At 34.9% G+C, this 144,179-nt stretch overlaps 3 protein-coding genes and 2 pseudogenes across 3 annotated transcripts in view; 3 read left to right on the plus strand and 2 right to left on the minus strand.

Annotated features, from left to right (window-relative positions):
- Positions 1–46,794: 46,794 nt before the first annotated feature.
- On the plus strand, positions 46,795–50,494 carry LOC127978933 (E3 ubiquitin-protein ligase TRIM39-like; annotated as a pseudogene).
- Positions 50,495–54,737: 4,243 nt separating this feature from the next.
- On the minus strand, positions 54,738–69,488 carry LOC127979670 (four and a half LIM domains protein 3). The gene is made up of 6 exons (XM_052585263.1): positions 69,360–69,488; positions 61,664–61,879; positions 59,882–60,056; positions 57,430–57,599; positions 56,912–57,098; positions 54,738–55,458 (listed from the first exon to the last, which is right to left on the minus strand). Exons 2-6 carry the CDS (start codon positions 61,817–61,819, stop codon positions 55,310–55,312), a joined length of 837 nt encoding a protein of 278 aa, XP_052441223.1. The 5' UTR covers positions 61,820–61,879; positions 69,360–69,488; the 3' UTR covers positions 54,738–55,309.
- A 740-nt stretch (positions 69,489–70,228) lies between these two features.
- On the minus strand, positions 70,229–75,827 carry rragcb (Ras-related GTP binding Cb). Its single transcript, XM_052585233.1, has 7 exons — positions 75,449–75,827; positions 74,439–74,642; positions 74,073–74,272; positions 73,594–73,708; positions 73,317–73,459; positions 72,952–73,100; positions 70,229–72,127 (listed from the first exon to the last, which is right to left on the minus strand). The coding sequence occupies exons 1-7, from the start codon at positions 75,632–75,634 to the stop codon at positions 71,949–71,951; spliced, it is 1,176 nt and encodes a 391-aa protein (XP_052441193.1). The 5' UTR covers positions 75,635–75,827; the 3' UTR covers positions 70,229–71,948.
- Positions 75,828–76,781: 954 nt separating this feature from the next.
- LOC127978876 (trafficking protein particle complex subunit 9-like) lies at positions 76,782–117,900 on the plus strand (annotated as a pseudogene).
- Positions 117,901–120,895: 2,995 nt separating this feature from the next.
- LOC127978877 (trafficking protein particle complex subunit 9-like) overlaps positions 120,896–144,179 on the plus strand; it is a 93,255-nt gene continuing 69,971 nt past the window's right edge. Inside the window, exon 1 of the mRNA XM_052583834.1 lies at positions 120,896–120,944. Coding sequence (XP_052439794.1) covers positions 120,896–120,944 — 49 coding nt within the window. The remainder of the gene's footprint in view (positions 120,945–144,179) is intronic.

A 144,179-nucleotide genomic window follows, 5' to 3' on the forward strand; every position in this document is an offset into this window, starting at 1 on the left:
CACTCTAGACTTAATCATCAGTAGGGCTCTAAACTTTTCATCCATTGTTATTAACGACGTAGTGTCACGGATCGCAAGAGGCGAAGACTCAAGTGCAGGCAGATGGGAAGACTTTATTTATACGTCACCAAAATAAACAAAAACACAACTGAAACCAGAGGAGCGTTCAAAGTTACGAGACATAGACTGAAGTCAGATTCCCAGTGAAATGCTCTCAGACAGCAAATGCAATGAGTTTGCATCCTTTTTTTCTGAGAAGATCATCAATATCAAGAAGGCGATTAGCACATCCTCAAGTAATACAGTTAGAAATACCAAGGGTTCACACAAAACAAGGGGAATCTGCTTTTAGTTTCTATGCCGCTCGCAGTTGGAATCAGCTTCCAGAAGAGATCAGATGTGCTAAAACACTAGTACATTTAAATCTAGACTTGAAACTCATCTGTTTAGCTGTGCATTTATTGAATGAGCACTGTGCAATGTCCGAACTGATTGCACTATATTTTCACAGTTTTTTTTAATGTAAAATAATTTTGTAACTGTTTTTAAATTCATTTTAATTAAGTACATTTTTTAATCATTATAAAAGTTTTAAAATTGCTTGTTTTATTTTTGTTATAATTTTTCTTTATGATTATTTTTACTTTCTTTTATGTAAAGCACTTTGAATTACCATTGTGTATGAAATGTGCTATATAAATAAACTTGCCCAGTGTGTTAGTGGGCTTATATATATATATATATATATATATTAGTGCTGTCAAAATTAGCGCGTTAACGCATTCGATTAATTTGAAATATTTAACGCGTTAAAAAAAAATAACGCAATTAACGCGGTTGCAGTTTTTTTTATTTCCAGTTGTGGCCTATGTGTGTTCAACGTGCAAAGAAATATGGATAAGACCAAGGAAGGACTTTTAGACGGAAAGTTTCAGTATAAAACTCTGCCGGATTACTCTTCAGTCTGCCACAAGAAACAGCAACATTAAAATCATGAACTCAAATGTCATTGTTTAAAAAACAAAAAAAACAATGACTGTAACAGTGCGTAAATCAGACCTTTCTGTAACGCTAACGTTAATAAGCTTAAACGAAAATAAAGAAATAATTGTGTAGCGGAGTATTTTTTGTACACAGTGCCGCGAACTGTCAATCACTCCTGTGCGCGTGCATCACTGTCCTTGCAGCTGCAGCAACTTGCGCTCTCTCTCTTCATCAAGCTTTAAAACAAAAAGGGGACAAAAAGATCATATTGTTTTTGTGCATAGGCTATAGATTAATTAGATAAATGAATATCTAAATTTGTGCCTTGCCGTCTACGGTATTTTTTTAGAACTTAGAAAAAAGATGCTGCAGCCAATGAGCAGCCAGCGGGGGCTGCAGGACGACTCAACCTCCGCAGACAGTTTTTAATGTTTATCAGACAATAAATACTCAAGATTTTGCTTTAGTATAACTCACAACGAGTTTCACACACCTTCTCCGGCCACGTTGAGTTGTTGACACTTAACAGTGGGAAAAGCGACACATGCGCTATTCACTTGTATAACTTATGGGTGAATGGGTAATGTAGTTTCTGCTCTGGGTGGGATGAATTAGGAAGCTTGCATTGTGAAGGGCGCTCTGAAAATCGGCAGTGCAGGTGAAAGATTAAAACCTCTATTAAAACAGATGTCCAAATGAGCGTACCGGTACGCTACAAGCACGTTCTGGGCGCACGGAGAGGTGGCGGTATGCTCAAGAGCTATATTTGGAAGTGGCGGTACCGGTGCATACTGGCCCACTTAAAGCACTGGCAATGACTATACTTTGGAATTTTTTGCAGTCCACTTAGAATTCAACATGGAAATCATTTTTGTCTATTATTGGCATTGATTGTTTTGAAATTCAAATGGTACTTACATGCCTGTGTTTTTATTTCTGTAATAAATATGGCTTTCAAGCCAACAGTTAATTTGGAAGATATTGATGGTTTATTGCAGGTATGTTGTTTACATGAGAAAATCTGTGTTACAAGTTAAACAAAAATTCCAATAAACAATCATATTTTGAATTTAAATAGTTTCTTTGTCTTGAGTTTACATTAATTATTTACATTTTACATTTACATATCCAAAAATATTACATTAATTATTTACAATTTACATTTACATATCCAAAAAGTTTCAGTCTTTTAATTGCGATTAATCGCGATTAATCGCGATTAATTTTAAAAAATTGTGCGATTAATTAGTTAATTTTTTTTAATCGATTGACAGCACTAATATATATATATATATATATATATATATATATATATATATATATATATATATATATATATATATATATATATATATATATATATATATATAACACACACACATACTCATACTACCGGTCAGAGTTTGGGATCAGAATGATTTTTAATGTTTTTTTTACAGGAATTTATTTTACTCATCAAGACAGCATTTATTTGATCAAAAATACTGGAAAACATGTAATATTGTGAAATATTATTAACATTTTTCTATTTTAATATACATGAGGGTGTAATTTATTCATGTGATGTGCAGCTGTATTTTCAGCATCATTCCTCCAGTCTTCAGTGTCACATGATCTTCAGAAATCAGAATAATATGATGATTTATTTTCAGAGTTGTGCTGCTGAAACTGTGATACCTCTTTCAGGATTCTTTGATGAATGAAAAGTTAAAAAGAAGAGCATTTATTTAAAATAGAAGACTTTTCTAACAATATTCACTACAGTTCAATAGTTTGGGGTCAGTCAAATTTTATCCTTTCTTTTTTTTTATAAGAAATTGTATTCTTTGTTAGACTTTAGAATCTTTTATTCAGGATGTGTTAAATTGATGAGAAGTGATATCAAAGATTAATATTGTTAGAAGAGATTTATATTTTGAATAAACGCTGTTCTTTTAAAAAAGATTATACATCGAAGAATCCTTAAAAAAGTATCGCAGATTCCAAAATAATATTTGGTAGCACAACTATTAATAGTTCTAATAATAAATCATCATATTTTCATGATTTCTAAAGATAATGTGACACTTAAGACTGGAGGAATGATGCTGAAAATACAGCTGCACATCACAGAAATAAATTATATTTTAAAGGATATTAAAATATAAACCATTATTTTATATATTTTATTTTGATAATTTTGAATTATTACTGAAATACAACCTTTTTTGTTTCAAACAGTTCATTGAACAATAATAAATGAAGTACCTGAAGCTGACAATGAAGTAAATGTATAATAATTAGCAAAGATGATTAATTTAGTGCTGTAAACGCGCGTGTGAGGGGCGGAGACGCGCGTGAGGACCAAACACAGCAGAATGGTAGGAAACTTCACTCCTCTTATTATTTCTCTTTTACTATAGCGATTTATTTTTAGATACGTGATGTGAGTCTTTCATAGAGTTGTAGAGTTATTAGAGAAATAGAGTTATTTTTTACATTCTTTGGTCAAAGTTTTCAGATCGGCACTTCGGAGCCTGTTCGCGACTCGGTTCATTCAGATCGGCACTTCGGAGCCTGTTCGCGACTCGGTTGATTCAGATCGGCACTTCGGAGCCTGTTCGCGACTCGGTTGGTTCAGATCGGGACTTTGGAGCATGTTTGAGATTTTTTTTTATTCAAATCTGGACATCGAACCAGGAAGTGTTTGTCAAACAGGTGATAAATGAAAACTTGGACTTGAGGCTTTTTTTTACCTGTCGATTCAGTATGTACATGGACCCACACACAAAGGTGGACACACTCTAGACTTAATCATCAGTAGGGCTCTAAACTTTTCATCCATTGTTATTAACGACGTAGTGTCACGGATCGCAAGAGGCGAAGACTCAAGTGCAGGCAGATGGGAAGACTTTATTTATACGTCACCAAAATGAACAAAAACACAACTGAAACCAGAGGAGCGTTCAAAGTTACGAGACATAGACTGAAGTCAGATTCCCAGTGAAATGGTCTCAGACAGCAAATGCAATGAGTTTGCATCCTTTTTTTCTGAGAAGATCATCAATATCAAGAAGGCGATTAGCACATCCTCAAGTAATACAGTTAGAAATACCAAGGGTTCACACAAAACAAGGGGAATCTGCTTTTAGTTTCTATGCCGCTCGCAGTTGGAATCAGCTTCCAGAAGAGATCAGATGTGCTAAAACACTAGTACATTTAAATCTAGACTTGAAACTCATCTGTTTAGCTGTGCATTTATTGAATGAGCACTGTGCAATGTCCGAACTGATTGCACTATATTTTCACAGTTTTTTTTAAATGTAAAATAATTTTGTAACTGTTTTTAAATTCATTTTAATTAAGTACATTTTTTAGTCATTATAAAAGTTTTAAAATTGCTTGTTTTATTTTTGTTATAATTTTTCTTTATGATTATTTTTACTTTCTTTTATGTAAAGCACTTTGAATTACCATTGTGTATGAAATGTGCTATATAAATAAACTTGCCCAGTGTGTTAGTGGGCTTATATATATATATATATATATATATATATATATATATATATATATATATATATATATATATATATATATATATATATATATAAAAACACACACACATACTCATACTACCGGTCAGAGTTTGGGATCAGAATGATTTTTAATGTTTTTTTTACAGGAATTTATTTTACTCATCAAGACAGCATTTATTTGATCAAAAATACTGGAAAACATGTAATATTGTGAAATATTATTAACATTTTTCTATTTTAATATACATGAGGGTGTAATTTATTCATGTGATGTGCAGCTGTATTTTCAGCATCATTCCTCCCGTCTTCAGTGTCACATGATCTTCAGAAATCAGAATAATATGATGATTTATTTTCAGAGTTGTGCTGCTGAAACTGTGATACCTCTTTCAGGATTCTTTGATGAATGAAAAGTTAAAAAGAAGAGCATTTATTTAAAATAGAAGACTTTTCTAACAATATTCACTACAGTTCAATAGTTTGGGGTCAGTCAAATTTTATCCTTTCTTTTTTTTTTATAAGAAATTGTATTCTTTGTTAGACTTTAGAATCTTTTATTCAGGATGTGTTAAATTGATGAGAAGTGATATCAAAGATTAATATTGTTAGAAGAGATTTATATTTTGAATAAACGCTGTTCTTTTAAAAAAAATTATACATCGAAGAATCCTTAAAAAAGTATCGCAGATTCCAAAATAATATTTGGTAGCACAACTATTAATAGTTCTAATAATAAATCATCATATTTTCATGATTTCTAAAGATAATGTGACACTTAAGACTGGAGGAATGATGCTGAAAATACAGCTGCACATCACAGAAATAAATTATATTTTAAAGGATATTAAAATATAAACCATTATTTTATATATTTTATTTTGATAATTTTGAATTATTACTGAAATACAACCTTTTTTGTTTCAAACAGTTCATTGAACAATAATAAATGAAGTACCTGAAGCTGACAATGAAGTAAATGTATAATAATTAGCAAAGATGATTAATTTAGTGCTGTAAACGCGCGTGTGAGGGGCGGAGACGCGCGTGAGGACCAAACACAGCAGAATGGTAGGAAACTTCACTCCTCTTATTATTTCTCTTTTACTATAGCGATTTATTTTTAGATACGTGATGTGAGTCTTTCATAGAGTTGTAGAGTTATTAGAGAAATAGAGTTATTTTTTACATTCTTTGGTCAAAGTTTTCAGATCTGCACTTCGGAGCCTGTTCGCGACTCGGTTCATTCAGATCGGCACTTCGGAGCATGTTCGCGACTCGGTTGATTCAGATCGGCACTTCGGAGCCTGTTCGCGACTCGGTTGATTCAGATCGGCACTTCGGAGCCTGTTCGCGACTCGGTTGATTCAGATCGGCACTTCGGAGCATGTTCGCGACTCGGTTGATTCAGATCGGCACTTCGGAGCCTGTTCGCGACTCGGTTGATTCAGATCGGAACTTCGGAGCCTGTTCGCGACTCGGTTGATTTCAGATCGGGACTTCGGAGCATGTTTGCGCCCTCGGTTGATTCAGATCGGCACTTCGGAGCCTGTTCGCGACTCGGTTGATTCAGATCGGCACTTCGGAGCCTGTTCGCGACTCGGTTGATTCAGATCGGCACTTCGGAGCCTGTTCGCGACTCGGTTGGTTCAGATCGGGACTTTGGAGCATGTTTGAGATTTTTTTTATTCAAATCTGGACATCGAACCAGGAAGTGTTTGTCAAACAGGTGATAAATGAAAATTTGGACTTGAGGCTTTTTTTTACCTGTCGATTCAGTATGTACATGGACCCACACACAAAGGTGGACACACTCTAGACTTAATCATCAGTAGGGCTCTAAACTTTTCATCCATTGTTATTAACGACGTAGTGTCACGGATCGCAAGAGGCGAAGACTCAAGAGCAGGCAGATGGGAAGACTTTATTTATACGTCACCAAAATAAACAAAAACACAACTGAAACCAGAGGAGCGTTCAAAGTTACGAGACATAGACTGAAGTCAGATTCCCAGTGAAATGCTCTCAGACAGCAAATGCAATGAGTTTGCATCCTTTTTTTCTGAGAAGATCATCAATATCAAGAAGGCGATTAGCACATCCTCAAGTAATACAGTTAGAAATACCAAGGGTTCACACAAAACAAGGGGAATCTGCTTTTAGTTTCTATGCCGCTCGCAGTTGGAATCAGCTTCCAGAAGAGATCAGATGTGCTAAAACACTAGTACATTTAAATCTAGACTTGAAACTCATCTGTTTAGCTGTGCATTTATTGAATGAGCACTGTGCAATGTCCGAACTGATTGCACTATATTTTCACAGTTTTTTTTAATGTAAAATAATTTTGTAACTGTTTTTAAATTCATTTTAATTAAGTACATTTTTTAATCATTATAAAAGTTTTAAAATTGCTTGTTTTATTTTTGTTATAATTTTTCTTTATGATTATTTTTACTTTCTTTTATGTAAAGCACTTTGAATTACCATTGTGTATGAAATGTGCTATATAAATAAACTTGCCCAGTGTGTTAGTGGGCTTATATATATATATATATATATATATATATATATATATATATATATATATATATATATATATATATATATATATATATATATATATATATATATATATATATATATATATAAACACACACACATACTCAAAACACACACACATACTCATACTACCGGTCAGAGTTTGGGATCAGAATGATTTTTAATGTTTTTTTTACAGGAATTTATTTTACTCATCAAGACAGCATTTATTTGATCAAAAATACTGGAAAACATGTAATATTGTGAAATATTATTAACATTTTTCTATTTTAATATACATGAGGGTGTAATTTATTCATGTGATGTGCAGCTGTATTTTCAGCATCATTCCTCCAGTCTTCAGTGTCACATGATCTTCAGAAATCAGAATAATATGATGATTTATTTTCAGAGTTGTGCTGCTGAAACTGTGATACCTCTTTCAGGATTCTTTGATGAATGAAAAGTTAAAAAGAAGAGCATTTATTTAAAATAGAAGACTTTTCTAACAATATTCACTACAGTTCAATAGTTTGGGGTCAGTCAAATTTTATCCTTTCTTTTTTTTTATAAGAAATTGTATTCTTTGTTAGACTTTAGAATCTTTTATTCAGGATGTGTTAAATTGATGAGAAGTGATATCAAAGATTAATATTGTTAGAAGAGATTTATATTTTGAATAAACGCTGTTCTTTTAAAAAAAATTATACATCGAAGAATCCTTAAAAAAGTATCGCAGATTCCAAAATAATATTTGGTAGCACAACTATTAATAGTTCTAATAATAAATCATCATATTTTCATGATTTCTAAAGATAATGTGACACTTAAGACTGGAGGAATGATGCTGAAAATACAGCTGCACATCACAGAAATAAATTATATTTTAAAGGATATTAAAATATAAACCATTATTTTATATATTTTATTTTGATAATTTTGAATTATTACTGAAATACAACCTTTTTTGTTTCAAACAGTTCATTGAACAATAATAAATGAAGTACCTGAAGCTGACAATGAAGTAAATGTATAATAATTAGCAAAGATGATTAATTTAGTGCTGTAAACGCGCGTGTGAGGGGCGGAGACGCGCGTGAGGACCAAACACAGCAGAATGGTAGGAAACTTCACTCCTCTTATTATTTCTCTTTTACTATAGCGATTTATTTTTAGATACGTGATGTGAGTCTTTCATAGAGTTGTAGAGTTATTAGAGAAATAGAGTTATTTTTTACATTCTTTGGTCAAAGTTTTCAGATCGGCACTTCGGAGCCTGTTCGCGACTCGGTTCATTCAGATCGGCACTTCGGAGCATGTTCGCGACTCGGTTGATTCAGATCGGCACTTCGGAGCATGTTCGCGACTCGGTTGATTCAGATCGGCACTTCGGAGCCTGTTCGCGACTCGGTTGATTCAGATCGGCACTTCGGAGCATGTTCGCGACTCGGTTGATTCAGATCGGCACTTCGGAGCCTGTTCGCGACTCGGTTGATTCAGATCGGCACTTCGGAGCCTGTTCGCGACTCGGTTGATTTCAGATCGGGACTTCGGAGCATGTTTGCGCCCTCGGTTGATTCAGATCGGCACTTCGGAGCCTGTTCGCGACTCGGTTGATTCAGATCGGCACTTCGGAGCCTGTTCGCGACTCGGGTGATTCAGATCTGCACTTCGGAGCATGTTCGCGACTCGGTTGGTTCAGATCGAGACTTTGGAGCATGTTTGAGATTTTTTTTATTCAAATCTGGACATCGAACCAGGAAGTGTTTGTCAAACAGGTGATAAATGAAAATTTGGACTTGAGGCTTTTTTTTACCTGTCGATTCAGTATGTACATGGACCCACACACAAAGGTGGACACACTCTAGACTTAATCATCAGTAGGGCTCTAAACTTTTCATCCATTGTTATTAACGACGTAGTGTCACGGATCGCAAGAGGCGAAGACTCAAGAGCAGGCAGATGGGAAGACTTTATTTATACGTCACCAAAATAAACAAAAACACAACTGAAACCAGAGGAGCGTTCAAAGTTACGAGACATAGACTGAAGTCAGATTCCCAGTGAAATGCTCTCAGACAGCAAATGCAATGAGTTTGCATCCTTTTTTTCTGAGAAGATCATCAATATCAAGAAGGCGATTAGCACATCCTCAAGTAATACAGTTAGAAATACCAAGGGATCACACAAAACAAGGGGAATCTGCTTTTAGTTTCTATGCCGCTCGCAGTTGGAATCAGCTTCCAGAAGAGATCAGATGTGCTAAAACACTAGTACATTTAAATCTAGACTTGAAACTCATCTGTTTAGCTGTGCATTTATTGAATGAGCACTGTGCAATGTCCGAACTGATTGCACTATATTTTCACAGTTTTTTTTAATGTAAAATAATTTTGTAACTGTTTTTGAATTCATTTTAATTAAGTACATTTTTTTATCATTATAAAAGTTTTAAAATTGCTTGTTTTATTTTTGTTAAAATTTTTCTTTATGATTATTTTTACTTTCTTTTATGTAAAGCACTTTGAATTACCATTGTGTATGAAATGTGCTGTATAAATAAACTTGCCCAGTGTGTTAGTGGGCTTTTATATATATATATATATATATATATATATATATATATATATATATATATATATATATATATATATATATATATATATATATATAAACACACACACATACTCATACTACCGGTCAGAGTTTGGGATCAGAATGATCTTTAATGTTTTCTTTACAGGAATTTATTTTACTCATCAAGACAGCATTTATTTGATCAAAAATACTGGAAAACATGTAATATTGTGAAATATTATTAACATTTTTCTATTTTAATATACATGAGGGTGTAATTTATTCATGTGATGTGCAGCTGTATTTTCAGCATCATTCCTCCAGTCTTCAGTGTCACATGATCTTCAGAAATCATAATAATATGATGATTTATTTTCAGAGTTGTGCTGCTGAAACTGTGATACCTCTTTCAGGATTCTTTGATGAGTGAAAAGTTAAAAAGAAGAGCATTTATTTAAAATAGAAGACTTTTCTAACAATATTCACTACAGTTCAATAGTTTGGGGTCAGTCAAATTTCATCCTTTCTTTTTTTTATAAGAAATTGTATTCTTTGTTAGACTTTAGAATCTTTTATTCAGGATGTGTTAAATTGATGAGAAGTGATATCAAAGATTAATATTGTTAGAAGAGATTTATATTTTGAATAAACGCTGTTCTTTTAAAAAAAATTATACATCGAAGAATCCTTAAAAAAGTATCGCAGATTCCAAAATAATATTTGGTAGCACAACTATTAATAGTTCTAATAATAAATCATCATATTTTCATGATTTCTAAAGATAATGTGACACTTAAGACTGGAGGAATGATGCTGAAAATACAGCTGCACATCACAGAAATAAATTATATTTTAAAGGATATTAAAATATAAACCATTATTTTATATATTTTATTTTGATAATTTTGAATTATTACTGAAATACAACCTTTTTTGTTTCAAACAGTTCATTGAACAATAATAAATGAAGTACCTGAAGCTGACAATGAAGTAAATGTATAATAATTAGCAAAGATGATTAATTTAGTGCTGTAAACGCGCGTGTGAGGGGCGGAGACGCTTGTGAGGACCAAACACAGCAGAATGGTAGGAAACTTCACTCCTCTTATTATTTCTCTTTTACTATAGCGATTTATTTTTAGATACGTGATGTGAGTCTTTCATAGAGTTGTAGAGTTATTAGAGAAATAGAGTTATTTTTTACATTCTTTGGTCAAAGTTTTCAGATCGGCACTTCGGAGCCTGTTCGCGACTCGGTTGATTCAGATCGGCACTTCGGAGCCTGTTCGCGACTCGGTTGATTTCAGATCGGCACTTCGGAGCCTGTTCGCGACTCGGTTGATTCAGATCGGCACTTCGGAGCCTGCGACTCGGTTGATTTCAGATCGGGACTTCGGAGCATGTTTGCGCCCTCGGTTGATTCAGATCGGCACTTCGGAGCCTGTTCGCGACTCGGTTGATTCAGATCGGCACTTCGGAGCCTGTTCGCGACTCGGTTGATTCAGATCGGCACTTCGGAGCCTGTTCGCGACTCGGTTGGTTCAGATCGGGACTTTGGAGCATGTTTGAGATTTTTTTTTATTCAAATCTGGACATCGAACCAGGAAGTGTTTGTCAAACAGGTGATAAATGAAAATTTGGACTTGAGGCTTTTTTTTACCTGTCGATTCAGTATGTACATGGACCCACACACAAAGGTGGACACACTCTAGACTTAATCATCAGTAGGGCTCTAAACTTTTCATCCATTGTTATTAACGACGTAGTGTCACGGATCGCAAGAGGCGAAGACTCAAGTGCAGGCAGATGGGAAGACTTTATTTATACGTCACCAAAATAAACAAAAACACAACTGAAACCAGAGGAGCGTTCAAAGTTACGAGACATAGACTGAAGTCAGATTCCCAGTGAAATGCTCTCAGACAGCAAATGCAATGAGTTTGCATCCTTTTTTTCTGAGAAGATCATCAATATCAAGAAGGCGATTAGCACATCCTCAAGTAATACAGTTAGAAATACCAAGGGTTCACACAAAACAAGGGGAATCTGCTTTTAGTTTCTATGCCGCTCGCAGTTGGAATCAGCTTCCAGAAGAGATCAGATGTGCTAAAACACTAGTACATTTAAATCTAGACTTGAAACTCATCTGTTTAGCTGTGCATTTATTGAATGAGCACTGTGCAATGTCCGAACTGATTGCACTATATTTTCACAGTTTTTTTTAATGTAAAATAATTTTGTAACTGTTTTTAAATTCATTTTAATTAAGTACATTTTTTAATCATTATAAAAGTTTTAAAATTGCTTGTTTTATTTTTGTTATAATTTTTCTTTATGATTATTTTTACTTTCTTTTATGTAAAGCACTTTGAATTACCATTGTGTATGAAATGTGCTATATAAATAAACTTGCCCAGTGTGTTAGTGGGCTTATATATATATATATATATATATATATATATATATATATATATATATATATATATATATATATATATATATATATATAACACACACACATACTCATACTACCGGTCAGAGTTTGGGATCAGAATGATTTTTAATGTTTTTTTTTACAGGAATTTATTTTACTCATCAAGACAGCATTTATTTGATCAAAAATACTGGAAAACATGTAATATTGTGAAATATTATTAACATTTTTCTATTTTAATATACATGAGGGTGTAATTTATTCATGTGATGTGCAGCTGTATTTTCAGCATCATTCCTCCAGTCTTCATTGTCACATGATCTTCAGAAATCAGAATAATATGATGATTTATTTTCAGAGTTGTGCTGCTGAAACTGTGATACCTCTTTCAGGATTCTTTGATGAATGAAAAGTTAAAAAGAAGAGCATTTATTTAAAATAGAAGACTTTTCTAACAATATTCACTACAGTTCAATAGTTTGGGGTCAGTCAAATTTTATCCTTTCTTTTTTTTTATAAGAAATTGTATTCTTTGTTAGACTTTAGAATCTTTTATTCAGGATGTGTTAAATTGATGAGAAGTGATATCAAAGATTAATATTGTTAGAAGAGATTTATATTTTGAATAAACGCTGTTCTTTTAAAAAAAATTATACATCGAAGAATCCTTAAAAAAGTATCGCAGATTCCAAAATAATATTTGGTAGCACAACTATTAATAGTTCTAATAATAAATCATCATATTTTCATGATTTCTAAAGATAATGTGACACTTAAGACTGGAGGAATGATGCTGAAAATACAGCTGCACATCACAGAAATAAATTATATTTTAAAGGATATTAAAATATAAACCATTATTTTATATATTTTATTTTGATAATTTTGAATTATTACTGAAATACAACCTTTTTTGTTTCAAACAGTTCATTGAACAATAATAAATGAAGTACCTGAAGCTGACAATGAAGTAAATGTATAATAATTAGCAAAGATGATTAATTTAGTGCTGTAAACGCGCGTGTGAGGGGCGGAGACGCGCGTGAGGACCAAACACAGCAGAATGGTAGGAAACTTCACTCCTCTTATTATTTCTCTTTTACTATAGCGATTTATTTTTAGATACGTGATGTGAGTCTTTCATAGAGTTGTAGAGTTATTAGAGAAATAGAGTTATTTTTTACATTCTTTGGTCAAAGTTTTCAGATCGGCACTTCGGAGCCTGTTCGCGACTCGGTTCATTCAGATCGGCACTTCGGAGCATGTTCGCGACTCGGTTGATTCAGATCGGCACTTCGGAGCCTGTTCGCGACTCGGTTGATTCAGATCGGCACTTCGGAGCATGTTCGCGACTTGGTTGATTCAGATCGGCACTTCGGAGCCTGTTCGCGACTCGGTTGATTCAGATCGGCACTTCGGAGCCTGTTCGCGACTCGGTTGATTTCAGATCGGGACTTCGGAGCATGTTTGCGCCCTCGGTTGATTCAGATCGGCACTTCGGAGCCTGTTCGCGACTCGGTTGATTCAGATCGGCACTTCGGAGCCTGTTCGCGACTCGGTTGATTCAGATCTGCACTTCGGAGCATGTTCGCGACTCGGTTGGTTCAGATCGGGACTTTGGAGCATGTTTGAGATTTTTTTTATTCAAATCTGGACATCGAACCAGGAAGTGTTTTTTTAAACAGGTGATAAATGAAAATTTGGACTTGAGGCTTTTTTTTACCTGTCGATTCAGTATGTACATGGACCCACACACAAAGGTGGACACACTCTAGACTTAATCATCAGTAGGGATCTAAACTTTTCATCCATTGTTATTAACGACGTAGTGTCACGGATCGCAAGAGGCGAAGACTCAAGTGCAGGCAGATGGGAAGACTTTATTTATACGTCACCAAAATAAACAAAAACACAACTGAAACCAGAGGAGCGTTCAAAGTTACGAGACATAGACTGAAGTCAGATTCCCAATGAAATGCTCTCAGACAGCAAATGCAATGAGTTTGCATCCTTTTTTTCTGAGATCATCAATATCAAGAAGGCGATTAGCACATCCTCAAGTAATACAGTTAGAAATACCAAGGGTTCACACAAAACAAGGGGAATCTGCTTTTAGTTTCTATGCCGCTCGCAGTTGGAATCAGCTTCCAGAAGAGATCAGATGTGCTAAAACACTAGTACATTTAAATCTAGACTTGAAACTCATCTGTTTAGCTGTGCATTTATTGAATGAGCACTGTGCAATGTCCGAACTGATTGCACTATATTTTCACAGTTTTTTTTTAATGTAAAATAATTTTGTAACTGTTTTTAAATTCATTTTAATTAAGTACATTTTTTAATCATTATAAAAGTTTTAAAATTGCTTGTTTTATTTTTGTTATAATTTTTCTTTATGATTATTTTTACTTTCTTTTATGTAAAGCACTTTGAATTACCATTGTGTATGAAATGTGCTATATAAATAAACTTGCCCAGTGTGTTAGTGGGCTTATATATATATATATATATATATATATATAAACACACACACATACTCATACTACCGGTCAGAGTTTGGGATCAGAATGATTTTTAATGTTTTTTTTACAGGAATTTATTTTACTCATCAAGACAGCATTTATTTGATCAAAAATACTGGAAAACATGTAATATTGTGAAATATTATTAACATTTTTCTATTTTAATATGCATGAGGGTGTAATTTATTCATGTGATGTGCAGCTGTTATTTCAGCATCATTCCTCCAGTCTTCAGTGTCACATGATCTTCAGAAATCAGAATAATATGATGATTTATTATCAGAGTTGTGCTGCTGAAACTGTGATACCTCTTTCAGGATTCTTTGATGAATGAAAAGTTAAAAAGAAGAGCATTTATTTAAAATAGAAGACTTTTCTAACAATATTCACTACAGTTCAATAGTTTGGGGTCAGTCAAATTTTATCCTTTCTTTTTTTTATAAGAAATTGTATTCTTTGTTAGACTTTAGAATCTTTTATTCAGGATGTGTTAAATTGATGAGAAGTGATATCAAAGATTAATATTGTTAGAAGAGATTTATATTTTGAATAAACGCTGTTCTTTTAAAAAAAAATTATACATCGAAGAATCCTTAAAAAAGTATCGCAGATTCCAAAATAATATTTGGTAGCACAACTATTAATAGTTCTAATAATAAATCATCATATTTTCATGATTTCTAAAGATAATGTGACACTTAAGACTGGAGGAATGATGCTGAAAATACAGCTGCACATCACAGAAATAAATTATATTTTAAAGGATATTAAAATATAAACCATTATTTTATATATTTTATTTTGATAATTTTGAATTATTACTGAAATACAACCTTTTTTGTTTCAAACAGTTCATTGAACAATAATAAATGAAGTACCTGAAGCTGACAATGAAGTAAATGTATAATAATTAGCAAAGATGATTAATTTAGTGCTGTAAACGCGCGTGTGAGGGGCGGAGACGCGTGTGAGGACCAAACACAGCAGAATGGTAGGAAACTTCACTCGTCTTATTATTTCTCTTTTACTATAGCGATTTATTTTTAGATACGTGATGTGAGTCTTTCATAGAGTTGTAGAGTTATTAGAGAAATAGAGTTATTTTTTACATTCTTTGGTCAAAGTTTTCAGATCGGCACTTCGGAGCCTGTTCGCGACTCGGTTCATTCAGATCGGCACTTCGGAGCCTGTTCGCGACTCGGTTGATTCAGATCGGCACTTCGGAGCATGTTCGCGACTCGGTTGATTCAGATCGGCACTTCGGAGCCTGTTCGCGACTCGGTTGATTCAGATCGGCACTTCGGAGCCTGTTCGCGACTCGGTTGATTTCAGATCGGGACTTCGGAGCATTTTTGCGCCCTCGGTTGATTCAGATCGGCACTTCGGAGCCTGTTCGCGACTCGGTTGATTCAGATCGGCACTTCGGAGCCTGTTCGCGACTCGGTTGGTTCAGATCGGGACTTTGGAGCATGTTTGAGATTTTTTTTATTCAAATCTGGACATCGAACCAGGAAGTGTTTGTCAAACAGGTGATGAATGAAAATTTGGACTTGAGGCTTTTTTTTACCTGTCGATTCAGTATGTACATGGACCCACACACAAAGGTGGACACACTCTAGACTTAATCATCAGTAGGGCTCTAAACTTTTCATCCATTGTTATTAACCACGTAGTGTCACGGATCGCAAGAGGCTAAGACTCAAGTGCAGGCAGATGGGAAGACTTTATTTATACGTCACCAAAATAAACAAAAACACAACTGAAACCAGAGGAGCGTTCAAAGTTACGAGACATAGACTGAAGTCAGATTCCCAGTGAAATGCTCTCAGACAGCAAATGCAATGAGTTTGCATCCTTTTTTTCTGAGAAGATCATCAATATCAAGAAGGCGATTAGCACATCCTCAAGTAATACAGTTAGAAATACCAAGGGTTCACACAAAACAAGGGGAATCTGCTTTTAGTTACTATGCCGCTCGCAGTTGGAATCAGCTTCCAGAAGAGATCAGATGTGCTAAAACACTAGTACATTTAAATCTAGACTTGAAACTCATCTGTTTAGCTGTGCATTTATTGAATGAGCACTGTGCAATGTCCGAACTGATTGCACTATATTTTCACAGTTTTTTTTAATGTAAAATAATTGTGTAACTGTTTTTAAATTCATTTTAATTAAGTACATTTTTTAATCATTATAAAAGTTTTAAAATTGCTTATTTTATTTTTGTTATAATTTTTCTTTATGATTATTTTTACTTTCTTTTATGTAAAGCACTTTGAATTACCATTGTGAATGAAATGTGCTATATAAATAAACTTGCCCAGTGTGTTAGTGGGCTTATATATATATATATATATATATATATATATATATATATATATATATATATATATATATATATATATATATATATATATATATATATATATATATAAACACACACACATACTCATACTACCGGTCAGAGTTTGGGATCAGAATGATTTTTAATGTTTTTTTTACAGGAATTTATTTTACTCATCAAGACAGCATTTATTTGATCAAAAATACTGGAAAACATGTAATATTGTGAAATATTATTAACATTTTTCTATTTTAATATACATGAGGGTGTAATTTATTCATGTGATGTGCAGCTGTATTTTCAGCATCATTCCTCCAGTCTTCAGTGTCACATGATCTTCAGAAATCATAATAATATGATGATTTATTTTCAGAGTTGTGCTGCTGAAACTGTGATACCTCTTTCAGGATTCTTTGATGAGTGAAAAGTTAAAAAGAAGAGCATTTATTTAAAATAGAAGACTTTTCTAACAATATTCACTACAGTTCAATAGTTTGGGGTCAGTCAAATTTCATCCTTTCTTTTTTTTATAAGAAATTGTATTCTTTGTTAGACTTTAGAATCTTTTATTCAGGATGTGTTAAATTGATGAGAAGTGATATCAAAGATTAATATTGTTAGAAGAGATTTATATTTTGAATAAACGCTGTTCTTTTAAAAAAAATTATACATCGAAGAATCCTTAAAAAAGTATCGCAGATTCCAAAATAATATTTGGTAGCACAACTATTAATAGTTCTAATAATAAATCATCATATTTTCATGATTTCTAAAGATAATGTGACACTTAAGACTGGAGGAATGATGCTGAAAATACAGCTGCACATCACAGAAATAAATTATATTTTAAAGGATATTAAAATATAAACCATTATTTTATATATTTTATTTTGATAATTTTGAATTATTACTGAAATACAACCTTTTTTGTTTCAAACAGTTCATTGAACAATAATAAATGAAGTACCTGAAGCTGACAATGAAGTAAATGTATAATAATTAGCAAAGATGATTAATTTAGTGCTGTAAACGCGCGTGTGAGGGGCGGAGACGCTTGTGAGGACCAAACACAGCAGAATGGTAGGAAACTTCACTCCTCTTATTATTTCTCTTTTACTATAGCGATTTATTTTTAGATACGTGATGTGAGTCTTTCATAGAGTTGTAGAGTTATTAGAGAAATAGAGTTATTTTTTACATTCTTTGGTCAAAGTTTTCAGATCGGCACTTCGGAGCCTGTTCGCGACTCGGTTCATTCAGATCGGCACTTCGGAGCATGTTCGCGACTCGGATGATTCAGATCGGCACTTCGGAGCCTGTTCGCGACTCGGTTGATTCAGATCGGCACTTCGGAGCATGTTCGCGACTCGGTTGATTCAGATCGGCACTTCGGAGCCTGTTCGCGACTCGGTTGATTCAGATCGGCACTTCGGAGCCTGTTCGCGACTCGGTTGATTTCAGATCGGGACTTCGGAGCATGTTTGCGCCCTCGGTTGATTCAGATCGGCACTTCGGAGCCTGTTCGCGACTCGGTTGATTCAGATCGGCACTTCGGAGCCTGTTCGCGACTCGGTTGATTCAGATCTGCACTTCGGAGCATGTTCGCGACTCGGTTGGTTCAGATCGGGACTTTGGAGCATGTTTGAGATTTTTTTTATTCAAATCTGGACATCGAACCAGGAAGTGTTTGTCAAACAGGTGATAAATGAAAATTTGGACTTGAGGCTTTTTTTTACCTGTCGATTCAGTATGTACATGGACCCACACACAAAGGTGGACACACTCTAGACTTAATCATCAGTAGGGCTCTAAACTTTTCATCCGTTGTTATTAACCACGTAGTGTCACGGATCGCAAGAGGCGAAGACTCAAGTGCAGGCAGATGGGAAGACTTTATTTATACGTCACCAAAATAAACAAAAACACAACTGAAACCAGAGGAGCGTTCAAAGTTACGAGACATAGACTGAAGTCAGATTCCCAGTGAAATGCTCTCAGACAGCAAATGCAATGAGTTTGCATCCTTTTTTTCTGAGAAGATCATCAATATCAAGAAGGCGATTAGCACATCCTCAAGTAATACAGTTAGAAATACGAAGGGTTCACACAAAACAAGGGGAATCTGCTTTTAGTTTCTATGCCGCTCGCAGTTGGAATCATCTTCCAGAAGAGATCAGATGTGCTAAAACACTAGTACATTTAAATCTAGACTTGAAACTCATCTGTTTAGCTGTGCATTTATTGAATGAGCACTGTGCAATGTCCGAACTGATTGCACTATATTTTCACAGTTTTTTTTAATGTAAAATAATTTTGTAACTGTTTTTAAATTCATTTTAATTAAGTACATTTTTTAATCATTATAAAAGTTTTAAAATTGCTTGTTTTATTTTTGTTATAATTTTTCTTAATGATTATTTTTACTTTCTTTTATGTAAAGCACTTTGAATTACCATTGTGTATGAAATGTGCTATATAAATAAACTTGCCCAGTGTGTTAGTGGGCTTTTATATATATATATATATATATATATATATATATATATATATATATATATATATATATATATATATAAACACACACACATACTCATACTACCGGTCAGAGTTTGGGATCAGAATGATTTTTAATGTTTTTTTTACAGGAATTTATTTTACTCATCAAGACAGCATTTATTTGATCAAAAATACTGGAAAACATGTAATATTGTGAAATATTATTAACATTTTTCTATTTTAATATACATGAGGGTGTAATTTATTCATGTGATGTGCAGCTGTTATTTCAGCATCATTCATCCAGTTTTCAGTGTCACATGATCTTCAGAAATCAGAATAATATGATGATTTATTATCAGAGTTGTGCTGCTGAAACTGTGATACCTCTTTCAGGATTCTTTGATGAATGAAAAGTTAAAAAGAAGAGCATTTATTTAAAATAGAAGACTTTTCTAACAATATTCACTACAGTTCAATAGTTTGGGGTCAGTCAAATTTTATCCTTTCTTTTTTTTATAAGAAATTGTATTCTTTGTTAGACTTTAGAATCTTTTATTCAGGATGTGTTAAATTGATGAGAAGTGATATCAAAGATTAATATTGTTAGAAGAGATTTATATTTTGAATAAACGCTGTTCTTTTAAAAAAAATTATACATCGAAGAATCCTTAAAAAAGTATCGCAGATTCCAAAATAATATTTGGTAGCACAACTATTAATAGTTCTAATAATAAATCATCATATTTTCATGATTTCTAAAGATAATGTGACACTTAAGACTGGAGGAATGATGCTGAAAATACAGCTGCACATCACAGAAATAAATTATATTTTAAAGGATATTAAAATATAAACCATTATTTTATATATTTTATTTTGATAATTTTGAATTATTACTGAAATACAACCTTTTTTGTTTCAAACAGTTCATTGAACAATAATAAATGAAGTACCTGAAGCTGACAATGAAGTAAATGTATAATAATTAGCAAAGATGATTAATTTAGTGCTGTAAACGCGCGTGTGAGGGGCGGAGACGCTTGTGAGGACCAAACACAGCAGAATGGTAGGAAACTTCACTCCTCTTATTATTTCTCTTTTACTATAGCGATTTATTTTTAGATACGTGATGTGAGTCTTTCATAGAGTTGTAGAGTTATTAGAGAAATAGAGTTATTTTTTACATTCTTTGGTCAAAGTTTTCAGATCGGCACTTCGGAGCCTGTTCGCGACTCGGTTCATTCAGATCGGCACTTCGGAGCCTGTTCGCGACTCGGTTGATTCAGATCGGCACTTCGGAGCCTGTTCGCGACTCGGTTGATTTCAGATCGGGACTTCGGAGCATGTTTGCGCCCTCGGTTGATTCAGATCGGCACTTCGGAGCCTGTTCGCGACTCGGTTGATTCAGATCGGCACTTCGGAGCCTGTTCGCGACTCGTTGATTCAGATCGGCACTTCGGAGCCTGTTCGCGACTCGGTTGGTTCAGATCGGGACTTTGGAGCATGTTTGAGATTTTTTTTTATTCAAATCTGGACATCGAACCAGGAAGTGTTTGTCAAACAGGTGATAAATGAAAATTTGGACTTGAGGCTTTTTTTTACCTGTCGATTCAGTATGTACATGGACCCACACACAAAGGTGGACACACTCTAGACTTAATCATCAGTAGGGCTCTAAACTTTTCATCCATTGTTATTAACGACGTAGTGTCACGGATCGCAAGAGGCGAAGACTCAAGTGCAGGCAGATGGGAAGACTTTATTTATACGTCACCAAAATAAACAAAAACACAACTGAAACCAGAGGAGCGTTCAAAGTTACGAGACATAGACTGAAGTCAGATTCCCAGTGAAATGCTCTCAGACAGCAAATGCAATGAGTTTGCATCCTTTTTTTCTGAGAAGATCATCAATATCAAGAAGGCGATTAGCACATCCTCAAGTAATACAGTTAGAAATACCAAGGGTTCACACAAAACAAGGGGAATCTGCTTTTAGTTTCTATGCCGCTCGCAGTTGGAATCAGCTTCCAGAAGAGATCAGATGTGCTAAAACACTAGTACATTTAAATCTAGACTTGAAACTCATCTGTTTAGCTGTGCATTTATTGAATGAGCACTGTGCAATGTCCGAACTGATTGCACTATATTTTCACAGTTTTTTTTAATGTAAAATAATTTTGTAACTGTTTTTAAATTCATTTTAATTAAGTACATTTTTAATCATTATAAAAGTTTTAAAATTGCTTGTTTTATTTTTGTTATAATTTTTCTTTATGATTATTTTTACTTTCTTTTATGTAAAGCACTTTGAATTACCATTGTGTATGAAATGTATATATATATATATATATATATATATATATATAAACACACACACATACTCATACTACCGGTCAGAGTTTGGGATCAGAATGATTTTTAATGTTTTTTTTACAGGAATTTATTTTACTCATCAAGACAGCATTTATTTGATCAAAAATACTGGAAAACATGTAATATTGTGAAATATTATTAACATTTTTCTATTTTAATATACATGAGGGTGTAATTTATTCATGTGATGTGCAGCTGTATTTTCAGCATCATTCCTCCAGTCTTCAGTGTCACATGATCTTCAGAAATCAGAATAATATGATGATTTATTTTCAGAGTTGTGCTGCTGAAACTGTGATACCTCTTTCAGGATTCTTTGATGAATGAAAAGTTAAAAAGAAGAGCATTTATTTAAAATAGAAGACTTTTCTAACAATATTCACTACAGTTCAATAGTTTGGGGTCAGTCAAATTTTATCCTTTCTTTTTTTTTAATAAGAAATTGTATTCTTTGTTAGACTTTAGAATCTTTTATTCAGGATGTGTTAAATTGATGAGAAGTGATATCAAAGATTAATATTGTTAGAAGAGATTTATATTTTGAATAAACGCTGTTCTTTTAAAAAAAATTATACATCGAAGAATCCTTAAAAAAGTATCGCAGATTCCAAAATAATATTTGGTAGCACAACTATTAATAGTTCTAATAATAAATCATCATATTTTCATGATTTCTAAAGATAATGTGACACTTAAGACTGGAGGAATGATGCTGAAAATACAGCTGCACATCACAGAAATAAATTATATTTTAAAGGATATTAAAATATAAACCATTATTTTATATATTTTATTTTGATAATTTTGAATTATTACTGAAATACAACCTTTTTTGTTTCAAACAGTTCATTGAACAATAATAAATGAAGTACCTGAAGCTGACAATGAAGTAAATGTATAATAATTAGCAAAGATGATTAATTTAGTGCTGTAAACGCGCGTGTGAGGGGCGGAGACGCGCGTGAGGACCAAACACAGCAGAATGGTAGGAAACTTCACTCCTCTTATTATTTCTCTTTTACTATAGCGATTTATTTTTAGATACGTGATGTGAGTCTTTCATAGAGTTGTAGAGTTATTAGAGAAATAGAGTTATTTTTTACATTCTTTGGTCAAAGTTTTGGAGCCTGTTCGCGACTCGGTTCATTCAGATCGGCACTTCGGAGCATGTTCGCGACTCGGATGATTCAGATCGGCACTTCGGAGCCTGTTCGCGACTCGGTTGATTCAGATCGGCACTTCGGAGCATGTTCGCGACTCGGTTGATTCAGATCGGCACTTCGGAGCCTGTTCGCGACTCGGTTGATTCAGATCGGCACTTCGGAGCCTGTTCGCGACTCGGTTGATTTCAGATCGGGACTTCGGAGCATGTTTGCGCCCTCGGTTGATTCAGATCGGCACTTCGGAGCCTGTTCGCGACTCGGTTGATTCAGATCGGCACTTCGGAGCCTGTTCGCGACTCGGTTGATTCAGATCTGCACTTCGGAGCATGTTCGCGACTCGGTTGGTTCAGATCGGGACTTTGGAGCATGTTTGAGATTTTTTTTATTCAAATCTGGACATCGAACCAGGAAGTGTTTGTCAAACAGGTGATAAATGAAAATTTGGACTTGAGGCTTTTTTTTACCTGTCGATTCAGTATGTACATGGACCCACACACAAAGGTGGACACACTCTAGACTTAATCATCAGTAGGGCTCTAAACTTTTCATCCGTTGTTATTAACCACGTAGTGTCACGGATCGCAAGAGGCGAAGACTCAAGTGCAGGCAGATGGGAAGACTTTATTTATACGTCACCAAAATAAACAAAAACACAACTGAAACCAGAGGAGCGTTCAAAGTTACGAGACATAGACTGAAGTCAGATTCCCAGTGAAATGCTCTCAGACAGCAAATGCAATGAGTTTGCATCCTTTTTTTCTGAGAAGATCATCAATATCAAGAAGGCGATTAGCACATCCTCAAGTAATACAGTTAGAAATACCAAGGGTTCACACAAAACAAGGGGAATCTGCTTTTAGTTTCTATGCCGCTCGCAGTTGGAATCAGCTTCCAGAAGAGATCAGATGTGCTAAAACACTAGTACATTTAAATCTAGACTTGAAACTCATCTGTTTAGCTGTGCATTTATTGAATGAGCACTGTGCAATGTCCGAACTGATTGCACTATATTTTCACAGTTTTTTTTAATGTAAAATAATTTTGTAACTGTTTTTAAATTCATTTTAATTAAGTACATTTTTAATCATTATAAAAGTTTTAAAATTGCTTGTTTTATTTTTGTTATAATTTTTCTTTATGATTATTTTTACTTTCTTTTATGTAAAGCACTTTGAATTACCATTGTGTATGAAATGTGCTATATAAATAAACTTGCCCAGTGTGTTAGTGGGCTTTTATATATATATATATATATATATATATATATATATATATATATATATATATATATATATATATATATATATATATATATATAAACACACAAACATACTCATACTACCGGTCAGAGTTTGGGATCAGAATGATTTTTAATGTTTTTTTTACAGGAATTTATTTTACTCATCAAGACAGCATTTATTTGATCAAAAATACTGGAAAACATGTAATATTGTGAAATATTATTAACATTTTTCTATTTTAATATACATGAGGGTGTAATTTATTCATGTGATGTGCAGCTGTATTTTCAGCATCATTCCTCCAGTCTTCAGTGTCACATGATCTTCAGAAATCAGAATAATATGATGGTTTATTATCAGAGTTGTGCTGCTGAAACTGTGATACCTCTTTCAGGATTCTTTGATGAATGAAAAGTTAAAAAGAAGAGCATTTATTTAAAATAGAAGACTTTTCTAACAATATTCACTACAGTTCAATAGTTTGGGGTCAGTCAAATTTTATCCTTTCTTTTTTTTATAAGAAATTGTATTCTTTGTTAGACTTTAGAATCTTTTATTCAGGATGTGTTAAATTGATGAGAAGTGATATCAAAGATTAATATTGTTAGAAGAGATTTATATTTTGAATAAACGCTGTTCTTTAAAAAAAAAATTATACATCGAAGAATCCTTAAAAAAGTATCGCAGATTCCAAAATAATATTTGGTAGCACAACTATTAATAGTTCTAATAATAAATCATCATATTTTCATGATTTCTAAAGATAATGTGACACTTAAGACTGGAGGAATGATGCTGAAAATACAGCTGCACATCACAGAAATAAATTATATTTTAAAGGATATTAAAATATAAACCATTATTTTATATATTTTATTTTGATAATTTTGAATTATTACTGAAATACAACCTTTTTTGTTTCAAACAGTTCATTGAACAATAATAAATGAAGTACCTGAAGCTGACAATGAAGTAAATGTATAATAATTAGCAAAGATGATTAATTTAGTGCTGTAAACGCGCGTGTGAGGGGCGGAGACGCGTGTGAGGACCAAACACAGCAGAATGGTAGGAAACTTCACTCGTCTTATTATTTCTCTTTTACTATAGCGATTTATTTTTAGATACGTGATGTGAGTCTTTCATAGAGTTGTAGAGTTAATAGAGAAATAGAGTTATTTTTTACATTCTTTGGTCAAAGTTTTCAGATCGGCACTTCGGAGCCTGTTCGCGACTCGGTTCATTCAGATCGGCACTTCGGAGCCTGTTCGCGACTCGGTTGATTCAGATCGGCACTTCGGAGCATGTTCGCGACTCGGTTGATTCAGATCGGCACTTCGGAGCCTGTTCGCGACTCGGTTGATTCAGATCGGCACTTCGGAGCCTGTTCGCGACTCGGTTGATTTCAGATCGGGACTTCGGAGCATTTTTGCGCCCTCGGTTGATTCAGATCGGCACTTCGGAGCCTGTTCGCGACTCGGTTGATTCAGATCGGCACTTCGGAGCCTGTTCGCGACTCGGTTGATTCAGATCTGCACTTCGGAGCCTGTTCGCGACTCGGTTGGTTCAGATCGGGACTTTGGAGCATGTTTGAGATTTTTTTTATTCAAATCTGGACATCGAACCAGGAAGTGTTTGTCAAACAGGTGATGAATGAAAATTTGGACTTGAGGCTTTTTTTTACCTGTCGATTCAGTATGTACATGGACCCACACACAAAGGTGGACACACTCTAGACTTAATCATCAGTAGGGCTCTAAACTTTTCATCCATTGTTATTAACCACGTAGTGTCACGGATCGCAAGAGGCTAAGACTCAAGTGCAGGCAGATGGGAAGACTTTATTTATACGTCACCAAAATAAACAAAAACACAACTGAAACCAGAGGAGCGTTCAAAGTTACGAGACATAGACTGAAGTCAGATTCCCAGTGAAATGCTCTCAGACAGCAAATGCAATGAGTTTGCATCCTTTTTTTCTGAGAAGATCATCAATATCAAGAAGGCGATTAGCACATCCTCAAGTAATACAGTTAGAAATACCAAGGGTTCACACAAAACAAGGGGAATCTGCTTTTAGTTTCTATGCCGCTCGCAGTTGGAATCAGCTTCCAGAAGAGATCAGATGTGCTAAAACACTAGTACATTTAAATCTAGACTTGAAACTCATCTGTTTAGCTGTGCATTTATTGAATGAGCACTGTGCAATGTCCGAACTGATTGCACTATATTTTCACAGTTTTTTTTAATGTAAAATAATTGTGTAACTGTTTTTAAATTCATTTTAATTAAGTACATTTTTTAATCATTATAAAAGTTTTAAAATTGCTTGTTTTATTTTTGTTATAATTTTTCTTTATGATTATTTTTACTTTCTTTTATGTAAAGCACTTTGAATTACCATTGTGTATGAAATGTGCTATATAAATAAACTTGCCCAGTGTGTTAGTGGGCTTATATATATATATATATATATATATATATATATATATATATATATATATATATATATATATATATATATATATATATATATATATATATATATATATATATATATATATAAACACACACACATACTCATACTACCGGTCAGAGTTTGGGATCAGAATGATTTTTAATGTTTTTTTTACAGGAATTTATTTTACTCATCAAGACAGCATTTATTTGATCAAAAATACTGGAAAACATGTAATATTGTGAAATATTATTAACATTTTTCTATTTTAATATACATGAGGGTGTAATTTATTCATGTGATGTGCAGCTGTTATTTCAGCATCATTCATCCAGTCTTCAGTGTCACATGATCTTCAGAAATCAGAATAATATGATGATTTATTATCAGAGTTGTGCTGCTGAAACTGTGATACCTCTTTCAGGATTCTTTGATGAATGAAAAGTTAAAAAGAAGAGCATTTATTTAAAATAGAAGACTTTTCTAACAATATTCACTACAGTTCAATAGTTTGGGGTCAGTCAAATTTTATCCTTTCTTTTTTTTTATAAGAAATTGTATTCTTTGTTAGACTTTAGAATCTTTTATTCAGGATGTGTTAAATTGATGAGAAGTGATATCAAAGATTAATATTGTTAGAAGAGATTTATATTTTGAATAAACGCTGTTCTTTTAAAAAAAATTATACATCGAAGAATCCTTAAAAAAGTATCGCAGATTCCAAAATAATATTTGGTAGCACAACTATTAATAGTTCTAATAATAAATCATCATATTTTCATGATTTCTAAAGATAATGTGACACTTAAGACTGGAGGAATGATGCTGAAAATACAGCTGCACATCACAGAAATAAATTATATTTTAAAGGATATTAAAATATAAACCATTATTTTATATATTTTATTTTGATAATTTTGAATTATTACTGAAATACAACCTTTTTTGTTTCAAACAGTTCATTGAACAATAATAAATGAAGTACCTGAAGCTGACAATGAAGTAAATGTATAATAATTAGCAAAGATGATTAATTTAGTGCTGTAAACGCGCGTGTGAGGGGCGGAGACGCTTGTGAGGACCAAACACAGCAGAATGGTAGGAAACTTCACTCCTCTTATTATTTCTCTTTTACTATAGCGATTTATTTTTAGATACGTGATGTGAGTCTTTCATAGAGTTGTAGAGTTATTAGAGAAATAGAGTTATTTTTTACATTCTTTGGTCAAAGTTTTGGAGCCTGTTCGCGACTCGGTTCATTCAGATCGGCACTTCGGAGCATGTTCGCGACTCGGATGATTCAGATCGGCACTTCGGAGCCTGTTCGCGACTCGGTTGATTCAGATCGGCACTTCGGAGCATGTTCGCGACTCGGTTGATTCAGATCGGCACTTCGGAGCCTGTTCGCGACTCGGTTGATTCAGATCGGCACTTCGGAGCCTGTTCGCGACTCGGTTGATTTCAGATCGGGACTTCGGAGCATGTTTGCGCCCTCGGTTGATTCAGATCGGCACTTCGGAGCCTGTTCGCGACTCGGTTGATTCAGATCGGCACTTCGGAGCCTGTTCGCGACTCGGTTGATTCAGATCTGCACTTCGGAGCATGTTCGCGACTCGGTTGGTTCAGATCGGGACTTTGGAGCATGTTTGAGATTTTTTTTATTCAAATCTGGACATCGAACCAGGAAGTGTTTGTCAAACAGGTGATAAATGAAAATTTGGACTTGAGGCTTTTTTTTACCTGTCGATTCAGTATGTACATGGACCCACACACAAAGGTGGACACACTCTAGACTTAATCATCAGTAGGGCTCTAAACTTTTCATCCGTTGTTATTAACCACGTAGTGTCACGGATCGCAAGAGGCGAAGACTCAAGTGCAGGCAGATGGGAAGACTTTATTTATACGTCACCAAAATAAACAAAAACACAACTGAAACCAGAGGAGCGTTCAAAGTTACGAGACATAGACTGAAGTCAGATTCCCAGTGAAATGCTCTCAGACAGCAAATGCAATGAGTTTGCATCCTTTTTTTCTGAGAAGATCATCAATATCAAGAAGGCGATTAGCACATCCTCAAGTAATACAGTTAGAAATACCAAGGGTTCACACAAAACAAGGGGAATCTGCTTTTAGTTTCTATGCCGCTCGCAGTTGGAATCAGCTTCCAGAAGAGATCAGATGTGCTAAAACACTAGTACATTTAAATCTAGACTTGAAACTCATCTGTTTAGCTGTGCATTTATTGAATGAGCACTGTGCAATGTCCGAACTGATTGCACTATATTTTCACAGTTTTTTTTAATGTAAAATAATTTTGTAACTGTTTTTAAATTCATTTTAATTAAGTACATTTTTAATCATTATAAAAGTTTTAAAATTGCTTGTTTTATTTTTGTTATAATTTTTCTTTATGATTATTTTTACTTTCTTTTATGTAAAGCACTTTGAATTACCATTGTGTATGAAATGTGCTATATAAATAAACTTGCCCAGTGTGTTAGTGGGCTTTTATATATATATATATATATATATATATATATATATATATATATATATATATATATATATATATATATATATATATATATATATATATAAACACACAAACATACTCATACTACCGGTCAGAGTTTGGGATCAGAATGATTTTTAATGTTTTTTTTACAGGAATTTATTTTACTCATCAAGACAGCATTTATTTGATCAAAAATACTGGAAAACATGTAATATTGTGAAATATTATTAACATTTTTCTATTTTAATATACATGAGGGTGTAATTTATTCATGTGATGTGCAGCTGTATTTTCAGCATCATTCCTCCAGTCTTCAGTGTCACATGATCTTCAGAAATCAGAATAATATGATGGTTTATTATCAGAGTTGTGCTGCTGAAACTGTGATACCTCTTTCAGGATTCTTTGATGAATGAAAAGTTAAAAAGAAGAGCATTTATTTAAAATAGAAGACTTTTCTAACAATATTCACTACAGTTCAATAGTTTGGGGTCAGTCAAATTTTATCCTTTCTTTTTTTTATAAGAAATTGTATTCTTTGTTAGACTTTAGAATCTTTTATTCAGGATGTGTTAAATTGATGAGAAGTGATATCAAAGATTAATATTGTTAGAAGAGATTTATATTTTGAATAAACGCTGTTCTTTAAAAAAAAAATTATACATCGAAGAATCCTTAAAAAAGTATCGCAGATTCCAAAATAATATTTGGTAGCACAACTATTAATAGTTCTAATAATAAATCATCATATTTTCATGATTTCTAAAGATAATGTGACACTTAAGACTGGAGGAATGATGCTGAAAATACAGCTGCACATCACAGAAATAAATTATATTTTAAAGGATATTAAAATATAAACCATTATTTTATATATTTTATTTTGATAATTTTGAATTATTACTGAAATACAACCTTTTTTGTTTCAAACAGTTCATTGAACAATAATAAATGAAGTACCTGAAGCTGACAATGAAGTAAATGTATAATAATTAGCAAAGATGATTAATTTAGTGCTGTAAACGCGCGTGTGAGGGGCGGAGACGCGTGTGAGGACCAAACACAGCAGAATGGTAGGAAACTTCACTCGTCTTATTATTTCTCTTTTACTATAGCGATTTATTTTTAGATACGTGATGTGAGTCTTTCATAGAGTTGTAGAGTTAATAGAGAAATAGAGTTATTTTTTACATTCTTTGGTCAAAGTTTTCAGATCGGCACTTCGGAGCCTGTTCGCGACTCGGTTCATTCAGATCGGCACTTCGGAGCCTGTTCGCGACTCGGTTGATTCAGATCGGCACTTCGGAGCATGTTCGCGACTCGGTTGATTCAGATCGGCACTTCGGAGCCTGTTCGCGACTCGGTTGATTCAGATCGGCACTTCGGAGCCTGTTCGCGACTCGGTTGATTTCAGATCGGGACTTCGGAGCATTTTTGCGCCCTCGGTTGATTCAGATCGGCACTTCGGAGCCTGTTCGCGACTCGGTTGATTCAGATCGGCACTTCGGAGCCTGTTCGCGACTCGGTTGATTCAGATCTGCACTTCGGAGCCTGTTCGCGACTCGGTTGGTTCAGATCGGGACTTTGGAGCATGTTTGAGATTTTTTTTATTCAAATCTGGACATCGAACCAGGAAGTGTTTGTCAAACAGGTGATGAATGAAAATTTGGACTTGAGGCTTTTTTTTACCTGTCGATTCAGTATGTACATGGACCCACACACAAAGGTGGACACACTCTAGACTTAATCATCAGTAGGGCTCTAAACTTTTCATCCATTGTTATTAACCACGTAGTGTCACGGATCGCAAGAGGCTAAGACTCAAGTGCAGGCAGATGGGAAGACTTTATTTATACGTCACCAAAATAAACAAAAACACAACTGAAACCAGAGGAGCGTTCAAAGTTACGAGACATAGACTGAAGTCAGATTCCCAGTGAAATGCTCTCAGACAGCAAATGCAATGAGTTTGCATCCTTTTTTTCTGAGAAGATCATCAATATCAAGAAGGCGATTAGCACATCCTCAAGTAATACAGTTAGAAATACCAAGGGTTCACACAAAACAAGGGGAATCTGCTTTTAGTTTCTATGCCGCTCGCAGTTGGAATCAGCTTCCAGAAGAGATCAGATGTGCTAAAACACTAGTACATTTAAATCTAGACTTGAAACTCATCTGTTTAGCTGTGCATTTATTGAATGAGCACTGTGCAATGTCCGAACTGATTGCACTATATTTTCACAGTTTTTTTTAATGTAAAATAATTGTGTAACTGTTTTTAAATTCATTTTAATTAAGTACATTTTTTAATCATTATAAAAGTTTTAAAATTGCTTGTTTTATTTTTGTTATAATTTTTCTTTATGATTATTTTTACTTTCTTTTATGTAAAGCACTTTGAATTACCATTGTGTATGAAATGTGCTATATAAATAAACTTGCCCAGTGTGTTAGTGGGCTTATATATATATATATATATATATATATATATATATATATATATATATATATATATATATATATATATATATATATATATATATATATATATATAAACACACACACATACTCATACTACCGGTCAGAGTTTGGGATCAGAATGATTTTTAATGTTTTTTTTACAGGAATTTATTTTACTCATCAAGACAGCATTTATTTGATCAAAAATACTGGAAAACATGTAATATTGTGAAATATTATTAACATTTTTCTATTTTAATATACATGAGGGTGTAATTTATTCATGTGATGTGCAGCTGTTATTTCAGCATCATTCATCCAGTCTTCAGTGTCACATGATCTTCAGAAATCAGAATAATATGATGATTTATTATCAGAGTTGTGCTGCTGAAACTGTGATACCTCTTTCAGGATTCTTTGATGAATGAAAAGTTAAAAAGAAGAGCATTTATTTAAAATAGAAGACTTTTCTAACAATATTCACTACAGTTCAATAGTTTGGGGTCAGTCAAATTTTATCCTTTCTTTTTTTTTATAAGAAATTGTATTCTTTGTTAGACTTTAGAATCTTTTATTCAGGATGTGTTAAATTGATGAGAAGTGATATCAAAGATTAATATTGTTAGAAGAGATTTATATTTTGAATAAACGCTGTTCTTTTAAAAAAAATTATACATCGAAGAATCCTTAAAAAAGTATCGCAGATTCCAAAATAATATTTGGTAGCACAACTATTAATAGTTCTAATAATAAATCATCATATTTTCATGATTTCTAAAGATAATGTGACACTTAAGACTGGAGGAATGATGCTGAAAATACAGCTGCACATCACAGAAATAAATTATATTTTAAAGGATATTAAAATATAAACCATTATTTTATATATTTTATTTTGATAATTTTGAATTATTACTGAAATACAACCTTTTTTGTTTCAAACAGTTCATTGAACAATAATAAATGAAGTACCTGAAGCTGACAATGAAGTAAATGTATAATAATTAGCAAAGATGATTAATTTAGTGCTGTAAACGCGCGTGTGAGGGGCGGAGACGCTTGTGAGGACCAAACACAGCAGAATGGTAGGAAACTTCACTCCTCTTATTATTTCTCTTTTACTATAGCGATTTATTTTTAGATACGTGATGTGAGTCTTTCATAGAGTTGTAGAGTTATTAGAGAAATAGAGTTATTTTTTACATTCTTTGGTCAAAGTTTTCAGATCGGCACTTCGGAGCCTGTTCGCGACTCGGTTGATTCAGATCGGCACTTCGGAGCCTGTTCGCGACTCGGTTGATTCAGATCGGCACTTCGGAGCCTGTTCGCGACTCGGTTGATTTCAGATCGGGACTTCGGAGCATGTTTGCGCCCTCGGTTGATTCAGATCGGCACTTCGGAGCCTGTTCGCGACTCGGTTGATTCAGATCGGCACTTCGGAGCCTGTTCGCGACTCGGTTGATTCAGATCGGCACTTCGGAGCCTGTTCGCGACTCCCATGGTTCAGATCGGGACTTTGGAGCATGTTTGAGATTTTTTTTTATTCAAATCTGGACATCGAACCAGGAAGTGTTTGTCAAACAGGTGATAAATGAAAATTTGGACTTGAGGCTTTTTTTTACCTGTCGATTCAGTATGTACATGGACCCACACACAAAGGTGGACACACTCTAGACTTAATCATCAGTAGGGCTCTAAACTTTTCATCCATTGTTATTAACGACGTAGTGTCACTGATCGCAAGAGGCGAAGACTCAAGTGCAGGCAGATGGGAAGACTTTATTTATACGTCACCAAAATAAACAAAAACACAACTGAAACCAGAGGAGCGTTCAAAGTTACGAGACATAGACTGAAGTCAGATTCCCAGTGAAATGCTCTCAGACAGCAAATGCAATGAGTTTGCATCCTTTTTTTCTGAGAAGATCATCAATATCAAGAAGGCGATTAGCACATCCTCAAGTAATACAGTTAGAAATACCAAGGGTTCACACAAAACAAGGGGAATCTGCTTTTAGTTTCTATGCCGCTCGCAGTTGGAATCAGCTTCCAGAAGAGATCAGATGTGCTAAAACACTAGTACATTTAAATCTAGGCTTGAAACTCATCTGTTTAGCTGTGCATTTATTGAATGAGCACTGTGCAATGTCCGAACTGATTGCACTATATTTTCACAGTTTTTTTTAATGTAAAATAATTTTGTAACTGTTTTTAAATTCATTTTAATTAAGTAAATTTTTTAATCATTATAAAAGTTTTAAAATTGCTTGTTTTATTTTTGTTATATTTTTTCTTTATGATTATTTTTACTTTCTTTTGTGTAAAGCACTTTGAATTACCATTGTGTATGAAATGTGCTGTATAAATAAACTTGCCCAGTGTGTTAGTGGGCTTATATATATATATATATATATATATATATATATATATATATATATATATATATATATATATATATATATATATATATATATAAACACACACACATACTCATACTACCGGTCAGAGTTTGGGATCAGAATGATTTTTAATGTTTTTTTTACAGGAATTTGTTTTACTCATCAAGACAGCATTTATTTGATCAAAAATACTGGAAAACATGTAATATTGTGAAATATTATTAACATTTTTCTATTTTAATATACATGAGGGTGTAATTTATTCATGTGATGTGCAGCTGTATTTTCAGCATCATTCCTCCAGTCTTCAGTGTCACATGATCTTCAGAAATCAGAATAATATGATGATTTATTATCAGAGTTGTGCTGCTGAAACTGTGATACCTCTTTCAGGATTCTTTGATGAATGAAAAGTTAAAAAGAAGAGCATTTATTTAAAATAGAAGACTTTTCTAACAATATTCACTACAGTTCAATAGTTTGGGGTCAGTCAAATTTTATCCTTTCTTTTTTTTATAAGAAATTGTATTATTTGTTAGACTTTAGAATCTTTTATTCAGGATGTGTTAAATTGATGAGAAGTGATATCAAAGATTAATATTGTTAGAAGAGATTTATATTTTGAATAAACGCTGTTCTTTTTAAAAAAATTATACATCGAAGAATCCTTAAAAAAGTATCGCAGATTCCAAAATAATATTTGGTAGCACAACTATTAATAGTTCTAATAATAAATCATCATATTTTCATGATTTCTAAAGATAATGTGACACTTAAGACTGGAGGAATGATGCTGAAAATACAGCTGCACATCACAGAAATAAATTATATTTTAAAGGATATTAAAATATAAACCATTATTTTATATATTTTATTTTGATAATTTTGAATTATTACTGAAATACAACCTTTTTTGTTTCAAACAGTTCATTGAACAATAATAAATGAAGTACCTGAAGCTGACAATGAAGTAAATGTATAATAATTAGCAAAGATGATTAATTTAGTGCTGTAAACGCGCGTGTGAGGGGCGGAGACGCGCGTGAGGACCAAACACAGCAGAATGGTAGGAAACTTCACTCCTCTTATTATTTCTCTTTTACTATAGCGATTTATTTTTAGATACGTGATGTGAGTCTTTCATAGAGTTGTAGAGTTATTAGAGAAATAGAGTTATTTTTTACATTCTTTGGTCAAAGTTTTCAGATCGGCACTTCGGAGCCTGTTCGCGACTCGGTTGATTCAGATCGGCACTTCGGAGCCTGTTCGCGACTCGGTTGATTTCAGATCGGCACTTCGGAGCCTGTTCGCGACTCGGTTGATTCAGATCGGCACTTCGGAGCCTGCGACTCGGTTGATTTCAGATCGGGACTTCGGAGCATGTTTGCGCCCTCGGTTGATTCAGATCGGCACTTCGGAGCCTGTTCGCGACTCGGTTGATTCAGATCGGCACTTCGGAGCCTGTTCGCGACTCGGTTGATTCAAATCTGGACATCGAACCAGGAAGTGTTTGTCAAACAGGTGATAAATGAAAATTTGGACTTGAGGCTTTTTTTTACCTGTCGATTCAGTATGTACATGGACCCACACACAAAGGTGGACACACTCTAGACTTAATCATCAGTAGGGCTCTAAACTTTTCATCCATTGTTATTAACGACGTAGTGTCACGGATCGCAAGAGGCGAAGACTCAAGTGCAGGCAGATGGGAAGACTTTATTTATACGTCACCAAAATAAACAAAAACACAACTGAAACCAGAGGAGCGTTCAAAGTTACGAGACATAGACCGAAGTCAGATTCCCAGTGAAATGCTCTCGGACAGCAAATGCAATGAGTTTGCATCCTTTTTTTCTGAGAAGATCATCAATATCAAGAAGGCGATTAGCACATCCTCAAGTAATACAGTTAGAAATACCAAGGGTTCACACAAAACAAGGGGAATCTGCTTTTAGTTTCTATGCCGCTCGCAGTTGGAATCAGCTTCCAGAAGAGATCAGATGTGCTAAAACACTAGTACATTTAAATCTAGACTTGAAACTCATCTGTTTAGCTGTGCATTTATTGAATGAGCACTGTGCAATGTCCGAACTGATTGCACTATATTTTCACAGTTTTTTTTAATGTAAAATAATTTTGTAACTGTTTTTAAATTCATTTTAATTAAGTACATTTTTTAATCATTATAAAAGTTTTAAAATTGCTTGTTTTATTTTTGTTATATTTTTTCTTTATGATTATTTTTACTTTCTTTTGTGTAAAGCACTTTGAATTACCATTGTGTATGAAATGTGCTGTATAAATAAACTTGCCCAGTGTGTTAGTGGGCTTATATATATATATATATATATATATATATATATATATATATATATATATATATATATATATATATATATATATAAACACACACACATACTCATACTACCGGTCAGAGTTTGGGATCAGAATGATTTTTTATGTTTTTTTTACAGGAATTTATTTTACTCATCAAGACAGCATTAATTTGATCAAAAATACTGGAAAACATGTAATATTGTGAAATATTATTAACATTTTTCTATTTTAATATACATGAGGGTGTAATTTATTCATGTGATGTGCAGCTGTATTTTCAGCATCATTCCTCCAGTCTTCAGTGTCACATGATCTTCAGAAATCAGAATAATTTGATGATTTATTATCAGAGTTGTGCTGCTGAAACTGTGATACCTCTTTCAGGATTCTTTGATGAATGAAAAGTTAAAAAGAAGAGCATTTATTTAAAATAGAAGACTTTTCAAACAATATTCACTACAGTTCAATAGTTTGGGGTCAGTCAAATTATATCCTTTCTTTTTTTTATAAGAAATTGTATTCTTTGTTAGACTTTAGAATCTTTTATTCAGGATGTGTTAAATTGATAAGAAGTGATATCAAAGATTAATATTGTTAGAAGAGATTTATATTTTGAATAAACGCTGTTCTTTTTAAAAAAATTATACATCGAAGAATCCTTAAAAAAGTATCGCAGATTCCAAAATAATATTTGGTAGCACAACTATTAATAGTTCTAATAATAAATCATCATATTTTCATGATTTCTAAAGATAATGTGACACTTAAGACTGGAGGAATGATGCTGAAAATACAGCTGCACATCACAGAAATAAATTATATTTTAAAGGATATTAAAATATAAACCATTATTTTATATATTTTATTTTGATAATTTTGAATTATTACTGAAATACAACCTTTTTTGTTTCAAACAGTTCATTGAACAATAATAAATGAAGTACCTGAAGCTGACAATGAAGTAAATGTATAATAATTAGCAAAGATGATTAATTTAGTGCTGTAAACGCGCGTGTGAGGGGCGGAGACGCGCGTGAGGACCAAACACAGCAGAATGGTAGGAAACTTCACTCCTCTTATTATTTCTCTTTTACTATAGCGATTTATTTTTAGATACGTGATGTGAGTCTTTCATAGAGTTGTAGAGTTATTAGAGAAATAGAGTTATTTTTTACATTCTTTGGTCAAAGTTTTCAGATCGGCACTTCGGAGCCTGTTCGCGACTCGGTTGATTCAGATCGGCACTTCGGAGCCTGTTCGCGACTCGGTTGATTTCAGATCGGCACTTCGGAGCCTGTTCGCGACTCGGTTGATTCAGATCGGCACTTCGGAGCCTGCGACTCGGTTGATTTCAGATCGGGACTTCGGAGCATGTTTGCGCCCTCGGTTGATTCAGATCGGCACTTCGGAGCCTGTTCGCGACTCGGTTGATTCAGATCGGCACTTCGGAGCCTGTTCGCGACTCGGTTGATTCAAATCTGGACATCGAACCAGGAAGCAATGTCAAACAGGTGATAAATGAAAATTTGGACTTGAGGCTTTTTTTACCTGTCGATTCAGTATGTACATGGACCCACACACAAAGGTGGACACACTCTAGACTTAATCATCAGTAGGGCTCTAAACTTTTCATCCATTGTTATTAACGACGTAGTGTCACTGATCGCAAGAGGCGAAGACTCAAGTGCAGGCAGATGGGAAGACTTTATTTATACGTCACCAAAATAAACAAAAACACAACTGAAACCAGAGGAGCGTTCAAAGTTACGAGACATAGACTGAAGTCAGATTCCCAGTGAAATGCTCTCAGACAGCAAATGCAATGAGTTTGCATCCTTTTTTTCTGAGAAGATCATCAATATCAAGAAGGCGATTAGCACATCCTCAAGTAATACAGTTAGAAATACCAAGGGTTCACACAAAACAAGGGGAATCTGCTTTTAGATGTGCTAAAACACTAGTACATTTAAATCTAGGCTTGAAACTCATCTGTTTAGCTGTGCATATATATATATATATATATGTGTTTATATATATATATATATATAAACACACACACATACTCATACTACCGGTCAGAGTTTGGGATCAGAATGATTTTTAATGTTTTTTTTACAGGAATTTGTTTTACTCATCAAGACAGCATTTATTTGATCAAAAATACTGGAAAACATGTAATATTGTGAAATATTATTAACATTTTTCTATTTTAATATACATGAGGGTGTAATTTATTCATGTGATGTGCAGCTGTATTTTCAGCATCATTCCTCCAGTCTTCAGTGTCACATGATCTTCAGAAATCAGAATAATGTGATGATTTATTATCAGAGTTGTGCTGCTGAAACTGTGATACCTCTTTCAGGATTCTTTGATGAATGAAAAGTTAAAAAGAAGTGCATTTATTTAAAATAGAAGACTTTTCTAACAATATTCACTACAGTTCAATAGTTTGGGGTCAGTCAAATTTTATCCTTTCTTTTTTTTTATAAGAAATTGTATTCTTTGTTAGACTTTAGAATCTTTTATTCAGGATGTGTTAAATTGATGAGAAGTGATATCAAAGATTAATATTGTTAGAAGAGATTTATATTTTGAATAAACGCTGTTCTTTTAAAAAAAATTATACATCGAAGAATCCTTAAAAAAGTATCGCAGATTCCAAAATAATATTTGGTAGCACAACTATTAATAGTTCTAATAATAAATCATCATATTTTCATGATTTCTAAAGATAATGTGACACTTAAGACTGGAGGAATGATGCTGAAAATACAGCTGCACATCACAGAAATAAATTATATTTTAAAGGATATTAAAATATAAACCATTATTTTATATATTTTATTTTGATAATTTTGAATTATTACTGAAATACAACCTTTTTTGTTTCAAACAGTTCATTGAACAATAATAAATGAAGTACCTGAAGCTGACAATGAAGTAAATGTATAATAATTAGCAAAGATGATTAATTTAGTGCTGTAAACGAGCGTGTGAGGGGCGGAGACGCTTGTGAGGACCAAACACAGCAGAATGGTAGGAAACTTCACTCCTCTTATTATTTCTCTTTTACTATAGCGATTTATTTTTAGATACGTGATGTGAGTCTTTCATAGAGTTGTAGAGTTATTAGAGAAATAGAGTTATTTTTTACATTCTTTGGTCAAAGTTTTCAGATCGGCACTTCGGAGCCTGTTCGCGACTCGGTTGATTTCAGATCGGCACTTCGGAGCCTGTTCGCGACTCGGTTGATTCAGATCGGCACTTCGGAGCCTGTTCGCGACTCGGTTGATTCAGATCGGCACTTCGGAGCCTGCGACTCGGTTGATTTCAGATCGGGACTTCGGAGCATGTTTGCGCCCTCGGTTGATTCAGATCGGCACTTCGGAGCCTGCGACTCGGTTGATTTCAGATCGGGACTTCGGAGCATGTTTGCGCCCTCGGTTGATTCAGATCGGCACTTCGGAGCCTGTTCGCGACTCGGTTGATTCAGATCGGCACTTCGGAGCCTGTTCGCGACTCGGTTGATTCAAATCTGGACATCGAACCAGGAAGTGTTTGTCAAACAGGTGATAAATGAAAATTTGGACTTGAGGCTTTTTTTTACCTGTCGATTCAGTATGTACATGGACCCACACACAAAGGTGGACACACTCTAGACTTAATCATCAGTAGGGCTCTAAACTTTTCATCCATTGTTATTAACGACGTAGTGTCACGGATCGCAAGAGGCGAAGACTCAAGTGCAGGCAGATGGGAAGACTTTATTTATACGTCACCAAAATAAACAAAAACACAACTGAAACCAGAGGAGCGTTCAAAGTTAAGAGACATAGACCGAAGTCAGATTCCCAGTGAAATGCTCTCAGACAGCAAATGCAATGAGTTTGCATCCTTTTTTTCTGAGAAGATCATCAATATCAAGAAGGCGATTAGCACATCCTCAAGTAATACAGTTAGAAATACCAAGGGTTCACACAAAACAAGGGGAATCTGCTTTTAGTTTCTATGCCGCTCGCAGTTGGAATCAGCTTCCAGAAGAGATCAGATGTGCTAAAACACTAGTACATTTAAATCTAGGCTTGAAACTCATCTGTTTAGCTGTGCATTTATTGAATGAGCACTGTGCAATGTCCGAACTGATTGCACTATATTTTCACAGTTTTTTTTAATGTAAAATAATTTTGTAACTGTTTTTAAATTCATTTTAATTAAATAAATTTTTTAATCATTATAAAAGTTTTAAAATTGCTTGTTTTATTTTTGTTATAATTTTTCTTTATGATTATTTTTACTTTCTTTTATGTAAAGCACTTTGAATTACCATTGTGAATGAAATGTGCTATATAAATAAACTTGCCCAGTGTGTTAGTGGGCTTATATATATATATATATATATATATATATATATATATATATATATATATATATATATATATATATATATATAAACACACACACATACTCATACTACCGGTCAGAGTTTGGGATCAGAATGATTTTTAATGTTTTTTTTACAGGAATTTATTTTACTCATCAAGACAGCATTTATTTGATCAAAAATACTGGAAAACATGTAATATTGTGAAATATTATTAACATTTTTCTATTTTAATATACATGAGGGTGTAATTTATTCATGTGATGTGCAGCTGTATTTTCAGCATCATTCCTCCAGTCTTCAGTGTCACATGATTTTCAGAAATCAGAATAATATGATGATTTATTTTCAGAGTTGTGCTGCTGAAACTGTGATACCTCTTTCAGGATTCTTTGATGAATGAAAAGTTAAAAAGAAGAGCATTTATTTAAAATAGAAGACTTTTCTAACAATATTCACTACAGTTCAATAGTTTGGGGTCAGTCAAATTTTATCCTTTCTTTTTTTTATAAGAAATTGTATTCTTTGTTAGACTTTAGAATCTTTTATTCAGGATGTGTTAAATTGATAAGAAGTGATATCAAAGATTAATATTGTTAAAAGAGATTTATATTTTGAATAAACGCTGTTCTTTTAAAAAAAATTATACATCGAAGAATCCTTAAAATAGTATGCAGATTCCAAAATAATATTTGGTAGCACAACTATTAATTGTTCTAATAATAAATCATCATATTTTCATGATTTCTAAAGATAATGTGACACTTAAGACTGGAGGAATGATGCTGAAAATACAGCTGCACATCACAGAAATAAATTATATTTTAAAGGATATTAAAATATAAACCATTATTTTATATATTTTATTTTGATAATTTAGAATTATTACTGAAATACAACCTTTTTTGTTTCAAACAGTTCATTGAACAATAATAAATGAATTACCTGAAGCTGACAATGAAGTAAATGTATAATAATTAGCAAAGATGATTAATTTAGTGCTGTAAACGAGCGTGTGAGGGGCGGAGACGCGCGTGAGGACCAAACACAGCAGAATGGTAGGAAACTTCACTCCTCTTATTATTTCTCTTTTACTATAGCGATTTATTTTTAGATACGTGATGTGAGTCTTTCATAGAGTTGTAGAGTTATTAGAGAAATAGAGTTATTTTTTACATTCTTTGGTCGAAGTTTTCAGATCGGCACTTCGGAGCCTGTTCGCGACTCGGTTGATTCAGATCGGCACTTCGGAGCCTGTTCGCGACTCGGTTGATTCAGATCGGGACTTCGGAGCATGTTCGCGACTCGGTTGATTCAGATCGGCGCTTCGGAGCCTGTTCGCGACTCGGTTGATTTCAGATCGGGACTTTGGAGCATGTTTGCGCCCTCGGTTGATTCAGATCGGCACTTCGGAGCCTGTTCGCGACTCAGTTGATTCAGATCGGCACTTCGGAGCATGTTCGCGACTCCGTTGGTTCAGATCGGGACTTTGGAGCATGTTTGAGATTTTTATTTTTTTATTCAAATCTGGACATCGAAACAGGAAGTGTTTGTCAAACAGGTGATAAATGAATATTTGGACTTGAGGCTTTTTTTTTTACCTGTCGATTCAGTATGTGCATGGACCCACACACAAAGGTGGACACACTCTAGACTTTATCATCAGTAGGGCTCTAAACTTTTCATCCATTGTTATTAACGACGTAGTGTCACGGATCGCAAGAGGCGAAGACTCAAGTGCAGGCAGATGGGAAGACTTTATTTATACGTCACCAAAATAAACAAAAACACAACTGAAACCAGAGGAGCGTTCAAAGTTACGAGACATAGACTGAAGTCAGATTCCCAGTGAAATGCTCTCAGACAGCAAATGCAATGAGTTTGCATCCTTTTTTTCTGAGAAGATCATCAATATCAGGAAGGCGATTAGCACATCCTCAAGTAATACAGTTAGAAATACCAAGGGTTCACACAAAACAAGGGGAATCTGCTTTTAGTGTCTATGCCGCTCTCAGTTGGAATCAGCTTCCAGAAGAGATCAGATGTGCTATAACACTAGTACATTTAAATCTAGACTTGAAACTCATCTGTTTAGCTGTGCATTTATTGAATGAGCACTGTGCAATGTCCGAACTGATTGCACTATATTTTCACCGTTTTTTTTAATGTAAAATAATTTTGTAACTGTTTTTAAATTCATTTTAATTAAGTACATTTATATATATATATATATATATATATATATATATATATATATATATATATATATATATATATATATATATATATATATATATATATATATGTCAAAAGGTTTTGAACAGTAAGTAATTTTTTATGCTTTATAATGAATTAACATCTTTGCACCTAGCCTGCATTTATATAAAATACAGCAAAAGCAGTACTTTTAGTATTTAAAATAACTGTTTTATATTGAAATATATTTTAAAATGTAATTTATTCCTGTGATTTCAAAGCTGAATTTTTTAACATCATTACTCCAGTCACATGAACCTTCAGAAATAATTAAAATATTCTGATTTGCTGCTCAAAAAACAATTATTATTATTGTGGCGGAGGGAGCAGGGCAGGTCTCGAGTCCCACGGAGGAGATGGAAGGATATAAAACAGGAGCGACGACAGTACAAGAGAGGACCAGGCCTATAGGCAGAACAAATTACTTAATCGCTCCATCTAAAGTGCATTGTGATTGGATGTTTACACTGTCAGTACAGGAGACAAACCAATGGGCCCTTGGCTGCTCACTGTCCCTGCGTGAAAAAAAAAAAAACCTTCTCAAAATGCCCGATTACCAATCCAGCCCTGATTCCAGGTCTTAAAAACGCCAAAGCACAGTGCCCTTAAGGCACACTCAATCCATTACTAAATCCTAACCCTAAATCCACACTTCAGAGCACTATTCGAGGCTTATGCCTTGTCAATATATCCACACTTGCAGTCTTGGCGACTTGAAAGCATGTGGACAACAGGAAGTAATTGCGCAATTACTGTCGCAAGTCTTATAGGGGTCATATGATGTTGTGGATGTGTTTCGTTGTGAAATTGAAAATACTTTGTTTGGCCTTCCAAAAGAGGACAAAACTAGAAATCAGTGGTTGAGTTGTATTTACAACACAGTTCCAGAACAGTTCAACCCAAATATTCAGATGTGTGCGACACATTTTAGGGAGGACTGTTTTCTGATACCTGGGAGAGTAGACTACAATGCCGGCTGCTCTGACTCACAGTCTGTAAGTTTCAAATACGTGTTTTGAGCAGTGTAAAGTAGAGCTTGTTGTTTTTCATTTCTCCAGTCACAAATGCAGACATGGTGTTATGTTTACGCGGTGCAATGCAACGCAACTCAGTATAAGTCATTATAATCCATAATTATGTCCCCACTGGATGCAACAAATGGCTCGTTTGTAATGGGTTTTATTGTTTTTGTCTTGTTGCGCCGGGACAACTATAAGGGCTGTAACATTTTTCTGTCACACGCTTGAGGCATTCGGCCAATCACAATTCACTGTATAGCTGGTCAATCAGAGCGCACCTCACTTTTCAGACTGATGAGCTTTGTAAAAAAAAAACAATGTGTTTCAGAAAGGCAGGACATAGAGGACAAAAATGTACAGTATGTGGAAAATAATGTTTTTTTTTTAACCTTAAATCAAATACACAAAATAATGTTCTTTTTAGCAACATAATATGACCCCTTCAAAAGTGCTGAAGTGCAGTTCCATGAATGCACACTTAATCCACACTATGTCAAATACTGCTCTGGAGTGCTATTCAAGGCTTAGTGTATCCCATAAAGCATCATGTTCTGGAAATACTTCACACAACTTTTTTCCAAGATCACAAAAGTTCACAGAAAGCTTTCCAATATAAGTGAAATATTAATAATTACATATTACATATAGTTTGGCAGTAAAATAAAGTTCTACACGTTTGATTGGTGCAAAGGTTATTTATTTTGTACATCATTTGCAACTGCTTTTATCACTTAATTAGATGCACCAGATATGCATATGTGGTCTTCATCCTCACTTGAACACTTGGGCCAAATAAAGGAAATATGCCAAATAAGTAGTCAAGTGATCAAGTGCAAAGACCACAAGTGTGGGTATGTGGACAAGGCATAAGTGTATCCCATCATGCATCTTGTTCTGGAAATAAAATCGTGAGACCTTTTGCTGAGATCTCACGAGAGAATCTGTGAACAGACATTTAGAAGTTGATTTTAAAATGCAAAGTATTTAAAATAAAAATAAAGCTATGTAAACACTTACAAAAATGTTTTTGTATTTTTACAACACTGTAAGTGTGACCCATCAGGAAATAAAAAGTTTGACACACTTGTGGTCTTCATCTTGTTAGGTATTTAAGCAGGGATTGTACTGACACTAATTTAGAGCTGGAGCTCCCCACTCCATGCACTTGTCTAAAGTTAAAGTGTGTGCTTGGGATGTGAGGGTTCTATAGGTGGTTTGTGCCAAATTCGCCAGAATAGCAGAACCGTTAATATGATTGTAGAAGAAGGGGGTACGCTACAGTATGTGTGGTCTGATGACTGTAGCAAGGCATATGACCAGATTAAGCACCAGTGTAACAATATACAAACTTCATCATCACGGGAAGAAGAAGGCGGGAACCGGTGGACATTCAAATAAAGACTTTAATAATTAAATAAACACAAAACAGCATGACAGCCCCTCGCAGATGACTGCCGCACACAAACAAAAGCAAAACACAAAATAAATACCAGCTGGTCCTCTCTCATCCTTCACTGCAGTCGCTCCTCTTTTATATCCTTCCAATCTCCTCCATGGGACTCGAGACCGGTGAGTGTCGCAGGTGTCACTCATTTCCAATCACTCCTAGCTCCGTTCCCATGGCTCTCAGCCCCGCCCCACTCATCACAATTATATTAATTCATTACACACAGAGTGATATAATTCAAATGTTTATTTCTTTTAATTTTGATGAATATAACTGACAACGAAGGAAAATCCCAAATTCATTATCTCAGAAAATTAGAATATTGTGAAAAGGTTTAATATTGAAGACACCTGGTGCCACACTCTAATCATCTAATTAACACAAAACACCTGCAAAGGCCTTTAAATGGTCTCTCAGTCTAGTTCTGTAGGCTACACACTCATGGGAAAGACTGCTGTCTTGAGAGTTGTCCAAAAGACACAAAAGGTCATTGCAAAAGAGGCTGGCTGTTCACAGAGCTCTGGGTCCAAGCACATTAATAAAGAGGCGAAAGGAAGGAATAGATGTGGTAGAAAACAAAGTATACAAGCAATAGGGATAACCACACCCAGGAGAGGATTGTGAAACAAAACCCTTTTAAAAATGTGGGGGAGATTCACAAAGAGTGGACTGCAGCTTCAAGAACCACTACACACAGACGTATGCAAGACATGGGTTTCAGCTGTTGCATTCCTCGTGTCAAGCCACTCTTGAACAACAGACAGTGTCAGAAGCATCTAAACACAAAAAGGACTGGACTGCTGCTTAGTGATCCAAAGTTATGTTCTCTGATGAAAGTCAGTTTTGCATTTCCTTTGGAAATCAGGGTCCCGGAGTCTGGAGGAAAAGAGGAGAGGCACACAATCCATGTTGCTTGAGGTCGAGTGTAAAGTTTCCACAGTCAGTGATGGGTTGGGGTGCCATGTCATCTGCTGGTGTTGGTCCACTTTGTTTTCTGAGGTCCAAGGTCAATGCAGCCGTATACCAAGAAGTTTTAGAGCACTCCATGCTTCCTGCTGCTGACCAACTTTATGGAGATGCAGATTTCATTTTCCAACAGGACTTGGCACCTGCACACAGTGCCAAAGCTACCAGTACCTGGTTTAAGGACCATGGTATCCCTGTTCTTAAATGAAGTCGATTCTCTTGCTTCTCTATCTGATGTAAATCATCAATTTAAAATAGTCATTATCCTCTAATTAATCATTTTCCAAATTTGTCTTTTAAGTGTACTGAACTTTAGACTAGTAGCATATGTGATTTATCTTCATCATTTCTCTTTCGAGTCATGTCATCCTCCAGTGGTCCACTGACTGAGGAGCTTCAGTGCTCTATATGTCTGGATGTGTTCCATCACTCCATGTGGACACTCCATGTGGACACAACTTCTGCAAGACCTGTCTGAATAAGTGCTGGGACAACAGTCAGACCTGCAGCTGTCCATACTGTAAATATACATTCAAGCAAAGACCTGATCTCAAGATTAATACCACACTCAGAGAGATTGTAGATCACTATAAACAGAAACGTCCTGAGGAAAAACCTGAAGTTCTGTGTGATTTCTGTGAGGAAAGAAAGCTGAAAGCCCTGAAGTCATGTCTGGTGTGTCAGAGCTCTTACTGTGAAACTCACCTGGAGCCTCATTTAAGAGTGGCAGGTTTAAAGAAACACAAACTGATGGATCCTGTGAGAAATCTGGAGGACTATATATGTCAGAAACATGAGAGACCTCTGGAGCTGTTCTGTAGAGATGATCAGACGAGTGTGTGTCTGATGTTCACTGCGACAGACCACAAGAACCACCACACTGTTCCTCTAGAGTCTAGAAGAAGAGAGTCAAGAGAAGAAGGTAGGAATTATTTACAAAACGGCTTTTAAAAGCCTAATTTGTTTGATCGTATAAAATAAAAAGTGTAATTGTCAAAGATATTGTACGTTTTCAGTAAATCTATTTTCAAAAGCATGTCTGTGTTTTATTTTCTATAGACTCAACTGATGAAGGCACAGAAAGATGTGCAGCAGATGATCCAGGACAGAATTAAGAAGATTCAAGACATCAGACACTCAGCAGAAGCCAGAAAAGTGAGTTTAAAATATTTGTATTAATTTAAATATTAGTTTGCTCTCTCCCTGTCTGTGTTTGTTCCAGACAGAATGTCAGTCTGTGTTAGTAGTGGGGAAAAGTTTTTAAAGTGATTCTTTCTACAGGATACATCCTTACACCAGAGGATGACGACAAGTGCTTTATTTTGATTCATTCAAGACAAGTCACTTATTTAGATTAATTAGCTCAATTGACTTGGGCCAGTTATTCAAAAGTAATCTGATTGGATTTTGGCCATTGGATTGGATCAGATCTTCATAATGGGATGTTCAAAATAAAAAAAGGATCCTGAATTCGCATTAGATCACAAAATCCAATCTTGGTTTTGATCTGGATTTAACCCTCAGTATGTTGTTTAAAACGTTTTAGTAAGATTGGGATACTTTTGATCCAAGAAAAACTGGATTATTCTCATTCCAGCAGAAGGCTGGATTTCAGGGTTTTTTTTTTTAAATCACTGATTGTAAATTACATTGGTACAATCATCAGAGATGGACCAGTCAGAAGTAGTTATTTGTGTAAATGCAATGCATCACCATCACCATGTCCCATTAGGGGCTTCATAGAGCACTAGTAATCCGGATTTTTGGAAATTTGAAAAAGTGTGTATATGGATCAGGGTTATCCAATCCAATTTTGCTTTGAAAAACAAAGCTCAAAAGGAGGAGTACCTGATCCTGGATTGCAAATCATGGTATTTCCAAATCCAGATCATTCTGATCCAGATTAAACTTTTTGAACAACTGGCACCTGGTTTGTTGAATTGTAGTATGATAGTGAAATCACACTGTTGGTATGAAGTTACTTAAGTGATTCATTCAAAAATAGTGAATAGTGTTTGAAACTGGTTCATCTGAGCAAATACAGACATATTAAATGGCTATAATTTGTCTTAAATATAATTTTCTCAAATTGTTATAGCCACATCACACTGGTAATTGTGCTGTTTTGTAAATATCAACATCACTGTAATTACCTGATGATATTAAAGAGATTTTACCTAGTATCTCCTAATCAAAACACATGATTTGACAAATCATTCTGTGCAAATGGACATGGTTTAATACTTTACTTGAGGGACTTTGAAGACCCCCTAAAAACACTGAAGTATAAGCAAAAGTATCACTGGTTCTTGCCTTAGAGATTTTATACTGAAGTGCTGGAGATGATGGAGGAGCAGCAGAAAGCAGCAGAGAAACAGGAGCAAGAGCTCATTAAAGATCTGAAGCAGGAGATCACTGAGCTAAAGATGAGAAACACTGAGCTGGAGCAGCTCTCACACACTGAAGATCACCTCCACCTCCTACAGGTCAGTGAACATCTCTCTGTTCAATGATAATGCAGTATATGACACCAGAACACTCCCAATGCTGAAGGATTTATCGTTTCTCCTGCTGTAGATTTCCGCATCCCTGCGCAGTCTTAAAAACACCAGGAACTGGCCTGAAATCAGTGTGAAGACTCATGAGAATCTGAAGACTCTGAGGAGAGCTCTGACTCAACTGCAGGAAACTCTAGATGAGAAACTTGCACAAACGGGTACATCTATAAATACATTAGTCTGATAAAAAACATGTTGTTGTACACAGTTCTTTAAACGTAACCTTTAAGCTTTTGTATAATTTCACACATAAAACATTTAAAATATCTTGAGATGTGTTATTTTCATATGTGTCTACAGAGCTGAAGTGCATGCGGCAATATGCAGGTACAGTGTGTGCTGTCTGAACTACAGTAGATTACATTCATATACAGCTTCATAATGCACAGCGATTTGATTGAAAATGGATTCATGTGTAATGTGTGTATTGTCTGTGTAAGTTGTGATTCATATTCCACGTTTCCTCAGTGGATGTGACTCTGGATCCTGATACAGCTCATCCAATCCTCATCCTTTCCAAAGATGGAAAACAAGTGAGATGTGGAGATATTTGGCAGAAACTCCCAGACAACCGAAAGAGATATGATAATTATACAAATGTTCTAGGAACAGAGGGATTCTCAAGAAAATTTTATTTTGAGGTGCAGGTGAAGGAAAAGACTAGATGGGAGTTAGGAGTGGCCAGAGAATCTGTTACCAGGAAGGGAAAGATCACACTGAATCCCAGTAATGGATACTGGACTGTGTGGCTGAAGAATGGCTATGAATATGCAGCTCTCTCTGATCCTCCCGTTTCTCTGTTTGTGAAAGTGAAGCCGCAGCGGATCGGTGTGTTTGTGGATTATGAGGAGGGTCTGGTCTCTTTTTATGATGTGGAGTCCAGCTCTCATATCTACTCTTACACTGGTCAGTCTTTCACTGACAAACTCTATCCATACTTTAGCCCAGATCTAAACACGGAAGGGAAAAACTCAAGCCCACTGATCATCACACCTGTCAGTAAATGAATTTACTCCTCTATGAAGTTTAAGATTAAATGAATGTTTTTCTTTTTACATAGAGGTTCTTAAAACACTATCAATTTGTTACTTCTCGAAGGATGGCATGGCCTTATGCCTCTGAAGTTTGTGAAACTCTTTTCAAAAAGAAGAGTTGTGTTGCTGTCATTCTCTTTCTGCTGGTCCAAAACTGTGACTTTTTTTGGAACACCAAATAAGCATTTTCGTCCCTATTGTGATGTGTATCCATGTGAAACAGCTTATATAGAAAAAGAAAAAAATGTACAGCAGGACTTGATTTTGTCCATTTTGGGAATTGGATCTTTGTTTGCTGTTGCTGTGATCTTATTTGGTGACAGGTTGCTAGAGGTCATTGACCGCCCTCAATTACAAGGGCACATGCATTAAAAAAATATGTGCAAAATATATAATTTTTTATAAATATTTACTGCAATATATTATATAAATTTTTTTCTTGCATGTTGATTTTGTGTTGATGTTAATCATGTATATCAATAACTGTGATGCTTTCGAATCTGAATATATTACAATATTCACTGTTAAGGGTTACAACTCATTACAAGTAACCCGAGTTACATCAGATACATTACAAGTAACTAGTATCGGATTACTTTTTAATTTACAAGAAAACACTTGAACCACTGAACTGTTGAGTATAGATTGAGCAAGACATTTTTAACAGTACTTCTAAACTTGAGTGGTTGGTGTGGACAAATAAACTAAAAGACTGGCCATTATGGTGAGGGAGACTAGATGCCAATACACAGCCTGGTGGCCAATCTTCACTCATTTGACATTCCATCAGTAAGAGCAGAGTGTGATGGTTTAGTTAGCAGAGCAGTTACACAACTGCACAGAAAATATTGCAATCCACTCAACTGTTGGTGCACATCCAGTGTTACTATGACGCAAGTCTTTGTGAAGTATCGAGAGCCACAGTATCCTTTTTTTTTTTTTTTTTTGTGGATCACAAAAGACGTTTTGAAATTTATACAAATATTTCTTCTTTGGTTCACTTGTATAAGCTATATACACAAGCAACTGAGATAAAGCTGATAGAAACATCAGGCTCGGTACAAAAAAAGGCACACATTAACACACATGCTGGAGTTCAGTGAGAGATTCAAAGAAAGTGACAATAACTTGGCCAACAACAATATGGATACCTGAAACATTCAACCTCTAAAGAACAGAATATTTATTGCCTTTTAAAGATCCCTGTGGACACATCTGATACTCACTGGTAAGTTTAAGAAATATAAGCAAGATTGTCCCCAACAGGCCCTGAATCCCCAAAACGTTCTTATCGCTAAGTAGTTCTTAACCTATTCCTTAACCTCTCTCTTAACGTTATGGCACGATTCCCGACACGTTTGTAGGCTAAGTATATCTTCTGTAAGTCACACTTTCATAAGGTTGGTCTGGACCATTGGTAAGCTCTCTCTTAGTGTTGTTTGAGCTCAAGACGCTAGTCGGCGCCACTGTGCAGCAGTCTTTAGAAATCAACGCAGCACAGTACAAGTATACAACTATGGTATGTTGACAATGTTGTGGCTCAACAATGATTTTATGTTATGGACATTTTAAGACTAATAGTAAAATATGTTCGCAATGGATACAGGCCTATTTATGAAGTTGACTTTATGTGGTATCAGAACTAATATGGTGGTAATTAGCCTAGGCTATTTTGTAATGTTACTGAAGCATTTAAATTGGCAATCACTTTTGATAATTAAAATCTGGCAAACAATTTGGCTCTAAATGGCTAAGATCTATAAATGGGTAAGCATGGTGGTGTCCAGTAAGTGACCAACAATGGCAGCGACCCAACGTGTCCTTGTATTGAATCAAAGACGATGCAGGCCATTGCTGGCATCCCCAGAGTCTTGGGCCTGGTGAATGGCACACTCATCCCAATCGCCAATCCATCAGTGACTGATCAGGCGTACATATCACGAAAGGGATATGCAGCCATAAACGTGCAGGTTATAGTGGACCATAGGGGTGTGATCTATGACCTGGTGGCAAGATCCAGCAAAACTTCAATTTCCTCTGACGAGAAGCTTGGTGCATTTTTTTTACATTGCTTCCCCACCATATTCTGTATCTAACTCGCTCTCTCTCTGTTTATTGTAGATAGGTTGCGTTTTATTGAAAACATTAACCAATGGCAATCAATACCGCATTAAACAGTAGTAACTGCAGCTGCTTGCCAATCAATTCTGATTGTAAAGTACCTTACCATTAATATAAAAGTGTATTACATAATTTTTAGAAGTCGTTAAACCCATGTCAAGAAGCGGCTGAAGTCGCACAAACGGGATAAGGAGGGTGGATGATTAGAGAGGTATACCCGGTTCATCTACCCATCACAACATATCGTGTGAACATATTACTGACCATTTAATCATTTAATTTATAGTCTATATTTTACTGATAACTTAAACTATGTTAAAATAAATGTTACTGGAATAAACTAATGTCTTTGTTGTCAAAAATGTATATTATATGATCTCATTACATTGCCACCAGCCAATCGCTGCAGTGTTTACCATGGTTTTGAGTATCAATACATAACCCCTTTTAAACCAATCCATGAACATGCAGTTATCTCAGGCAGCATTTATCCTAATGAGTGGTCTGAGGCTCTATAGGCCATTGAGTGATACATAAACGAGTAAAAGTACTTTAAAACCAATCCTAATGACCCAAGGACTGGTGTGATATGCTCAGATTTTCAGGTTGTAGACAGAATCCTGGCAGCAGTGTTCTGGATGAAGGTAAGGCCCTTGAGGAGATCATTACAGTAGTCCACCCTGCTGGTGACAAAGGCATGAACAGGTTTTTCCAAGTCTTGACAGGAAACAAAACAACTATTTTTTGCAATGTTTTTGAGATGATATTATGCTGATTTAGTTACTGCTTTCATGACTACTGACAGTTCAATCACACCCAGATTCTTGACTTGATTTTTAGTTGTTTGACCCCTAGAGTCAATGTATGAATTTAACTTGAGAAAGTCATCTCAAAAAATAAATAAATAAATAAAAAAATGCAATGACTTCAGTTTTTCATTGAATGAAAGCATGACAAATAACAATATATATATATCATAAAAAGCCGATGAAAGTTGTACCTTTCTTTAGTGAATATATTTTCTAGCTAACTTAACTAAAATTATTTTTCATTGTGTTTATTTCAAATCTGTCAAATTAATTATGAATAATGATGCCTGTACCCCTAATTGGATCAAGATTTGAATGCATGGTTTGCGTTTTCACACATGGTTTGAGTATGTATTGCTGTATTTAACACATGATGGACTTGGTGGTTACAATGATTAGTTCAGATGGTTTTAACAGAAACATTAGGAGAAATGTTCCATCTGATAAGGATTAGGACACAAGATGTAACCAAAACCCCAGAGTACATCGCGAATAGGACCCACAGTCTCTCCTGGGACAAACTAAGGCACAATTTTCATATTCCTATAAACAGGGTCAACTGCATCCAAGGAAAGAGTCGTGAGAATGTTTTAAACTTACAACGATGGATTCATGTTTTTAAAAGGGGTTTAAAAAGATTGTTTCTGCTTTGTCATGTTTCTCACACTCATATTTTGTTTCTGGACCTCGAGGTAAAATAGGAAATTTATACTCTGAAAATGTATATAATTGTCATTGCATTATTTAATGAAATATCAATCTGAGCTGCATTTATTTTAAATAATAAAATAGTAGGACTATAGGGTTGTCTAGTGTTTGTGGTTGTCAGATGCCAGTGGATGGTGTTATTGTGGACACCTGTGTAAACCTGAGGAGAGCTGGGCTCATATATCCACTAAAAAAAACAAAAAAACAAACGATTAAAAGATACGGAGAAAAAAATAAAGAAAAATGGAGTTAGAGAAATGCACTTCAGAGCAGGTACAGACACTTAATCTGATATTTTGCATCTAAAGCAATGTCACAAAGACATATCCTGGAAAACTTTTATAACAATGATTTTATAACCATCAGCCCATATTTTACACTGGATGTGTGTGGAAAATCTGAGTAGAGTGATTGGTGTGACATTGCTTAAGTATTGACCTGCTTTCTCAGTACTTCACCCAAACTAGGTACAGTCTGTACTTCCTGCTCTTTGTGTTTCAAATCTGGCATCAATCATTTCAGGAAATTACATGTTCCATCATAATGTCTTTGGTGCTGCATGCCCTTGTTTGGGAAAGAAACATTTGTCAGTATTTTGGCATTTGGTAAAAGGGCAAAGAGTGCAGGAAAAATAAATGTTTCACATGAGATTTAAAATCAAGCATAACTAAAAGCAATTATTAGAATTAACTTCACATGGAGGACTTGTCCATTACTGTAAGGAGACAGACAGTTCTTAGCAATGTTATGGTATGATATATGCAGAATTAAATGAACTTTTACATCTTTTTACATCAATTCAGTGTTAAAGTAAGGAGCTCCGTAAATTATGAGGTAAGAAAATATTAAGAATTAATTCCGACAACGCATTAATTAGTTAAATCCTTGCTTTAAGAATGAATTATTCAACCTGACTGAACCTCAAATGATATTTGAAATTTGTCATTTTGTTTCAAATTTTTTTGTGAAAGGGAATAGAGCAGTAGGAGCAGTTTCACAAAAGGCATTCATGTGCAAAAATTCATCAAGCATCTGTAAAAATCATCAAAAATATTATTTTGAAAGGAACATAAATAGGGATTAATATGCAAATATTTAATGTGAGAGTTATTTAAAGCATACATTGGTGCAATAAAATAGTGCACTGTAAAATTCACTGTGTTTAACAAACAACATTTTTTGTCAATATGCATCATTAAATGATTCAATCCTTGAGCGTTGCATCTTGTCGAGCACAGGACTTCCCATATTAACAATCATTTGGGTCAGTGTGTGTATTTTGTTCAAATGCAAATCTTTTTGAGGAATGTTGCTGTTGGAGGAAATTTAAAGGCCTGAAGTTTATGCAAACACATGGGAAACTTCTCAGATGTAAATTCAAAAGGCTAATGACAAAAACAACATCTCAGGAAACTAAGCCTTTGGCGTGTACTCATGCTTGGTTCAAATGATTTGAGTTTCTAATTTAAAGTTTAAAATTCTTCAGCCAGATCAAACATATCCTTCAATATAAGAGATTTTTTTAATCCAGATTTGGGAGAATGCAACAACAAAACATTAATGTACATCATACATTTCATGTTTAAATGATGTCAGATGTTTCATAAATGTATTTATATACACAAAGGTCTGTTATCATCTGTGGGTTATTTGGCATTGCAGCTTTTGCAGATAATCTTTTTTCCATTGGGGAAGAATCCTGCTCCGACCAGAGAGACAGAACATTCAGAGCACTTAAAACATGGCTGATGCCACTGACGCTCCTCAAACGAGATGTACTTCCCTTCTCCAAAACCTGAGGAAAAGATTTAGAGCTGTTATATTTTGTTGAATGGTCTCCACAATCTCTAAAACAACAAGTTTACTCACCCCCCGAGGCATCCTAGGTGTATATGACTTTCTTTTTTCGAAAGAACCCAGTAAGAGTTATATATAAAAAAAAAAAAACTTTAATCTTTAAAGATCTATCATTACAGTCAGCAGGTGTTGCAGTGCTTCAGTCCAAAAGAAGTGTAAAAGAGCACTCTTCCATTAAAAAAAAAGGTGTTTCACAAAGGCCTCCTGTAGTAAATCGATGCATTACTCTAAGAAAAATATCCATATTTCAAACGTAATAATCACTTTAATCAAGCTTTCTCCATCAGATGTACACAGAAGCAACTCCAGGAGCATGATGTATGAAGTCTGTGCTGAGCATGTGCTGGTGAGTCTCGTGAAAACCAATGTTCATTTACAGAATCAAAATAAGCAATGTTTCCTTACTTTAGCAAAGGAAAACCAGGCTCCTCTTAGCTTGTATTGAAATCCTTTGACACTAATTAGATGTTTTTTTGTTTTGATTTCTCCACTTCATTTCCATGAGTGGAACATGTGCAAAGCTGACCTCATACGTAATTCCCCCGGAACTGCTTTGTTTACAACTATGAGCGCAAACTAGATTCAATTGATTATTATGTTTTGAATATGGATGCTTATCTTATAAAAATGCATCGATTTGCTACAGGAGGCCTTTGTTCACCCCCCGGAGCTGTATGAGACACTTTTTTTTTATGGACTGTTTTTTGGACTGAAGCAATGCAACACCTGCTGAATGCAATGAAACAGCTTGAAAGATCAAAGATGATTTTCAATATAACTCTGAATGGATTCGTCTGAAAGAAGAAAGTCATATACACCTAGGATGCCTTGGGGGTGAGTAAAACTCCCAATTTATATATTTTTTTTCTGAAGTCAAATAGCTTTGTTTGACTACTTTTAATTTTTTAGTTCATCGACAGTTTTTTTGTTACTATTGGAGCTTGACAGCCCCAGTCCCCATTCACTTTCATTGTGCAAAACAGCAGTGTGACCATTTTGCATATCATTTCCTTTCGTGTTCTACAGAAAATAGTCTGGTATAAAATAAGGGTAAGTAAATAAAAAATCTCTTTAATGGCAAACAAAACTTTTTCTGAACTTGCTTTGAGGTTAATATGACTTCAAGATATTAAAATGCATAAACAGTCTAGATATCTGACCCCATCTTGACTCATAGTTCACAACCCAGTGGATTTAGACTCTTGAGTTCCCAACAAACAAGCAAAACAATTTCAGACTGATTCAACATTGTGAAGGAATGAATCATCTGCTTTCAAACCCATGACCCTGTTTATGTTACAACTGTCATTTGTTTCTGACAAAGCGTTTCTGTTAGCAGCTGTAGAGACTGGTAATAAACAGCAGTCTTGTTACGAGGAACACACACTGACCTGTGATGGGTTTGTCGCAGCCAGAGCATTTTTGGCCGTACAGGTTGCTGAAGCACTTCACACAATATGGATCTTCACCCTGTGCTGTGAAAGGCTGTCCGGCAAGCTGCACTTTACAAACCGTACACAGGAGACACTCTTTATGCCAGAGCTCGTCTCTATATGTAACACCACCCTGAACCAAGATCTGTAAGAGAGAAGACAGACAAAAACACTTTAATTCGCTGGCATACGATTTATTGATTGGAAATGGAATAAATACCAAAATGACTCCATATAAAAATGTATATTATGATATGTGGAGTTTGGACTCTTAAATATAATGGCTCCAAAAGTGCAGTGATAGAACCATTTTTTGGAAATTTTATTAAATAGTTCTTAAAATAAACTTTTTTTATATTGTGGAGAACATTTTAATGATCTAAAAAACATTTTTCCACTATAACGAACCTTTTAGAGGGTTCTTCATGGAATCATCAGTGCCAATGAAGAACCTTTCTTGTCAGTATTGATCTCACCTGTTTGCAGTGGGCGCAGCGTGGGGCGAATCGTCTCTCGTAACAGGGCGTGCAGTAGTACTCGCCCTTATCTGGGACGAATGACTGGGCCCCGATGGGCTGCTCACAACCACAACAAACAAAGCATTCCTCGTGCCACGCGCAGCCTCCGTACTCCAACCTCTTAGAGCCTAAGAGATCGAAATCATTACATGTAAATCTAAAAACAAACTGTTAAACACATTGTCTACATCGAGAAGACATATTAAGCAAAGCATTTAACTGATATGAGTTCTTCAAACATTTCTTAACATGTATTTTAGTCTTATTCTCCAGTTAAAATATTTTTACATTTCTTGAAACAAGATAAATTTGAGAAAACAAGATGAACAAGAAAAAACTATTTAAAACCAAGTAAAAGAAAACAAACAACCATCTATCTCAATTTAAAAGATACTTTTGCAAAAAAATAAATAATAATAATAATAATATGTAGTTAATTTAGAAAATTACTAAAAGATGATTCATAAATAATTTTTTTTTTATATTTTAACTTTTTAATATTAATGTTCTTGTAATTTTTCAAGTCCAGTGAAGTCATGGTTATCTAAGACAAAAAAAAAAAAAAAAAAAAGATAATGCACCAAACAAAATGAATAGAACTTCATTGAAAAAATATAAAATAAAAGCAAAAACAGAATATTAATTAGAAGTAACACTATAAAAATACTAACATCTAGAATAGACTCAAAAATAATTTTTTTGTTCGTTTTATTTTTTAGAGCTAAACCTCATTCCATAGCTTCCTTGTGTTTTATAGTGTTGCTTAATTGCACAATCAGGGAATGTGCTTCTACCTGTCTGCAATAAATGTCCTCTGAAAAACAGCCTCACCTGTTTATTCACTACACAGGCTTTCCTTAAGAGTATTTACTGTGCTGCGGATGGCCGATCACTTCCGATAAGTAATTTGCAACTGCAAAGCTAAAGGTTACACATGATGTTATGCATGCCACACAACTATGCGTACATCTGGACTGCCCTAGATCTACACAAGCCTCCTGTGTGGGATTTTTGTTTGAGGCGTGCCTAAAATCGTAGGCTGGAAATGGCACAATGGCTTGTACTTCGATTAAAAATGCATGTGGAATCTGGAAATATATAAGCCGCAGATGCAACATACAGGTTTGGTGGGAAAACAGCTCACCTGATCTGTGTTTAATGACTGAGAATGGGCATGAAAATGACCCAGCGGGGGGCTGAGACAGCCGGTCTGTTTTGAATGAACGAGGGAGGAGAGATCTGTCATTTCGAGTTTGTAATTTTATCCGTTTATAACTTTCCCCGTCTCTTACTTCTCTCCAAAAAGCTCCAGAGAGAAGAGGCAGGCGGCGGAGTGTAATTATGGGTAACGTAACACCCGAGTGTTGGCGTCAGGCCTGCAGGCGTGTGCTTGAGGCTTTTCTCTCTCAGCTGAGCGTGTCTGTAATCACACTGTCACATCTCTACTGCCACACCCTGAGGCCCAATCAAAACTCATTAACTCAGTCTCTGCTTTAACAAGCAGAGTGAGAAACACTTCAACTTCATTTCCTATCTATCTATCTATCTATCTATCTATCTATCTATCTATCTATCTATCTATCTATCTATCTATCTATCTATCTATAAAATTGTATAATTTTAAAATGTATTTTATTTCTGTGATGCAAAGCTGAATTTTCAGCATCATTACTTCAGTGTAAAATTATCCTTTAGAAATCATTCTTAATATACTGATTTGATGATCAGGAAACATTTTTATTATCAATGTTGAAAACTATGGAAGGGTATTTTCGCAACAGAATGATAATAATAAAAAAAATTAATTGCTGGATGGTGTTTTTTTTTTAAAATCACAAAATTCTCACTTTTTTGCTTACAATCCCAAGTTCATATTTCACAAATCTTTTTATTTTTTTTATATTTTTTACAGAATTGTTTGTTTATTTCATGCAGTTGCAAGTTTATAGACATTCTTGCAATTCTGAGTTTATATCTCACAAGTTTTTTTTTCTTTGAATTGTTCTCAGAACTCACATTTGCGAGGTCATAGGTTTCCATTCTGAGAAAAAATTCCTAATTGCAAGATGTAAGCATGCCGTCATGGGAAAGAAATTCAGAATTGTGAAATAAAGAGTCATAATTACCTTTTTAAATTTTTTATTCCATGGAACAAACAAGCTTCCATAGAAAACAGGTGAGCTGCTTAATATTTTGGTGGAAACTGTGATTTAGTTTTTTCAGGATTCTTTGATTCAAAATGACACCATTTAATTAAAATAGAAATATTTTGTAACATTACAAATGTCTTTTCTGCCGCTTTTGGTCAGTTTAAATATGTAGTTGCAGAGTAAAACAATCTTACTGACTCTTATCTTTTAAATGCAAGTGTATATAAAACAGCATATGTATGTGTGTTTAGGAACTGTACCTGGCATCACTGTCTTCCCACAGGCCACACATTTAGTTGAAAACTCATTGCAGTAACAGTCGTTACACACCAGGGCGTCTTCCTGACAGGTGAACGGCTCGTCCGCCAGCGAACGGTCGCAGCGCGAGCAGCGGAAACAGTGTTCGTGATAATGCCTGTCCTCATAATACAGCTCCTGAACACAGACAGCACACCAACATATGCATGTCAGTTCAAACATAAATTCCATTTAATCATTAAAAGCATGCAATACTTGGTAATAATTGAATTTAGATTTGCCCTTGTGACTTTCAGGCTACTAGAACCTGTTAGTCCATAGAAATTTGCATTTTACTCCATTGAATCATCATCAAACTGTGGGTCAAAGATCACAGCACAGCTGAACAAAAGGTGAAATGTGTTGACGCAGCTGGTTGTGCAGGAAGTTGAAGAAAAACAGATCTTGCTATTGTCTTGTCATTTCCACTACCATAAAAAGGAACGGTTTGAGACCCTTACGCAATAAAAAGACATGCTTTACTACCATCCATTGATCCAAGCTCTCAAAGATCAGATGGCTATTAATACTGAACACAGAACAGAAGCTTCTCGTGTTTTACACACTCAAGGCCTTCCAGTAAACATGTGACACATCTCACAGTCTCTATCTACACCAGATCTGTTGATGTTGGTGACGGTTTGCTGTTTCTCACAGATGTTGAATCAAAACTGCTTTGGATCAAAATACATCAGACTGTAATGTGATCAGATTCTTTGATACTGGAATTCATCCATTGTATTTACATGGTACGCCATGGTATAATATATTTGAAATATAAAATGGGTTTGACTAATACTGAACTGGATCAGTTCACATAAAAATTAATTAGACCCAAATGTGAATCAAATTGAAAGTGAATCAAATTGAATCACATATTATGATATAGAAAATAGCTACATTTACATGGTACTCCAAATGTACAATAATGTACTGCATCGGATCAAATCAAATAAAACAGAATCAATTTCAAAAGTGATTCAAATCGAAACTGATTCAAATTAGATTTGATCGAATTCAAATTACAACAAAGATAACAGAATATCAGATTCAAAGAGGAATCGAACTGATTCAAACTGGATTACAAGCAAAAAGCAAAACAAATACAACTGAACTAAATCTCATCTAATTATATCAAATTCAAACAAAAATAAAAGCAAGTCAAACTGAGATTCTTTGAGAGTTTTGCAAGCATACCAAAACTCTTTGTGAGACCCAACAGTCCTTCACATGTGATCGATTCACAGCGGTTCAAACTGTGTTAAACCTGTCATATAAGAAATGATGTCCTTTTAGCCAAATGACCCACAAATCATCACGTCTGCAGATGAATGATGAAGGAGGAGGAAGGAAAACACAGAAAAAGAGCGAGCGAGTATTAGTATTTATGTAGTGTGTATTTCTCCCAGTGGATCTATAACTCAGACAGTGAGCGGCGCGCTGTGGCGTCTGCGGCCTGCTCTGTTTTCATTGGCCGTCTGCTTCACTGATCTGTCACGCGTGACCGTGACCAGCTGTGAGGATGCAAATCTATGACGAATGAGTCGCATCACCTGTAAATGGTGTAATGAATTTATTCCTCGGAGTATAAACTCACTTAAGAACAATCATAAAATATATGAACAAAAACACTTAATAATTTAAGTGGACAGAAAGCAAGCATCCGTCCATCCATCTATCTATCATAATGTAACAGTAAAAAAAACTTTTATTATTCTCATAGATGCTGATCCCTGAACACTCACCCGTGAGTTGTGTTCGATGAGCTCTTTGCACTCCTGGCAGGTGTTTGCGTACAGACGGTCGTAACAGGGGACACAGTGGGGCACATTGTCCACAGGGATGTATTTCCTGTCATACAGAGACTCCTTACAGCTGTCACAGTCGAACGGCTCCGACATGACGCTCCGCTCCTCTCTGACTCATACAGCACAGTCAACAGATTGAGATGCACTTTAGTCCTAAAGCAAAACAAGATTTGAAAAAAGTTGTCACTGAGTAATTAACGGTGAGCTGTTCTAAAGAGAGACTTTACACATCAGAAAGAAATGCAGAGCAATTTATATAACCTGCTTTCAAAGATGAATCTGTTTGGATTTGTAATCAGTGGTAAATCTTTCGTAACAATAGGCCTGAAGATTATATGACTGGAGTAAATGTAAATGAAATGGGCCTACTCTGTGTGGGTTCGAGAGAATGAAAGGAAGACGGAGAGCAAGCGAGTTTGCCAAAAGATACACTAGGGATCCGAGTCTAGTCTGCTATCGCTGATTAAAAGGATAAGACAGTCATCAGGATCCAGTGGGGAAACAAGAGGACGTTTTATTTGTGTGCTAAATATGTGATCATAAATGTGTGTGTCCTGGACAGAGCGTGAGAATAAACAGATTCCCACAGTGAAAACTCAACAAATCGCCTCTAATGCCTCTCTACAAACTGAAATGCCATTCACAATCCAATTTAACTTCTGTAATGTGATGCATTTCAGAGCAAAACTGGAAATTCAATGAGAAAATATATAAGTTGGGAAGAAGTCAATGCAAAGGCATGTAGCAACATGCTAAAACATGCATTGATGAACTATTCTGTTTAAGATCACAAGGGATTTTTTAAAAAGTGTTTTTGGATTTAATTAACAAATACACTAGTTAGATTTTAACCCGCAGTCAGTGATTTATTTCTTTTTCTCTCACATATTGAACATTTCAATTCATATGAATGTTTCAAAATGTTAAAATTCATAGTTGTGAAATAAGCAGAATAATGTACATTCATTCGGCCGTTATCACAAGAGAAGCTGCTTTCATTTAATTCCTTTTAACCTTTTATTTTGATTATTTTGGGGGGTCTCAATTTCTAATGAAGAGGGTTGAACACCTAAATGACCCATAAAAAACATACAGTATTAATTCAATATAACAAGTAAACGGCAAACTCCATAAAGTATGTCGTTTTTCTCTGCCTGTATCTCTTGTCCCACTCTTATTCCTGCTTTGCTCTGGCATTCTTTGTGGGAGTCGTTCTGATTGTAGAACATGCGGATCTAATAAGATGTAAAACTCCCCAGGGGTAAGAAAACATCAGAATTTCCTTTTATGAAAGTGATAACACGGTCTCCCCCTCTTTCACATCCTGTTCTCACCCACAAATGAGCGAACGGCCCTGTAAACTGGAAGTAGTTATGAATCACGCTCAAATTCCTTTAAAACCATATTGTTTTTGTCAAGAAATAATGATAGCAGTGCAGTGCAAGACACTGAGTGACTCTTGATATAAACAACAGAACATTTCTTAATGTTTGGACACACGGTCATATTCTTTTCCACATTTTACAATACTAGCTAAGGCAGAAAAACTAAAGCAAAAAATAACAAATGGAAATATGGGAAAACATTTGGCACAATGATAAATATAGAATATTAGAAATACTTCTTTGTCTAGATTCCAGCTCTGCTCACTCTGGACATCAACCAACCAACCACTGAACTCATCATTTGAATAGAAAAAAAAAAAAAAAAAAAAAAAAATGCAAACTTAAAACACACAAACAAACAATAAATAAACAAATAAAATAAAGATTCACAAATCAGTTCTCTGTCTGGTCCAACTCATCCATAAAAAAATAATAAATAATTCTCACAGATACAGAAGGAGGAGAGACTAATTTGTAAGTGTTGCGGAATGTACAGTGTCTGCAGAAAGAAGAAGGGAATGTGGGAATCATTCCAAGTAGCCCAGTTCTCATATCATAGGTGACACTTTCCCACTACATTAACATACCGGAGTCTGTGTGTCTCGCTATATTAGACATGTGTCATATTTTAACAGACAGCGTCTCTCACAAAAGAGTGTCTATGTGTCTGAGCCGAGCCATAGTATTACCTGGTACAATAAAAACCTGGAAAATGTAACAGACCTCTACTTTTCCTTAAATATGATTCATTAAATACGAACCGGTTGCAACCAGTCAAAGAGTGAATAGTAAAAATAAAATAATTAAAATCCGCAGGCTGGTATGCATTAACAAAAAAATCAGATTTGAACTGAATTTCAAACCAAACCACCCATACTAACATTCAATCAACAAAAACGTGTTTTAATCACATTTCAATCTAAGCTCTTTTCTTTTTAACTACCTTATCCACTAAAGATCAAACCTGATTTCATAACTTTCTCCATTACCTAAGCCTGCCATCTAAAGCTGAACCACGGTGAAAAAACTAATCAAATAAATTCCACAGCGTTCCCACGTGATTAAACCTGCCTCCACAAGGTGCAGATTAACGACTTTGCGTAACAGTAATATTTTCCGATCCACATGCACACACTTTATCAACAAGATGATCTTAGATTCATGATGCGGCCCATTCAAAACAGTACAGACTTCCAAAGACCCCTGCAATGGCAAATCCAGGAAAGGCGTCTCTGTACTGGTTCCACCTCATATATTTCCTAAACCGCAGCTCGCCAAAGAAACACGCTGCTAAATGGTCTGTAAAACCGAACATTAGAGCAACAAAAACTTTCTTTGAATGTGGTTTCCACAGGTATTCAGTGTACCGGAGTCCAGCTTATTCAGTGCAGCATGTGTTATGAGAAGAAAATATAATAAATCCTTAATTTTACACAAAATCACTCACACTTATTCAAGCACATAGAACATGTTGTTCAGCAACTGCAAAGGTTTCCAACTAGTGTGTGAAAAATTAACCAGCTGGTAAAGTGTGTGTGTGCGTGTGCGCTCTGGTAGATATTTGTTTCCTGAGGTCTATCTGCAAAATAAGTTATTGCTATTGAACACCTGCGGGCCAAATGTCAATGGTATTAAAGCTTTGTTTCATTTCATTTTGAAGTCATTCTAAACGAATCCATCCACACATTAAATGTGTTGTTTGTGGCTTTTAAATTTAGCCCAGATTTAGAGTATACCACAAAATTGCTTAATATCCACTTGCGTGTAAACTTGTAGTTAAACTTAGCATTCCCCATATTTCTGACAGATGTTCAGTCTGTCAGTTTGTAGGTTTGGGAATAAAATGAGTGCTTCTCTGAACAGCAGGGAAAGTGAGAATGGCAAAACTAAGAATTCTATGTAATTAAGCAAACTATAACGATTATTATTTTTTTATTTCTTAATAAAATATGTAAAAATACCACAGTTTTAGAGTTAGTATAGCTATTGATTCCTGTATTTCTGACAATTTTCATGGCTGAAAACTTTTGAGAAAGATTTGGAATGAATAACATAAAAATGAGACAAGCAAAACAAAGAATTCTGGGAAATGAAGCACACTGTAATTAAAGCAAAACTTGCGCAGGATAAAGTGTAAATTCCAGTCTCGAGAGCCAACTTCTACTTTTTAGCAGTTCTGCATACTGTTTAATTTCACTTTAAATTGTTTTCAGGCACCCAATATGCTTTTGTCATGTAAATGAAAGGCCGAATGCATAATTTCCCCCCTTTTTAGTTGAAAGGTTGCTTGTTTTTCAGTTGTTGGTCACTTTGGATTAATGTGAATGTCTTCTGAATACATTTAAATGAAAAACAAAGAGTTTCTATCTAAAATTATTAAAAACTGTTTAATAATATAAAAATATTATATATTATTAAAATATAATTATAAAAATAAATGAATAATACAATTAATTAATTAATTAATTAATTTATAAACTTAAAAAATATTAATTTATATGAACCTAAATATGAATTACAAATGTTGTCTTGGCAACTAGCCGAAACCTAAACGTAGAAGTATTACAAATGAAACAAAACTAAAAGAAAAATGAAATAGCTAAAAGAAAAAAAAAAAAAAATCTATAAGACTAAAATTACAAAACCACAAAAAACTAAAACGTTGACTAAAATTAAAATAATTAAAATTGAAAATAAAAAAATTAAAGCAAATGTAAAACATTAATAAATACTTTAATAATATTTAAACAATACAAAAATGACAGTGTATATTAGCCAGAACACTGCAGGAAATGCAAAACAGTGTTCCCAGTCAAAAATGACCAGCCTCTTAAATTGCTCTTAAATCATAAATCTCTCATTATTGTACATTATCACCAAATGAATTCAGTCTTTGGTGCATAAGGTCAGATCAATGAGACCTCCGAACAATCTGCACTAACCGAAAGAGAAGAAGAAAGTAGCAATTTTAGGCTGAAAAAAAATACAAAATCTGTTGTTACACCCTGTGTGAGCAAAGTCAGTAAGTTTTAGTCCAAAACAATACCATGAGCCAGCATTTTCAGGAAAATTAAAATCCTCTGTGAATGAAAAAAAAAACAAAAACAAAAAAAACAGAACACATCATGAAGTTTAAATCAATTTAAGTTAATATATTTAATAAAAATATTTAAGTAGACAAATTCAACAACAACAACAAAAAAAGTCATATAAATAGTTGCCTTGATTTTCTAAAAGCTGTCTGGAAAAACTAATTTGTTATAACAGAGTGTGTGTGTCTGTGAGTCTAGTGCTCTTCACTGGCATGTCTCCAGCTATTGTCTCCGTGCCCTGCACCACCCTGTGGGAATGCCACTGTGGTCAGGGCCATGGTCGGGAAGAATCTGGTGGTTTCAAAAAGGGCAAACAAAGGCATTTTTCTGCCTAAAAATGGCACATTCCACTCTCCAGGCAGAGAAAACCCAGATGGGAGTTCTTAGAAGACCAACATTTCTCCCAGTTACTCATGGAGAAAGACAAGCCAGTTTTTGGGTCAACCGAAAACATTATGTGGTCACAGCCCCCCACCTCCATTTACACCCATCCTTGCAGGATAAGAGTGGAAACTATTCCTTTTGGTGCCAAACTCACTGCACGCCTGGAAGTCACTGGTGACATCATACACTTAGATGGCGGAAAAACCGAGGCGTGCGAGTGCGCACACCGCAGTTGGCTTGCGGATACAGAATGAATGCCGATGTTAACCTTAATTACTCTTTTACAAGGCATATTTACCCTGCTCCATAAACAAGCATCATGTTTACCTTACTGGCGCCTTCACCATAATGCCATGTTCCATCCATGTCTGCCATTACAATGAAACCAAATAAGGCGGTTCTTTAAAAAGGCGGCAAAGTTAGTGTTGCAGGATGTAGCAGTACAAAAATAAGCTCAAATACAAATTCTATGCAAATGTTGTTTGCAAGCATGTGGTCCCATCGTAATACTTAATGAGTTACTGTGGTGGTGATGACCTACTCTGCACTCCTAACCTTCAAATGACTGTGCCATTAAAAAATAATTCCCCCTTGTATATCAAAGTATTCCCAATGGAAGACTTTTATGCATATTTGATTATGCACCCAATAAGAAAATATAGAAAGTTATAAGAATTTTAAAAAGTGTGGTTTTAGGCTTAATTCTTAAAATATGTTTATGTCTGTTAAATTAAATATCACCTTAAAATAATTTAATTATTTAACAATTTAAACAATTAAACAATTTTGGTTTCCATTGACATCCATTATATTTTTGTTCATATAAGTCAGTGGGAACCAAAACTGTTTGGTTACCAACATTCTTCAAAATATCTTCTTCCAAGACTGGGTTTTTACTGCAGAACATAAAAGAAGATATTCTGAAGAAAGCTGGTAACCATACAGTTTTGGTTCCCATTGGCTTACATTGTATTTTGGTCCATATAATGGAAGTCATTTGGGAACCAAAGGTGTTTGGTTTCCAGAATTCTTCAAAATACCTTTTTTGTGTATGTTCTGCTGTAGAAAGTAAGTCTTAGAAGAAGATATTTTGAAGAATTTTGGATGACCAAACACTGACTTTCAATTGGACAAATAATTACAATGGAAGTCAATGGGAATCCAAACTGTTTGGTTACCAGTATTCTTCCAAATATCTTCCATTACGTTTTGCAGAAGAAAGTTAAATGGTACAGGTTTGGAATGATATGGGGGTGAGTAAATGATATGAGAATTTTCATTTTGGGTGGACTATGCATTCAAATAACCTAAAAACAGAAAGATTAGGTTTGTTGTAGTTTATACTTTGAGACTAATAAATCAGTTCCTGGATAGTTCTTGTAGCATTCATCTGCAAGACAGCGCAACTTATTTATTAACACCCAGAGGAGAGACAGCAAAATAATTTCCAGAAGGTTTTAAACATCATTAATCAAGGCAGATCCAGTGGTTTAAGTTACGGTAAGGTCTATAAATCCTGCTCGTAGTGGAAAGTGCTCTTCATCATTTCGACAACTGTGGCTCCATGAATCTTACTCAGAAACAGTGAGTGTCCACAAAACTGCAAGCCCTTAAATGTATGTGCACCAGCAATGAGCACCACAATTCCCTTCAGGTCAACTACAGTTTCAGAGCAGTCACTATTTTGGTGGATTAATTCTCAAAGACCAATGTTTTCAAACACTAAAGCTGATTAAGTGATCTGATCCTCACTCTTAGTTCTTTAAGAGAAGATCATGGTCCGCAGTGGTGCAAAACAAGTTATATTTACATAGAAGTATTCATTTAAGACATGTTACTTGTAAAAAGGTACTGTGGCAGTACATTGATGATCAGAGTAAGCCTAGTGGACTTTTTTTCTTTTTCTTTTTTTCACATTGTTTTAAAGCAACTTTATCATTTCTAATTGTCCACATTTAGCAGTGTAGAGCTGGTTGATTTAGGATAAAATGTACACTGTACTTTAATTTGGTAATCATTTAATAAGGTGTATTTAAATATGACTGGTATCACCACAGTGCTGTTTGTAAGTACTGGAGAGGAAATCTGGGAATGAGAAAAGACTCTAGGGACATAGAAGTGTGGACAAACTCCATCTTAATACTGGTGAAAATTGAGAGAGATATGGTGTGTGTGTGTGTGTGTGTGTCTGTGAGAACTGCCTGTATTCCTGATAAAAATAACTCCCTTTTCATGCTGCCTTTGTCGCCGAGCCCCTGGGGTGCCATACATGCACAACACACACACACACAGTCCAGTAAAACTGTCATTGTTTTATAGAGAATGTAAACTGTACTACTTTGAGCTTATTACAAAGTAATTACTGTAGTGGAAATGAACAGCGTGAAATCAGTGGTTTTAACAAGCTTTTCAAACCAGAGGTTATATATATATAGAAATTAACGCCTAGTGAAAAACTTCAGTTGTAGTGAAAACATACATTTTAGTAAAAAAAAAAAAAAATTCACAAAAAATTAAAATATACAAAATGAAAAAAAGTACTTAAATGATTGAGAAATAAAATTACCATTTAAATAAATACATTGACCTCGATCATCAGTAAATACATCAAATACACCAAACACATCTCAGGCTTTCCTCTGAAACTAATACATCAGGAAACGACAACAAGAGTTCCCTATAGAAGTTATTAGAAGACATGTTATTATTTAGCTTGTAAAAGTGAAGAATTCTGCTCTTTTTCTATACTACAGTAAGTAGTTGAGGTCCTACCGTGGTGTTGAAGAGTCCAGCTGATCTGGCCCTGTGCACAGTGTGTAAAGTCTGTCTGTGGTGTTACTGCAGTTTTTCCCATGAAGCACGTCACACGGAGCTGATCCTCCCACTGAGCGAGACATTTGCACTCGCAGCCCGCCCACATCTGACACACCAAACATCCAGACCTTCAGCTGCTCTGAGCCGATTCCTCAGCCAATGTCCAACATGTGAATTTAATGGAAAAACCCCCACACAGTCTTAAAGCAACACTTAGACAGATAGATACAACATTTGACAGGATTCCTGCAGGTTTCATCAAGGTAAATTTAAGACCAGGTAAAGATATCTTAGGAATAAATTGAATGGAAAAATATGTTAATATGATATCTAATTGTAAATGTCTTGTGTTAATAATAATTCATAGTATGCACAGATCCCCATTACTTTAACTTAAAAGCCTTTATCTAAGAATAGGCGTATTGGGGGAAAAAAATAATAAAAGACTTGACTTTTTTTTTTTTGCAGTGCATGAAAAATGTTATGCCATAACTTTATGAAATTAAGATTATTTTTGCTCTGATTTAAGACATTTAAGGCCCAAAAGTCACCTGCACCCTCATATGGTTTAACAAATGTTGATTTTTAACATATTATACATTTATTTGAAAAAAAAAAAAGTTATAAAAAACACAATTCTAGCTCTAAATTCTGATTAGATCATCTATATACTGTCCTTTTTCTTTAAAATTATATTTAGTTTAGTTCCACCTGCTTGCGTGCTTCATTTTGCTGAAGCACACAATCTTTATACTGACAAACAGCTACATCTAGAGGTGAAACAAGAGCCACACACACACACACACACACAGCAAAGAGACAAGGGCTCGAATGAATATAGCTTTAATTTATCAGCGTGCTCTGAGACAAAATATACCATAAGTAAACAATTCTTATTTTCTTGATATCTTACAAGTAATAATCTTTATAGTTGAATCACAAAAATTAATATCTTATTCGTTTACACTTTATTAGAAAAAAGAAACACACACACACACACACACAACAATCATCAACAATTATCAGTGATTCTCTTGTTCACACACACTTATACAGACACACACTAGCCCTCATTATATCCATTCAAGAAAGGGGAATTTTTGCGAATGAATAAAATAATGAATCATGTAATAAAAAAAGGAAAGAGGGTTATTTTGGACCCTGGGACTTCACATATGAAAACGTAATACTTGTTCAACAATCTCGAGTGTCGTGTTCTCAGCATATCAGGATTTTTCAAGAAGCATTTTATGGCAAAATACACGCTTACTGTTAGACTGGGTTGATGCTTATTCCCAGATCCATTTCAACGAATATGAAAACGAGGGATAATTCGGCAGAAAATAAAACATTCCAGAAGGGAAAAAATAGTCTCCTTATATGATTCTTCTCACTGTAAGGCTGTCCACAGAGACATGATGAAGTTCACAAATGTCTTTAGCATTTTCTCCCTTTATGTTTCCCTTTTTTAGGTCAGGAGTAAATAACAGCAGCAGCCAACACTATCACAGCACAGGCCAACATTAACAGCTGGAATCTTAAAGATGCTTTGGCCAGGGAATTTTACAACAGAAGGGAGTGAAGATCTGTTTCATGGGTGAACCTAACACGTCCAGGTCATATTTCACCCCAAAATCAAAAGAAAGAAATAGGAAATATATTTCTTAAAGAAAATTAAGGCTATTTTTGATTTAAAATGTTACATTGTGAAAATATATATATTATATATACACACACACCCCACCCAAATTCTTATTACTGTAATGTGTAAAAAAAAAAAACATATATATATAAATATATATATAATTTTGATTGGTAAAGTATAAACATTTATACTGATTTAAATAATAGTTTTTTATTTTTTTTACTGTAATACAATTAAAATAATGCTTTAAAGTAATGACAGTCTAGAAAATTTGTGAATAATGTGAATTACAAAAAAAATTTAATTAAATAAAAGTAACATTTTCTTACCTATTATAGCAATAAGAATTTGGGTAAAATGTTTATTATCACAATGTAAACATATTTAAAGCTCCTAAAAATAGGCATACTTGAACCTTTTTCATTTTTCCATTTTGATTAGTTTGTGAAATGTTTATTGAAAGTTTTTATTTTTCTTGTCTACAATTTACCCTCAAAACTTCTGAAAGGTGGAATGTGTCTCAAACATTAGTGAGCACCCTACCTAGACAGCACTTTTGGCCACCATAAACGCATAATGAGTTTTGAGACTGTATTTACTATTTAATCATTTTACTGTGCCTCATTCTGTTGGCTAAAGTTTTCCCATTTCCCCCATTTTAACAGCTGATGCTGCAGTGGCACACAATCTCTCTCTCTCTCTCAGACACACACACACACATCAAAATATCATAAAAAAGCAGCAATGTAGTCTGTCCTGTATGAGTGTCCTGTTGTGTCTCTCAGGTCCAGGAACAGCAGTTTTAAGTAGAGAAACGCTCCAGTAATCTCACATGTACATTAGCGCACGTTCAGCACACTAGTGTGAAGGCCCTGTGTTCTTAGAGGTCCGTGTGTCCTGGGTTAAACCATGCTCCTGGGTGTACCGTTCAGTGCTGCAGATTTGAGTCGGGCCAGGCCATTACCGCTGCTGCTGGGGGGGCTGGACTGCACCGCCGCTCCTGTCCTCTGGGTGGAGCTGCTCACCTCAAATACCTCGTGGATGGCCTTTCGAAAGCAGTGGAAGTTGTAGTCTATCAAACCTGTGGAATATAGTGATATGAGCCATCTGCGAAATTGCAAACGAGACATCTTTAAGTTAGAAACACTGCGGTGCATTTATCATTTTATTGGTTAGAGCAGTCTGAAATATCGCTCAGAATTGCAACTGCGAGTTTCAAAGTTATAATTGTGTGATATAAACTTAAAATTCAGACTTTTTTCGCAATTGCGAGTTATAAAGTCAGAATTGTGAGATATAAACCCCCCACCCACCTCAAAATTGGACTTTAACTAGCAATTGTGCTTATAATCACGCAATTCTGACTTTATAACTCTCAACTGCGAGTTTATATCTCACAGTTCAGAGAGAAAAAAACCTCTGAATTGCTAGTTATCATCTCACAATTGTAACATTATATCTCACAATTCTGACTTAATAATATATATAGCGTGAGACCATCGAATGGAACAACCAAAATTTTCGGAACATGGATTATGATACTTTTAATAACATCTGAGAGCTCTCTGACCCTCTGTAGACAGCAATGCAACAGCAATGTTCCCGGGTCCGGAAACGTAGCAAGGACACCGGTAAAATAGTCCATATGACATCAGTAGTTCAACCATGAACGTAAACAACCCATAAACAAATAACCCTTTAATTATGGCATCTGTGGTTCAGTGAAGAACTTAAAAATCCATGGAACGTTTCCATTACACAAAAGTTTCTTCATAGATTTTTGAAATCAGGGGTTCTTTGGAGGGTTTCTTTGGAGAGCCAAAAATGGTTCTATGTGGTACCTTCACACGAGTCAACAAAATCTGCTGATATTCTATAGCGAATGATCATGCCAAACGTCTGTACCTTTTCTCTCAAAGCTCTCTTCTCTCAGGATGCAGACCAGAGCCAGGAACTTGGTGACCTCCTTCAAGTAAAGCACTGTGGTGTTGTTCAGCTTTATGATGGCCAGAGACTCTTTATCATACGCGTTACCGTTGCTGTCGTCTTTTAGCCTAAAAACATACAATAAATGAGTTAAAAATTGCTAGAATCATTTTTTTTTCTTTTAAAACTAGTATACATTACTGTTCAAATGTTTGGGGCCGATAAGAATTTTTAAAGAAAGTAACACTTTTATTGAGCAAAGACAAATTAAACTGGTTAAACTTCCCAACCCCAAACTTCTGAATGGCAGTGAATTTATAGAGCACTGCATCCCAGTTTCTCACCCGTAAATACACGAGACGTCAATGACGACATCGATCATATCACAGCAGAGCTCGTATGACTGCATGTCCACCGGAGAGCTGTCCGTGGCGATGTAGATCTTACTGACCACATCGAACAGGAACGCTTTCTCAATCCCCGAATTCTAAAAAGGGAACGATATATTGACAAATATGCACTGTGCATATTTTTACCTCGGTTTGCAATTTAGAATTGGAAAGATACATTCTTTTATTTAAAGAGGAAACTGAAGAGGAGGATATGCAGCTGTGTACATACAGAAATGAATATGTTGAGGAGGTTTTCCAGAGTGGGCAGCTGAGGGATGAGCTTCTGGACCACCTTACTGAAGGCCTCAAATATGGAGTGATCATAGATGCTGGTGAGATAGAAACTGAAAACATATAAAGAGAAATATTGCTCACATAATTCATACATTAAATATTATGGCTTATTATCATCCAGTAATGCCAGAAAATGATCTCCAACGATGGAGGAATTCAAGCAATTTGCTTAATATTTAAAACAGGAAACATTATATGCAAGTAATCGAATTTCAAAAACAACTTAACCACATTGAAGTTTTATAATATGACATTTTTATCATTCTCAAACACATTACATGCTGGAACTTGCCGGAATATCATTGTAGCCCTGCTGAAAGCAAAACATAATCTTACCAAACGCTCTCTATCTGTTATTAGACAGTAGATTCGTGGCAAATTTATCTGGCTTTAGGATCAGTAGTATTGACTAACCTGAGGTGAAGCTTTTCCAGACTGGCGTCAGCTAGATCATCATTAGCCCTCTGATGAATATCTCTCTGCGTCTCTATCTTATGATCGTCTGATAAACCGTCCACCTTGTGTATAAACACCTCGAAATTGATCTCTGGGTTCACCCTGAATGCCCTCGACACCGTCAGATGTAGCCGGCCTAATGCTTCTACATAGTCATCCTACAGAGAGAGAGAGACATCCAAACACAATGGTAAGAGTGCTGCAAAGTCTCTGCCAGGCACGGAGCCAATTCCCATACCGTAAAAGCAAAAATGAAAGTATGCATTTTAAACATCAAGCACTCTCAATCACAATCACTCTTATATTTCACTTGCATCAGCTCACCTGAGCATCGATGACGAAAATCAACGCACCGGTGCCCCTGAAAATCATCTCGTAATCGAAAGTAGGGTCGAAAAAGTCCACCTGCCCCGGAAAGTCCCATATGTGAAAGTTTACGAAGGAACTGGCCGAGATATCATCCTTGTAGATCTTGTTGGTGCTCTCTAGGAAGAGCGTCTCGTTTGGGGACATCTTATGAAACACCACCTGAGATCCACAACATTAATTAAACCAGAGGTGTATATGCAATGTAACTGATTCATTCCTTATCCAAAAAATAAACACAAGGCTAGTTACATCTTAAAGACAACAATATTACTTCGTCCGCAAGTATCCAACAGAAAATGAGTTCTAGAGGATAATGATCCCCACGCAACCCCCTCAATTCAAACCCTGGTGTTGCTTAATAACAGGAAATGTTCTTTTGCAGTTATAGTATGCATTTCACTTGGTTATGTTAGCAGAATCAGTAGATGTTCCATTTTGATAAAATATGAAGAAAATTATTTTTTCTTTTATGCAATAACATGCATACACTGATGAAACACGCACAAAATGATCACTATTTGCTGATCACTGTTTGCTAATTTTTTTATTTTTTATTTATTCAATAGGAATTTAACTTTATGTTGACTTGGTAACAGTGTGGTAACATTACGTCTAAATATACCATGGTAATGTTACTGAAATTCATATACAATTATATTTTCCATGATATAATTCCAATAATACCATGCCATTACCCGTCCAGTTTATTGGTACAATGGCACGGTGGTAATATAATGTGTTTGATCATGTACCATAGTATTTTTGGAAGAATCACGGTATAACTTACGTAAAAACAACACACTACCATCCCATTACAGTATGTTATTGCAAGAAACGGTGCACCTATGTACTTCATAGAACAGCGTGATATTACATCGGTAGTGTCCAAATCCAAGGCTTTAACGTTACCATTGGTACTTTAATTGTTAATGCAGTAACGTTACTGTGTCCCAGTGGGATCTGACCTTCTGGATGGAGGATTTCCCACTGCGCCTCAGTCCCATCAGCAGGATCCTGGGTTTATTGTCTGCAGACGGAGAGTTTTCCAGGTTTTCTTGCATCATATCCATGTTTTCCACGCCGTAGCCGAAATCTTTCGGGAAAGAGTCCACCAGGCTTCCGGCTAGCTGCTCCTCGTACTCGATCGACATTATGACCCCGTTTTTAAAGCTTTGAATCCCTCTGATCTGTCTGTGTGGACTCTGTAGGCTCTGTCTGAGTGATTGAGGTGGGATCGGTGTGGATTACAGGTTTAGCATGAATATAGATACGGAGGTTTCATAGTGGGAAACGGTTAGCTTTCTGCACGAACACAAACAAACGGGAAGCTGATCATATGACAGGCGCAGAGGAGGACGCCTGCAGGCGAGCGGAGAGGTCTGCGGTGTGAGGGAAGCCTCTGAGTGGAGCGGGCTCTGAGATGATCAACTTCTCGCTTACAGTCTGGAAACATTTTCTGGATATATTATATGTATAAAAGAAGATGAAATATTCTATTTAACTTTTTGTATTTTTTTTTATTTAATCCCGCCAATTATTCTTTTACAATAAAATATACCTTTGTTAATTTAATTTACAAACCGAAAACGTAAAAATAAAATTAGTATAAATTTATATACAATATAATATAATATATTTAATTACATAAAAAAATTTAAATTCATAAAAATATTTATATTTTTATTATATTATTTTAATATACTAGAATTAGAAAATGAATTATGCGGTAGAAATGTTTTCTTTTTGTTGCAAACATTAAACATACAATTAAATTATTATATTATATTATATTATATTAATATTAAGTGTTGTCACGATTAATCGCGTCCAAAATAAAAGTATTTGTTTACATATTATGTGTTTATTGTGTATATTTATTGTTTATATAAGTACATGTATATATTTAAGAAAAATTTATATATATTATATACATTTAAATATAATATCAAATATAAGAATATGACTGTATAAATGTATATAAATGTAAATATTTTCAAAATATATACCATATGTGTGTATTTATATAAGCACATAATACATATACACAATACACATACATATATTATGTAAACAAATAATTAATCGTGATGAATCATTTGACAGCACTTATATTATATTATATTATATTATATTATATTATATTATATTATATTATATTATATTATATTATATTATATTATATTATATTATATTATATTATATTATATTATATTATTACACAGTGTATGTCGGAGCTCATCCAACAGGGGGCGCTTATAAACACATGAATGAGTCACACGCTTCTTTCTCATTGAAAGACTGTAGCAGAAGCAGCAGCATCAGTGTAGCCAGGAAGAGCGTCTGTAAGTGTGAAAACAACCTTTTGCGCACACATATTTTAAAAGCATATGATTTTTCTGTCAGTGTTATGTTGGAATAAATGTTACACTTTCTGTGTTGTGAGTTTCATAACGTGTGTTAATACGCTGTTGACACGTTGATATCAGCTGATAAATGTGGAGATGTTTCATTCAAACACACGTTTGAAATCCGACCAGAATGAACTCAGATGTTATACAAATATGTCATTTTGAATGAACAAGCAATGACGATTGTTTCATGAAAAATGATTCATTTAATAAGGAGCACCTTTAAGATTTTGTTTAAGGCTGTAACATTGGACTCTGTTATATTTTTAATGCTGCATATCAAAATGCATAATTTTTTTTTCAATTTTTGGTTACGAATATGTAAAATATTACACATTTTGGGATTTTATTTTACTTATTTACTTGTACTTTAGTTGATTACTGAAGTTAATTCAGTAGTCATTTTATGTTAGTACTTTTTATGTATTTAATTGCTGGCAAACCGAACACTACATCACTGTTTTCAACGTTGACATTTTACAATATATCCAATTACAAACCAGTTTTTTTTAAATTTGAATAATATTTAAATGTTGCTGTTTTATAGCATTTTGTGAGCAAATAAATGCAGCCTTTGTCAGCTTTGTTAGACTGATGAGACTTTTATCAAAAAAAAATAAAAATAATAATTATTATAAACTTTTGGCTCCCTGTGTCTTTGTGTGTGTATTAAAAATATAATAATTACTTTTATTAATTTAAATCTTTATTTAATATGAATTTCGGTATTGCCTGTTGTTTAAAAAAATCATTTACTTTACATCAGACTTCAACATTTTGAAATGTACAGTAGAATAGATGGATAACTCTATTTAATAAAACAGTATTGTTTTGCTTCTCTAGAGTCACTGTATACAGACATGAGTGTCCCAGACTACATGCAGTGTGCTGAGGACCATCAGACGCTCCTGGTGGTGGTCCAGCCCATGGGCATTGTCCCAGAGGACCAGTTCTTCCTCATCTACAAACGCATCGCCAGCGTAAGCCAGCGTAAGCCAGGTCAACATACCACCACCATTACCCCCCTGAGATCAACGAGTGGGGCGAAGTGGTGGGTCTCATCTCAGTGACCAGCTGCACCACGGCCAAAAAGTGGCCTCAGACGTCCGACCACTTCCACGGGCAGAAGGAGGTGTTCGGCTGGTGTTCGGGTTGCAGGGGGAGGTGGTCCAACAGCAGCGGACAGATGTGGCCTTCTACCCCAGCTACATCGACGGTCCTGATGTGGAGAAGCGGGTGGAGGATTTCGTGCAGTCTATATTTATTGTCCTGGAGTCTAAAAAGTTGGACAGAGCAACCGATAAATCTGCCGATAAGATACAAATGGTGTTTTCCATTTGAGAAGAAGGACTTTGTGGGCTTGGACACAGACAGCAGGTGAGTTTGGGCTCTGAGAATATATGTTCATCTTTATTGGAAGCCAGATTAATCAGTTAATGGAAAACCCATTACCTATACATCTGTATCTAGAAAAGAGCGGCTAATGAAACTTCAAAGAATATCTTGCTAAGGCAAGCATGATCAATCGGGATGCATGATATAGAAGTACTATATCGATTATCAGCTGATATTAAATATATTTTTTACATGTATTGTTTGATATTTGGATATTTTAGCCAGCTATTTACTTGTACGTGTTATTTTTTACTGTATTTTTTTTTATTTTATTTTTTATTACCTTTACTAGCTGCGAATACTAACTTAAATTTTATTCTTGAAAAACCCTATTGGGTCATTCCGTGTTAACTAAACCAGTGGTTCATACAGTATTTTTGCAAATTGACCCAAATTTGGTTTTTGACCACTCAAAATATGTGCATTTTTACAGTTTACTCCTGAAGCCATATTAACACTCCAATATCCCTGGAACCAAACTATATAGGGCCTTTAAAAATGAAGATGCCAAAAGCAAAGTTCGTTAAGATCCTATATCTGAAAGAGCATTAAGATATCTTTTATACTCCTTGAGTTACAGGCATGCGGACTTTGGAGTAAAAACTTGAAAAGTGCTCTTTCTGCACTTTTGAATGATTACCATTGGCACATAAAGCAACAAAGATAGCTCAAGTCAACAGATTTTACTAACAGACCCTCCAAACTCTGTGTAAAAATAGTATTTTGATGCTGCCATCTTCTTAAGTTATTTTAAACCTCCTGTAATTTGGCTCCGAATCTCAGGTGGAAAGTGCCATTTTGACCCCCCTCTACAAAATAGAGGATTACTTAGTAAATATTCTTCCATGACATTTAATATTTGGGTTATCATAACCATAAATGTTTATTTTTCCTCGGGAATAATATAAGCAAAATAAAAAACTTGAGTCAAGGAAATTTCTGAATTTTGGCTGATTTGACACGGAATGACCCTAATTGTATTGCCACTATTAAATGTAATGAAATTTTTTTCTAAGTGGATTTCCAAACTTTTGGTCAACCAAAACCCTAAAATATTTACTTGAAGTTTCAATTGAGATTTTATATATATAATCGAGCACACTGTATTTCTTATTTACTGTCGCTGTCTGTTTTAACTGCAGAAATGCATGGAGGTTATTCAGTAATTCATGAGTGATTGATTGCTCACAAAGTTTTATGCTCATCTCATCTATGATCGCAGCAAGAAGTTGAATATGACATATGAGTTTAGTTGTGAAGTTCTTGATCGGAAGTTAAATATATAAATATAAACACATATATACATAAATGCATATAGTACTATATAATCGATAATTGATTATTTATTAAAATAATAATCTTATTTTATATATATATATATATATATATATATATATATATATTATTACTTTTATACACAAGTAAATACTTTTTTTTTCTGTTTCTCTCTCTTTCCCACCATATATACAATTATTTTATATAAATACTATTATTGTAACAATTGCTGATTTCTTTTTTTTTTTTTACAATTTATTTTACTTATTTCATTTTACTTATTTGCTGCATATTTGATGTTATCATCAATATTGTATATCTTTCTTCCCCTTCAATAAAACATTGAAACACTTTTGTTTTTATCAAAAAACAAACAAATGTGTGTTTACAAATATACATATATGTATGTTTTGTTTTTATACAAAAACAAGCCCTGATTTTGAAGTCTTTCAATATTGGCTTAATAATTAGACTATTGCTGATAATATAAAGTATTTATATTTTTACTGATACATCCTTTCTAGGTAAAAGTGTAAACTTATACAATTTAAGATGAATAATATTCTCCTGTTTCTCTCATGTCTGGTTCTCACTTGAATAACACTTGATCTTGCACACAGATTATAGGGGTCATTCCATCCATTTTAACATCCTTGTCGGGTGACACAGTACATAGTTTTACCTCCTCATGTTTATAAAATATGAAAAAAAAATGGTTGAGTTGCTTATGTCCCCTTTAGTTAAAATCCCCCCTCCCAGTTTTGCCTGTGCATCCCCTTTCTTCTGCATCCGTATCTTCACCTCCAACTTCCCTCTCTCTGTCTGTAATCCTGGGCTTAGACAGAAAGCCAAGCTTGATGCAAAACCACATCAGCATATTTGCCTTCCATATAAGGAGAGCCAAATGAGACGACATCGATCCACCGCTGATAAAAAAAAGCAACTTTAATTAAATTTGGCTGACGTCACCTGCACTTGACTGCGAGCACGTCTTGCATTGATTAAGCTCTGTGCGTAAATGCTGAAGGGTTATCTGATGCCTGTTGCTGCTCCTCTTCCTCAGGCACTACAAGAAACGCTGTCAGGGCCGCACGAGGAAGCACGTCGGGGATCTGTGTTTGCAGGCAGGCATGCTGCAGGACGCCCTCGTACATTATCACATGTGGGAGGTAAGATGGTGATTGACTGATAAATGTTTCACAAATATACTTTCACACCAAGTCAGTGTTGTGATACTTTTATCTTTTTAATACTATGTTAAACTAGTTTTCAGTTTTTAATACTTACATTTTAAATTCATATTTTTGTAATTTTGCTGAAGTAGTTTTTTTTATATTTTAATAACAATTTATGAATATTTTATTTTAAATTAATATTGTTAATTATTTTAGTTATCAAACTAAATAAATCAGAAATGTTACTTTCTGAAATGGGAAATGTATATAAAAATAAATCTAATCTTAGTTAAAAAAGTCTTTGTTAAAACAAAACAAAACATAGCTTTGGTTAACAATAGTATCAATCAATACTATTACAGTTTTTGTTAATATTTTATTAATTTCTATTTTTATATTTTCGGTTTTCAATGTAAGTTTTTAGTATATTTTTGTAGTATATTTTTTTTTAAATGGTAGTTTAATTTTTATTTTAGTTATTTTAGAACATCGAGTTAAAATAAAATAAAATTTGATAAAAAATGTAAGTTTTATTGAAATTTTCATTCAACAAGTTTTAGTACTTTTAAACAGGTTAAATTAGCACGAGAGCGTGGAAATTTTTGCTGATGATTTACTAAACATGCAAATTAAGGAACACAGACGCAACAGCTCATTTACATATCGACCAATGCAATATACAAAGCTCAGCTCAAATTAGCGTTGTCGCAAATAAAGAATAAAGAAATAAATAAGACACTGTAGGCTACATTAAAAAGAACTGGAGGCCAAAAAAAGTAAGTGTTGCTATAAGTTTTGATAAAGCTGGAATAAAGCTTGAAAGTCGTCTTTCATTTCCTGAAGCATATAAAAAATAAGATGGCTTGGCAAACAATATGTCCGGACAATGTGTTCTTCTGGCATTCCAAATAATTGAATAGGCTACATGTTGAAAAAATCCTCTGCCTTCTTCCACGCACTCTGCAGTGCCTCCTCTGAGCAGCAATAATTGCAACCATTTCAAGCACAAAATGATTTAAGACATGCTTTTTTTGGGCGTTAAATAATGGTGCAAATACCAGTACTTCACGTATTTGCCGAGCGTGAACATTAGTAAAAAGCATCGCATGATTCATTTGAATACTATCAGCCTATAAATTTTGCATCTGAGAGGGAAACTCCTATAAATGCATATTCAGTAAGGTCAGGTGCAAAAATAACTGTCCACGCCTTTTCAGTGCTAATTCATCACTGCGCTTCTTCAGTAAAACTCACAATACAGTTTTAACGCAAAAAGACGGTTTGTGCTGGCACAAGCTGGCCCTTAGTTACCATAAAATCACTTATATGCCAGTGCAAAATTATATACATTTTTTAAACTCATGTGCTGACCAGCTAACTAAGCTAACAAATCCAGTCAACTTTCATCACAATCTCCAATTCTTCACCTCCAAGCAGCTGACATTTTCAGTTTTTGCCCAAATGCATCCTGCTTTAAATCCTGCATGACAGATCATCTGTCCAGTGATGAATGGGAACGGTGAAATGGTTTGTGTGTTGTTCCTCAGCTGCTGTGGAGGGCCTGTGTTCTGCGTCTGTCATCTTCCATTACCCAGGAAGCACCTGGCGTCTCCTCTGCTGCTGACACTGGAAAGAGACACAGACCTGGTCAGTGCAGTCAGACACATCTATAATAACTCTTTTTATCGAAACAGACAGTATCAAGATGATTTACTTCATCATATTTTTGCTTTAATGGCTCTAGAGATTCTAGAGTTCATGTTTAATTCTATTGTAGATCTTCTGTATATCTTTGCTTTTGTTCCCCACACACACACATATATTCAAGAAAGAAATGTGAGGATCTCTATGGAAACTGAAATAATGATTTTTTTGCGTCAATCAATTTGCATCAATTCATTAGTGAGTGAATAAGCCAGTGATAGAGTGAATGTCTCTTAAATGATATGTCCGGGCATGCTCAGATGTAATTTATTGCTCTTTGATGTTTATTTCTTATTTTTTTTCTTATTTCTTTATTTATTGGACAAATGTTCTCCATTGACAGCAGCAGAAGTGTTTAGTCTACCGTAGACACATGATTATTGTTCAGTGTTATGCTGATCTGAATCTGATGAATGTGAGATCATTCTAGGACAGAGCAATAGAAGTCAGTTTTCAGTTGATCTATTGATTTATTTTGCACAATTTATTATAATTTACTTTAATATACTGTGGTTTAGGTTTCTTTCTTTCTTTTCTGTTTTTAAATAAATAAACAAAAATCATATTAATTTGCTTATATTAACATATACGTTAACCTCAAATATCTATAACATTGCATTTTAACCCATTAATAAATAAGCATATTCATTTACATGTATTATTTGCTAATTAGTGTGGTTTGGTGGGATCTTTGCTACAGATTTGCATCTACAGCAGTTCCAAAAAGTATTTGCACACTTGAAATGAATTTGCACTTTGGTGCAAAACAAATGATCAAATCAACTGGCATTTATTTTTCAACAAATTTTTCAACACTTTCCGAGTAAAATATTTCAGAACAGTTATGTGTATGTTGAATAATGAATGAAATAGAATAGAGCAGTAAGAGCTCTCTCAGCATTTGTGCAGATGCATTTTGGTTTGCTATTTTAATATCTAATCGAGTGTTATATTTTAAGTATGACTTAAAAAAAATCTACTCATCTTCTGGCCATCCAAGATGAAGACGAGTTTATTTGTTTATTGGAACAGATTTGGAGAAATTTAGCACTACATCACTTTGTGCACCAGTAAATTCTCTCTGCAGTGAATGGGTGCCATCAGAATGGGAGTCCAAACAGCTGATATTATCATAGCAATAATAAACAAGTAATCCACATGACTTTACTGATGTCTTGTGAAGCGAAAGCTTTGTTGTAAAAAACAAATCCATCTCAAACCATTGCTTCCAGCTAAAAAAATTACTCCTCTGTCCATAATTTGTCTTTCTCCTGTGAAAAAAGTTACCTTTTCTGAATCAAGAGAGAAATATGCACAGTGAAAGCACTGTTTTTAAAAATACAAAAACAATTCTAAACAAATATATCGATGGATTTTGATGTGAAAGGTCAACAGAGGATGGACTTTTTTTTACTGGATGAAGCATTATTATAGATTATGGACTCATATTTTAGCTAGACGTGACCGTTTAAAGTTAAAATGCTTGTGCTGCTTGTGCCCAAGAGTGAACCAGGTTCTCTGTTTGTTTATCTCTCTATCTTCAGGTGCTCAAGAAGTTCTCATTTGATCCAGGTACAGTAAAGCACATGTGTAGCTCAAGTTATAGCTCTTGTCCCTGGCCGATGGTGCAATAATAATTTATGTGACAATTTTAGTTACTTTGTGTTTGAAGTGAAGTGACATTCAGCCGAGTATGGTGACCCATACTCAGAATTTGTGCTCGGCATTTATCCCATCCAAAATGCACACACACAGAACAGTGAACACACACACACACACCGTGAACACACACCCGGAGCAGTGGGCAGCCATTTATGCTGCGGCGCCCGGGGAGCAGTTGGGGGTTCGATGTCTTGCTCAAGGGCACCTAAGTCGTGGTATTGAAGGTGGAGAGAGAGCTGTTCATGCACTACCCCCACCCACAATTCCGTCCGGCCCGAGACTAGAACTCACAACCCTTCGATTGGGAGTCCAACCCTCCAACCATTAGGCCACGACTTCCCCACGACTTCCACATGACTTGTGGAGGTGTGGAGGTGTTTGGGTGGCCTGACAGCAATGAAAATATCTACAGTGATTTCAGTGCATCGATCTGAATTCTTACTTTTGATTTCAGCTGCATTTCTAACACTTTTGAAATCATTAGATGGGATATATGTGTTTTAATATAGATTTTTGTAGTAGTTATCATGTTAATGACTGCTTCAAACATCCATTCTAATAATCGTAGTGCAGATACTTAATGATCAGATTGGTTTATGTTTTTGATGGTAACTCGCATCCATAATTTATTAGTAAGTAATGGGTTTGACATAGGGATTTAGTTTAGACTTGCAGGATTTTACAGTATAGAATTTCAGAATAAGGTATGTGAATGGAAGTGCTACAGTTGCATGCAGAGTATAGAATTGGCTTGTTTTTCTTCTGTTTTCTCAGTTTCTCATGGTCGTTTCTCTTGTTTTCCTGTCCAGGTGCTCTGACGACAGGTGGCATCAGTGCAGACACGAGCACTGAGATCGGCCGAACCAAGAACTGATGGAGGACATCCAGGAGGACATCATGGAGAAATACAAGGAGGCCTCTCTTGCTACAGCAAGGTCATTTCATGCACACAACGAATCTGCTTTTTCTGAGATGTTTTCTGCTGTGGAGGATCAAATGTGTTTTCCGGAGGTTCTATCCATTGTGTTATTTTAGTACCATTGAGATACCATTATAGCATTATTATTATTTAGAATCAGCCACAGTTTAGTAATTTTTGTTGCATTTTTATAATTTTTTTTTTTGTATGTCTATATAGTTTTTATTCATTTTTATTTCAGTTTTAGTTATTTTAGTAAATCGAGTTTAACTAAATGAAATTAAAAATATATATATTTTTGAGGTTTTAGTTCAGTGCTACAATTATTTGATCTAAACAATACAGTAATATTTTGTATTTATTGTTAATACTTGTGGAAACTGTAGAGCTTCTTAATTCGTTTTTTATTGTAAATATTTTTGTCAGTATACTTTATATATACGTTTAAAACAACAGATTTTTAGCTGAAGTGGAAGTATTTGATTAAAATATTAATGTTTTTACTGTCAGTTCAAAATCTGATTTAATGAGGCACATTTAAAGCACCTGTAAAACAGCCTTTGCATACAATTTTAATAATAAAAATGTAATTATTTATTGAACATGGATATCTGGTCTTTTTAGAAATAATAAGTCTACCAAAGCCTTGTATTATAGTGATTTTACTCCAGTTATGGGAGTTTAAAGTGCACATTGCTTTGTGCCTAACAGCGCTTTTTAACTGTGCAAAATCCACTTTAACACGCAGTTTCTTGTGGCTTATTGTCTTATTAAACACTCAAAGTTCTGTTTCATTATTCATCAGCTTTCACTCTGAGATGGCAAACAGGGCCGGCTCATTTTTAAGTAGGTGTTTAACCCACAATGCCTCTGCTGATGTGCATCTCACAGCAAGTAGTCCCTAGAGATGGTCTAAATAGCATTATTAAAATATATTTTTGCATGGTGCATTTTAAACTCACTGTTTCTCATATTTAGTGAGGCTCATGAAGAGTAAAGTATTTGACCCCAGTCTTGTGAATGTAGCTGCTTATTCAATCTCTGTTCATGTCAATGATCTCTAACTGCTCATTTCTGCCACATCAGCTGTTCTGCAGGCAGCCAGCAGGGGGCACTGCAGTCTTGTAAACTCAGAGCACTTTGTGCCACTGTCCACTACTGTGTCTTGATTTTCAAATATGATGACACATCCTGAACAGAGAGACCTGACCTGCAGATCTTTTCTTTAAATATCGTCAAGTGAGCTTCAATATTGCAAGTTTTTATCTTTATGGTGTCACAGGCCAGTTTTCACAATCTGAAATTATATATTAACTTTTGTGTAAGCCAAAACATGTATAGCAGCATGATAGAAATGCCTGGGGTCAGCATGAGTTTTAACAAAAAATTAAAACATAATTTCTGAATCCCTATTTTTGTGCCCTAATTATCTCTTGTGCAAATGAAATTGTATTGTATTAAAAAAAAGGTTTAATAATTGTTTTTAAATGATTATATTTTATTAAAGACTTTTCTGACTTTTCAAAATATTTTCTAATATTTGCACTTCATTATTGCAAGTTATTATTATCTTTATGGTCTCAGAGGGCAATTTTCACAATCTGCAATTAAATGTTAACTTGTAAATATGACAAAACATGTATAGCAGAATGATTGAACTATTATTGGCATGATGTGGCTTTATGAAAATATGTTTTTAAAACCTTTATTATTATATTAAATAATTTAGTAATAAATTACATTTAATATTATAATTGAACCATTATTTAAGTTATTATTAAAAGTTTTAAAACTAATAAAAAATTATTATAATTTTTTTATTTTGTAATTTTTTTAAATGTAATAAAAAATATATAATTTATGGTCTTAGAATGATTTTCTCACAATCTGTTATTATGTCTTAACTTGTGAAAAAAAATGTATGCACAAAAACTTTGTGCATTAAAAACCCATTCATTAAAATGTATTTAAGCTTGAATTTCTCAGATGGATATATGTGTGGGCCTGGCCATGATTAATTGCGTTCATTTATTTCTTTATAATTATTTTTTAATATAAATAACTAATGCACAAAATTAACATTTTAAGTTGACAGCTCATAATTCATAAAAATGAAAACCTTGTTGTCTGTCTTTCAGTATATGAGTGCAGGAGTGATTGAGCTGGAGGTCTGTATTAAGGCTGTCAGAGTGAAGGCCATTCAGAAGCAAGCCATGGAGGCTTCTGAATTCCTGCAGAACACCGTTTAGATCAGTCTAGGCCAGGTGAAGGCTTGCAACAAGTCAGTTTTCAAAGCTGCTCAGTTAGGAATGGTTTTTGAATGTTTGTCTATGTGTTCAGCTGTCAGAAGAGGAGAAGATCCAGCGATCCAGTGAGTTGTCAGAGCTCTATGAGCTCATCGGCCTCCACCGGAAATCAGTGTTCTTCAAACGCATCGCAGCCATGCAGTGTGCAGCGCCCACCATCCCTGAACCTGGCTGGAAGGCCTGTTACAAATTCCTGCCGGGATACAGCCTCTCTCTAGACCCCAAAGACTTCAGCAAAGGTAACACGAATGATAGGGCTGGTTAAGTCATACTATTATAATGATTGTTTTTAAAGCTGTTAATGGGACTTTTAACAAAAATGGTCATTTGCAGACACTGTTTGGTCGATTTAATGATCATTTGAAGGACGGCCTGTTTGAAGTACCTCCAGCTTTAGTGAATGCACTGGCAGAGTTTTTTGTTTTCAGACTTGTAAAGTGGGCTTGATTATTATATTATTTTTAATAGAAGCATGTTAGTAAAGTGAAATGAAAGTGTTTTGTTAAACATTTATTTGTATAACTGAATGCACCACATTGTGAAAGCGTATACTTTTCTTCTTGGCCTCATTGTAACTGATCTGATTGCATGTCTAGATGGACTGAAGAATGTGTGCATGTCTGACAACCCAAGTACTGATACGGTGTTATTTTTGTATTCTTTATATACTATGGTATTTATTAATATTTTGAATTGCCTATTATCAGTTTTCCTTTTAGGTTTATTTTTAGTTATTTTGTTATGTGCTTTTGTCATTTGTCATTTTTTTTTATATATTCATTTCGGTTTTAGTTTTGGATTTAATTTTAGTACAGCACAGCAACTATTATTTTATTTTGATTAATTGCCAATGCAACACATTCTTTTGTGTGTGTGTATTATTTATATTTTCGCTTAGACCTGTTAATTCTTCAGCTTTATTTTAATTACCGGTAACAAAAATGAATCGGAATAGTTTTAGTATTCATCTCCTCATGATCCCAACTTAAGGTATTTTCACATTGTTCCTGACATATTACTAACAGTGTCATTAATATGCAGAATAATGTAATGGATAATAAGAGCAATCAGACTCCAAATTAAAAGGTTATGTTCATTCATGTTAATATTTATTCGGTCCTATAGTTAATCACAATTAAGCACTTTTTTTCTCTTTTTCTTCTCTTTATTTCTGCTCACCCTGTTCTTCACATATCTGTATGACTATTAGTCCTTTAAAAATCCATATCGGTCAGGAGGTGTGTATAAGGTTGAGTATTGACCACCTCCATGTCCCCCAGCCTATTTAAAACAGACTCCTGTTGTGGACAATAAACAGAGAAGTAATGTGCATGCGAGTCTGGAATAGAAATGCGGCCTGCGTGCATTATGATGCGAGTGATGTACATGCTGATGTCTCAAGGTTTTTGAGCCTGGATAATGACATCACCCCCCCCCCATGTTTGCACTTTTAATTCAGTTGATGCTGTTGTTTTATTAATAAATGCATGCTATTACTGTGTTTTATTTCATGGTTGTCCTCTCGACCTGTTTTACTGCCGTTTACTGGCATCTTTTGCAGTACAAAAGCAGAATATGAATACTTTGAACTGCTCATTTTTCTTTAAATACCTCAGACTCATAAAAAGCCTTTGGTTGATTCGTAATCTGCCCAGCCGGCGTTGAAGTGACCTTGTCCCTCTTTGTATGCTTACAGAACAGCGTTGTGGGTTTTGAAGCGCTCTTCTCAGGGGTGATCTATATTTCGGTCAGTCTTTGTGTTGGAAAATGGTGCAGAGAAGAGATCTGACCCTGAGCTGTGATGTCAGACTCTGAGGTGCATCACTTTAGGGTCCTTAACTATATTCTCTTTAATATGAGATCCTCTCAACCTTGTGCCCGACTCTCACATGCATGGAATGATAAAGACGTTTAGCTTCAGACACAGCCTGAGGCTGAGAGTCTGCCTATATCGTTCAGAATGCGATGAATTGGAAAGAGAAAATCATATCTATTGTTTAAAGACGACATACAATGGCATTCACAATATATATTTAACCTCCATAATGTGACGCATTACAGAGTGAAATGGAATATTTAGTCAAAGAACATGTACTAATTGTTTTATTTTGTTGCAATGTGATGCAACACATTGTATGGTTTCTTGAGGAGATGTATTCTTTCTTTTTGAAGTAATTGTTGTAATATTTTCACATTGTGGATGCTAAAATAAGAGAAAAGAGCAGGGATTTATCATATCTAGAGACCAGAATATTCCAGAGAATTACTAACAACCACAGAGAAACTGGCTACTGCATAGAAATGCACTAAAATATTTTAGAAAAGCTTGGAAAGCACCCAGAAACTACTGCCAACTGCAGAGCAATGTTGTAAAAACTATTTAGAACACCAAGTGCATAGCAACTCATAGTAATGCTTTAAAAACTATTTATAACACCTTCATCATCACACTTGACGACATCCTCATAATGCATCATAAACCTATTTAGAACGGCTTTGTAAGTGCAACGTATTGGCAACCACTGACAATGGCGTATTAATGCTCTATAAACTATTTACAACACCGTTGTAAGTGCATAGCAATACATTGGCCACCACTCCTGACAACTGGATATTGATACTCTAAAACATTTAGAAAGCCCTAGCAAGTGATTAGCAACACTAAACGGTTGATTCTGTCAGCAAATTCAAAGGCAGAAAATGGTATTACACTTTCATAAAAGATTGAAATCATGTGCACCGATGAATCAGTTACAATGTAACAAATAGCATTTATAAAAAAGTTGATTTCACATGGACTTGAAGTAGGATTTATGAGTGCTGTCTCAATGCAGACCCAGCCGTTCATTCATTTAGATATATTTACTCTTCTTACATCTTCGTTCTATATTAATGTCAGGCAAAACAGCTGATTTAATTTTGATGCATTGAATCAGTGATGTCATTGGCCCCTGCTGGTGGGCCGTGGAGACCCCTCGCGTGTGTCCACTGAAGCTGAAGGGTGACCCTGGCTTACTGAAGCTTTAAGTAAAAGAGAGAAGAGGGCTCGGGTCAATAGAGACACCATGGAGTGCAGAGAGAGAAGAGAAAATGGGTTTTTAATTGGCCTGGGAGTTCTCGAGCTCAGCTCTCTTTACGCACAGAGAGAGCGAATATATCATCAACCTCTGATTGATTGCGTTTAGCTCAACCGTTGTGCACAGGGATTTAGAAAGTCCAGTGAAAACACAAAGACTGAACACAGAACTGCAGCAGACCCTGGAGAACTCTAAAACGCTTCCTGGAGACTCCGCGGCCTGCTCGCACCAGCCGTTATGATCCCTGCACTACAGAGGGATGTTTGATTTCTAGTTGAAGAGGGAGCGAAGTGGCTGTTTTTAATAAATGGCTGCTAAATGTGCAGCAGCTGTTGTAAACAGTGCAATTTTGATGGGGTGATGTGTTGTGAATTAATGTTGGGCGCGTGGAAAATGCATGCTTTTTTTGGTCCATACTGTACTGAATTTGATAAACAAAAAAAAGGTCCCCCCAGTGCTAGGATCAGATATCTTCTAAAATTATAATTTAATTTATAGTGTAATATATTGCATATATTAATATATTTAATAATAAATGCAATATATTAATAAAATTATATTAATTGTACAAATTGAACTGTTATTAATATTAAACTAATTAACTAATAAGAGCCCACTTGGATGTCAAGGTTTTTTTTTGTTTTATTCTTTTTTTTTTATTCTTTTTTTTTACAGAGGTTAATGCAATGATCTGATTATGCTAGACAATTTTTTTTTTTATGTCTTATCCACACAGACGATATTTACAGCCTGTAACATGGCCCCAATATGTTTCTGATGTGGCTGATACGCTGTAGTATCTGCTAATGGGTGTCTGGATGCCAAATGCACATGGAAATTATATGCAGATAAGTTTATGTATAATAAAAAGGTTTGCTTTTTATCCATTTGTAGTTGCTTCCAGGAGGAGACGTGTGGGAAATAAAGCTTCTGCATTTACATGTAATAATCCACCGAGATTTGGCCCGAATCTGGTCTTCGTAGGGTTTCATCTTTTTTTTTGCAAACACACACACACACACATATATATTAGGGTTTTATTTGAATTCTGTTGTTTGTGTGCATGTACTTTTTAGACTGCAAGGTTTATGCATAAGTCATGTATTGGGACAGACATGGGACATACAATAACATCAATTTTGCATGTTGCTGCCACTGATCCATTTGTTGCATACTATTGCAGTTGCCAAATTCTTTATTCACTTATAAATTCACATATTTGAAAATAAATAAATAAATAAAATCATGGTAACTTTGACCATGCAGTCCATAATTCTACAACTATAAAGTCTGAAGAGAGCAATCACATGCTTTTCTATAGTTGTAATATGGGTAATATTAACCCAAAGATCTGGGTGAATTCTGATTTTATTTTACTAAACGGATTTGCTTTTTAGGATGGGTGGAATGCAAATAAGGATGAATCTGTAATGTTTTATGTATCACAGAAAAAAAATGCATGTTTATTTAAGCAAGTTACATCTGGGAAGTATGTAGAAATGCACATTTTAAATGCATGTTCACCTAAATATGGCTGAAACTTTTAGTAAGCAAGAGGAAGTTAATAATCCTCATGATTGCTTCTTGTTTGAGCACATTGAATTGTGGGATATAGTGTCTATACTTCACATTTTAACATCTGTAGTAGGTTTTTCATAAATACCATGTGAGTAAACTTTAGTAGTATTGTAGCGCTCTATTCTAAACCGCTTTTTGGAGACGGTTGGTTCCAGTCTCTTGGTTGAAAAGCATCAGATGTTGTAGTTTTTGATCCCTTTGGTTTGGTGTCCAGACAAACACTCTCTACTGTAAAGCTTGGTGTGGATTTGCATGATTTGAGAGTAAGGTGAGTGTGAAATAAACAGTCATGTGAGCGGCAGAACAGTGTGGAGTGATAAATCCACGCAATCATTCCAGAGCAGCACGGATCAGCTTCACTTCACTCTCTCTCTTCAGTGACAGCCGTGTGAGTCGCCTGATGGATGAGTTTGGTAACTCGGCTGTTGAATGATGTAATTTAGGACTGTAAATTTTATAATGCCTTTCTGACAGTTTGAGCAAAAAAAGATGCTGTATGTACAAACAAAGCTTGACCGAGTTTGACCTTCATGTCACGTTATATTTCATCAGTTAAAGGGGAACATAAAGAACAAGGTGTTGATGGACAGTTGTTGTCAAGAAGTCTTAAAGGTACAGCCACAAAAACAGCATGTGAAAATGGTCGTCAATAACCAAATGATGACTTGACTTATAAGAAACTTCGACTAACATGAACTTCATAAGAGTGGAAAAAGGTAAGAAAAAGCTGCAAGAGCGAAGAATAGGCTACACCGAAACACCAATTAAAAGGTGGAAACAAAGGCTCATGTGAAGTAAATCCATCAAAAGTGGTGTTTTGTGTGTGTTTTAAATGCTTTCTCCTCCTCTCTGTTTGTAGGGACCCATGGTGGGTGGGCGGCAGTACACTTACAGTTGCTTCATGAGCTGGTTTATGCATCTCGTCGTATGGGGAAGCCATCTCTCTTTTCTACTGCACACTATGCTGGACTTCCTCTCTGATCAGGGTGAGATGTGGGGCGAATGCACAAATGCCCTCAAACTTTACATATTTAGTTTTGAAGACCTCCAGTTAACTTTTAGGGCTCTTTTGCCATTTTTGCAACCATTGTTAGCAATCTTCGGTTCCTTAAAGGAATAATTAACCTAAAAATGAAGATTTACAAAAAATGTACTCATTAGATTAGTTATTCATCGGGAAATATAGCATTACATCATTTGCTCCCCAATGGATCCTTTTGCAGTGAATGGGTGCCGTCAGAATGAGAGTCTAAACAGCTGATAAAAACACTCCAGTCCATCAGTTAATGTCTTGTGAAGTGAAAATTCCTCTATCCATAATCCATTTCTTTCTCCAGTGAAACAGTTGTCTTGTCTGAATCAGGAGAGAAATAAATATGCACAGATCAGGCAAAAACAAACAAACGCTGGCTGTAGATGCTGTCAGCTCATTTAGACACCCATCATGTACCCAGAGAGATTCAGACAGACGGCACTCATCTTAAAGACAGGAGATGAAAAGAAAGAGACAGTGAGGATAAACCGTTCACTAGAGTGCGTTTGTGTAGATTGATTCTGCTGCGCTGAGCACTTGTTATTGTATTTTATGGAATCGTCATATTATACTCTCAGTCATACTCTTTAGAGGGTCATCTCTCTCTTTGCACAGTGACTTATTTTCTCTATTTCTTTAGAAGCTTGTCGAATGCAGGGTCAGCGAAGCTACTTTTAAAGTGCAGTTTCCCGAAGTAATAAAGTTAAATAACATTCAAATTACTCCTTTGAAAAAAAAAAACAGCTGGCTAATTGAGTCTCTAGCAAAAAGTACAACTGTTTTAAAGCTCCTTAAAAGGGTACTATGTTTAAAAAGACCACAAGTATAATACACTGAAATATAATATAAAATATACTTTATAATTGTAGTTTAATCTATTTTAATTATACGATTGATATTTTATATGAATTTATTAATTATAGTTTAATTATAGTGAACAAAATTAATAACTGTTAAACTAATTAATAACAATGTTTTTTTTAAATTAATAAAATAAAATAAAATAAAAAGTGTTTATCTGAAATATTACAATATTTATTTGTAATTTTAGGAACAGTTTTGATTTAAAAGAATTTGCATGATAATTTTTTTTTTTTTTTTGCATTTTATCCTACAGTGTACTGAACTACTAAATATATGTTGGTCCCTCTCATTTGTTAAGTAATGGATGTATGTGCTCTGTGTGGTGTGTTACCTGGATTTTCCTGAAAGCCTCCATGTCTTTGAAAAGAGATTGATGTTGTTTTTTTGTTGTTCAGCCATAGTCCACTTCACAGCGTCCTGTCCCCACAGAGGTGTGCTGTAATCCTGCCTGCCTCACACACACACACACACACACACACGGTCGGGCCTGCAGCTCTTGGGTATTGAGCTCTGTCAAGCTTATCATTTCCTACCAGACAGAACAAATCCAGAGTTCCCTCGGCTGAGCTCAGGGATTGGTCGAACGCTGTTTTCAACACAGTGTCAGAGCAACAATGGCTCCCTATGTTCTGATAAAACCCATTTCTGCACTCCTCTCTCCTTTGAGAGCCAAACGAATCACTCTTATTTTGTCTAATGAGCAATGTGATCTTTTTTGGGGTCTTTAAATGGAATTTCAGGCCTTCTTTTAAGTTGACGCCAGATATTTGACAAACAAGCATATGATGATATTTTGCATTTTAATGACTTACACACTTAACTCAAATAAGCCTTTCATTATGCATGTGGCATGTGTGAGAATGAAGGTATTTGCAGGTATTATTTCATTGACATTTCATTTAATAACATTAAAATAACAGCCTGAGAGAAGGCTGAAGCATATTCCTCTTCTTGTTAATGTTTAGTAGATGTCTAAATAGGACTGTTTTACCTGCGTTTTTCTGCTGCTTCTACATTCTCATTGGATTTGACTTTGTGTCCTCGCTTAATGACTAAATGTATAATAATAATCGTGCTATTTTTCCCCTCACGCTCCGTTTAGGTCTGGTTCCCACAATCCTGCATTTTTATGTTGTCCTAGGTGTCGCAAAGTTGTTTATTCTTCTTAGTAATGTCAAAAATGAAGGGAAAATGAACAGTTGCTAACAGGCTTCATTATAAGCTGTGTTTTTCTTGTGTTTACATAAACCGGATACATAACCAGATTGGTTATTGTTGCTATGATTTTATATATAAAGAAAAGTATTAAAGCTGCAGTAGGGAACTTTTGACGCTCTGGCGGTTAATAAACAGAACTGCTTGCATCTTGTGGAAGAACATCGTAGCCGGAACTACTTCTCTCTGTTTATGTCTATGAAGAATCACAAAGGTACTGGGTTACTCCGCCGCGGTACCCCCGAAACAATCTAAAATAGTCCGAATATAAACACTTATTATAGGTGCACCCTAGTGATTCAGGACAAGCTAAAAACACGGTTTGGAAAACGGATTCATGGTATACTCGCTTATTATATCAATTTTTCTACATTTTGAACACAAACAAAGTTACGGACCGCAGCCCTGATTGGTTGTTTCTTACCGGAAGCGATGTATTTCTGCAAATGGCAATAGGACCACTGGGAGGAGCCAGAGGAGCTTGATTTTTTCACTGATTATCTGTCTCATATTCTACTGTCAGGACATAATGACAGGTTTAACAAATATGTAAAAAAATATATTTTTACAAAAGTTACCTACTGCAGCTTTAAGTCAGTCACTTGGGAACCCTTATGTTGTTCACTGAGGTATTCATGTATTTATTGTCAAATATTTGTTTGCATACAGTAGATGTATTAATTTACTTACATTTAAAAAAAAAAAAAGTATTTACTATTATACATTTTTTGAGAAAAAATACATTTTAATACAATTTTTTTTTTTGACTAAGTAACTTTTATCTAAGTTATTTCTGTATAGTCACAGGCACTTTCGATGAATAAGATACAAAATAATGCAGACGAGACCAAAATTAAATATTAAAATAGCTGTTGCATGCAGTAAAGACAAGCTAGTGTGGAACTGGTTTGCATATATTTATGAATTGGCTTAAATTAAAGAAAAAAAAAATGCACTCAGCAATTTATTTATTTGTTTGTTTATTCCCAAATATGTTTATTTCATAACTGTACATTCAATTTCATTATTTTTTCTTATAGTTTATTCTCTTTTATTATTCATTCTCATAAATCTATAGTTGCTCTACATTTGCCTAAAGTTCAATTTTTCTTAGCTTGTTGAAGTAGCTGAAAGCGCCTACATTCTGTTAATATTAAAACAAGTCTTATAGTATGCTTTTTGCAACTAGAACTGCACTCCATAAGCAAAATAATTCTCTTCATGTTAAATTTGTGGATGGTACACCTCTAAAGAATGTTGAGGAGTTTAAATATCTAGGCCTTTGGCTCGACTCCTGACTTACCTTTAGAACTCATATAGATTCTACTGTAAAAAACATAAATTGTAGTTTAAGAATATTATACTGCTCAATTAATTGTTTTACAAAACAGGTTAGATTAAAAATTATTACTTGACTATTATTGCCCATAATTGATTATGTGGATGTTGTTTATCAGAACACAGCTGATATCAGTCTTAAACCTTTGAATGTGATTTATAATAGTATCTGCAGATTTGTTTTGAGGTGTCCATTTAGAACACATCACTGCCAAATGTATCAGTCATTGAATCTTCTTTCACTAAATTCTAGACGGCAGTTTCACTGGTTGCAGTTTGTTTACAAATGCATTTTTTCAAACTATCCATCTTATTTGAAACAATATTTGATTGCATACCAAACATCTTATAGCCTAAGAGACACGGACCATCTTTTCTTTTCTGTACCAAAGATATCCAAGGAAAGTGGGAGGAGAGCATTTAAATTTAAAGCCCCTTCTGATTGGAATGCTTTGCCTAGGTCTTTTAGATCAATTTCCTCCTTCTACCAGTTTAATATGTCTCTTCTTAATCATTTGGATACCAGTTGCAACAGTTTTGCAGGTTGAATTGGAGATGAAATGGGTGGTTTTGATGTGATGGAGAGCTTTTGTCTTTGTTTTGTTAGTATGTAGGCTATGTATGTATGTGAAGTACGTTTTTTTTTTTTTTTTTTTTGAGGTCCCCTTGAAAACGAGATGTCACATCTCAAGGGGTTTTCCTCTTCACAATAAATTGACACAAATTACTACAATTTGCCATTTATTCCTGTAAATGAACAATTTTTGATTGTTTTATGTCTGTAAGTCCAGAGGCTTTGGGAATTCCACTCTGGTTTACAGTTCAAATGTACTCCTTTTTTAAGCTCAAATGTAGTCCACAAATAATTTAATCATTCTCATGCTGAGTTGAAAAGTTTGATTCATCTTTAGCAAGTCGTTTTGTTTCAGTCAACCGGTTAAAAAAAGACTCCTTTTGAGTCATCGCTCAAACCATGTATCCATTTTATATCCGTTGAATGCTGTTGGTTACATTGTATCTTATGGTTTTAATATTGTAGTTTTACTTTCAAGGGATTTATAATTAATCACATATTAATAAGAACATGCTTTAGAACATCACTTTCAAGTTCATAAATCGTACATCACTATCACAGCGTTGGCTTCTCAGAAGTTTCCCCTGTTCTTTTGAATTGCAGTAAGCATCCCACTTTTGACATGACTGATGTTTGATTGAGGAGAGCTGCTCAGTCCAGCTGAATTACAACTGTGTGCAATCTGAGAGACGAGGGGAGGAGCGACAGTTTCAGGGAATCAGATGCAATACACAACTACTGTATAACGACTAATGATTTCCCGTTAGCAGCGGTTGTTAGAAACGCCCTCAACACAAAGACACTGTACAGAACAGAGGTGTCTGAATCAAACACATCTGCTGGACATTGATCAGTGTTGAGCCGGACTCTTGATGGGGTAACAGAGCAGGAGTTTCAGAGAGTTACTTTTGAGCAGATGAGGGGTGCCGTCTTCGTCAGTCCTGACAGAATGATAGTAGAAGAAAAGATGGGGATGTTTTATTCAAGGCAGAGCTTTGTGGTGAACAATTGCCCTGCCTACAGATAACAGGTGGATGCTTGTGTTATGAAGTAATTAATGCAGACCGAGAGAAAGAGGTGGAGAAACATATTTGCAGATGTGGCAGATACATGCTTCAAGAGAAAGCGATGAGGTTATAGAGAAGTTTGTTTTTTTCCTTTGTAAAGATTTTTTTTTTTTATTATGTTATTTAATTGTATTGAATTGTGGTTTAATATATATATATATATATATATATATATATATATATATATATATATATATATATATATATATATATATATATATATATATATATATATATATATATATATATATATATATAATAGTTTTAGATTTTTTGGTTTTAGCCACTTTATGACAAAATCTTTTATTTTCCATGCTATTTCTGAATTGTTACTGGCACTTTTCATAAAGATGATATAAAATAGGGGCAGAAGAGACCAAAATTCAATATTATATTAGCTGTTGCATTATGCACTAGAGACAAGCTAGTATGGAACTGGATTGTAGATATTAATTTTAATATTAACTTTAGAAAAAGTTTCAATTTATTCATGTTTTTATTTATTTCAATGAACACTAGTATTCAACAGTTTGGGGTCATTGCAATTAAAAAAAATATATACATAACACTTTTATTCAATGTGAATGCAATGCATTGTTTATAAATAACACTGTAGCAATTTCTAATGTTACAAAATCTCTATTTCAAATAAATGTTGTTCATTGAAACTTTCTATTCATCAATCCTGATAAAAAATAAAATAAATTAGCAAATTTTCCCCCCAAATTTAAAGCCACACGGCTGTTTTCAACATGGGTAATATATATATATATATATATATATATATATATATATATATATATATATATATATATATATATATATATATATATATAATGGTTTTGAAGCAGCAAGTCAGGATATTAATTATGCTGAAAATCCAGCTTTGCATCTCATGAATAAATTACATTTAAAAATATATTAAAACATAAAACAGTTATTTTAAGTTGTAATAATACTCTATAATATTACTGTTTTACTGTGAATTTGATGGATGGACACAGCCTTGGTGAACAAAAGAGACTTATTTTGAGACAAAAACATAAATCATATTGACAATAGAAAATATTAGATTTTTGCTTCTAATTATTTTAAAAATGTGTTTGTTTGTTTTTCTTGAAAATTAGCTAAGGTTCAGATAAATAAAGAACCAAAAGTTGGTCAAGCAGATCCGATTACGAATTGGTTTCTTAATAAAGCTCTCTGTTACTGTGAATGCAACACTAGTGTAAGGTGTTCTAAAGAAAAGTGTTTGTTTTCCTAGTCTGTAATTGACTTCTCTGCGAATGTAACCAAGTAAGTGCAGGGTACAAGAAAGTGGATAAAAACAAGTCCTGCCCTTCATTATTACTCCCCTCTTGAATATTTGTTTTCAGTTGTTAAATATGTGACATTACTCAAGTTAAATGTGTTGCAGATGCAGTTTCGTGTTGTTTTTAAGTACCTCACTAAACAACATTTCCCCAGAGTTTAGGAGTTTATTGTCAGGAAATGGATAGAAATGATGGGTAAAAGACTGAAAGAGCAGCAGAGCAGACCGAGAGAGACGCAGAGGAAAAGAAAGTGATGTTGTCGGCTAATTAGTGTTTTGTCAAGTTTCATTTGCCAGAGCTCACATGTCAGCAGGCCTGTGTTGTCTGCACGGAGCAGTGTGAAAGAAGCTATTTGAGGTATGTGTTCGTTCGGCTGCTATTTTTGACGACATTTGTCAAGAAATGCCAAATAAAGAGCTTCATTTAGAGAGCTGGCGAAGGCACTTGAGAAATTCTCACCGGATGAAAGGTGTAAATTGCAACACAGAGATTCATTTTCAGTTCTACTCCGATGTCTGTGGTGTTAATTTAGTTTTATTTAGAAGTTAGTAGCACATTTTGTGAATGGATGCGTCTAAATGACCTGCAGGAAACTCTCTGTGTTAAATAGACACATTGATTCTGTAAATGTGAGTTAAATTAATTGTCCAACTCTAATCTAAATACAGTCCAACCATAAGGCATGGAGATTTTCATTTCATTTTTTTTATTATTATTATTTATACGTTTGCAAAATACATATCTCACAGAAATATTGCCTGGTCACATTTCACTTCAAAATAAAAAGGAAGATGAGAAAATTATATTTTGCATAAAACAATTTGATTCTTCTTTTATTTTTGTAATAATATGAATTAATTGTAATATTTTATTATATAATTTTTTTTTGTTTAAAACAAAATACAAAAATACTGTAATACAGTCATTTTTAAAACATAATTGTGTGTACTAATGTACTACAATTTGGTTTAAAATCAAGAGAAAGCTATATTTAATAAAGTATGATTCATATGATTGTAATTACAAAGCAAGCTTGTATTTTATTAGAAAAATACAAATATAGAAATGTATAGATATAAATCATATTAAAATAACATTTTGGGGTCTAATGTTATCCAGGCATGTTCTGCGACGTTCAGTCATATGCAGTGAGGTACATTGATTTAAAGTTTTCATGAATCAAAGTTATTTCAGACCTTTTAAACTGGATAAAAAGCGTGGCCCCTCTGGTCTCCGTGGCCCTGAGCTAATCTCACTCTCATACAGCTTTAGACAAACATACTCACAACCTTTACATTTGGGCTGTGCGATATATCATTCCAGCATCGATATCACGATTATTGCAATGTTAAGTATACAGATAGTTATATTTATAGCATACTGATTGTTTTCTTTGCTTACACACAGACACCGTGTGTACAGCGGATGCGACTGTGGTCATGTCGCGTCGCCCTGCGCAGACTTTGTTAGTACATCATCAAGAGAACCAAGCATCAGTTTACCGTTGGGGATTTGACGCGTCCATCTGTTTGTGCCTGAAATGACACATGCGCAAAATTGTCAAAATGCAAGTATCATTGTAAACACAGTTGCTTAAGATTTAGGTGAAGGTAAACAATTGAGAGAAAATCAATGTGTAAAGAATGCAAATATTGCATATAGTATGTTCACGTTGCTTTCTGTGTAATGGATCTTAAACCAACAAAACAGAGAAAAATCACTTTTGTAGCTTTAACTCTGATTTACTATATTTAATTTATACAGTGAAAACTATGCAGTGTTATTTCACGTTTGATTATTCAATTTCTGTACTTGAACACTGTTAGATGTAGCCAGAAAAAATATAAAGCATAATTTCATTTGGATCTTTTTTTCTATTATATTTATCTTGTAACTTGTTTATCTTCTATGATAATTTACTCACCTACAAAATCATTACATTAATAAATATATATATATATATATATATATATGTATATATATATATATATATATATATATATATATATATATATATATATATATATATATATATATTATTATTATTTTTATTTTTTTCATTTTTTTTTCATGTTGCAATATATATAGCAGAAAAACGAAATATCGCAATGTGAGTTTTTTTTTCAATATCGTGCAGCCCTAATTTACAGCCCCCACAAGCTACACACTCACTAGGTCTCTCTCATGGCCAACATACACACACACACACGCCCACCTCACAAAACAACCTCTTTCTCACTTTCAGGCTCTTGCTAAAAGCACCTTTGTCCCTGAAATATTAAGCGCGGCTCTGGGGAGATTGGGAGAGGGAGAGACGTTTTTGACAGAAACACAGACAAGCAATTTGAAATGGAGTTTAGGATGATGTACCTGGTGAACGCATTCAGAATATTGAGCGCTCTTTGCTAAGCCAGGCATAAATATAAATATGTACTAAAAACATTTATTAGTTGTAAGCAATGCCCAGTTACCACCCAAAACACACTAGCAACAGACTAGCAATGCACTGAAATTCACTACATTTTAGTGTAGCGACATGCTTAAAAGCACTCGGAACTAGCAGCTGCACTGAAATACTTCTTTTTTTTTGTTTTGTTACTCTAATCAGTGTTATTTTAGTATTTGAATATTTTATATAATTTATTAATATTTAAAATGTTTTTTTATTGATATTTTTACTTTCATTTAAATATGTTTTGTGATTTTTCTGAACTTTTGTCATTGTTATTATCATTTTAAAATATCTATATGTAGATTTATTTTATTTTAATTAGTACTTAAACGTGTTGCCTTGACTGACTGTTTAATGTTTTTATTTAATAACTTGTATTTACATTTTCTGCTTTATTTCAGATTTTTTATTTTATTTTTATTTTATTTTGCTTGGTTTTTCATCTTTAGTTTCGTTTTTTTTGAAACTTTATTTAGTTTTTTTTTATTTTTATAACCACCAATTTAATGCAATCAGAGTTTGTTTTCATGATATTTTAAGAGGTACATCTAATGGTGTATATGCATATGATTGTATGCTTGTCATTTCTATTTGGCTGTGTTCTGTCATCTAAAGTCTTTCCCTCAGGCGTTGAACCCTTTCATTTGATACTTGACTCGAAAATGTGCGGTACATCAAGTCAGTGACCCACGTGTCGTCCCACTTGTCGCTGTGCAAAGTCAGTAATTGTACCCTGATTAGACGGCATGCAATTACATGCAGTTTGAATATGATGCCTTTTGTGAACGAAGACTAAAGAGACGCAAACCCTCATCTGAACATTTCATGAATTGTTTAGCGAGTCACTTTTCCCTCACTGGCCCTTTCCTCACATTCCTGGGTGTTGATGGTTTCCATAGCAACAACCCTTCCCTCTCTCAGCTGAAATATGCGAGGGTGTTCTGCGGACCTTTGTGATGGACTATGGTAACGTCCAATCTAGTGCTCCGTCCTCACTGAACTGCTGTAAACGGCAGTTTTCTGAGTCGGTTGTCAGTTTTCCGTCTCCTCCCAGCTTTAGTGGATCTCAATTTACAACACTTTTTTTTGTTGCCTGCATTTCTTCCTCCAATTGAGAAGCATTTGTCAGCATGTTGCGTGTTTGCTGGGTTTAAGTGCTCATCTGCAGTGGGTAATTTCATCGCAGTGGACTTCAGCGCCCTGCTTATGCATTATTCATAATTTATGTGACAGTCATCTTTGCTTATATCCCGTCAGCAGTCCTCACGTCAACCTGGCCGCTCGAGTTCATCTCTGCTGACAGCTGCAGGCTTTTTACCTCAGTCATGTTTTTAGACTTTTTGTTGAGTCTGTGACATTTTCGCATTACACATTTTATCTTTCTTTTTTCTGTCCTGACCCATCAAAAACACTTTAGTAAAAATGTTCCCCAAGGAAGAAATAGTGGTTTGTTTCAGAATGCAAAATCACGGCATTCTAAAGGGTTTACTTTTTATACAGTATAAACTGTGAGTAAATATTATGTATTTTTGATCTGTATTTATGTATTTATTTGTGTATTGTTTTTAGTTAATTATTTTCATAAAATCTGTAGTGTGTGTTTGTATGTATGTGTATATATGGCAGATGCCACCCTAAAAGAAAGCCTTGCCACCCAGCAACAAATTAAAGGTTATGGCCAATTTGAAAATTTACGAGCGCAACTCTTTCGTGATTCGTGATCCCGCTCCGAACTCCCGAACTGATTCAAATGATTTGCGATCCCCAAACTGACTCAAATGATTCGCGAACCCGCTTTGAACTTTCGAATTGATTCAATTGATCCGCGAAGCCGCTCCGAACTCTCGAACTGATTCAAATGATTCGCGATCCCCATAACTGACTCAAATGATTCGCGAACCCGCTTTGAACTTTCGAATTGATTCAAATGATCCGCGAAGCCGCTCCGAACTCTCGAACTGACTCAAATGATTCGCGATCCTGCTACGAACTCCCGAACTGATTCAAACTGATTCGCGATCCCCAAACTGACTCAAATGATTCGCGAACCCGCTTTGAACTCCCGAACTGACTCAAATGATTCCCGAACCCGCTCCGAACTCACGAACTGACTCAAATGATTCGCGAACCTGCTTTGAACTCCTGAACTGACTCAAATGATTTGCGATCCCGCTCCGAATTCCCAAACTGACTCAAATGATTCGCGATCCCCATAACTGACTCAAATTATTCGCGATTCCGCTAAGAACTTCCGTACTGATTCAAATGATTCCCTATCCCCAAACTGAGCCAAATGATTCGCGATTCCGCTTTGAACCCCCGAACTGACTCAAATGATTCACGAAACCGCTCCGAGCTCCCGAACTGATTCAAATGATTTGCGATCCCCAAACTCTAATAATTTACAAAGTATAAATGTACTGTAATATTTTTTGTTGTTGCTGTTGTTGTTGTTGGTGCTATAAAAACAGACTTAAGCCATCAATAGCCTTTAAAATGGCTTAAAATGCATTATATAAAAAAATAATGAGGCAATAATGATTGGTTAATAATAACACTGTTAAAATACATAATGTAGGCAAATACAAAATAAACAATTTATGTACATGTTATTACAAATGCCATGTGATTGCTGCTGTTACACTTACAGTACGATCAAATCGTTGTTTAGGCTACTTCCTAACTGACCAAACATTTCATTAAAATATTCACTTAATCTTTCGTTTTTGGCCACCTTTTTGCTATAGATGACACAGTCTTTATATTTCTTCAACAAAAAACGTGCATATCACAACCCTTACAAAAATAAATCATGGTTTTATCATAGTAAAACTGCTTAGTTTCCTTTTGCATGATTTCTGAATGCTTGAGACTATAAAATGAATAAGAGTAATAATGAAGTTAAAGCCACAGGTAAATGTCGAGAGCTACAATTGTGATTTGTAAATAATAGAATTTATTAATTTAGTTTTTTATTTGATTAAAGTAATTTTTCACCCCATAGTAGTTTTTTTCCATCATCATATTTGAGGAAGGGGGGCACAACAATACAATCCTGCTTAGGGCACCCATTTGGCCAGCAGAGGCCCTGAAGGTGTTGTTATACACATCTCTGGGAATGTGTGCACTACTACACACACACACACACACACACACACTGAAGCACGCGTGGTGTTTTCAGCTCTTCACTATATTGATGCATGATGTATGCTACACATGTGCACGTCAGTGCGCTATGAGAGGATTTCACCATTTCATTTGATAAAACTATCGTCATTCATTCTTATCATATACACAGACTGACAGAAACGGCAATGTCTTTATGCCAACCTGTCAAAATAAAATTTCTGTATAATATGAAGAAATTCAAACAGAAATATAGTACTATTGCAGAGTAGAGTATGCTATACTTCAAGAAGGCCTATTAACTAATAATAATAGTTAACTAAAAAAACACAGAAACTCTGTCTCACCAAAGTAAAAGTTTGGTCTAACTCAAAGAAATTATGTAAGAAATTGCATAGTAAAATATACTTAAAAAAAGATATGCTAAAACATTATTTTAAAGGAATATCACATAAGTTTTCATAAATGTTTTAATTTAAACTTGTCAAAACAATAACACCATATTTTTCAAAAACAATTTCTAAAAGTACAATTGTATTTGTGCCTATAATGTTTATTTATTTATTATTATTGTCAGCTAATAAAACCTATGCTTCAGAGACCATTTTCATATAACATCTAAGGCTAAATGTAGCTCTTGACTGGTTGAGTTAGATGGTGATTAACACTGAACAGTAGAAAATCAGTCTCCCCATCTGTAAAAGTCTTGTGTTTCTTATAATAAATTGACATATTGACAACACTGAACCTTTTATAATGCTCTTAATTACATGTTGATGCATACTGTATGCATTAGTGAGTGTGGTGGTGCTTATGGGGTATGGTCACTTATTCCTTATATGTTAATGTTTGTTATAACTGTTTCAAATGCAAGACATTGATTGCATGAGATTAAGTTTGTAAATGATAGCCTGTGTCCTTTTGTAGTCCACATATATTTATCATCAAACTGTGATAACTGTGACTAAATTCAGTATATATACGTCTGCCATATGTTGCCACCCCTCAATAATTCCTGCCCATATATATTAGTGGTGGGCCGTTATCGGCGTTAACGTGCTGCGTTATTCAGACACCAGATATAATTTTTGATATATATAGCAAAACTGTAATAATGTGAGAAATTGAAAGTTGAAGGTGTCTGAATAAATGTAGGTTTGATTGTATATTTATTTTTTACATTGAAGACTATCCAGTGCTATTTTACATTTAATTATTTGGTTTCTGTACCTTGACACCTACAAACTTGAAAAAAACTTAAACATTGGTGTGAAACAGGCGTAAGGTTGTTTGCACCTTGTGCAATGTGGAATTAGTTTACAGCTTTTTCAAGCACTTTGTGATGCATTTTGGAAACAGGAGATGAGCCCCTTTTCTAATGCAACACCTAGCTTGATAAACCCCTTCTCAAAGACTTACTGTTTGTCCATTTTATTTGGGTAACACACATATTCTGAATGCCTTCGGCTGAATTCGAATGAGCCATTTTAATCTAGATTAATTTGAAGATCACAGTGAGATTAATCTAGATTAAAAAAAAATTAATCTATGCCCACCTCTAATATATATACATATATATATATATATATATATATATATATATATATATATATATATATATATATATATGTGTATATGTGTGTGTGTGTGTATGTGTGTGTGTGTACAGTATGTTTCCATGTATACACTCACCTAAAGGATTGTTAGGAACACCATACTAATACTGTGTTTGACCCCCTTTCGCCTTCAGAACTGCCTTAATTCTGCGTGGCATTGATTCAACAAGGTGCTGAAAGCATTCTTTAGAAATGTTGGCCCATATTGATAGGATAGCATCTTGTAGTTGATGTTATTCACATGCAATTTTTTTATCGTGCCTTTGTTTGTTGATCACAAAGTACAAATTAGATGAGGAAAACTAGGAAAAAAAAATTCTGAAAAAAGGGAGACTAGTGTTTGTCGACCTAATATAATAATATATAATAATGTCGACCTAATAGAAGTCGTGGCCTAATGGTTAGAGGGTAGGACTCCCAATCGAAGGGTTGTGGGTTCTAGTCTCGGGCCGGACGGAATTGTGGGTGGGGGGAGTGCATGTACAGTTCTCTCTCCACATTCAATACCACGACTTAGGTGCCCTTGAGCAAGGCATCGAACCCCCAACTGCTCCCCGGGCGCCGCAGCATAAATGGCTGCCCACTGCTCCGGGTGTGTGCTCACAGTGTGTGTGTGTGTGTGTGTGTTCACTGCTCTGTGTGTGTGCACTTCGGATGGGTTAAATGCAGAGCACAAATTCTGAGTGTGGGTCACCATACTTGGCTAAATGTCACTTCACTTATATGTTCCAGATGTTCCTCTGAATTTGAATGAATCTTGATTAGGTCTGTTTTTAAGAAGTTTATTTGCATCAGTGAGACAAAGATCATCTGTGAGATTTAGTTTCCTTTGTTCGATAAGATTTGGCAAACATCCGTGTGAGGTATTTCCTGCTAAATCAATCACTTCATAGAAAAGACACCATTTGATTAGCAGTGACGTCGTACCAGAAAAATCTCAATGAGCGATTAACATTTTTTCACCCTGTTAATTGGGGTCACACGCAAAGGCCACATCAGAAACTGTGAATACCTTATGTGTTGGGTTCCTTTTGTTGCAATGTTTCTGATTAATGTTGAGAACCGAGGAAGGAAGGGCTATTGAAATCATATGATATAACATTTTAAAATAATTTAAAAACTGTGCCCAGATTCATGGTGGAGTTAGAAATATGATTCATGCATACTGTTTTGTATTTTTTTCCCTTTTATTTTATAAAAAAAATACAAAACTAAACCAAATAGCTAGTTAACAGACAATTTTCTCCTTTTGATGGATTTAAATGAGGATATATATTTATTTTGAGTACCGTGGTTTGAGATTATAGCCAGATCCCTCATCATTTACTAAGAGAAATATTCTCACCTACCCACTTTCGCTCAATCTCACAGACACTTTAGTGTCCATTAGTAAGAATATGAATCACTTTGGCTCTGACTGGTCTGAGGGCTTTTTAATCTAATTTTCTTTCTACTCGTTTATCTTTTCAAGATAATCTTTTTAACCAAGAAGCACTGATAGAAACCTTCGTTTTCTGCAGTGGCCTGCCAATATCGCATCTTAAAAAGGCTGAATTTTTTCTTTTACACTTCAAGTATGTAAAATAGAGAAAATGAGATCATAAGGCACGATGAATTGAAAGCAGAGGTTTCTTTGCGGTCTTTTTATGATTTGGTTTCTAGGTTTCTGTAAATAGTCAAGTCGAATTGAGAGTTCTCCGAGTAGATGGACTCGAAGTGTTTGGTTTTGGTTTTCCCTGTTGTTGTTTTTTAAAATTAATGTTATATAACTCAATTGTAGGCAGATATCGGGTATCCTGTCCAACTGTAATCCAGAGATGCACACAGGTCTCTTTCAGAGCTGTCAAATGAACAATGCACACAGAGAGAACATCTATTAAATAGTTGTTTTCAGATCTGAACTGTGTGGTTTGCATCTATGTAAGAACTAAAGACTCTGTTGCAGTGGGCAGTTTAAAGTGTAAAAAAACCTCCCTGCATTCTGACTTTGTTACATATCCATTTTATGAGTTTCTTGCATTTAATGGCATTAACATCATTTCTTGCATCACACTTGTTCTTTAGATGAACTGACCTCCTCTAACCTCTTCGATGCCCTAAAATTACAAAGGATTAGAATTATTTTTTTTGTAGTCTGGTCTTGGAGCCAGATGGGTTTTTGGTCTATTATTCCCTCAACATGAGAGTTGTGAAGGATGTCTATTATACCTCTTCTCGTCCTCTCATCCTTCTCCTTCTTACCATCTCAGACGGCACTTCACCGTGGGCCAGCTGCACCCCTGTGTGAGGAATGAGAAATATCGATGGGACTGATCTTTCTTGGGGTCATGTTAAATCATTAATAGCAGCTCTAAGTTAGTTCCACCTTTCCGTCTGCCACAGGGTCGGCAGTCTGCCAGCAACTATTTTATGAAGCTTTCAATTCCCATCTGCTCAGGGTTCAAATATTCCTTTTGTTTGTAGAACAACTAAGCTAATAACAATGGTAGTAGAAGTAGTAAAAATAATATTAATAATATTTTAATATAACATTTTGTTTTGTTATTTGTGATTTGTTATTTATTATATATACAAATATTAATACATCGTGTTTTTTATTTTAATTTATATTTATAAAGCCTTTTTGATTTTTATCACAACATTGTATTTTAGATATAACATATCAATAATAATAATAATAATAAATATAGAGATAACAATAATATAAAATTATTTTATATTATTAATGTAATTATGTTATTAATAAACAATGTTATAAATCATTATAGTTTTATTATTTAAAATGTATATTTTTATATATTATTAATTTTTTTAATAATAATAATAAATTATAATATTTAGTGTTATTATTATTGTTCATGTTAATACAGATATGTATTTAATGTTATGTAATTAATGATATGTATGTATATATATATATATATATATATATATATATATATATATATATATATATATATATATATATATATATGTATATATATATATATATATGTATATATATATATATATATATGTATTAGGGGTGTAACGGTTCACAAAATTCACGGTTCGGTTCGATACGATACACTGATGTCACGGTTCGGTTCGGTTCGGTTCGATACGTTTTAGATACAGCAAAATGTAAAAACATCTCAACTTTTCAGAATGCCGCAAGCGCACCGCGGGTCATGTGACAAGAACTAACCAATCAGCTTCATCCTTTCCCGTAACAACGTTGAGAGCTCAGCCAAGATGAAGGATCAGCTGATCATAGTTGTATATGGATTGCAATTTTGAAATAAATTTAGTAGCGTCGCAAATCCATTTATCCTTCGCTGAAATTTCCGCGTCTCATGGAGAGAGCACGTCATTGTTGCTTAGCAAAGACAGACGCCTCATGAGCGCTTCTGCCCAAGCGCTTTGGAAAGGAGGAGAAAGACGCGCTTAGCGTTTTCCATGCGTTTTTAGGCACGATATGTGAACGGCCCCTAAGGCGCTCGCTCACTCAGCACGCGCTGAAGGCTCGTTGCAAAATGTCGAATGCCTTTAACAGACCAGAAATATAAGATCCTAAAATAACCAACAGGTCTGGTGTTTGGGTTGGATTCCCTGTAAGCTATAGTTTCTAAATGCTGCAGGGATAGTTTGCTGCGTGCATGTGTCTCCTTTTTTTCGTCTTTTCCCAGATAGTACTGACGCATATATCCCAGATATTCCCGCTGGTGTTTTTTTTTTTTTTTTTTTTATTCCCGCTGGTGTACCCTGTCATGTTGCAGATGCGACATACCATTGTTTTTTTATCCACCACTCTCTTGCCATCACCATTATAGCTTAAAGGGAATCCAAAGTGCACCCAAACACCAGACCTGTTGGTTATTGGAGGATCTTCTCATTTCTAGTCTGTTAAACGCATTGGCTATTTTGCAACGAGCCTTCAGCGCGTACTGAGTGAGCGAGCGCCTGCTGAGTAGCCTAACATAAACATATAAGATGGTGTTTTTTTCTTCTTCGGGAGTGTCAGGGGCGTTGCCTGTTACGTTGTTTGGGTTATTGGGCTACCTTGTTGAACGCATATCATTATATTTCTCTCTCTCTTTTTTTTTTTTTTTCAAATATAATTAATTACTCCAACGAACCGTTCGGTATACATAATGCGTACCGCGTACCGAACCGAAAGCGTCGTACCGAACGGTTCAATACGAATACGCGTATCGTTACACCCCTAATATGTATATATACTTTAAAAATGACATTATTTTCCATTACACATTAAATATTAAACATCCATTATACATACATTAAACATCCATTATATTTGTCCTTAAAATGTTATAAATTATTAAATAGTAGTATTGTTTAATAATAATAATAATAATAATAATAATAATTATTATTATTATTTATGATTTATATTTTTATATTGTATATTTATGCTTTTTAATTTAAATAATAATGCTAATAATAAAACAATAGTAATAACTAAAGTAATATGTAATAATTTGTATTATAAGAATAATATTATATGTATTAGTATTATAAAAAAATCTGTCCGTCCATTGTATTTGTTTTGTCTGTAATGTGTTGCGTGGCTGTTGCTCAGTGCAGCAGGATTCTCTCCGAGTGTTTGGATCTGTTTGTGACTGCAGCGGGATCATTGGTTTTATCGGAAAGGCTGTGAGGTGTGAATTGATGGCAGAGTAAAGCTGTAAACTTTTTTTATAGATAGAGTAGTAAGTCACATTTATGACACTCACCTGTGAAAACAGAGCTTAAAATAGACCAGTCGTGGGCTATGCACGTCTCCCCGCATGATGAACGGATGCTCCGATTATTTGCCTTGTTCAATTTCTATCTCGCTCCAGGCTAGAGACCTGTGAGCGAGGATTGTGGGTAATTTCACCCCTTGGGGCTCTCAGTGCACTTTGGATGCATTGATGATCTGCTGATTTATGAGGTGTGGTGTTGGCTCTTAAAAACAGTGATGTTCCAGAAGAATACTAGTCTTAAAAGCTCATCCAATCAGATTTTAGCTCCATATCCATTTTATAAATACTTTTTGTGTACAATGGTTTGCAAGAATTTTAAGTTAAGGTGTTATTTATAAAATATGTATAACAATGCTAATAAATAATAATATAATAGTAATGTTTGTTTTACATTTAAAATATTATATATATAATATATAGTTATATTTTATATATCTCATTTTAATTATATATATATATATATATATAATTAAAATGAGATATATAAAATATAACTATGAATAATATACTACAAACTAATAATACTAGCATTATTAATAATAACAACAAACCCTAACCCTATATAAAATAACATTTTAGGGTTATCTATATCTATATAATTAATCTCTATATAAATTTATTTATATATAATATTATTTGTTATTATTATTTATATTTATTTATTTGTAATTTTAACTTTTTTTTTTTTGATAATTTCAGTATGTGTTTCAGTCACAGTAATAACAATACACATTCTCTTCCTCTCTTCACAGAGTCTAGAAAACTACACGTCAAAGTGTCCGGCAGGAATGGAGGTGATCAGCCTCTCTAATGGACTCAAACTTCCTCCTGTTCCCTTCACCAAACTGCCCATCGTCAGGTGAGAGAGCTTGTAACAAACATAGTCACACTTGCATTTTTCTAGTCCTACTCTGATCTAAACAGGCTGAATTTTGCTTCTGCCTCTTTAAATATTTCATATGTGAATGAGATGATTTGCATATGTGGGAGCTCATATGTTAATGAGCTCATGGTTGTGGTTTATGCAGCTTAGCTTCAGTAAATGCTTTTGATTGTTATTGTACATCAAACATTCTTCTGACTATTTATGATGAAATATTTCTGTTTTCTATGAAAGCATAATGTTGTATTGTTTATTTGAACACATTTATCTCAATGTCCACTTAGAGGCTTTTGATGGTGTATTTCCACAGCTCAGACTCATCTGAACTCTAACTTTGGTTTAAAACATTTTTGAAGTTTGTTGGCCTATGAGCCATAAGAAAGCTGTATGAAAATTAAATATGCAGCTTTCATTTGTTTTATTCTCCCCAAATTAAACATTTGAATGGGAAGCGCAAACTTCACATATCCTTTCATCTGTCCCAAGGAAGTTGCTGATGTTCTTTGTGCGTAGGAAAGAAAGGCCTATAAATGTGTTTAACAGATGTATTTCATAATCCCACCAGTGGCTAAAGCTCAACATGTTCACTTGATTGAAGTCTCCATTTCTCAAAGCGCTCATCTCCGAAGAGCTTGTTTTTTTTTTTTTTGGAGTTTTTCAAATGCCTTAATTTATCCTTAAAGGGATATTTAATTATAAAACTTCAGACAAGGAGTTTTTCTCCTGATAGTTAGCTCCCTCTTCACATGTCATTAACATGCAGTATCTCACTCGCTGCTTGCTGCCAGAGTTTACACAGAGGGCGAATTTTAAGATTTAAAAAAAAAAAAGTTCCATAATTAAATCTTGTCGTTGTAGTAAACAACGTTAAAATCTTATAGGAAAGAGTACATGTCAGTGTTAAACTGCCCTGATTGCTGTTCGGAGATGTTGTTGCTCTGGCAACAGTGTTATGAGAAATTTAAGCTCTAAAGTCGAGAGGTTCGTTGTTCAGAATCAAGTGAAAGTTCAGAGTGATTCTTGTGTCCTTTTCTATGAATATCTGAGAACAGGAAGGGTAGAAACAGAACTGTGGAGTGTTGAAAGCTGGTCAACACTTGAGAGCTTGATTTAGTAACTCAGTAAGAACACAGACAGACTTATGCCAGTCTTTTTTTCCTTTTTTTTTAACATTTGTGCATTGCTCAAATTCACTACCCTTTCGTTATGTTCTTGGATGAAAACTTAAAAAAATTAAACTGCTGTAAAAATGTATCAGATTCATATTTTTTTCTTTTTTTTCAGATTTTGCATGAATCTGTTAATCTACTTCAGTTCTGATCAAAACTACCAATTTTTTTTTTTTTTTTAATCCAAGATTTTAACTTTTTAATTGCCAAGTTCATAAATGATGTCACTGATTTGGGGGGACAACACACAAAATTACTTATTTTCAATATAAAAATAATTGTGGCTGGATTTTTTCTTTTACTTTTTATAACAGTCTTGGGCATGTCAAAGAATAGTAGCAACATTGGCTTTGATGCATTTTTAGTTTTTGTGCAGCATTAGATTAAATTTAAAGGGGGGGTGAAATGCTATTTCATGCATACTGAGTTTTTTACACTGTTAAAGAGTTGGATTCCCATGCTAAACATGGACAAAGTTTCAAAAATTAAGTTGTACGTTTGAAGGAGTATTTTTGTTCCAAAAAAACCTCTTCCGGTTTGTCAAAAGTTTCGGAAAGTTTTTTCGAGTATGGCTCTGTGTGACGTTAGTTGGAGCGGAATTTCCTTATATGGGTCCTAAGTGCGCGCTCTTCTGCCGGAAGAGCGCGCGCTCCAGTATAGCAGAGCACTGAGAGGCTGAGCACAGCCTGATCAGAGCGAGAGCGTCGCGAAAAGTCACAAAAGAAGTGTGTTGTTGGTTGCCAGGGCAAGACAACCCTGCACAGATTACCAAAAGAGAAACAGCATTAAGGGAGCAGTGGATGGAGTTTATTTTTACAGAGCATCAACGGAGTTGTGCAAGTGTTTTTGTTTGTTCCTGCATTTCGGATTGCACATCGCTTATTTCTTAAGGATAATGCAGTCCCAACGGAAAAGGGTCACGATTGTGTGTTGGAACCACATGCGGTGAGTAAAACTGCTTCAAATATCTCTGTGTTGTTAACTTAGCTATCAGCGCATAAGCACATCAAGTAAACAACATGCGATGTTGTCATCAAACTGCACTTTCCACATGTACAGCTTAAAAAATATAAATATATAAATATAAAGACTTTTTGGAGTTATGAAGGATGCAGTACTACTCTATAGGTACTCAAGATTAACAGGATATTGAGTGAAAACGAGCATTTCACCCCCCCTTTAAACAATTCAAAAAATGTAAACATATACACACACAATCTAATATGCTGTTATACTCCACATACAAGCCAGAAACCAAGCCTTTTTTTGCACAGGCCTATCTAAATGGTTAATGGTCCCACCTAGTGATTAACTGTAAAAATAACAAATTTTACCTCTTCCCAAAAGGGAAAACCACAAACAATTAAGAATGCATTATTATATGGTTTCATGGCTTTGCAATCAAAACATTATGTGGAATGGAAGTCAACGGGGCAAAAACAGCCACCAACAACAAATGTGGGAGAACAAATTTAAATCTAATGCTGCACAAAAACTAACAATGCATCAAAGCCAATCTTGTTACTAATCTTTGACATACCCAAGACTGTGATAAAAGGAAAAAAATATATACAGTCCACAATCACTTTTTATATTGAAAATATGTAATTTTGTGTGCCCCCCCTCCCCCCATATCAGTGACATCATTTATGAACTTGTTAATTAAAGAGTTAAAATCTTGGATTTTTTTTTTAACATTTGGTCATTTTGATCAGGACTGAGGTTGAAAAAAAAAAGAAAATAAAATATTTATCTGATACATTTTTTACAGCAGTTTAATTTAGTGGATGTTTTCATCCATGAACATAATGAAAGGGTAGTGAATTTGCCAACAGTGTACCATTGAGTTTTTGAAAAACTCAAAGCATTTTCCCCAAAAATGGGTAAAAATAAGATTTGGCACCAAAAATCAATCCATTAGCTCAAACACAGAGAAAGTTGTGGTCAAAATAAGACTCAACTTTACCCCCTAGTGGACAAATGCGTCCCCAACAACGCATACGGGTTAAATCACAGTCTAGGTTTCTAATATTCACTGTTTCTTGCTTCTTATATATAGCTTCTGTTATATAAAGCAAATGATGGGGTGAAGTAGTTGGTTGTTAGGTTGGTTGTTAGGTGGTTGCTAGGATGTTGTGGGTGGTTGCTGGGTTTTAGTTGATAGTGTTTTGGGTGGTGTTGAGGTTGTTACTGGAGATTTGGTGTTGTTTTCTAGGATCTGAGGTTATTGCTAGGATGACTGCGTTGTTGGAGTGGTTGCAAGGTGGTTGCGTTGTTGGAGTGGTTGCAAGGTGGTTGCGTTGTTGGAGTGGTTGCAAGGTGGTTGCGTTGTTGGAGTGGTTGCAAGGTGGTTGCGTTGCTGGAGTGGTTGCAAGGTGGTTGCGTTGTTGGAGTGTTTGTAAGGTGGTTGCGTAGTTGGAGTGATTGTAAGGTGGTTGCGTTGCTGGAGTGGTTGCAAGGTGGTTGCGTTGTTGGAGTGTTTGCAAGGTGGTTGCGTTGTTGGAGTGTTTGCAAGGTGGTTGCGTAGTTGGAGTGGTTGTAAGGTGGTTGCGTTGTTGGAGTGGTTGCAAGGTGGTTGCGTTGTTGGAGTGGTTGCAAGGTGGTTGCGTTGTTGGAGTGGTTGTAAGGTGGTTGCGTTGCTGGAGTGGTTGCAAGGTGGTTGCGTTGTTGGAGTGGTTGCAAGGTGGTTGCGTTGTTGGAGTGGTTGCAAGGTGGTTGCGTTGTTGGAGTGGTTGCAAGGTGGTTGCGTTGTTGGAGTGGTTGCAAGGTGGTTGCGTTGCTGGAGTGGTTGCAAGGTGGTTGCGTTGTTGGAGTGTTTGTAAGGTGGTTGCGTAGTTGGAGTGGTTGTAAGGTGGTTGCGTTGCTGGAGTGGTTGCAAGGTGGTTGCGTTGTTGGAGTGTTTGCAAGGTGGTTGCGTTGTTGGAGTGGTTGCAAGGTGGTTGCGTTGTTGGAGTGGTTGCAAGGTGGTTGCGTTGTTGGAGTGGTTGCAAGGTGGTTGCGTTGTTGGAGTGGTTGCAAGGTGGTTGCGTTGTTGGAGTGTTTGCAAGGTGGTTGCGTTGTTGGAGTGGTTGCAAGGTGGTTGCGTTGTTGGAGTGGTTGCAAGGTGGTTGCGTTGCTGGAGTGGTTGTAAGGTGGTTGCGTTGCTGGAGTGGTTGCAAGGTGGTTGCGTTGCTGGAGTGGTTGCAAGGTGATTGCGTTGTTGGAGTGGTTGTAAGGTGGTTGCGTTGCTGGAGTGGTTGCAAGGTGGTTGCGTTGCTGGAGTGGTTGCAAGGTGATTGCGTTGTTGGAGTGGTTGCAAGGTGGTTGCGTTGCTGGAGTGGTTGCAAGGTGGTTGCGTTGCTGGAGTGGTTGCAAGGTGGTTGCGTTGCTGGAGTGGTTGCAAGGTGGTTGCGTTGTTGGAGTTGCTGTAAGATGGTTACGTCGTTGGAGTTGTTGTAAGGTGTTTGCGTTGTTAGAGTGGTTGTAAGGTGGTTGTCAGCATTTGTGGTGGTTGCTATGGTTTTGGAGTTGTTGCTGGAGGTTTAAATAAGGTCAAAACTCCCATATATCACAAAATTTTTATGCTCACATGAGGTGGTTTTCCAGGCAACTCGAAAAAGGAATGTATCAAAAAACATGTATCTTTTTTTCTTTTGCATTTACAGGTCATCTGAGTCACATGATTATTCTTTAATATACTATAACCTCCAAGAAACACCTCGTACACCTCATAAAGGCTTTTTTTCCTTTCCGATAATGCTTGAATATTTACACTACACACGTCTGGTGCTTTACGGCTCTGAAACAGCCACTGGCCACTCTAGTCAAAGCTGGTGTTTATATCAGCTGCGCCGCGGCACTTTTCCGAAGATTTCCAGAAGTGGCTCTCTGCACTGCTTCACTAAAGATACACATCTACTTCTTCGATTAAAAATAATGATTAGTTCGGTGGCTGTGATATACGTAAACCTACCAACATCCTTTGCCATGAATTATAATTAGACTTATTGGCAATTGTTTTTATTGACATTTATGAAATATCACAAACTTGTTGCACAAAACTGTAATGGAAACCTTGCTACTGAGAATAATTATTAATAATTTTACAAAATATTTTCATTTAAAATATTGTTCTTTTGAACTTTATTTTCGCCAAAGCATCCTAAAAGAAGTATATCATAGTTTTCACAAAAATATGAGGTATTTCAACTCTCAAAGTCAACACTGATATCAATAAATGTTTCTTGAGCAGCAAATCAGCATACTAGAATGATTTCTGAAGGATCATGTGACAGTGAAGAGAGCATAAGACACCTTTCAGGACCTTTCTGTTTACTTAATATGTGAAACTCTCTCAGTTTTTTGCTTATTTCTTTAGATCTGTGTCTCTGTTAAACCTTCCGGTGAGTCTTCGTCCTCATAAGGTGAAAGGCCTTCTGGGACAGGGCATGTCCAGCACCAGCCCATTCATCTACTCTCCAATTACAATGCACAGCAGAGGAGACGAGCGCTTGAAGAAGATCAGCGAGTCGTTCTCTTAAAATTCCTCTGTGTTAGTTATTGTTTTCTCTGAGACTTTAATCATATTGGTGTGATCTTTGAGTGTTGACCTCACACACTGTTTATGCAGGTTGGTATTGCTCTGATGGGCTTCGGTAGTGATCTTAATTACTGTTTAAAAGATTCTAAACTGAACACACATCATTGTGCTTCCACGTGGTCTGTTTGATTCATTATGACAGGCGCTGTCATTAAGTTGTCCCTTTTCCTGTTGGCAGTTGGAGGCGGCTGGAAGGAGTTGAAGTGTTTTCTGGATCTCTTAAGCAGAATCAAACGGCACAGGCTCTATTATTTATAGACTTAAGGCAAATGGCAGAACACTTTGCCACATTAAAAATACTATGGCAGTGTAGTTGTTTAAAATCTCAAACCATGGTGACTAGCTGGTACTGTGATGGTATTACAAGTTAAAACTATGGTGCTTTGATACAGTAAATATATTATGGTATTCTTTAAAGTACAAAGAAAATAATATCTTAAATGAATACCATGAAATGTATTAAAGTATCATTTTACTTTACAGTATAGTTCTGGTATAACCATGGTATATTAATATTTATCATGATATATTTTGAATTACACACACACACACACACACACACACACACACACACACACACACACACACACTACTCCTTATAGTACTGGTCATAACATAACATAACATAACATAACATAACATAACATAACATAACATAACGTAATATAGGTTTTGGCATTGCCATCCAGAAAACATGTTTTTTTTACTTCTTGATACCTTTTTGAAAACTTTCCTAGCAGCTTTGATGTCAAAAATATATCACTATAATAATCATTCACCATTCACGTGTCAGTATAAGTCTATTTATAGATCAAGCTCCTCCAGAGTCATATTAAATTCATGGACTGTGTCTAATCTCTCACTCTGGGCATACCTTTCTCGAGTTCTATTGTTTTGTTGTAGATTTTTTGGGTATATTTTTGGATCGTAGGGGCCCTGAGGAACTGGCAGGAATCTTATGAAGACAGATGGCTGTTCAGTGTGAGGTTGCCCCGACTTTTCAAACAAATCATGTTGTATAAGAGTCAGATGGCTGTTTCCAGCCTGTCTTATTTCATTCTGCCAAAACCCACCAACGTCTACTGCGAGTGCCCGTTTTTATTGTATTTTTTCATGTGCTATCCCATGTCCACTTGGATACTCCCAATGGTCCCGATTTCACTCTTAATTACGTGGGAGTGGTTAGTCAACCGCTTCCGTCACGGGTCGTGATTAGTCACAGGTGGGCGGGAAGAATCGACACAGGTGGGCACTTTCCTGAAGACTTCGTCTTTCTGCCGTTGAAGCAAGGTTTTGAGTTGCCTCAATTTCCGGTTGATTGCACAAGCACCTAGATGTCAAGAGATAGTTTTCCAAAGAGGGATGGAGGGAGCAAGAGAATGAAAGGACAAGGGAATTCACATTCAAAACCATCATTCTGGTCGTTTACATAATTTGATCATTTTCAATCAGGGTTCAATTAGTGCCACATACTTCCGCTTTCAAGTGAGGCTTCACTGAAATGCCACTTGGTCTTGTTTGGCTTTGGCTTAATGAAACCATTCAGATCCTGCTTTATTTTCTTTTAAAAAATGTCGACATATTTGCCTTTTTAGTGGCTTTTGCTTTTGTTTATGCTTAAAAAAAACTTTTTTTTTTCGAAATTATAAGCAAAAAAGATCACAGATGTACAAGAAAATACCATTTCATTTTTTATACTTAAAACATGCAATGCCTTATTCAACATGTTAATTTAAAATTCTTTGTAATTGTTTGTGAAATTTACCTCCAATATCTGAGTGAAAATTTTTCTATACCATTTTTTTTTTCAGTGTAATTTTAACGTGGTTTTTGCCTGACAGGTTATAAAACTGGTGAAATAAAAAACAGTTTTTACATTAGATATGACTTAGCTCCCTCTCTGTTTTCAGTAGAGATGCTCTGCAAATGTGAATGACTCTTATGAGCTGATTCTTTAATGAGTCATTCAGAAAGACTCACAAGATGCCAATTTGAATCAGTCTGATGAATGTTTATCTAATGAACTCACTGACTCTCATGAGCTGTTTCTTTAATTATCCGTTTAGAGAGATTCACAAGATACCAGTTTGAATCAGTCTGATGAATACTTTACTGAATGAACCCACTGAATCAGTGTGACTCACTCACTCAAAGTTTTTATTGTGTTTAGTTATGAACATATCGAAATGAAGCATTTTTGTTGTGTACTTAAATTGATTAATTCACCCCAAAATAATTTCAGTATAAGTCATACAGGTTTGGATCAACACAAGGCTGAGTAAATGTTGACAGAAAATGTATTTTTGGCCGAACTATCCCATTAAAGTTCTGAAACTTAAGTTAGTATTATTAATGGATATGGTTCTTGTGAAAATGTATTTGAGTGCTTTTCTTTGTAATCAATTCCACAGACTGGACATGTTACTTTCCAGAATGTCTGTTTAGAGACTTTCCAGGTCCTAGAGACTGATGTCACACCTGACATTTGTGTCCAATAACCATTTTTTTGCTCTCCGTTTACACACCTGTCTAGTAATCGTGACAGTCGTGACAGGACGTCACCGCTCTCATGCTCTCGGTGGTCGAGTTTCAAATCCACAAAATCCAGTTTTCTCCGTTTAGCAATTTCAATCATTCATTCCTTTCTTTCTTAACGGCTTCCATGCACGTTGCGGGGTCAAATGTGGCTTGTAAACGAGCTGCATTATACGATGCTCCCTTTTGTTTGATTGGTAAAAGCTCGCTTAATAACTTCCCAGAATGCCACAGGCATTAGGGGATGTGTCATGCCTGTCTCGGGGTAAGCCGAGCACCCAAGGCTAACGTCTCTGAGTCACACACTTTCCCTGACAGAAAAATCTTTGGGCCGATGAACAATGTCACTTGTTTGTTGTTTTGCCTTCAAGGCTCCATTGGCTTGAATATTTTATGTAGCGATGACGCGCCACACTAAATTTGACCTGGCTGTATGTAATGAGCAGCCAGGTAAACACTCCTCCGTTTGATTTGAAAACTGAAAAGAATGTTTGCATTGATTTTGGACTGTATGTCTGTTTCCAACCCTGTGGGGTTGATATGTAAGCTAGTGCGAGTTTGTGCCGAATCAACTATAGATGGTGTTTTCTTTGCTGTTCTGTTGCTTTCTTGTTCTTGCCAACAAAGCACTCTGACTCACGCACACACACACACACACACACAGACACACACCAGATGTCTCTGGAGAGAAGTCCTTTATCAAAGCGAACAGCCTCCACAAACACACACACACACACACACTGAAGCAGGAATTGCGTGAGGTACAATTAGTCGACCATTAACTAAATCAACAAGGTATATGTGTGCGTAATTGTATGTGACTGATGAAACTGAATTAGGAAATGTTTTTTTTTTAATGCGTTTGCCTAATTACTTTTAGAAGTTATTTTTTGTGTGCAACTTGAGGGATTAGCAAAATCACAAATGAATGATCAGTTCTGGTTCCATTAATGATTCGGGAAGAAATATTGGGAAGAAATGCAAGTTCTTTGCCAAACTAAGAGAGAATTTCAATTAAACAGTTCTTGTAGAAGGTGCAGAAACTTTTTAATGACTTTTCATTGTCCTTTTAGGGGTGGCATAAGTGTAATTCAATAACTGGCCTACTGTGGAACACAAAACAAGATATTTTGAAAACTATTTTTCCATATAATCAAAGTCAATAGGGATGTAATGCTATTTTGGACTTTTTTAATTTAATTTAATTTATTCAATTAAACTTGGATTATCAGAATAAGTTGTTTTTTAATAATGATTCCTTAAAGAGAATCAGCCCATAAGACTCTTTTGTTCATGGATGTGTTTGATTCATGTTTTTGACGCAGAAGAATTGTTTGATCCATAGCATTTTAAATGTACTAAAAAGAACCAGCTTAAAGTATAAGAATCTTTTGTTTGGGAATCCGAAATGTCTTTGATTCACTAAAATAATACAGTTATAAGAATCATTCATTCTAAAACGTTTTCTAATCACAAAATAAAGAGCCCATTCATAAGGATCATTTGTTTCAGGAATCTGGAATGTTTTAGATTCACTTAAGAATAATTTGTTCTGGTGATCATGAGATCCATTTATTCTGATTTTTTTTTTAAATAGCAAAGATTATTGGCTCACAGTCTCCTCTTTAGAATGTTGTTTTTTATTATTATTATTATTTTTTTTATTCGCTTAAAAATCTGGTGTATGAGAATCATTTGTACAGTTATCTGGAATGTTTTTGACTCACTAATGAACCAGGCTATGAGATTCACTCATTCTGAAATGCTTTTAAATTAGTAGAATGAAGTGGCTCATAAAAGTCTCTTCTTCAGGAATGTTTTTATTCACTTAAATGGGGGTTGGTGGGCTGGAAGATATTGGTTTCTGTTTATATCATGCTGTAGATGCTTATTTAATGTGCTTTACACTCCAGGCTCTGCAAAAAAGAAATCCTACTCATATCCCAGTGGTCCTGCTTGTACTACAGTACATTGTTTTCTTGCAGCGTTTAAACTCTAAACCCCGTTTACACACCTGTGATTCAATCTTGCAGACATCCCACAGCTATTTGGAGTGAAGCCATGGGTTCAGCCCAACACGAATCTCACACCTTGATCCAAATACAATTTCAGGAAGTTCCATCGGAATCTTCTCAAGCTTTGTCTCTCTAGTGCTTTCCATTTTAGAAAGTTTGACAGCCACCCTCACAAAAGCCTCCTTCGCGAAAGCTTCCGTAAATTGTCAGCACTGAGGGGCATTTAGAGTTTCGGCCCGTTCTTCTCCTCCTCTTCCTCTCATTTCTGCCTGTGATCAGATATCAAAGTTAACAGCCGCCTCTGCTCATCTGTCCAGCGCTGCGGCTGCAGACTAACAGAATATTTAATGCTCCGTGTAGTGCTTTCCTTCCACGTCAGATTCTATAACCGAGATTGATGTTTGCTGTAAAATAAAGAGGTTATATAGCAGGAGATGGGTTTTCCTATAATTGCACAGGCGGAGAATAGGTTTCAAGTTCTGCCTGATTCTGTTTGCGTCTTGAATCATAAAACGAGTGCGATGTCTTTCTTGGCTACATAAGAAAGTCTTAGCAGTCGAGGGAGGGCAGATTAGGTCTCTCTTGCCGTAAAGTCAATTTCTTTATCTTACTGAGTGTGTGGAGTTTTGAGAGGTTAGTGATCAAAGTCAATTGTCTCATGGAAATACCATTGATATTAAATCAAGAAATCATTATTTGTGCATACTATAGTGCTCGATTAAACCACTAAACATAAGCAGGCTTCTTACATTTATAATAGAATAAATGCAATTTATGTGTTTAAAGAGTTTCGAGACCTATTGTGACTTTTGTTAGCAACACACACCATGCTTACTAAGGGTGCATTTATTTGATCAAAAACACAGTTTTTGTAATATTGTGAATTTAATATAGCTGTTTTCTATTTGAATTTGTTTTAAAATGTAATTCATTCCTGTGATGCAAAGCTGTATTTTCAGCATCATTCCTCCAGTCTTCAGTGTCACATGATCCTTCAGAAATCATGCAGATAGGATGATTTGGTGAAAGATTTATTCCTATTATATATTATTATTTTATTATCAATGTTCAAACCATTTTTTTCCCCAGATTTCTTTTGTCAAGAGAAAGATATTTATGTGAAATAGAATTATTTAGTAAAAAAAGTAAGTCTTTACTGTCACTTTTGATCAATTCAGTGGTTTCTTGCTAAATAAAAGTATTAATTGCTACAAAAATATCGTACAGATCCCAAACTTTTAAATGGTAGTATATATTCAGCATTTTGTGTAAATTAATTATTATCACTTTACAATACTTAAAACATAACGTTGCTTTTCAAAGTTGAGTTTTGCACTTTCTTTCTCCGAGGTTTTGATAATAGTCTAGTGTGGAAGGCCTGGGTTAATTTACTCTCGCCGTAGATATTAAAACAGACTTTTCAAGTAGATCCAGGTGTCGGGGGTATATTTGCCAGTTTTAGTAATGAAAATCATAAAGTTCAGATTTCATGAAACCATGATCCTCTCTGGAGGTGTGTAGTGTTAAACTCTCTTGCTTAACTTGATATTGACGGCTTTGGGACTCATTAGATGAAAAAAACACATGGCTGTTGGCTGTTTGGATACAGATGAAATATTCATTATTTTATCAGAAATGGATGCAGTCGACTCCCTTTAGAGCAGAAAATCAGACTTCAGACTCTCCAGCAGCCCGATGGAAACCCCAAATACTGTTCAATCTCAGCCCGATACACAGAGCCAAAACTCATTTTCTAAATGTATGACTTGTTGTCGTCCCAGTGCGCAGAGAAACCATCTGCCTTCAAGCTACCTCTCCTACAGTGAATATATTTACTCTTATTCCCAGAGAACAGACCAGCATCCTTCAGGTGTGTGTGAGATAGATGAGCCAATGGCAAGTCTGTAGCTATTTTTGCCCATGCTGGATAGCTACAACTGGATTGACGACTTCTCCCAGATGCAAAAAACAAAACAAAAACATCCCTCATAGCCAATATGAAACTCACAGCTTTGATCAAGATTTTGACTTCATTAACCTGTTGGGATTCAGTCTTGACACTCTCGTCCATGTTCAGTCTGTTAGAGAGTTTCAAAACTGTGTGCACTTTTTGTTCAGTTGATCAAAAGTGACAAAAAAAGTGATCAAAAATGACATTTTATAAAGTTGATGGAATGATTTCTGAAGGATCATGTGACACTGAAGACTGGAGTAATGATGCAAAATAATTCAGCTTTGTGTCACAGGAATAAATTATATATATATATATATATATATATATATATATATATATATATATATATATATATATATATATATATATATATATACAGTGGGGCTCGAAAGTTTGGGCACCCCTTGCACAATCTGTGAAAATGCAAGTAATTTTCAAAAAATAAGAGAGATCTTACTAAATGCATGTTATATTTTATTTAGTACTGTCCTGAGTAAGATATTGTACATAAAAGATTTTAACATTTAGTCCACAAGACAAAAAAATTGCTGAAATTATTAAAATAACCCCACTCAAAAGTTTGGGAACCCTTGGTTCTTAATTCTGTGTGTGGTCACCTGATGATCCTTGGCTGTCTTTCTGTTTTGTGATGGCTGTGCATGAGTCCCTTGTTTGTTCTGAACAGTTAAACTGAGCAGCGTTCTTCAGAAAAATCTTTAAGGTCCTGCAGATTCTTCAGTTTTCCAGCATCTTTGCATATTTGAACCCTTTCCAGCAGTGACTTTATGATTTTGAGATACATCTTATCACACTGAGGACATTTGAGGCACTCAAACACAACTATTAAAAAAGGTTCAAACATTCACTGATGCTCCAGAAGGAAACAAGATGCATTAAGAGCTGGGGGGTGAAAACTTTTGAACACGATGAAGATGGCCAAATTTGTCTTATTTTGTTGAAATATAATTTTTTTCCATTTAGTTCTAAACCTTCGTAAGCAACAGAAGATACTTGTATTTTTCCCGGTACACAAATTAAGTACAATTTACCTTGATCTTCAAATTCCAAAAGTTTTCACCCTCCCCAGCTCTTAATGCATCTTGTTTCCTTCTGGAGCATCAGTGAATGTTTGAATCTTTTTAAATAGTTGTGTTTGAGTCCCTCAAATGTCAATCTCAAAATCATGAAGTCACTGCTGGAGAGGGTTCAAATATGCAAAGATGCTGGAAAACTGAAGAATCTGCAGGACCTTAGAGATTTTTCTGAAGAACGCTGCTCAGTTTAACTGTTCAGAACAAACAAGGGACTCATGCACAACCATCACAAAACAGAAAGACAGTCGAGGATCATCAGGTAACAGAACACAGTACTAAGAACCAAGGGTTCCCAAACTTTTGAGTGGGGTTATTTTAATAATTTCAGCAATTTTTTTGTCTTGTGGACTAAATGTTAATATCTTTTATGTACAATATCTTACTCAGGACAGTACTAAATAAAAAATAACATGCATTTAGTATGATCGCTCTTATTTTTTGAAAATTACTTGCATTTTCACAGATTGTGCAAGGGGTGCCCAAACTTTCGAGCCCCACTATATATCTATATATATATATATATATATATATTTGCAATAATATGTCACAATATTATACTTCAAATAAATGCAGAAAAAATGCATTTGTGTGTGTGTGTATATATATATATATATATATATATATATATATATATATATATATATATATATATATATATATATATATATATATATATATATATATATATATATATATATATATATTTGTCTACTGTAATTCATCAGTAGCATATTTTGAGTGATTTTATATGGACTCTTTGATTATAGTGCAGAGATCTCTGCTGTGATGCAAGCCAGCGCATCTGAATATTTGATATTCAGTTCAAAAGGAACTTCTTTGTATGCAGAGGCTGTAAAACTGCTGGTTATGAGCCAAACAATTCTTCCCTCACCTCAACGCTGCTATTAACAAAACACCCCGCCGTAATTTTAAATGGCACATTCAGAGATGAAAACAAGCAAGCTGCATTTAAAGATTCCCTGATGCAGTAAAAAGAAAGTTTCTTCATCTAAGGGCCTCACCATAAAAAATAAAAAAAAGTGCAAATGTGTATTTCCTTAATTATTAATTGCTTTGAAAAGATTTTTATGCATCTCTATTTCCGCTTCTAACCACACAGGTCATAATATGAAGTGCAGAATAAAATAAGATATTTTTGCAATGAAAAAAATAATTCATCTAGGTAAACTGTTTCTTCACATCATCGGGTGATCTGGGTTTTGTTCATCTACCTTTTCATGAATACTGTTTGCATACTATTCAGATGTGACCTATCGTTGCACATTAAACTGGATTGAAGAAAGGGTTTAAAAAAGAAGCTCATCAGTGTTGAAACATAGTGGCAGCAAAAGTTTAGAGTACAACAGGCCTGTGAAATTATCTATTGTGACATCCGAGTTACTCTGAACGAACTGTTCCTCTGGTAAAGCTTTAATCTGACGTCCAGATATGTGAGCTTGACAGGAATTAACCAAAAAGAACAGAATGAGTCTAAGAATGCACAAAAAGGTTGTGTGCATGACAATCATGCCATTATTTCTGCAGTGCTAGATGTCTGTAAAGAACATGCAGCATTGATTAATAACATAGATGTGCTATTAACAACTGATTTAAAACATCAAAGTAATCCACAAATTCAAAAAGTCTAGTCAGTCATTTAAAACAAAAAACAGAGCTTTTGTAATAAAAACAAATTTATCATTAAGACTTTTTTTTTTCCTTAAAATGTTGCTTAAAATCATGGATAGTCCTCTATCCATAATATTGCCTTTTCCAGTGGGGATTCGTTTCCTGTGTGCATTCGTTACATATAGACTCTCATTTTGGCCAGAAACAATGGTTTAAAAATTGTTAACATTTCTTACAAACATAGCTTTTCACTTCTCAAGATGTTAACTGATGGGCTGGAGCGGTGTGGATTACTGGGACGTTTTATCGGCTGTTCGGACTCTCATTCTGACGGCACCCATTCACTTCAGACTATCCATTGCTAAACAAGTGATGTAATGCCACATTTCTCCAAATCTCATATTTCCATGCCTTATAGTTGCATTTAGCTGATTAGTGCTGCTTGATTAATAATATAGTTTGTTTTTGTGACGATACAAGCAGTCAGTATAGTGTTCATTAATGGGGTCTATTCTTGTTTAATCTCCTGCCTGGTTTTTTTCTTCAGGGTTCCATTAATGACAGCAGGTTTCATAATGCATTTATCATTTGTAATTTGACACAATTGCGAGGGAAACTGAATGTTGAGCTGGACATAATGTACGTAGGATGGGACTTGATTTAGTCCATCATGCTTGTGCTTTGTTAGGCTGTGATATCATAGACTGTTATTACACAGCTGTCTAGAATACTTGATTTCGATTGGTCAATCTTGCCATTTACAATCTCAAGTTTATTTCTCATGTTGATTTTAATTGAATTGCTGTTTATTTCGGTTTCACTCAAGTGAGATGATTTTATCAGCTGCAGTGTGTTGATCCACCGTGGCTGCTGTCAGCGCTATCAGTTCATGAACTCAACCAGCCGTGCTGCTTTTGCCTGCTATAACTTTCTGGAAATAGATACAGCAAACCGAAAAAAGTACACGGTGTCTGAACATTTGCTGATTATTTTATGGATGTACGAAGTCAGTTCTTGTCATGTTTTCATTTTCAGCACTTAATGTACCATTTTATAATTCAAAACCTAGCAAATATCTCTAATCTAATGCTTTGGTATTTGGACATTATGTTTCTAAATGTTTTTTGAGGCTGCTGTAGAGGGGTTTGTACTATGATGACTAGAAGGTGAGCTCTTGGGGGCTTCTTTTTCAGCATTGCGGTTGTTTTGTGGTTTGATGTGGAGTGAGGTGTATCTCTCAGGGTAAACCGTGTTTTCAGGAGAGCCAAAGGGCAGATATCCTCAGGCTCTCAGCATGGACGGATCTCAGAAGCGGTGCAGGTGTCTGGAGTTGTGTGTCTTCCAGCGGAACAGCAGGAGGACAGAGCTTTATCCTGTCTCCTAAACCGATGGCTATTGTAGGGAGAGAGAGAGATATCTCCTCCTCCATTACGCACGTAATGAGGCATTAAACACTCTTTAACATCTTTATCGGGACTTTGTCTCAGGCGGTCTCTTAGCCTGATGCTGTTTCAGCTGTTTGTACAAGCAGTCCAAATTTAGAAATACTTACAAACTGAAGAAGCCATATCGGTGGAAACAGGATTTTTCATACTTTTTATATTTTAATCTATTTTTAGTGTCTACTTTTACTAATTAGCAGCAGTACATTGTAGGAATTAATGCATAGTTCAATCAATGCTTGTTTCTAAATGAATCAAGGTGACCAACATGTCATATTTTGCATGCATTTATGTTTGAGTAGTAGTATCTCGGTGTGTGTGTGTGTTGCATATGGGCGAACAGCTGCTCCCACGCTGTGTGCGTGCTGATAATCAGCACTTTCTAACGAGCCAATTCATCTCTCGTTAACATTTGTTATGACCTGCAGGAGTTCCCACGCGGGGAGTTCTCACTCGCTCATGATTTTCAGACTGTGCAAAACTCTCGCTTCCCTAGATCTGCAACGTAGCCACTGGGCTGTTGTCGTAGTTGTTAGGCAGCGTTGCAATTGGGAAGAGAGCCGTGTGAAAAAGGTGCTTGTTAGTGAACAGATGGAGGTTTTCTCTCTTTCCCCACTCACTGTAAAAGCCCTGGAAGCTTCCTGACCCCTGCTGATGGGATTCGGCGACACTGACAGGTGCATCCATCCTGCATCTTGGGTCCAGGTCCACATACGTCTTCACCTGTCAGATCTCAACACCACTTAGAGCGGTTTATCGCGAGGCCACGCTCAAAAGGGCAAATATTTGACATGCTTGTGTGTGTGGGATGGAGCTCTTACACCGGCTGATGTCCACAGCAGACCCACAATCCCTGTTTGCTAAGCTGTAATGGACAACGACACAGTGAGGGGCCGTATAATGACTGTCGGCCTGCTGGAAACAAACACACACCCAAAACCACAGCTCGTTTATAAAGAGATTTTAGCACAGAAAGGTTTAATGTAGGCTAGAAGGACTTCTTGATTAGATTTGCAATTGCATGACCTTGGGCATATTGGGAATGGCATATTAGAAGTAGTTTTAGAATGCGTACTGTATTTTCTGTATGTCCAATTACAATTTTCCAAAATATGACGTTTGCAGAGCACACTGCTCTACCGAATCCCACAGTGCAGTGCTTTCAACTTGACCCTTTATTATTATTTTTTGCCTTATTTGATCAGACATTTTACATAAAACTGTAACAGTGCAAGTCCATGTCTGAATTATGCCATTAACATTTCATTGAAATCATTATAATTGCAAATTAATATCTTTATCAGGTCTTGGTCTCAGGTGGCCTTGAAGCCTGATGATGTTTTTGATGTTTGTAAAAGCAGTCCAGCTTTAAGAAAACATATCAGTGAAAACAGGAATTTTCAGATTCTTTTAACACATTGTACTTATTGTGTGTAGATGGCTTTATTTATTTATTTAATTAATTATTTAAAATAATGAATGTTAAATATTATTTTTTAATCATTTATTTTATTTGAAATACTTATTTATTTTTTAATTCTCATTTAGTCATCTATTTTAAATGATTATGTATTTATTTTTTTAATTATTTATTTTAAATCCTGTAATGCAAAATAGCCTCAAAACTATTTCTAATTCATACTACGTGGCACAGAAGAGCGTAACAAACCCCCATCTCCTCTATTTATCACAAGTTAACTTGTTTTTACTTTTCCCAATTTTTAATTTTTCATTCATTATTCTGCTGCTGGTTAAACTGATCCCTTGAGCCAAAAAACTTTTTCCTTTTCAGATTCAGATGATTTCACTCAGTCCAAACTTAAACTATAGGATTAATGTCAAGCAAAAGTAAAGAAGATGTTAACTATTTATTTTTATGCCACAGTACTGAGGTCAAATGAAATGCAATGGCTGTTTTCATGTTGACCTAAACTGCAGATTTCATTCTCAGCAGGTGGATTTGTCTGTGTTCTCATCCTCTGGTCTCCATAAGCAGAGCCACAGGTCCTTTTGTGTGACATCCAGCTTATATTAAATGCTTAAACTGACTCGTGGGCTTCCCCCTTAAGGGGGATATTACATTTAATTCCTGTCCCCTTCTCATCATTTCAGAGGTCTGTGCTGTCTTGCATTCATCATATGGAAAACCGTCTTCATAGCATCTATAATAAAGAATCTCCTTTTTCAACCCTGCTTTAATTTCCCTCAGGAGTGAAGCCTGGCGTTTACTCGGTGTCAGTTGAGTGTAGCCCAACAGTGTGTTCACGCTGGATTTATGGACCAGTTTGGAATGGATTATTAGATTCCTGGTGGAAATGGAAAAATACAGTGTTTGGAAGAGAAAATCCATGACGATTTGAAGACACTTGAAACTATTTGCCCTGAACTGAAGGGGTTTCTTTAATGGGAGCAAATGGTTGGCTATTTTATTTTATTTTATTTTATTTTATTTTATTTTATTTTATTTTATTTTATTTTATTTTATTTTATTTTTTATTTTATTTTATTTTATTTTATTTTATTCAAGTAACTTTTATCCAAGTAATTATTATTATATGTTTTTTTTAACTCACCAGCAAATTACAACTATTTATTTTTAGTGTGAAATACACAATTAGCTCCAAATTCATGGAATTCATGAGAAATGTCAACAACAACCGTATTTCAGAGGCGACGGACAAGAATAGATACAGTTGGTTTTCATTCTTTGAAAATAATTCATGCGTTCTAAACTCCATATGGCCTTCAGCGGCGGATGATTATTAGTGTGAGACAGGGCTCTGGTTAATTTGAGCGTGAAATCTGCGAGCATACTGTAGATAATACAGTGAATATATCTCCTCCCGAGGGAACGAGGGGCCATTGTTTGGAAACGCTTAATCAGTATCAGACTCCGTCTCTGGATTAATGGAAAAGCTCAGTAGAGTTCACTAGCTTCCAGCTCTGGTGGATTTACTCAGAAACACAGAGCAAAATTCAGCTGAAGAGAGTCATATAGTGTTCCTGTTGCTTAACTGGTAGCAACAGTAGTGCCAGGAACACCAAGGTCATGGGTTTGATTTTGGCCGTCATTTATAGAGCAGTGCATGCAAGCATATTGATCAGGCCTGTCAACATCAATGAATCATCTTATATTTAAGAGCTGAATGCTTTTCAATCTTCATGCATTTATACAGTGTGCTGCTTTTCATTGATGTGTGTGTGTGTGTGTGTGTGTGTGTGTGTTGCAGATTTCCAGTGGGTGCAGGGCGACGTGTGTGAGGTGCAGTTGATGTGCAATCCGATGTCACTTGAGCTATGGGTCAAAAACATGATAAGCATACAGTATTTGATTAATAAAATATTTGATGGAGTTATAAAAAACTAAATAATAAATGTATAATTTTATTTGTAATTTCAATTTACTTTTTAATATTTGTGTATTTTATTTACATTTTTATTTAATTTTAATGTTTTTTTTATTGTAGTTATTGTGTGTGTCTGTGTGTGTGTGTGTGTGTGTGTGTGTGTGTGTGTGTGTGTATATTGTCTTATTATATTAATTGGTAAAAAATTTGATACAAAAGATGATGCATGCATTTAATATGGTTAGGGAAAAATGCCCTTTAATTAGGGTAAAAATTACCTGGAAATCAATTTATATTAAATTAAATAATATAATTGAATTCATAATTTAACTTTAGTTTTTTTAACTTTTGTAATTTATTGTTCACTGTTTTTATATGTAATTTAATAAAAAATATTTTATTCATAACTTTACATTTACATATTTGTATTTTTATATTATATTTTACTTTACATTTTTTTTATTTTGTTTTATTTAAATTATTTGTATGAAATATATTTTGCTGTAATTTAAAATGTTATCTGTACGGCCAAAAATGATAGAGCATTTTAAGTTGCAACTGAACACACCGACACATTCGCTTAGAGAGCTAAATAACATTGCTTTCTGCAATGCATTCTTCGGATTTTAGCAACATCTCACATCCGGGGCAAGAATGTGATGACTTTAAATGTTGGTAGGCAGCTTACTTACTGAATTTTTAGAACAGAATTATTTTATATTATATTCCTGTGTTGAACCTACTCCACAGCCTCTACAAATATCGAACAGCGCATCAATTCTATGTGGACTGCAAGCGCTGTGATTGGTTGGCTAGAATCCTTCCCTCCGTATGTACTAGAGTTTTGTGTGTTTATGGGCACTTTAATATACTTTAATGTTACACCTTCTTATATAAAATAAAACAAAGCAAAGAACAAATGTCTTATCATTTATTATGCTGAAACAATGTTGATCTGCCGTGGTACAAGTCCTTGTGGAGATGGAAAGAATGCCATCTTCTCCTGTTCCGTTGTTGTTTCCTTTTGTAGTTTTAAATAGTGATTTGATTATTTGATATTTATTTGCTGCTGTCACGACAATAATGCTTCTCTGACGAGCTCCTTCTTCTTCGGTTTTTGTCGTGGTTACACCAGCTACATGCCTGTGGACACTGCAGACTAGCGGTTTGCATGTGTACTGCTTGTCGATGTGGATAACGGTGCATAAGTATAAATAAAGGCTACATCGTACGTCAGATGCAGAAGTATAAATCATGCTTAAGTGCATGTGCTCTTTGGTTTAATTACTATTGCAAATATTCAGAAAACCTGTTCTTGACACTTTAATGTCTGAATTATGGTAGAGAATAAGATTTTACATCAGAACCCTGCAGAGGCTTTATGGTGTTACTCTTTATGTTGATCAGTGTAAGAGAAAATGCTAGAAACAGATTCTACGCATGAGCACTTATATTTGAAGCATTAAAAAGTGGTATTGTGCACTATGGAGAACTATACATCCATTGCTTAATTTCTAGAGTCACTATCTATGGCATTTTGCTCTCAGTGAGAGCAGAAAAATTGTGCTGGAAACTTGTCACACTGCACCTAGCAGGATATGGTGTGTTCATTGTGTTGCTTTGTGATTTAGCCACTGTGCCAAGCAATGGGATTGTAATGCAAATCTCATTGCCAAAAATCTTTTTGTGTTTTTCTCTTTACATATTAACTGCACTTTAGAGTTCGACCTAGACAGCTGAAACAAGACTGTGCCGCTTATTGGTGGCTTGAGGGCCATTTAGGCCATAGAAGGTCACCCCGACCTGTCTATAATGACAGGGGAATAGAGGCAGAATCACACTGAAAAGATGGGGACAGTTTGTGTGAATGTGGGAGAGGGGTTACAGTGTCTTCCTGACACTATAATGGGCCTCTCATATGAGACCCAATTATCAGAGTCCAGCCATGTGGAGACGCTCCTAAGAAACCAACATAATCACATATAAAAAGCTGACTCTTATAGTGCTCCTTTGTTGTCTGCTCTCTACAGTCATGGCCAAAAGTTTTGACAGTGACACAAATTTTGTGTTTTGCAAAGTTTTCTGATTAAGCCTTTGTTGTTCCAATCATTGTGTTCTTGTTAGCAATGGTTAGCTCCAAAAAAATGCATGCAAACACCATCGCTTTGCATCAAAATGGCCCACATACATGGAAATTGCTACAAAGAATATTGCATCTGAAAGAACCTTTTACCGGATCATCAAAAACTTTAAGGAGAGAGGTTTGAGTGCAGTGAAGAAGTCTTCAGGACGTCCCAGAGTGTCCAGCAAGTGGCAGGACATTCTCCTCCTGAGGAATCAACTACAGATTTGTGTCACCACCAGTGCAGAACTTTACTCAGGAATGGCAGCTGGTTGGTGTGAGAGCATCTGCACACACAGTATGGCCAGTAAGAAAGTAAGACTTTTGGACAACGTCCTGATGTCAAGAAGGGAAGCAAAGAAGCCACTTCTCTCCAAGAAAAACTTCAAGGACAGACTGAAATTCTGCAGGAATTGCAACGATTGGACAGCAGAAGACTGCTGCAAAGTTATTTTCTCTGATGAAACTCCCTTCTGACTGTTTGGGACATTTTTTAAATTGATTGTTTGAAGAAAAGGTGAACACTACCATGAGTCCTGTGTTGTGCCAACATTGAAGTGTCCATAGACCATCCATTTGTCGGGCTGCTTTTCAACCAGGGGATTTGGATCTCTCATAATTCTGCCCAAAACACTGCCATGAATAAAGAATGGTATCAAAACAACCTGCAAGAGCGACTTCTTCCAATGATCCATGAGGAATTTGGTGATGATCCATGCATTTTCCAGCATTATGGAGTGCCATGTTACAAAGCAAGAGTGATAAAGAAGCTCTAAGATCATTACATTGACATCTCTTCTCATCTCTTCTCTTCTCTTCTCTTCTCTTCTCTTCTCTTCTCTTCTCTTCTCTTCTCTTCTCTTCTCTTCTCTTCTCTTCTCTTCTCCCCTCTTGTTTTAAAATTTTTATTTTGGGTTTTATTTTATTTTATAATGTTTTTATTTAGCTTTGTTGTAGTTATTTTTATGAAATATATTTTTTTCAGTAATTTCATATTTTCATAAATATAAAAAAAACTCTGCAATACATTCTTATCATTTCACATCTGTAGCAGACCTGTGATGCTTTAAAGCACTCTCTAGGTAGGCAGCTTGCTGAGTTTTAGAACAGCTATATTTGTTTTCCCCAAAGGAGCTGAATACCCACTTTTCAACCAAAAAACTGTAGAGACAATCTTTAAGGAGCAATTCAGGGGTGAAGTTCTTTTCTCAAGGGTAGGATAGTGATGGAGCAGGTCTGTGATTATAGTAACTGTTGGACTGAATCTACTGTCTTTATGTTAGCAGCTCAGATCCATAACCATAGAGCATCACACCCGCAGACTCAGAGCACAGGTGGGCGCTCCAGCTAGTGGTTAAACTCCAATCCAGAAGGCTTTTCTTGTCCTTTCTCACCAGGGATGGACTTGACTAGATGTTTATTTTTGTTGAGTTGTTTAAGTGAGTTGTGTTCTCCAGACATGCCCAGATCTTCCCCAGATGGGATCAGCATGAAACCCTGTAAAACTCCTCTGCAGGATGAACCAGTGTGACCTTACTGCTGACCTCATGTCAAGCACACTGTACATCCAATATATCTCAACGTTGTCTGTTCGTTCAGCATCTTCATGGCGGTTAGGCCATTTTTTTTTTTTATATTTAATAATTAGCAGTATTTGTATTATGTTATATTGTATTGTATTATCAGTACTATGTTTTAATATTAAAATGTAATATGATTGCTTATATTTTATAATATTTTTTTTGAGTATGTAAAAATATAACATCTAATTAATATAATTAATATAATTTTAAACGTATAGACATACAGTACCAACCAAAAGTTTGGACACCTTCTCATTCAAAGAGTTTTCTTTATTTTCATGACTATGAAAATTGTAGAGTCACACTGAAGGCATCAAAACTATGAATTAACACATGTGGAATTATATATGGAATTATATACATAAAAAAGTGTGAAACAACTGAAAATATGTCATATTCTAGGTTCTTCAGAGTAGCCACCTTTTGCTTTGATTACTGCTTTGCACACTCTTGGCATTCTCTTGATGAGCTTCAAGAGGTAGTCACCTGAAATGGTCTTCCAACAGTCTTGAAGGAGTTCCCAGAGAGATGCTTAGCACTTGTTGGCCCTTTTGCCTTCTGTCTGCGGTCCAGCTCACCCCTACACCATCTCGACTGGGTTCAGGTCCGGTGACTGTGGAGGCCAGGTCATCTGGCGCAGCACCCCATCACTCTCCTTCTTGGTCAAATAGCCCTTGATGCCTTCAGTGTGACTCGACAATTTTCATAGTCATGAAAATGAAGAAAACTCTTTGAATGAAAAGGTGTGTCCAAACTTTTGGTCTGTACTGTACGTATATACACACACACACACACACACACACACACATACATATATATATATATATATATATATATATATATATATATATATATATTTATTATATAAATATTTTGATGTATGCATTACTTCCAAATATTTAATGTATATAAAATTCAAATATAATTGATGCTTGCAGATGCTCTCATTTTCTAATTTCAGTTCATGAAACAGCTTTGATAATATTTCAGTTCTAGGTATTGGTTTCATATACACTCGGTTTAATTAATTGTCTATGATTATGTTACAGTGCTGTTAAGAATGGCTTTTATCTTTTTTGTCTAGTGGAATGAAAAGAAAAGACTCAAAGAGCAAATATTTCCACAGGGTCTTTGTAGCAGCCATTGAAAGTCTGCAGTTAGACATCCTGACTAGAAAAGAACAGATCGCTAGCGTTAGTTGTCTTGCTAATTAACCTTTTCAAGAAGGAAATGCAAATGAGGTATTTCAAAATATGGCTTATACAATACTGAGACCCTCCACATAACATGAGATTTTACTTACCTGTATTACCTGTAAAGTACTTTAGAGGTTAATATTTCAGACTACTTGGGATGTGACGAGATCTCGTGAGAACGTGCTGATATCCTTGCAAAACAATTTGCAGTTTACATTAGACCAGGACATGCACAACCCCCCCCCCCCCCCCCCCCCAAGTTTATCTAATTTTACTCGCCAAGGTAATCGGATACTTGTCAAGACAGCCATTGGTATTCACCTGCTGTCTGACAAGGTTATTTGTTTGTTTGTGTGCACTGTGCGCATTGAAACACTCTATCACAACACACGAGTACCGCATTAAGATGTCTTGGGCTTAAATGGCTTAAAATGACTATAATGTTTAAAATAACAAGATTTAAAACACATGAGAATTAAAAGAATCCTTTCTCGAGGTTGGAACACTGGCCTTATCGTTAAGATAGTTTTTGGGGGTAAGGTGACAGATAGGGTGCTGAAACCTACCTAAAAAGAGTTTAGAACCATCCCTTGTATAGCATATGTAATAATACTGAAGCATAATTATATAACCAGTTTACCTGATTCAGTGTGATGGCTGAGCATGTTTCTGGATTTCCGACACAGCTAACCGTAAATCATCTTTTACACTGTCAGTAAGCTTGACTGATACTTAAGCCAACTCTGCTCTAACTGTCGACTAGCAGTGTGAGTCAGATTGCATCCTAGTGGATGGCTAAAGGTCTGCTAAATCATATTTATAAATATGAAGGGAACGTCTCTGAACTGACTGATGCTCGCGGCCCTTTGACAGGTGCTGGCACCCTCCTGGGGTATATGCCATTATGAGTCGATTCATTTAAATGTCTGATTCATTCAGGAATGAAGTAGTCTCAATAAATGGGTCTTTGAATCATTGATTCACACGATTCATTCAAAATGCAGATTTATTCAGAAACTAAACACTGCTGTGTTACTCAGAGGTGAACAACATGTATGCTTTGGCTTTTTAGGTAATATTTTCATTGGCAAAATGTGATAAAAATATATACTTTTTACAAAATTAACGTTTTATTTACTGAACTGTTTTAAGAAATCACATTTCCACTCGTTTTCTTTGTTAAAAAACATCACACGTGTAATACATTTTTCAACTGTATTTTGTATAATAAGTATATTTTCTTTGTTACTACAAGGCTTAGGATTCAGTTAGTTTTTAATTAAATTATAATTCATTTAAAAAATATTATTTTTTTTTACATATAAATTAGTTTACTATAGAATATCACAAAATGTGTGTTTGTCAATGTAAATCTCCAAAATTTGTTGCATGTGAAATAGAATTCCAAATTGCTGGAGTAAAATGGCTTGACATTAAAAGCCTTATGTTATGTTCTCTTTGGATAGATATAAAAGTTTCATGTCACAGAGACACTGACACTGAGTATATCGTACAAAATGGAAAATTCTTGATTCTTTCCTGTCGAGTCCAGAGTTTAACCTGTTAAAATGCACCTAGACATGGGCGGACTGAACTCTCATTGTTTGCATGTGTCAATATTCACGAATAGATTAAATTAAATGGGACAAATTTAATCTTGACAAACTATCGATCATTATAAAGCCTCAAGCATCGAGGGCAGATCGCTATTTTTCTATGGAAATCTTGTAAAAAAGAATGTATTTGCTAAATTTGTTTAAGCAGTTCACATCGAAACATGAAGAATCAAAATGCAGTACATACCAGATTCGTCGTAATAACGAGTCATAAACATCCACAGCTGTAAATCCCAGTTTATTAAGGAAGGTAAGGTTCCACTGAACGACATCTCATGGAGCACGTTTAGTTCAACGAAGCAATAACGTTGTAATATGGATCATAAATCCTTTGTTTATGCTTCAGTTCTTTAGGGACAGAATTGTTTGTGTCCATAAGGGCTTGCATAGACTAGTCCAGTAGTTGAGTGATCGACTACTTCAACCACTAGTCAGCGCTGTCGGAAACAATCGACTACTCGAGCATGCATTAAGCATAATGTGTACAAAGAGTTTGCAAGTACGACGTGAATTTTAGGATAACAATATTGTGTGTAGCTGTTATTTCTATGACCTTATCTATGTTGCATGTAAAATTAAAATATGTAATGTAATAATTAGGGGGTAACCCGAAACTGACCGATTACATTATTCGGAATGGCACAGATAATGGCTTCAAAAACTAATAACAGACAAGGAATAATTCTGCCTGAATGCTCGGCTGAAGCTGGCACAGTCCGGAGTTTGCTAGATAAAAGCTGAGCGAGGGGATCAGTTCAATATTATACGCAGACCTCTAAAGTCACTAGTGTGAAGTGAATGAATACACTTTATGAGTGAAAAGAGCGCAAATCAAACACAGCATTGCTGTTGTCTCTCTGTGCATCTCTCAGAAATCAGAGCTTGGCAAGAGTAATTTCACCTATAAACTACATCTCATATATATATATATACATATATATATATATATATATATATATATATATATATATATATATATATATATATATATACATATATATATAAAGGCAATGATTTAAACTTTAGGCTACGATATGATACGAATGAATGGATTAAGAACAGCGCACTCACCAATCAAACAGCCACGCTGCGCGTCTCGGTCTCTCAAAAACCAAACCAGTTCTAGCAGGCTAATAATCAGCTTAGATATGAATACATTTTTCTATTTGGTCTACATATTTGCATCTTTATCTTTTGCTGGTTTGCGTGGAACACACACATTTGTTTAGTGAAGTTCACCATACATTAAGACTCGCTTAAAGAGTTAATGTAATGAAAATGTGCGCATTTAATTGATTCAGTTGTGTTCAAATGATCACTAAACGTTTGTCATGGCATCTCTCTGCTTGCATGATAAATATTATTTTAGAAATTAATAATTATTTTAGTTTAACACGGCATACTTGTTCAGTGATAACTAGTGAAAAAAAAGATAGCCATAACGATCTTATCAAGTAACTGTACGACGTTGTATCCGAATGCAGATACGAAAAATGTTTTGATTGTTACAGACACAAATACAGATACAAATACTGGCTGTTACATGAAAATGTAAATATGTAATATCATAATTATAAAGTTTTGACAATTTACTTATGTAATTGTTGCATAAGGCTATGAATTAATAAGCGTTTATTGATAAAAATAAATAAATAAAATGTCTTTTTATTTACAGTAGCATGAACCACGAGTAGTCGAGTAACTCAAGTATTTTTTTAATTAAAAAATCGACTAGTAGAAATCAGTAGTCGTGCAACCCCGAGTGTCCGTTATGGAATAAATCACGCTCAGAAACTGCATATTGGCAGTAAAAAAATGGCATGGTTTTGTAATGGACAGTGTCACAAACAGAATGAGATGATCCACAAAAAAACTAAAAGATAGGCAGAAGATTGTTTATTTGAATTCTAGCTGAATTTAATTCTTATCTGAACTTAGTGATCTGCTTTTTCTTAATTCTTTTTTACTTTTTCAACATTTTTCATATGTGTGAGTGTGTTTTATGGGGAATGTGCCTGTATCTGCATGATTACCATCAGTTTGAGAGCAAATCAGCACGCTATTACTGTGTAATCACAGCTATCACAGTCTATATGAATAGAGTGTGATTATTGACTTTATAGCACATCTGTATGATTAACAACTATATAACTGGCCAACAGCATGTCAACACGTGATAATTGATTATATGACCAGAAATCATTGTAAATGCTGCATTTCTATAAATCTCAGGATGTACTGTAATTGGCATACAAAATTAAATATTTTTTATTCTAATTATTTTTCTTACTCAAATTATTCTTATTGTATTTTTCTAGTGCTCAAATTAATCACTTATATGATGTATAAGTTTCTGTCTATTGTTTTATAATTGAAAAACTATGCAGTGCTATGTTTATGACTAAAATAGTTTGTAGAACCCTTCAATACAGTTATATATTAAAAATAAATAAAAACATTTTTATAACTGGGTGGTGGGGGGAACTAGACATAGTCTCAGAAAAATCTCGTTTTTCATGGTATCTCCTTCAGATTTGAAATATAAACTCATGAGACATGTGACTTTCAACCCATTACTGTTTTATATAAAATTAAAAACACATTCAGTGTGGTAAAAAAAATCAAGGCTCTTCAGTCTCTATAACTTTTAATATTTTATTCAACTCTGGTTGATAAAAAGTAAAGCCCAAAGGGTCTTCTTTTCAAAGACACCAAAATCATGTGTGTAACACACTGAAATAGGGAACTGTTCAAATTTTTATTTAGGTAGGGCTCTTTCAGCTGTGAGTCCCATAATGGGGGGGGGGGGGGGGGTTGTCTGGTTAACAGGTTAATGGTTTCATTCAGGCTAATATGATACAAATCTGAGTCTGAATGATTTCAGGAGTATGAATAGAAAGCAGGAAAACTCTCTGTGGAGAGCAGCTCGACTTCTCAGGGCATGGTAATAATCGGCCCTCACCTCCATGACGAGGGTGTTAGCGTCTCCTTTTCAATCTGTCTCTGTCTCTCGCTCTCATCTGCCGCTGTGACTCTGCTAACGCTGTTTCCTTTTTCTGTAGTGGTGTGAACAAGAGCTATTTTCTCCATGGGTAATGGGGAGAGCATGCTGGGAGTGATTTCATCTCCTCCATATCAGATTGATATCAGGATGATTGATTATGTGATGTTTAGAGTAAAAAAAAAAGAAAGAAAAAAATGAGAAGAGAGAGAATACCATTCTGTGTCACCAGTTGTTTTTCATAGGTCTATTCCTTTCTTCTCATTATGCTTTGTTTCTGCATATCTTTATTCTCTAGTTGTTATCGTTGACACACACTAAGACAAAAACTAGCATAAAAAAAACACTAATTATGTATTCTGCAAAAAAATAAAAATAAATTGGAAGTTGAAATTGGAAATTAAAATGCCAAACAACATATTTGCTGCTAGGTTGTTCTTAATATTTGCTTTTTATTTTAGAGTTTTGCTATTTTGATGTATCTGGTAAATATATGGGTTTTTATAATGTGTTAACGGAAGTGCTGGCTTGTGAAAATGTCACGTACCGTTTATGTTAATCGTCACCTTTTTGCTCCGAGGACATTGAAGGATTTGTTTTGTTTTGTGTGCATGTGTTTTATCTTTTAATAACATCCACATGTGCATGAAATTCAGATTCTGTCCTTGAAAAGCTGTCAGTGGCTGCATTTGTTTTACATTTAATCTGCTTTTTAATTGAAATTGTTTTCCCTTTTGGTGAGAAAACACCATAAGTGAGAAAAGGAGAAATTATTATTATTATTAAAGCATTATTATTATTATGACAATTTACTGAGCTAATAATACAGTGCATAATAATACCCCCCCCCCCCCCCCCCCACAGTGTTAAGGTTTATTTGTTTATGAATTGTTTTATAGATTTTTTTTTTACATTTGTTTATTTTTAATGAATTTATAAATGTTATGTAATATAAATATTATTATTATTATTTGTATTTTTTTAAATGCTTTTAAAACTTGATTTTTATAGATTTTTATATTTATCTATAATTTTTTTCTTTATTTTACATTTTTTTGTTTAATACCAATAAATAAAACTATTTAGTAAATAATAATAATAATAATAATAATAATAATAATAATAATAATAATAATAATAATAATAATAATTGTTATTATTATTCTTTTATTGGTATTAAACTGAAAACAAATAGAATTATGATAAATCCTGTCATTATTTATTCATCCTTGTGTTCTTTCTTACATGCAACACAAAAGGAGATGTTAAGCAGAGCATTCATGCTGCCATTATGGATAAAACAAATAATTATACTATATTGTGCTGTAAGTATTATTGAGTAAACACTGAGTACATTAATTAAATAAATGTTAAAAATAAATTAAATAAGGTAAACATGGTTCAGTTTGACTATCAGGGGCCTGTTCTTCGTACGTCGCTTATTACATCCGAGATCAAATGACACATCCAAGATGATATCATCGTGCTAATCCTGATCCGGCTAATTGGGTTCTTCGAACACACCTGTTGTGTATGATTAGTATCGCTGGATTGAGTTATCTGAGATAATTGCGCTGTGGTGGATATTGGTGAATATGGGTCAGGTTGGTTTATCTTTTTATTTAATAGAATTGATTTGGCAGTAAAGAACACACAATAACAACATTAATTTGGATTAAATAAACTTTATTTAAACTTTCGTTTGGAGTTAAGTGCACATACTCTTTAACGTTTAGTTTGCTGAGTTTATTCTTACCAATCTTTGTTTGCGTGTTTGTTGCGGCTGAGACCCGTGAGCTGTGGCTGGTGTGCCGTCAAAAGGGGTCCGGGCAGAAACTTCGGACGTAAATGTATGGTTCCAGCCAATGATTGGGCGCAACCATTCCGGTTTCTACCCTGGGGGGCCTTCAAGGACTATTGTATTGATTTGTGCCTTTATTTATGTTCAGGAAAGACATTTAAGTGAAGTAATTTGATTGCATTATTTGAAGTGCTTGTGTGTATATTTGATGTTTTCGTATTTGTTTGTTATGTATGATGGCCATTATGTGTCTGTGTATCCCCCTTTTTGTGTTAATTGGTGCTGGCCACCAATGTATAAGTTTGCTAATTGTGTTTGTATGAGGGAGTTGTGTTCTGTGATAGAACAGGTCCTGTAGTCCCTAGACCTCTGTTAATATTTGAGAGGCATTTGCAGTGACTTAGGTTTATGGTATTTCCTTTTTGGTTTGTTTTTTTGTTTCTCTTTTTTCCTCTTTATGATTATTCTGGTTTACCTCAGTCGGGTTAACATCTGTTAACTTTTGCAACCCCTATTCTGTGGAAAATAAACCCCTAAGCGTTTTGTTGTAGTCTGCTGCCTCCGTGTTCTTCGTACTTTTCCGGTCACGTCTATTACATGCGCGTTCATGTGTTGTCTTAATATATATCGATACTCGAAACCATGATCAGCAGTGCAGCGATTGGCTGGTGGCAAGACGGCAATGTAATGACGTCATATAATTTAAAACGACACCTGACGAAAAACTTGACAAATATCTGGACTTTTATAAGGAAACAGCCAAGCAAACAAAACTACATAAATGTTATAATAGATACATGAAACAGATAATAGATACATGTTTTTATTTTATTAGAATTCTTTTCATGATTCCCAATTATTTAGATTCGCAATTTATAATAGTTG

The sequence above is a fragment of the Carassius gibelio genome, chromosome B19 (assembly GCF_023724105.1).
Source record: "Carassius gibelio isolate Cgi1373 ecotype wild population from Czech Republic chromosome B19, carGib1.2-hapl.c, whole genome shotgun sequence".
NCBI lineage: Eukaryota > Metazoa > Chordata > Actinopteri > Cypriniformes > Cyprinidae > Carassius > Carassius gibelio.

Bases quoted from the DNA above. Each gene is read 5' to 3' on its own strand.
- LOC127979670 (XM_052585263.1), bottom strand. From the start codon at position 61,819: ATGTCGGAGCCGTTCGACTGTGACAGCTGTAAGGAGTCTCTGTATGAC. The intron at 60,057-61,663 runs GTGAGTGTTCAG...GTCTGTGTTCAG, and splicing joins TCATCGAACACAACTCACGG to GAGCTGTATTATGAGGACAG. The intron at 57,099-57,429 runs GTGAGATCAATA...TCTCTCTTACAG, and splicing joins GCTGCGCCCACTGCAAACAG to ATCTTGGTTCAGGGTGGTGT.
- rragcb (XM_052585233.1), bottom strand. From the start codon at position 75,634: ATGTCGATCGAGTACGAGGAGCAGCTAGCCGGAAGCCTGGTGGACTCT. The intron at 74,643-75,448 runs GTCAGATCCCAC...TGTGGATCTCAG, and splicing joins GGAAATCCTCCATCCAGAAG to GTGGTGTTTCATAAGATGTC. The intron at 73,460-73,593 runs GTATGTACACAG...TTCCCTTTTTAG, and splicing joins TCCTCAACATATTCATTTCT to AATTCGGGGATTGAGAAAGC.